We start from the raw sequence: 144,179 nt of genomic DNA, 5'->3' as shown, positions 1-144,179 counted from the left end.
TTATTAATTTATGCAATATCTATATCTATCTACCTACCTACCACATATATGTAAACTTTTGTCAAGTGGTTAAAAAGCAGCAATAAGAACTAATAAGGGCTCAATATGTCTAAAGTCCTTCCTGAAAACTAACAAAACTGGCTCAAAGCCCACCCAGAATTCTGGGAAGCATAAATCAATCCTCCTCTGTTTGCCCTTAGCAGGCAGGCTGCCCATTGTCACACACCCATCTCATTCTAAGTATGAGTCAGTTACGGGGATTCCAAGTGCAACTGGAATTGTGGGTATGCAACATATGTAAATGAAGCTCACGACAGCTGTTCTTTTACATTTCCACCAACAGCGTGAGCAGAGAGCTCCTCCTACTCTGGACCTTCTGACTATAGGCCTAATTCCAAAATATAACAAGCTCAGTCAATTGTGTTAATGTATCCTTTTAGACAAGCAATGACAAGTGGGAAAATTATAAGAGGCTCCCCCGCCCTCAAGCTCTGCACTCATATAGTTATTTCATTCTCTAGGAATGTTTGTTGGACCCATCACCTTGGTATCTAATGACATTTAAATGAAATGTATAGTCCTAATGCCTGCTGTCCTTCAGGCAACAGCCAATTCCATAATAATACAAAAATAAACATAAAAACGTCCATACTGGGTCAGACAAAAGGTCCATCTCGTCCAGTATCCTGTCTTCTAAGAGTGGCCAGTGCCAGGTGCTTCAGAGGGAATGAACAGAAAAGGTAATCACCATGTGATCCATCCCCTGTTGCCCATTCCCAGCTTCTGGCAAACAGAAGCTAGAGACACTTCAGAGCATGGTTTTGCATCCCTGCCCATCCTGGTTAATAGCCATTGATGGACCTATCCTCCATAAACTTATCTAGTTCTTTTTTGAACCCTGTTATAGTCTTGGCCTTCACTACATCCTCTGGCAAAGAGTTCCACAGGTTGACTGTGCACTGTGTGAGGAAATACTTCCTTTTGTTTGTTTTTAAACCTGCTGCCTATTCATTTCATTTGGTGGCCCCTATTTCTTGTGTTATGAGAAGGAGTAAATAACACCTTCTTATTTACTTTCTCCACACCAGTCATTATTTTATAGACCTCTATCATGTCCCCCCTTAGTTTTCTCTTTTCCAAGCTGAAAAGTCTAGTCTTATTAATTTCTCCTCATATGGAAGTTGTTCCATACCCCTAATCATTTTTAATGCCCTTTTCTGTACCTTTTCGACTTCGAATATCTTTCTTGAGATGGGGAGACCAAATCTGCATGCAGTATTCAAATGTGGGCATACCATGCATTTATATAGAGATAAATATTTTCGGTCTTATTATCTATCCCTTTCTTAATGATTCCCAACAGTCTGTTCACTTTTTTGACTGCTGCTGCTGCACAACCACAATGACTCCAAGCTCTCTTTCTTGAGTGCTGATGGCTAATTTAGACCCCATCATTTTATATGTATAGTTCAGATTGTTTTCCAATGTACATTACTTTGCATTAATCAACATTAAATTTCATCTGCCATTTTGTTGCCCAGTCACTCAGTTTTGTGAGATCCCTTTAACTCTTTGCAGTCTGCCTGGGACTTAACTATCTTGAGTAGTTTTGTATCATCTGCAAATTTTGCCACCTCACTGTTTATCCCTTTTTCCAGATCATTTATGAACATGTTGAACAGTAGTGGTCTCAGTACAGATCCCTGGAGGACCCTCCCATTTACTTCTTTTAATTCTGAAAACTGACCACTTATTCCTACCCTTTGTTTCCGATCTTTTAACCAGTTACTGATCCATGAGAGGATCTTCCCTCTTCTCCCATGAAAGCCTTTGGTGAGGGACTTTGTCAAGGGCTTTCTAAAAAATTCGGTATACTATCTCCACTGGATTATCCTGGTCCATATGTTTGCTGACCTCCTCAAATAATTCTAGTAGATTGGTGAGGCATGATTTCCTTTTACAAAAACCACGTTGACGCTTCCCCAACAAATTGTGTTCGTTGCTGTGTCTGATAATTTTGTTCTTTACTATAGTTTCAACCAATTTGCCTGATACTGATGTTAGGCTTACTGGCCTGTAATTGACAGGATTGCCTCTGGCACATTTTTTAAAAATTGGCAGCACGTTATCCTCACAGCATCTGGTACAGAAGCTGATTTAAATGATAGGTTATATACCACAATTAGTAGTTTTGCAATTTCACATTTGAGTTCCTTCAGAACTCTTGGGTGAATACCATCTGGTTCTGGTGACGTATTTGCTGTTTAATTTATCAATTTGTTCCAAAACCTTTTCTTTTGACACCTCAATCTGGTACAACCCTTCAGATTTGTCACCTAAAAAGAATGGCTCAGCTTTGGGAATCTCCTTCACATCCTCAGATGTGAAGCCCGACGCAAAGTATTCGTTTTGTTTCCCCTCAATGGCCTTATCTTCCCTGAGTGCTCCTTTAGCATCTCCATTGTCTAGTGGCCCTACTGGTTGCTTAGCAGGCTTTCTACTTCTGATGTACTTAATTGTTTTGCTGTTACTTGTTGTCTTTGGTTAGTTGTTCTTCAAATTCTTTTTTGGCCTTCCTAATTATATTTTTACACTTCACTTGCCAGTAGGGTGACCAGACTGTCACAATTTTTAATTCTTTGTCCCGCGTCCCGACCGATGCACGGTCGGGACACCATTTGTCCCAATATTGCGGCTTTGGCCGCTCCGGTGGTTGTTTTTTGTTGTTGTTGGTTTTTTTTTTGCTTCCCCCATGTGTCCCGATATTTTGTCCATTTCATCTGGTCACCCTACTTGCCAGAGTTTGTTCCTTTCTATTCTCCTCACTAGGATTTAACTTCCGCTTTTTAAAGGATGCCTTTTTGCAACTAACTGCTTCTTTTACTTTGTTTATCCAGAGTGACACTTTTTTTGGTCCTCTTACTATGTTTTTTAATTTGGGGTATAAATTTAAATTGAGCCTCTATTACGGTGTCTTTAAAAAGTTTCCATGCAGTGTGCAGGGATTTCACTTTTGGCCCTGTACCTTTTAATTTCTGTTTAACTTCCTCATTTTTGTAAGTTCCCTTTTTTGAAATTAAATGCTACCCTAGTGGCCTGTTTTGATGTTTTTCCCCCCCATAGGGATGTTAAATTTTTTTATGTTATGGTCAGTATAACCAAGCGGTCAGCTATATTCACCTCTTGGACCAGATCCTGTGCTCCGCTTAGGACTAAATCAAGAATTGTCTCTCCTCTTGTGAGTTCCAGGACTAACTGCTCCAAGAAGCAGTCATTTAAGGTGTCAAGAAAACTTTATCTCTGCACCCCGTCCTGAGGTGACATGTACTCAGTCAATATGGGGATAGTTGAAATCCCCCATTATTACTTAGTTTTCTATTTTTATAACCTCCCTAATATCCCTTCACAGTCACTATCACCATCCTGGTCAGGTGGTCAGTAGTATATCCCTACTGCTATATTCTTATTATTCAAGCATGAATATCCATTGAGAGTCTATTGTACAGTTCGGTTCATTTAAGATTTTTACTTCATTTGCCTCTACACTTTCTTTCAGAAATGTTATAAGGACATTCCCAAATACCCACTGGTACATTGCACTATTTATTGCAATGGACTGCAGTGCAATGGATTGTTAAATGAGTCTTTTCTTGCAGGCAACACCATTCAAGGTAATCGTAAAATAAAAGTCAAACCTGGAGTTCTGTAAGAAATTGCCTCTACTCACCTTTTATTTATGCCATTTCAATAAATATTCATTTTTTTTTCAGCCACCCTCACCAGGCCATTACTGATCAGTTTATTTGCTTTCTACCAGCTAATATGTACTAATTTCCCCAGATTATTTACTGAGTTTTTAAGACTCACATCCCATTTGCTGCACCATTTGTTTCAATACCTGTTGGCAGCATTTTGTACAAGAGCTGTGCAGGAGATCACCCAGACACAAAGCCAGGGTACTGATGGCTTTGGTCAATTTTTCCTTACTTTCATCTTGGTGCTCAGTGAATGCTTTAAGTATTGCTGCACTTGCTGCATAGGGCTAAGATCAGGTGACCTGGAATGGGGAGAGCAAACTGATAGTTGAGTAACGAGTGGGGGTCGGGGGAGGGGGAGAGGTTGTTTGTTACTAACTCCAAATAAACATTTTCTCAGCCTGTACGCAGAGACAGCCCTGTACTTGAACTTTTCCTTAACAAACCTTCCCTACCATCCATCTTCCCAGACCCACAGGTGTTGTGGGGAAAGTTTATTATGCTGCAAACTTCAATAAATACTGCCTTAGCTTTCCCCAGATGCTCGCTATTGAACTGAGAGTTCACAGATTGATCAAGGTAACTTAAAGAGGTTAGAAACATTAAGGGTAATGTAGAGAGACTAGAAACACAGAGAGAGAGAGAGAAACCCATCAAGCTGCTTTTACTTCTACTAATGCTGCAGAGGCTTTATCACATTATGTACCTCTCTTCTCAATAAATGCAGTGGCTTTGAATTATCATCTACATGTAAATGGAGGGAGTAGGGGCTAAGGGTGCCCATTCCTGAAAAAGAATTATGGAGCATATTGCTAGGCATCACAGAATATAAAGTGTTAAAATATATTGAAGGTAGAAGTTATTGGCCTACAAGGGATGATTTTAATGTATATTATAGTGTCTTTGAAAATAGGTTTGAATAGGTGCACAAAAAGTACAGCAGTTGCCTTAATTATTTCCCTCTCAGAAGTCCTGCTTCACAATCCCTGGAAAATAAGTGAAAAAAGTTTTCCCAAATGCTTCCAATCACACACCAGAAGAAACTCTTGTCCAGGCATCCTCAGCAGTGGCAATTGAGTTGAAAGGACATCCAAGCAGCACTGTTACTAGCAATAATTCCAGCAGCACTGATTCTCCATCCACAGGTAAAGCAGATCATATGATCAGGGCTTTGAAATGTGGTCAGTAACCCAGTGTCACACTCCTAGAATCCTAAACTATTTCAGGTGTCAAGATAACTCTGAGCACAATCCTTCGATGGACTGTTCACATCCTGTATGTTTCTCGGTGCCCTGGCTTCGAGTGAAATGGCTGAGCCAAAGGCAATTTTCATATAATAGGAAATGGCCTTAAGAAAGCCCTCATTACTAATGATATCTACAACCTATTGGCAAAACAAGTTCATTTGGATTGTATCTGTGAGATTAAAGGCTGTCCTCTAAATGTCATGCTAAAGATAATGCACTAAGTGGAGCAAAAAGTGATAAACCTAGCCAACATAGCTTGTCAAAATGTTGTGAAGTAAAGATATTTCATTGAAAAAATGGCCTACTCTAAAGATGAAAATGGTCATGAAAACATTGTAATTTTCTCAAAATTCACCAGTTTTGGACAACGTTAGTTGTTGATTGGGATTTGGTGATATTCATTGCCATTTTCAATAGATTATCTTAGTCACATGGTGGGAATTCCCTGACCCTGAGGGCTCCCCACAAAAGTACTATGGATGCAAGGATAAGCTACTTCCAGCCTCCCCCACCATACGCAGTGGAATTTGTCCAGGGCACCTGCCCAGCAACATCTGATCTCACCAGCAGGAGCAGCTGGCAGGAGTCTTCACAGCCTTCTGACATCATGATTCACTAAACTCTGCACCTTGGACCCTGGATGTTCTTTTTTCAGTTGCTCTGCAGCCATTAGCTGTTGGTTCTGCCCATCTTTTACTTCAGCTGCCCACCTTAGTATCCCTGCCAAAATGTGCTCCATGCCCTACTTATTTTCTTCCTGACTGCTCTCCTTTCTACCTTCCTCTCCCTTCCGTTATCCCATTTCTATTCCAATGAATGCTCCTTGAAACATTATTAGAATATAAATATGCCCAGTGTATAGATACACAAAGAGCACAACCTATCATAGAGCTAACATGATGTGGCCACTTGAAACCCTAACCGCTTTATATATATATATATGAATGACTGACACACACACCTTTCCTCTGCCCTCCCCCACCCCCCAACTCTTGTCTTTTTAGCCAGAACTGTATGTCCTTTTAGGTTTGCACAGTATCTAATAGACTGTTGGCACGACCATAAGAATAGTAGTAATGAACAGTAATGATGATGACAGTGGTTTTGGATCTAACATGTCACAAGAAAATCAAATCAGGCTGCCATGAACAAAACAAACTGTCATGATTTTGGAACTCTGTTAGTTTTGTATCCAAATCGTTAGTTGATTACAACAACTACAATGACTGAATTATCACAGTCTGTATGCTTTTCAGTGCCTCAGCAGTGGTCCTTTCAAATGGACCAAATTAATTTTTGCCAGAAGTAGTATAATTACATAAATGACCTGGCAGGCTTGGTTGGCACACATGTCCACTGACTGTTTGAGAACATGCATATCACCCACTGCTACTAATACAAGCCCTGACAACACATGTTCATAAGAGAACAAGGATATTTTTGTATCCCCTTTACGAAATACTGTGATGTGCTTTCTTTAAAATCCAATGTCCCCTGTACAGCATTAAGGATGCCAGCTATTCAGTTTGTGCTTATGATCAGTAATAAAAATAAAAATTAGAAAAAAAAGCTCTTGAGATTTGGTTCTGGCCTATCTAACCTCTCTGTTCTTGTAGGAATCATTAGCTTTTACACTGTAACAATGAGGTAGGAAATATGGCCTTCCTGCCAATAAATAGGAAGACTAAGAGGTGAAGGTGCAGGGGACCAACAGGAAAATTATCTTTGAAAGTCAAGTTGCTATCAAGTAGATTTAGGTCCAAAATGTAGGTTTTTATAAAATCAAGAGATTAGATTAGACTGCTAGATATAGTACGAAGAAGGGCTGGTAACCATGTTAACAGAGGGAGGCACCTTGAAAGATTTCAATCACTGGGGGGAATATCATCAGTGTACTCAGTGTGGTTTTGAAGGTTATTTTTTCAGTGCAATCTTAACCTAAATACACTCTCCCTGCTGTTGTAATCTGTATTTGTTGGCCACAGATCCTTCAGTGAAAGAAGATGGAACACTGTTCTCGCCTGCATTTCACATTTATTAAAAGATTTCATCTTCTCCTGTGTAATGTTTGCATCACAACACAAATCATCAGCTTGCTTTGACCCTGACACCATTTTATAGGCTTAATAATAATAAATCTATGTCCTGAAATAGTTTCTGCAGATTACAGCAATCAATCAAAATTCAGGGAGCCTTAAACTATTAATGTCATCGGCAATGATCCAGCACCCTGGGAATCCATCTAAATCAGCCATTATTACTGAAAACGCTGCTTAAGATAAAGATAGTATTTGGGAGCATAAATTGCAGTTCTGTATTTATCAGCCATTAAGGGATGATTTTCACAGTTACTTTTTGTATCTGTTTAGAACAAGATGTTGCTGAAACAATACCTTGTCTTGCTACATGCTGCTATTAATATTGTAATAGAAAAATACTTTGACTATATGTCGATGCTTGGAATACTTGTACTAAAATGAGATTAAGTATTTTGTATCTAGAATAGTCTGTAAATCTGTTGAAGGAAAGGGGTAAGGGCCATGAATCCAAGACCCCAAACTCCAGCTCTGGTATACAAGAACATTTTGAGTTCAAGGCCATGCTCCAAGGAGATGCTGTGCTACTGATGTTTACAGTTTAGAACAGGTTAGGAGTTGTGGATTTGGATAATCATCATACAGGGCCCAGTGCAAATAAAACTTTCACAACTTTTTGCTGAGTGACAAGTTTATAGGGGACCTTATCCAACATTTCTCTAATCCATATAGGTCTCTATCTATTTTAGAGGTTTATACTGCCACCCATCACCAGTGTATCTGAGTGCCCTCCACGTTAAAAAAAAAAAGTCAATAAAAATAGCACAGAACCCCATAGATTTAAAGTCTCTGGTCCTTCTCCCCCAAGCAAAGCTTAACCCTGAAAAGGGAGAATTTGTTGATTTGACCTTTTTAGGTTTTATTAATTTACTTTGGTTTTCGGTTGATTTGTTTCAGGGGTTTCTGGTCAATTGGGTCTTTTTGCACAGAAGAGGTATAAGTGTTATAAGCGTCATTTGTATGGTGGAAAGTCCTTTTTCAAAGAGAGAGGTTTTGGAGTGTTTCCTAAAGATGGTCAGACTGCATTCACCTTATCTCCTTTGGAAGATTGTTGCATGGCTCCTTGACAGAGAATGCTTTGAACCTAGCTCTCACATGCATTGTCTCAGAGGAGCACATCTGTCATGGTGGTTCATAGTTCAAAGTTCTATCTTTAATGTAACAAGGGCTTGATCCAGTAATTGCTTTGAAGATTAGAACCAAAGACTTAAATGGCTTTGGAAGCTGACTGGGAGCTGGTGGAAGTACTTGAGCAAGGGCCTGAGGTACTGGAGACAGCCTAAACCATGGAGAAGATAGGCAGCTGCGTTCTATACTAGCTGGAGTCTCTACGTCACTGTCAGGTACAGTGAATTACAGTAATCCAGCCTGGAGGTGACCAGTGCATGCTAGCAAGCTGGAGGTGACATAAGGCCATTTTAGATACTGATGCCACCATGATCCTGATGTCCAGCAGGAAATGTAAACCATTTAATTGATCTATGCACTTCTAATGCATTCACCATTGCATGGAAGTTAGCAATGAAGTTCAACATGAAAAATTGCATCGCTTATCCACAGATGCAATTACAGTCTGCTATTTCTGGTCATGTGTTTTCATAGACAGAGCAAACATGTACTTACTGTTTGGATAAGGTGTCAGATAAAAGGAATCAAAGAAAAGAATACATGCAAAGCTTGCATGAGAGAGTACCGTGTGTGACACTCCCCACATAGCAGCAGCTGTCTTGAACTAACTCATTGGCAGACAGGCTCTTTTACAAATGAGCGTGGACTACATAGGAAAAGAACCGTATGATTCCATAGTAACATTCTTGTCTTACCTGGTGTTACTATATTTCTGAAGTTACTACCATTCCATGAAGAGTCTGGCTGGTGTTCTGTGAGCATTTTTTCAGTAAGGCTTGTATACAAATTGTCTCTTGCATTGTGCTGTGAAGATGACCAGGTTCAGGGTAGGTCTACACTGCAAAAAGGTGCTTTATTACTTGGGTTAATTAAAATAGCAGTGAAGAGACAGCAACTTAGCCTTTACCAAAGGTATGCTGCTCAAGTTCAAACCCAGGCTCCCATATAGGTTTTAACTAGAGCTGCTAATGTGAAGAATTTCCACAGCTGAGAACCCCCACAGGGTTTAGGGCTTTCTCACTGATTCCAGAAGTTTCTTCCTGGGTTCTGTCCACATTGATCCATATGTTCACCACCTGAAGATCAGTTTATTGAAACTCACTTATCATGTGGCTGACTGTCGAGACCATACAGAAACTGCAGCTGATACAGCATGCAGTAGCTCACCTCTTGGACAAGGAAGACCCAAGACAACTCACCATTCTTTGATTAAAGGAAAAAGCAATACCATTTACAGGCGAGAAATGAGCAGGTGCCCCTTTTCTCATTAGTAATGTGAATTAATACCAGGATAACATATGTAAAATCATAATAAAAAACACGCATCTAAATTATTATGTCTTCTCCTCCCCCTCCTGTCTGGCCATTTTCTAAACTGGCACACCTGACCCTTCTTGCCTTTTATATTTGACAGCTAGACTGATATCTTTCAAAAAGAGACACAGAGTTGTGACCTCGGCAATGTCAAATCCTTTTATATACCATAAGATGCACTGTCCTACTACTGCTCTAGCTGAACAATGTGACTGTTAATGGGGTCTACAGCTGTGATCGGTAGTGCAATAAGCTGTAAATGTACTCTTTTATTTTAGTTTTTACTACGTAAGTAAAACCAGTTACTGTAAAAGCTTAGAGCTGTTTGAGAAAATGGGTGACAAAACCATCTGTGAATGATGTGGGCCTTATTGTGGCTGCAATCTTGCTGTCAAAATGACACTTAAAGAATTGCTCGGTTAACTGGGGGGGCAGGGGAGCAGACCCAGGCCTTAGGAGTTTGGAATGGATAACTAGCTCATGTACCGTATGGAGCAGAATGGCAAGGACTAGCAGCAACATTTCTATTAAGCTGTCTTTGTGGAAAGTCTTCCAGACTTGCTGAAGCTGAATTGAATTGAAGAGAGAGTGCACACACAAGCAAAGGACTCTCTTTCCATCCACATCTGGCCTGGTTTCATTCTCAAATAATAATTATGATAACAGTATTTTCGTTTGGGGAGGTAACATGGTCCAGTGGGTAGGGCCCTGGACCAGGAGACCTGGATTCTGTTCCGGCCTCTGCTGCTGATGTGCTATGTGACCTTGAGCAAGTCACCCAGCCTCTCTGCTTTTTTATCCCCCTCCCATCGGTAGTCTGTCTTGTCTATTTAGACTGTAAGCGCTTCAGGGGAAAGACTATCTCACACAGTGCACTTGTGTGGTGTCTAGTGTAAGGAGACCCTGATCTCAGTTGGGGGCTTTTGGCATTATTGAAATACAAAGAATAATAATATTAAAAGCACTCTAGTGCCTATGAAGGTGCTTGAGATGTTACAGATAGTTAACCTGCAACATAAAACAGAACACCTCCCACTATCATAGGAAAATGGGCCAGGAGGGAAGTTTGATTCTACACAGGCACCAAAAAAATCAACTGAAATAGAAAATACCTTTGAAAAAAATCAGTGTTCAATCCTCTCTTACAAGATGGGCTGAGGTAGAATTCTAGTGGGAGCGAGATCCTTACCTGCAGGTCACCACCGCATAGTTTTGGTGCCCTGCTGATCTATGTGCAATCACGAAACCCCTAAAATATGGGCAGTGTCAGAGATCTGCCAGATAAAAACCTAATCCCCAAATATGGGTAAAACCAACTTCTTTCCAGGTTCCTTTTTACAGAACAAGCAAAGGTCAATGAATCCCTGAGTTCTCCCGACAAGGTTAGGGGAAATTAAATCCCCGAGAGTTTCTGGGAAGAGGAATACCTGTACTTGGAATAGCTGTGTGTGCCCAGAATCCCTGCTCTGACAGTAGGTCCCACAGGAGCATTATCTTATCTGCCTGAAGAGATAAGTGGTCATTTGCTTTGAGTGGTATTGCTATACAGTCTAAACAGGCAGAGTATATTTCAGTGTTGGCACATATTGATGTGTGGCCTGTGTGGTGTGTGGACAATTTGTAGTTCTGTACATTTAAGTCTTTCCCTTGACTTCTGAGTGCCCTGTTGGTACCTTGAGGGTTTTTTCCATTTGATCTGTGAACTCTCATCTTTCACATAAGCTGTAGTCTGATACACAGACATGGACACAGTAGATGAAAGAGGCTCTTCCTGAGTGAAGCCCAAAAGAAGCAGCTGCATACAGGGTGTCTACGTAGGAAGGGCACCACAACTGGATGGTGTGGTGCTGGCACATAACTTCAGACATGATGGAAATGTCTTGTGGTTCCTGTGAGATTGTACCACTTTGAATAGACTGAGGCTGCATTCAACTGAAATGATCAGTAGTGTTTTTGTTATATGAATGACAAATGTATCACAGTACATATGTTAGGCTCCAATCCTGCAAACACTTAAACATGGTCCATAAGGAGTTCCATGGGACTCCTCAGAGGTAGTTAGGCATGTGCACAAATGGCTGCACGATTGGGGACAACTTTATAAAATATGGGTCATCAGTGTCGGGATCAAACCTGGAACCTCTGGAGCTTAATGCATGAGCAAGTGTAGTCATTGCCACTGGGACCTTATGGGATCATGTATCGAAGTGGAGGTGGTCCTTGAAGTTGAGCACAAAAGGAGCTGTTGCCTCCATCGTTGTGTGTGGGAGAGGAGGTATCTTACGAGGCATTAAGATGTTTGAGAACCATTGGATTTGGTGCTGTGAAGATATATAGGTGAATATGGTCCCTGGTCCCAGTAATTTAATATCTAAGAAGGCAAAAAGAGGAATAGGTGAGGTGAAATGGGTACTGCACAGAAGCAAGTTTCATTTTCTTATTTTTTTTTTCAAGTTAAATTTATTGCAGATGTAACAGGGAGCAACCTCAAGTTACTGTACTGAAGTGTCTCAAAATTTTTGAGTCAGATAATTTAGAATGTGAAGTTTTTCCTTCTTCTAGATGAAATGTGAAGTGGAAGTGCCATCTTTTCTGCAGATGATGCATTCTGAGCTTAGTGAAGATGCAGAGTACTGTGAATTGCATACTGAAGGCTTACTGAAAACTACCCGCAGTTGTGAGACACTAACTGTATGGCATGCCTGTGCTTGGACTGACACTTGAGTTAGCTACTAGCAGAGATATAACTGAAGAAATATACCACATTCAGAATTTCCTCTCATAGGGACTGATCCTGCCAGATGCTGAGCACCTCCTGAAAGGTGATGAACGCTCGATTCCCACTGAAGCCAATGGGGTCTGAAAGCTGCTCCGCATTCCTGAGAAGTTGTTTGTCACCTTGTAAGACCAAGTCCTCAAGCTGTTTGGCATAACTTACCAAAGAACTGCACTGGGAACCGTCCATATGACTCCCACTGACTGCAGTGGAAACCTTGAAACTGAAGTCTACAATACCACTTGCAAAATAGAGTGGCTTTTCATTTTTTTTATCTACCTGAATGGTTATAAAGCTATAGTTTTTTAAAAAGTGTTTCACTTTGTTATTTTTGCGAGTATGAGGCAGAGGGTTAGGATAGACACCCCCAGAACTAGAGAGGAGAGTGTAAGTGGGTAGCATTCATAGCTGGCTCCTAATACAGTAAATACAGCCTTTGTATGATTAAATCCAGAGATTTGCCAGTATGGTTTTCTTAAACAACACAAAACAATCCCCTGCTTGCTCCTGGCTGTGTGTAGAGGTTTTGCCTGCAGCACCCTTCTGTCCCTGACCCTCGTTCCCTGTGCCTCAGAGGCCCTCTCTTAACAGATAAAGGGTGTGTGTTTCAGTCATGTTAGCTCAAGTGAATTAGCTTAGAGTGACTGAAAAGCCCCCAATCAAGATGCAGGCAGGCTAACATGTTCAAAGGGGTGTTAGCTGGCTGGCTGTGTTTTCACCTAGTGGGGAGTCTAGGCTTTAACACCACCAGCTAAAACCCCTTGAAATGCGTCTTTTGCTCGCTACACATTAATATATGAAGAAACCACTCAGACATAGTTGGGGTCCAAATAACCATGTTCACAAGTTTCAGAGTAACAGCCATGTTAGTCTGTATTCACAAAAAGAAAAGGAGTACTTGTGGCACCTTAGAGACTAACCAATTTATTTGAGCATAAGCTTTCATGAGCTACAGCTCACTTCATCGGATGCATATTGTGGAAAATACAGAAGATGTTTTTATACACACAGACCATGAAAAAATGGGTGTTTATCACTACAAAAGGTTTTCTTTCCCCCCACCCCCATCACTCTCCTTACAATGTGTATGATAATCAAGGTGGGCCATTTCCAGCACAAATCCAGGTTTTCTCCCCCCCCCCAAATCCATTGATTCATTATAAAAAGTAACCTATTTCCCCTTGTTTATTCCTCCCCCCCCCCACTGTTCCTTAGATGTTCTTGTTAAACCCTGGATTTATGCTGGAAATGGCCCACCTTGATTATCATACACATTGTAAGGAGAGTGATCACTTTAGGTAAGCTATTACCAGCAGGAGAGTGGGGTGCAGGGAGAAAAAACCTTTTGTAGTGATAAACACCCATTTTTTCATGGTCTGTGTGTATAAAAACATCTTCTGTATTTTCCACAGTTATGCATCTGATGAAGTGAGCTATAGCTCACAAAAGCTTATGCTCAAATAAATTGGTTAGTCTCTAAGGTGCCACAAGTCCTCCTTTTCTTCATGTTCACAAGCTATATATAAATATAGAAGGCCTAGCTCCATATAGACATGGCTGCTCTAGCAGAGTTCTGATGCCTTCTGCAGTAGAAGACTAGGAAGCCCACTAGCGGTCTCAGCTCCCAGGTATTCTATCACAAGATGCAAGGTGCTAAGTACTGGTCCAGATCTACTTCAGATTTTCAGAGGACAGATTTCACATATAGCAACTTTCTAATTCAGATCCAGGCTTCCCTGAAGTACAAGTGTACTGTATTTAGATATTGATTGTGATGCCGGTCCATCTCTATTCCCAAGGCCAAAGCAGGATGAGGTTTTTTGCTTCCTCAGTCTCTCAGGTAGGGGAGAGGGTTCCGTGTTCTTTCCCCCCCTCCACTCCCCCATCTTGTGGTTCAGTTTCCATCTGCAGCAAACTGCAGTGCACATCAGTGACAATGGGGCTTTTACATTCATTCAAATAATGTCTTATGGAAACAGGAGAGATCCCAGTTCCACCCAGTGATGTCCCCTTTCCAGCTAGAGATGTTACCATTTGTTGACACTCACTGCTTCCTACTTTTGAGCCTGTCTGTCCCTATCTATTATACCCCTGTACCATGCGTTGCTACCCCTGGCAATGAGGAATCTTATCAAATGCTGTATGAAAATCTAACTACTGAGCATTCTCTACATTCCACATTTCTCCCATAGCACTCATTTTTAAAAAAAGCCAATTTATTTCAAGCCAGTCCATCTCATAATTCCATGTTTCTAATCAAATTATGCTTCTGCTGGCTTTCTTTCAGTAATCCTTACAAAATTGTTTCTTAGCTAAGCTGATTTGTAACAAATTCTCCTCCATGGGATCAGTTCTGGGGCCAGAACTCTTAGTCCCTCCCTTCCAATTCTGAACTTTTGAGGGTCTCAATCGTTCCTCTTAATGGGGCAGGGGATTGCTTTGACTCATATTAGACAGGCATAAGTTGTGCCATATTGCTAAGTGATTCCATATGTGAAACCTGCTTCACATGGTTTTGTTGTCAGCTTTACAACAGTACTTGGTTTTCATTTGATTCCAGAGCCCACCAGTAAGGTAACTACCGAGGGAAAGACAGGCATCCCCTGTCTGGGACTGAATGTGTTGCTGCCACATATTCTCAGTTCACATTAGCCCAGGGAATGAGAGACCGGGACTAGGATTCAAACCCAGGTCTCCACATGGTACTACAGTACACTATCATTAGGCCATGGGGATTGCCTTTACTCTGTCTTTTAATGGTTCCTTCAGCAAGGCAAAGGAAGGGATCATCATCCCTGGTTGCTGTGGGGTTTGGTAGTATCATGGGTTTGCTGAGCTTTGCAGTGAGGGCTGATGCTACGCTGTTCTTCTACAAGTGCTGTAGTGCTTGGCATATCCCTCCTGACACTGGGGACCCCTCTAGCTGTAGCTGATATTTTAGAAGCACCAGAGCGTGTGGGAGCTTCTCCCATTAACTTTCTCATTTGTAACTTCCCATTACATATGGACTGAGCATTTCCCTCCTCAAATCAGCCGGTGGCAGTGAGCTGAGGAGATAAGACTTTGCTGAGACAGCAAAAAAGAAGGCATGTGACTAATTGCAATGACAAGTTTGCATTGGGTAACTTATCAAGTAGTCAGATGAATTCCCTGCCAACAGCACTAGTTAGCTGTTGCAGCAAGACGCCGTACTTGAACCCACAGAAAAATTCCGGGGACAGAAAAACCCTTTAATATCTCCAAGTTCTACACAACAAACAAAAATAGGCCAAACCCACCACTCCTGTAAGCAGAGATAACTGTATTCGTCAACTGAATTGCGTCCAATTATGCCAGTAGTGAATTTGTTCCAAGATTTGTGCCGATGTTAGTTGTAGGTATAAGGTCCCTTTTTACCAATCTGGGAGTGACTATTCTAATGATTATGTTAAGCACCTGAGCATGCCCAGTAAATGGTATTTTCTAGAAATACATGAAGAGGGTTCTGATCTCAGTTCTCACATGGTTAACAAAATGGCTGCACCTTCTGATTAACCATCGCCCTTGAGTCATTACCCACCACTACATCTGCTATTCTCTCTCTCTCTCTCTCTCTCTCTCTCTCTCTCACACACACACACACACACCCACACTCCCCCCCCCCAAATGGTTGGAGGCTGTCAAATGAAATTCAGAGTGGAACCTGGAGTTCATCAAATGAAATTAAGTTGAAACACTCCCTTTTGTGATAGATCCTCAATTAATAGCCTGAATTAGTTGCCACAGATCTCCCCATTCAGGCCTTGGCCACGCAAACATTTAATTGGCAGCCACCCTACTTTGAAATGGGACTAGATCAAAGCAAACTAATAAACTGTTAATGCATGCCAACAGGATGCACATGGACAGTTGGCTCCATAGCAGGCTAGTGCAGGGTAGCATCACACCTCAGCTTGTAGACAAGCCCTTAGAAACAACCCAGAACAGTTTTGCTTGGGTCCAGATCCGATCTTTCTCTCAAAGGCTGGAGGATATCCAGTTCATGCCCAACTCGAGTCTGAAATAAATGATTAGGCAATGCCTAGGGGCTCCAGCAGAGCTTGGACCCCACTATGCTAGGTGCTATATGCCTAGTAAGACACAGGCCATGCCCCAAAGAGCTTAAAATCTAAACAGACAAGATAGAAGAAGGATGGGAGAAAATAAGCACCTATAGTTTGCAGATGAGGAAATGAGGTACAGGGAGATTAAGTGATTTGTCCCCTAAACTCAGACAGGAAATTTGTGACAGAACTGAGCTCTGTCTGCATCGAGTGTTCTAGCCACTAGATTAAACTTCCTTCATTGCCAGTCATTGTGCAAGAGGAACACCACCTTCTTTTCTGTCCCCTCCAGATAGTAATTTGGGCTCTCTTTCTGAAATGAATGGGAAAATCCTCCTGGAGTTTTAAGGACTGCAGGCTCAGGACCATAATAATTTTAATAGAGAATGTTATTTCCTTTCAGTTTGAGCCTTGCATACATGGGTAGGCAATTATTCATCTATTACAGGCTTCCACAGACTGGATGACAGCTACTGAACTCTTGGCTTCAGATTGTTTAGATAAAGCAATACCTTAATTCTTCTCCCCCATTCTGTTAATGGGAAGAACAGCAGCTGGGAGGAACATTTGCTGTGGGTAGTGTGTAGGCTGCATTAGGGATCAGGCATTTAAGCACACCATTTCAACATTTATGCAGAACCCATTTAGATTTCAGCTGTGAACATGTTTAATCTTGTTTAAAACCGAGCCTCTTAGAATGTAGCGCAAAAGCTGAGAAATACTAGAAATTAAGCTTGCATTTACCTTTGAAGCAAAAGGTCACTGCAACTCAGTAAAAACACAGCCTTATCTGTTTGTGCTGACAAATAGTGCATTCCTAGCACTTGTAGCTATGGTTGAGCTGGTACTTTTATTGTCTGCCTTTGCAGTCAAAAACTTGTATCTTTCTGAAAAAATGATGTATGAGATTGAAATTCCTCATGAGCCAGAGATGGAATTTTGCCAAATAAAAAAATGTGTGTAATTTTATTTATTTACTTATTTGTTTAGCGATGGGTTTGAACCAAAATCCTAAAGAAAACAGAACCCCAAACTTTAGAGGATTCAAAGTCTAAACAAGGACATGGATCTGAATTTTGCAGCTGACCCTAGACACACAATGGACTGAACCAAAATACCCTGGACTCAGGAGGAGTTCAGAATCCAGGTGTGAATTTAGCAGCTTAGACCCCTCTCTAGTTTGCCAGAAGCTGGAAGTAGACAGCAGGGGATGGATCACTTGATGATTGCCTGTTCTGTTCATTCCCTCTGAAGCACCTGGCATTGGCCACTGATGGAAGACAGGATATTGGAGTTGATGGACCAATGGTCCAACCCAGTATGGCCATTCTTATGCTCTTAGTTGTCACTGGTTTTATTTTAAAATTTTTAAATTAGTTCTCAACGAGCACAAGTGCCTTAGCTATATTTGAAGATGTTTGAAACACCTGAAAAATCTTAGGAATTTCTGAACCAATGTGGGTAGTACCTATATGTACACAATCCAGGGCTTCCCACAGGTTTTATGTTTGATAAGACAACACAGTCGTGTGAAGCTCCAGAACCAGTGGGCCTGCTGTTCAGATCCTTGGAGGCTGTGAAGCAGTGAGTGAGCAATTTCTAGATATTTCCATGTACAAAATAGGTGTGCAGCTGCATGAATTTCAATTATGTATTGAATTATAAAATACACGCTATCAACATGTAAGAATCTACAATTTGTTCCTTTTTGCTAGAGGAAATGGAGACCTCCCTCTGCCCCGCCCATCAACAAACCACTTCCTCCACCCACCTAGCCCCGCAAGCAGACTCTTGAAAAAGAGATAACCTTCAGCTGTAAGAAATGTTAGCCAACCTTGACTTGTTTGGGGAAAATGTAATTTGGTCACATGGTATTATAAAAACATACATTACACTAATACAGAATTGTGCGTGTGAGCAAGAAGCACAAGTAACATTTGAATGAGACCAATAACTTAGGTTTCCTTACTTTCATTCATATAAAACTTCAAACATATAATATCAATACATTAACCAGAGCTAGCTGAAATATAGAAACACTTGAAAGCTTGTGTGTCTCACCAACAGAAGTTGGTCCAATAAAAAATATTACCTCACCCACCTTGGATCTATAATACTAATAAATGTCAGTAGAATTAATATTATTGTTACTTGGCAAATACTCTGTTGGCTGAATAGTGTTTGAACAGCTGTTGTTCAAATACACCAAAAAGAGTATTAATTGAATAAAGTATTAATCTAAAAATTCATCCATCAAGCACTTTATCCAACGAATACTCTTCAAAACAATTCTACCGTCGAAGTAGGTTTCTCCATTTAGAGCTCCCATTCAAACAAATGGGAGTCAGATTGAGCCTTTAACATATTGCATATTTCTTTAAGCTTAGAAGGAAAATCGGTGGTTTCTATTACTTACGAATTTAAAATTACAAATGCCAAGCAAAAAACCAGAAACCAACTGTAAATATATTTACCCAGCAAGTAGACAGGTAGATAAATCACTTTAATTTAACAATAATAAAAACCTTTCGAAACCTGGCTGACATCCAGCCCTGACTATAGGGACTGAAAATTTTTATTAGATTGTAGTACAGGGATTTAGGTGGATGCAGTAATCCCAGAGAAATTCCTGTCTCTCTCTCAGCCCCCCACCCCACTTATAATGCATATTAATCCATTTCCAGAGCATGTGTTCATACCAAAGCATATATGATGGGACCACAGGAGTCTGGCATTTGGAGTACTGTTCTCCAGCTAACATCATTAAGGACCTTTGTTTTCAGATCTGGCATCTTTAAATCAGTTTACCACAATCAGGGTTCCACACCACAAAATCCACGATTCCTGGAGCCACTGAGAAAGGCAGAATGGTCCAGAGCCTGGGACTTGTGAAATCTAGTTTCAAATGCCTGCTCTCGTACAAACTTTCCATGTGACCTTGGGCAAGTCACTTAAGCTCTCTGTGCCTCAGTTCCCCATTTGTACAATGAGATAATAGCACTGCCCTATCTCACAGGGTTGTTTGGAGGATAAATCATAGAATCCATAGAATATCAGGGTTGGAAGGGACCTCAGGAGGTCATCTAGTCCAACCCCCTGCTCAAAGCAGGACCAACCCCAACTAAATCATCCATTAAGGGTTGTGAGATGCTCAGGTAGTAGAGAGAAGGGCCATATAAGAGTACCATGCATTCAGTGGCCTGTTTGTTACCACTGAATACACCTGCTTTTTATTTCTGATCCAAGAGCTCTAGATATTCAGCTGCTACTTTTTGGTAAATATAAGCCAAAACCAGACCCTTGAATTTTGGTTGGGTCAAGATTCAAAGCTCCAAGTATGAGTAGTCCCTTCTAGTTTGGGTTCTGAGTTAGATTCCAGTCCGGAAGGGCTTATTTTCCTGTTCTGGGTTGGATGCAGCCATCTTATGTCAAAATCTCATGAGAGAAACTCACAAGTTTATGATACCTTAGACTTCAAACCTGAACTCAAAACTGAGCCCTAATTAAATTAAATTAAATTCGGAGATGCCAGGGCCAGAAGAGACCATTGAAATAATCTAGTCTGATCTCCTGTATAGGACATGCCACAGACGTTCCCCAAAATAATTCCTTTGAACCAGAGCAGATCTTTTAGAAAGACATCCAATTTTGATTTAAACATTTCCAATGACGGAGAATCCCACACAGCCCTTGAGAAATTGTTCCCGTGATTAATTACACTCACTGTTAAAAAAATTACACCTTATTTCCAGTCTGTTTGTCCAGCTTCAACTTCTAGCCATTGGATCATATTATATATCTTTGCCTACTAGACTGAAGCACCCCTTATCAAATATTTGTTCACCATGTAGGTGCTTATAGACTGAACAAGTCACCCCTTAACCTTCTTTGTGTTGAACTAGATAGACTCCAGGAGCTCAATCTATCACTATAAGGCATGTTTTCTAATCCTTTAATCATTCTTGTGGCTCTTCCCTGAGACCTCTCTAATTTAACAAAAACATCCTTGTTGAACTGTGGACATCAGAACTGGACGCAGTATTCCTGCTGCAGTCACACCAGTGCCAAATACATAGCTAAAATAACCTCACTATTCCTACTCAAGATTTCCAAGGATCACATTAGCCCTTTTGGCTACATTGTTGCATTGCAAACTCATATTCAGCTGATTATCCACCATGGCACCCAAATCTTTTTGACAGTCAATGTTTCCAAAGGCCTTGAACCTCAACATTAACCTAAAACGAATCCCGATGCAGATACGACATCTTTAGCCATAACGTTATGTCAAAAGCCAAGGAGTCAAGTTGGTTGGAGAAGAGAATCACAGCACTTTTATTAACAGCGTAAGCATACATCTCAGACTGAGCCTGCTTAGGTTTTGCAATCACTAGGCCCACCCGAGGCACATTCAGTGGGTAACAGAGGTACTAACATTGTCATCCCCAGATTACTAATAGGTAAGGCTAAAATTTTGTCATGGGTATTTTTAGTAAAAGTCACAGACAGGTCATGGGCAATAAACAATAAATCACGGGTGCCTGAACCGCGTGGCCTGAGGCTGACAGCCTGAACTCGGCTGCCTGAGGCTGATGTTGCATAGGTCACTTAAAATCATGGGATCCACGACCTCTGTCAAGGTTCCTTCCCCACTCTGAACTCTAGGGTACAGATGTGGGGACCTGCATGAAAAACCCCCTAAGCTTATTTTTACCAGCTCAGGTTAAAACTTCCCCAAGGTACAAACTATTTTACCTTTTGCCCCTGGACTTTATTGCTGACACCACCAAGCGTCTAACAAATATATAACGGGGAAAGAGCCCGCTTGGAAACATCTTTCCCCCTCAAATCCTCCCAAACCCTACACCCCCTTTCCTGGGGAAGGTTTGATAAAAATCCTCACCAGTTTGTATAGGTGAACACAGACCCAAACCCTTGGATCTTAAGAACAATGAAAAAAGTAATCAGGTTCTTAAAAGAAGAATTTTAATTGAAGAAAAAGTAAAAGAATCACCTCTGTAACATCAGGATGGTAAATATCTTATAGGGTAATCAGATTCAAAACAGAAAATCCCTCTAGGCAAAACCTTAAGTTACAAAAAGACACAAAAACAGGAATATACATTCCATTCAGCACAACTTATTTATCAGCCATTTAAACAAAACAGAATCTAACGCATATCTAACTAGACTGCTGGTTAGCCCTTTACAGGAGTTCTAACCTGCATTCATGCTCTGGTCCTGGCAAAGAAAAACACACAGACTGAGAGAACCCTTTGTTTTTCCCCCCTCCAGCTTTGAAAGTATCTTGTCTCCTCATTGGTCATTTTGGTCAGATGCCAGCGAGGTTATCTTTAGCTTCTTAACCCTTTACAGGTGAAAGGGTTTTTTCCTCTGTCCAGGAGGGATTTAAAGGTGGTTAGCCTTCCCTTTATATTTATGACAACCTCCGTAGGATATGTAACTTTACATCAGTTCTGTTTATCTCGTCTCTATTGTCCGGTGTCCTTGATCAGAGCTGAAGTGTATTACTACAAAAAGGTAGGAAGTCAGCAACCACAAGTCACTGATTATGCCAAATATTATGCCAAATATATGACTACAGAAATGTCTAATGTACAGAGTCACGTATAACTATAAACTGATTAAAGATGGTAGTTTGTAAAAAAATCCTTAACAGAGTGTGTGTAATGACTGAGATAACTAAAAAAAAAATCCACTCAGTCTTTGTGAGGCGATGTGAGCAGAAAAGTAGCAGCCTCTCTTGTGGAGTGTCCATTCTTTGCACCCCATTCAAGCAGCTGTCACAGTACGTTGAGGTGTAGAAATGGGAGACTTGAACAAAAATGGAAAGTGGAATGCATTCCAACAATTCATATCGCCTTCAGTGGAGGAGAACCTTCTCAAGCCTCTAGAACCTAGAAAGATGGGAGCTGGTGGAGAGTTGGTAGGGTTGAAAAATCTGTAAGGTACTTACAATCTTTCCTCTGCTGGAGAGCCCACAAATGGCCAGTTCAATCCCAAAAGTAGATGGCCAAGGGATATGCTGATTCAGCAATTTCTAGTAACCAGAGATTAGGGCTGGAATTTTCAAAGGAGCCTGAGGAAGCTAGGTGCTCAACTCCCAATGAAATGCAATGGGAGTTGGTGCCTAGCCCCCTTAGCATTCTTTGAAAACCCAGCCTGAATCTGCCCATCACTAGTGCATAGGGGAAACAGAAGGCACAGTGTGGCCTGCAGAACGTTACTGATGATGAGGCATGAGTCAAAGAGAATAGTTTGACTTTTAGATCCCAAACTGAATTTGTGTGGCTGGCAATAAACTGAGAAGGATCTGAAGTGGAAGTCGTAGGCATACCATACACATGGAATCCAGACATGCTGTTTCAGACTGGAACTGTACTTTAAAGTCCCTCCAACTAAAATGGCCACGAGTGCATAGATGCACTGTGCTGCTGAACAGGCCTGTGATTGCCTATTTTGCACATGTAGCTTAATCACTCCTTTGTTTAAGTGCCCTGCATTTCTTAGGATTAGAAGGCTCTGGGGTCATCAGTTTTCTTCATTAATGTTCAGCCACTTTAAGAGACAAAGTAATTTAAAAAGAAGTGGTGGAAGAAATTTAAAACTTTTTATGGGGCATATTCATCTGGGGAACTTAACGCCAGGTCTAACTTTGTGTGCCCAGACCCATGCTCCTGACTCAGGCAACACTCCCCCTTACTTCAAATGCAGTGTTTCCAGCTCAGAAAGTGCTGGATTATTCCTAAAGTTGCAATCCTGAAATGAGCTCAGCATGAGCATCAATGCCAATGTGGTTCTTCAGAATTACAGGAGGACATACATTTGTTCTTTACTCTGGGGTATACAGTGTGAATGTGATCATGCTGGAGAAGAGTAAACTCTCAAGGCAACCTGAAAAGGGCAAGGGGCATCTGAAATACACTTGTACTATCTCTTGACTCTATTAGCTTTGACAAGATGTGTCTTCTTTCTTCCTGTATATAACATCTGATATTGATGCCTGGCTTATAAAGGGAAATTGTTTTTGAATTCATGAAGTTGTGGGAGGTCCGAAGGAGTGAAAAATAAATTATAGGAAAATTGGTTATTTGCAAACTTCACCTGGAAAATTGTCCTCTATAGATATAGATTTTAGATCATAAGTATTTTAATATTGTTTGATTTTGTACAATGCTCTTATGGATTTTCCCCACAGGACAAGACAAGAAGTAATGGTCTTAAATTGCAGAGAAGGTTAGTTAAGCACTGAACAAATTATCTAGGGAAGTTGTGGAAGCTCTGTCACTGGAAGTTTTAATAATAGGTTGGACAAAAAACTTGTCAGTGATGGTATGGATAATACTTAGTCCTGCCTCAGTTCAGTAGACTAGACTAGATGACCTACTGTGGTCCCTTCCAGTCCTACATTTCTATGAAAATAGAAAGTACCAGGCAAGCAGTGGAAAGTAAACTAGATTGTTAAAGTATTTTCAGTTTTAATAACTTAAGGTGTTATTAATAACATAGCTCTGGACATTTAAAACACCAACACAATATAGCATTCCACTTATTAAGCCAATCTGGATTCTTTTTCTGTTTACCCTGCCTTCCTCTAACACTTCCCCCTCCATGACCTGCCCCCGCAAAGAGTTTTTTGCGTTTATCCACCTGTTGTTGTCTTATAATATATAAACTTCTAGCACAACAGACTGGTAGCTCTAGGCACTACTGTAATACAAATAATAAAACTTGACTTTTAACATCCATTTAAAAAAAAAAGCCATTCCTCTTAATTTTTTTTAAAAAACATCGTAAATTCTTTTATCAAAATTCAAGTATGAGAAGCCCACTCGCTCTTTTAGGCTTTAGGGATTGTTTTTATTTCAAAATTTACATGTTGCCTAGCACAAAACAATGGCAAACAACACATTCCAAGGATCTGCCACCAATAATTAAAGGAATCCTGGGACTCAAAAGTTATTAGATTTCAAGGAGCTTCAGAAAGTTCAAATTTTTCCTGTGTACACTATCACTTATCAGTATAAGCAACAGCTGCTTGCAAAATAGCTTTGGCCTGTTTGTCTCAAGCCTTGCTAAGGAACTTCATATATTTTTTCAGTTACCACCCCAACCCCGCAATTCACTCTACCTGCACAGCACCCTGTTGAAGTCAATGGGGCTCTACATGGGCACAACAGTTAATTTCAGGACTGGGGACTTAGCTTTCATTTTACTAGTGGTTTCTTGCAAAGTGACACCCTTGCCTAATGCAATTTAAAGAGTTTTCTCTACTACAAAGTAAAGACCTGCAGCAGGACTGGGATCCCGGGGGTACTGCAGGACCCACTGCCAGAATAGCAGGAGCGGGATTAAAAAAAACAGTTCCGCAAAGGGCTCTACAAAGTGCAGTGTAATTGTAGGATGTGGGTAGTGCTCCAGGATCTGCTGTCTTCTTGCATTATCTGGGTAATGGGTGCATGGGACATGTCAGGATGCCTAAGGTAGAGAACAGTCAGGCTGATTGGGGGTTTGACTGCAGAGATTTTCAACATAGTTTTATCTTCATTATCCCCCCAACCCTGTATGCCTGGCAATGGACCCTCTTGACAACAAAGAAAAGCTGGAAAAGCAAGCAGCTTACGTTCCCTTTGGCTAAGGAGGGAAACTTCGATGTGGTGAGTAGCAAACTGACGTCACTAGAGAAATTCGGCAGCCTGTCTTCTCATTCAGTCATCTTTCTTCAGCTAACCGGGATCACATGATTTAGCAAGAGGCTGTATTATTACTTACAGATAGGCTTGGAAGGGTTAGCTTTTTAATCAGTAAATGTTGGTAAAAGTTGATTTCATTGCGCACACATACACAAACAGACAAAAAATATTTCCATTGATGATAATTGAAATTTACAGATACGCAAAGCAAGAAAAATGTTGCTTGAGAACTTAGAGTTTGATTTAAGGCTATTTCCTTTGGCTATTTTGACATGTGATGTTGACAATTTGTGTTTTAGCAGTTATAAAGCTGTGACTTTTTAAATCTCAGGGTCTACTGTTATAAATAATTGTTGAACTCCCCACATTATCTCCTCCCACCATAATATCCCACAACTATGAAAATGTATATAAAAATGCTTAAAAAGAAACAGATGTTATCTGTCAGTTATAAAAATACAATTGAATGCTGCCAAGCCTACTTACAGAGCACCACAGATGTGCATGTACATTACACAACAGACAATGATAGAATCCCTGCCCCTAAAAATGTACAGTTCAAAGCCCTGATCAGACATGCCCACGATAATTCCATGGCTTGTTTTGGAATCAAGAATAGAAACAGAGCAGCAAATTCTCCCCTTACAATATTTATCTCCATTAACTTTAATGGAGTCACAGTGATATAACAATGAGGAAAATATGGTCCTGAAAGTTTCAAACATTACCTCCTTCAGCAGTGAAAAATGAACTACAAGAAACACTGATATGAAACGGGCTGACCTTCATGTCACAAACTAATCATGTCTTACGCTATATTCTTCATTATAACGATATCACACAACATTTGACAGGGTTAAGAGAAGTTAGTTTCCTATCCATCGCCTCATGTCCCTGAAGTTATCCAAATTTACTGTCTTATCGAAACAAGAGAGGGGGAGAAATCTGTAGAAGTCAAATGAACAGGATTGGATTAAATTCAGACCTTATGTAAGCAGGTGTAACTCCATTTGGCATTAAGAAGAAACCATTACTAAACAGTATAATAACTCTCTTTCTTTGCATTTCCAGAATATCTTTCCTCTGAGGATCTATAAGTTCTTTACAACCATTAAGCCTCACACCATGCTAGTGAAATATGTGACTGTTCCTCTATGCATTCTCTAGCTGGGTAATAGGTAGGCCTTATCCATCTCTGATAAGTGATATGTCCAGGATCACACAGCAACTCAGTATTAGTCAGGCACAGACTCTTAGAAGGCCTGATTTCTCATCCCCTACTTTGAATGCTAAACAACACTCCCTTCAGGCATGTCACTGAAACATATGACACTTAGATGATTGAGCTGCACTATTTCCGTGTGCCCACATCTGCAAAAGATATTGGGGGACTTTGTAATGCAAACCTATCTTGATAGATGTGATGAACACAAAGTTTACTGCTGTCAGGATCATGATAAGGGCTGTCAGGACTAAGGATCAGAGCAGGGTCAAACCTGAGGCTAAGAGTAGCAGAGGATTTCATAGTTAAGCTCCAGGCTAGGGTTGATACCAAGGATCCAAGTCTGAGTCAGGCTTCAGGGGTCAGAACAGGAGATGAGGTTCAAATTAAGGCAAGGTCAAAGCCAGGCATTCAAGAGCAGAAATGAATGTGGCAGCTACAGAAGATCCCTACTGCTGACTAGACACTTCCTGGATCACCCCTTGGATTTATAAAGGGCAGGGAGTCAATCAGAAGCCATGAGGCTGCTGCCTGACAAACCTCTTGAGGAGGGACATTCTGTGATTTGTGTTTGCCATGGTCAAGACCATAGACTTGGAACACTGGCTCCCGGGACCACTCTCCTGGTCCACAGCCCTCCTCGCCTACAAGGTACCAGAGGGACCTGCATTTGATTTTTGAGTCCAGCATCTTGTGGTCTTCATAATTGTCATGCCTTTGGACCCACATTGGAGGGGGCAGTGAAGGGTTTCTCAATGTAGGATTTTAGCAATGATATGTGGAACAGTAGGTGGATTTTGAGGGATCTGGGTCATTGAAGTCTCAAGGTCAGTGTGTTGATTATCTGACAGATGGAATACGGCCCGAGGTATCCGTAATCCAGTTTACAACACAGCCAGTCGATGCAGAGGTATTTGACTGAGAGCCCCACTTTGCCCAATGGTGGTGAATCCCAGGCTTTCCCAGTGCCGGCAGTCTGTAATCTTGTAATCTTCCTTGGCCGTGTCCAGGTGTGCCTTGAGTTCTTATTGGATCTCATGGATCTGGTGCACCCGGTCGGTGGCTGCAGGATTGGTGGAGTTCATAGGTACAGCCAGGTGGAGACGGAGGTGGAAGTCACAGTTTGCATAGAACAGACTCTGCCTGGTGGAGACATGATTGGCATTGTAATAAGCAAACTCTGCATGGGGTAGGAGGCTCGACCAGGTGTCCTGATGGAAATTCATGAAGCAATGTGAATATTTTCTATATTTTCTAACACTCAGTTCACTCATTTGGATTGACAGTTTGTGGATAAGTATGGACCCTGAACAATCATTGGGTTTCACACCAAGACTGCAACACAAACTGCAGACCCCAATCAGTTGTACTCGCTTCTGGAGTCCATGGAAACAAATTACATGAGTCACCAGGGGCTGATCCATTTCTTTCGAGGAGGGTAGGTGCACACTGTGGACAAAGTGGACCATTTTTGTCAATTGATTGACCACAGTGAAGACTACAGTGTACCTGTTAGACACAAGGAGCTTGACTATGAAGTGCTGGGTAATGGCTGACCAGGGGTCCAAATGGGCTCTCAGAAGGCGTTAGGGTGCTAAGGGTTTTTTATTCCAGCATCTTGGTGCAGGCGCATGTCCCACAGGAATCAACATACAATTGGATTGTTGTGCTCATTCAGGGCCACCAGCAGGAGCAGATGGTCACACAGAGGGTCTTGAGGTGACCCAGATGTCCTACGAATGGTGAGTCACAACAGCGCCATAGTACCTTTAATTGAAGGAGTCCTGGCAGAACATACAAGCAACCCTTGACATGAAGAAAGCCATCCTGAATCTGGTGTTGCCTCTGGCTTGCTGCCTCAAGTTCCTTGGGAAGCGGTTCCTTCCCTGCAGCTGAGCAGATCAGTGACACGGGGTCTTGGGTAATCGTAGCATCCAGGAAGTTCCAGGGCATAAGAATGCCTGGGGACTCAGCACGTATTGGCTGGTGAGGTATTCCCCTTTTCAGGACAAGGCACTGGTAGTCTTCTTCCGGGCCCCTGCGGGGTATGTGATGGTGAAATTGAAGCCTGTGAAGAACAGGGCCGAGCACAGTTGCCTCTGGCTCAGTGGAGACATTACATTTTTAGGATCTAGGTAAACCCGTATTGGGTATCAAGCACCCTGTAAATAGTGGTACCAGTGGTGCCACTCTTTGAAGGCTACTTTGATAGCTAGAAGGTGAGGAGTTGAAGGGGTGTTATCTTCAGGCCATCGGGTTGCCAATTTTGGTTGGACATATTCCTAGAGGTTTCATCACATGACATAATCTTTAATTAAAAATGAATCTTCAATTCATGGAGACTCCAGGACAATCCTGAAGGGTTGGCAACCCTATCAGGCCAACCCACTCTACCAGGCCTGAGTTTCGTTTTTCCTGAACTGAGTCATGCTGGAGCTCATGATGGGCAGTTGGTGAGAGTGTGGCCAGATCCTCCACAATAGAAACACAGTCTGTGGCAACAACATTGCTCTTTTTCACCAGGCGGCTGGTAGTATTCAGATGCATTGGTTCAAGGTCCAGGTCAGAGATGAGAACCAAAGGGCACCAATTGGGGGTGCCCTGGACCCACTCCTCTCCTCACATCACTCATGGAGCTTATTGTCAATGTATAGGACAAGGTCAACCAAGGCATCTAGGTTGGTTGGAGCCTCCACATGAGTTAGCTCATCCTTAATCTCCTTGTGTAGTACCCACCAGAACTTGTTGAGTAGGGCTGCTCCGTTCCAACCAGTGTCAGAGACTAGTTGCTGAAAGTGGGCAGCTTAGGAGGAGGATGGTTCCTGCCTGGCTAGAGTTTGCTCAGGGATGTCTCTGCTGAATGGGCATGGGGTGGTGGTGGGGAATCATCAAATATGGCTCAAAAATGCCTAGAGGAAGCCATCCCAGTCAGACAGAGCCAGGTGAGGCTAATACAGAGTACTACTTTTGCTTGGTCAGTGGGGTAGGACCAGGGGGTGAAGCAGAAACAGTAGGGGGCATTGGTTAATAACTACCCCTGAATTTTTGGCGGTACCTGTTAAAATCTTCTTGGAGGTGGTCTGGGGGCCTTGATCCAGATAGGCAGCTGCAGTGTGTGCCCATATGTAGCGTTCTCATCCTGCAGCTGGGCTACCTGCTCTCACAGCATCAGGTTATCTGCCACATGCTGTGCCAGTCAGGCCTGCAGTCCCATATTTTCATCACGGATTGCCAGTGAAGAGCCTAGTTCTTTGTTGTGAGTTGCAATAGTTGGGCTCGAAGAGTGGGAAACTCTTCCTGGGAGCAGGCAGTTCATTCACTTATCTCCAGTACCCTCTGGGGCATGCTGGGCAGGGAGTGGCCCACTGCCTGCCTGGTCCCCCAAGGTAGGCCTTCACCGTAGGCTAGGCAAACTGTCAGGATCCTGACAAGGGCTGTCAGAGTCAAAGAGCAGAGTCAAACAGAGGCTGAGAGGAGCAGAGTTCATGGTCGAGTTCCAGGGGGGTCTAAAGATGTTCATTATCGTCACAATACACTGGGATATCTCATGTGAAAAGTTTCTGTGTCCAGCAAAAGATGCTGCAGAGTTCCCACGTCCACAGCTTAAGTGATAAGAGATGAAAATCACTGAAAATACAGCAGCTGTCTGCTCACCAACTCCCAAGTGCACAGTGTTGTGTGTGAAAGACGGTTTGAGTCATGTGAGAGTGAGGAGACCTTTGGTGTTAGCAATCTTATCTGCGTGCGTTCTCTCTCTAGGTATGATAAGTGGCTCTTGAAGTAGGGGAGTGGCAGAGTTGCCTTGTGGTTGGGGGTTGGGGTTTTGACGGGTTTGCCTTGGGGGGAGATGGGGATGCCAGTTTTTTTACATTTCAAAGGATAAAACAATAAGCATTTTGCCAGTTCTAAACATATTACCTGTTTTTTTCCATGATCCTGCAGCTTCAGACTAAAATTAATGACTCGGAAAAGATACATATTCTAATTAAACCTATCATTTTAATTAGCTGAATTTATGTCCAGTGTTATTGTCACTAGCCAGTTACTATGTGTTCAAATGACTAAACGTGGGAGGTTTTAGTGTGCTGCTGTGCGTTAGCCATCAGGTCTTCCTTCTGTAACTATTTGCATGTGCTTAAATTAGTGGCCTAAATTTCATCTAATAATAGGACAAATGTCATCTTGCCAAAATATAAGGAATGAGTGGTAAGAAGTGGAAGGTTCTCATAATATTGTTCTGGCAATAGCCATGGCTGGGCACGTGCATGGTTAATATTCCTAATTTTTCGAGGAAACTTCAGTACCTTTCTGATCAGCGGGTTGATGACATCAGTACCCAGTCGGAGAGTAAAGTGCTAGTCTCCATAAAGATCATCCAAAGTTTGAATAGTGGCTGATCAATCAGTACAGCTGTTTACCTACAGTCAGAAGTGCCCCTGCACAGCTTCTATTTTTGGCACTCCACGTTTCTGAGGGCATAGGTCCTTTGAAAGATCAAGACTCAGGACTGTTCTGTACAAGAATTTTATCCCCATCGGGCCTCAATTAATGAACTTTTTTTGTTGTGTCAATATCATTAATACAGGCCTTGTGTCTCTGGTGTGATTAAAGGCTGATTGGGGCCATGTTTAAGCCCACTCTCCTTGACCATAGGGAATGGACGAACATTTATTGTCCTACTTTTAGCCAGAGAATCTGACAGCACCTTCCTGTATTTACTGATTTCCTTTTCTAGTAGCTTAGATTCTAAATAAGCCTCATATTTGGATGGGCTGGTGGCTACAGCAGAGTACTGAGAGTCAGGCCAGTGGGTTCTAGTCCTGGCTGTGGCACTTACATCCCCTCTGGCCTTCGGCAAGGCGTCCAGCCTCAGAGACTTTAATTCCCTCTGTTCGGTAAAGCACTTGGAGGGCTTTAAATGTACAGTTTTGGAGTAGTACATCATCCTGAGGATGTACTAGCATGCTGTTCTATACTATCATAATGGTTTCTTCTAGCCTGAACATCTATGAATCCTTTAAAGGGAACCCCTGAAATACCAAAAGCATTCCTCATCCTTACAAAGTAGAGGATCCAGGGCAGAAGAGCCAAAGTAAAGCCGTGTCTCCAGCTGAGGCACTTATCAGGCAGCTGCAGTTGTATGGCAGGGCCCATAAGTAGGGGCTGTCATAGAGTTTCCTCAGGGTTGGTCAGTTTAGAATCAGGCAGCTTGGGTTGTGGGCCCCAAAACAGGTTTAATTTACCCACTGTGATTCGAAGAACCAAACAATCAGGGAGCTGGAAGGAAGGGTGCAGACTAGCCACAAAGAGAATGAAGCTGCTGCTCGACTCGGAGGAGAGGACTCTTCTAATTGGCAAGGAGGATGCTGGGGCGGGGGGGCTCATTCCACCAAACTGGGTCTTGACAAGTGTTTAAAACCACTCAAAAAGTAGAGTAATAGCATAAAACACAAGCTGCCACTGCTGCTATCTTTTATTGCTTCCTAGCCATTGATTTCACAGCCCCAATTGGCAGCAGCATGACGATGAGTCATACTTACCTTCAGTCCAGTGGCTGGCTGGCTGACTGCAAGTCACAGGTCAGACTGACTAGTGATTACTGTACTTTAAATGTGTTTCAGGAAAAGGAAGGGTGGTTGAGGTCTAACTTTGCTGTTGTGCACATGCAGTAAACCCTCCCCCCATGCTTTCTCATGTAGTCTCTACCTGTTCTTTGGTCCTTTGGCTCCAGTTGTTTTGTGTGGAGTGTTGCCGTTTATCTGCACCTTGCTCAGTTGGCATAAATTGCACTATGCCTACCAGTGGCATTGCTGCTTAATGCCCAGTTGATTAATGTTGGCACTTGAGTTACTGGGTCTCTGATTTATGGACTTAGAGCAACGTACTGTAGTCCCCTGGTTTTATGAACATCGATCTTATGAAGACTAGTTATATGAGCCATTTTCCTGCCACCAAAGTCATCTTTCTTCCACTGCACGTGACTTCAATCCTTCAACCACTGTTCAGGCAGTTGTACAGGTTTGAAAAGAGAGATGTGATAGCAAAGAAAAGATGCAGTTCTCGCAAAGAAAAATCAGGCAGATTGTAGACCTTTGTTACCATTCATTTTGTACATCTCCACTGAACAATTAATTAATGGATGCACCTATCTACTATAATTCTGAGCTGTTCAATTTTATGAACTTTTTGATTTTATAAAGTCCTCAATTTCCAATTAGTTCCTATATAGGGGTTCTACTGTATAGGAAAGAAAATTCACTTTATTGCATCAGTGTTTGACCCATGGGCATATGCAGGTTAGCTTTAGGGAAGGAAAAATGGACAGGAAGAAGCGTTAAGGAGGAGGGACTAGTCCCACAGTATCATCCTTCAGGATGCTTTATTAAGCACGTGCAACTTCCCGAAATCACACTGTGTGTATCTTTTAATCTGAAGGCGGCAACAAATGAAGGGTTTACCATTTCTCTCTTTTCTGGGTTCATAAACTCAGGCAAAGGGACTAGCATGGAGGACTTGTTCAAGAACCTTATTTTGCACACATTAGACGTATTTTGTGGGGGAGGTACGGTTGGCATTCCATTCAAAATGGAACAGCAACATTTTTGCAAATTTCCATTGTCCGCCAAGGACCGCATCTACATAGTCCAGAAATACGCTTAACCAAAATCATTCCAATAGCGGACAATAAAATATTCCGTGGCTCAACGTAACACCATATAAGTTTACATCTTGAAGTTGGATCTTGTGGAAATTCATTGTTTAGAAGAGACGGTTGTGTTAACGTGTTCTGGTAGAAGAGACAAGTGTGCTATGTTTTCAGGTTTAGCAGAAGGGAACTGCAGTGTGTGTAATCCAGTTTAAAAACCCAACCAGACTTGATATTGAGAGGAATAAAAACTTAATAGTAGCCCATAGTAAATATTTTAAATAAGATGTTTGCGATGATTTGGGGAATCTATCTAGATACAGCTTCTGAATTCTGGTTGATTTGATGATATTGCTGCATCACTGACTACTTCAAAGAACCCCCCCCAGCAGGAGAATAAAGGGAAAGAGATGACAAAGCAGACGTTTAAAAAGAATAAGGAGGCTTGGGGCAAGGGAGAAGAATAGAGGAGAACCCTTTTCTCCTTTTTGATGGTAAGATCAGCTGAGGAAGTAGGACAGTGAGACAGAAACTCCCGGATTCAGTGGAGAAACAATGTGCAGGATGTGGGATCCTGAATACTCTATAGGACTCTGACCAAATCCCAAACAACCTTCAAAAGTGGAGAGGGAATTGGGGCAGGGAATGACATACAGGTGTTTTATTGTTTTGTCTAGATCTGTATATCACTTGGGCTAACGTAGAGTGTATTAGAAACCCTTTACATAGCCTGTGTGTTATGTGTTTCAACTATCCCGTGTCTCTGGTGAGAGAAACTGTAAACCAGAGTGCCCACAAGGTTGGAGCTCTGCTTAAGCTATTGGAGTGTTTTGGGGGATCACCACAGGTCACCCAGATGCCATGTGTAACTGGATTGCGAGGTATGACTTCTGCAGAGGAATAACAGTCAGTGTCTATGCCCAGGCAGTATTCCAGAGAGGCCACAGAGATGGTTTGGGTAGGCTCCAGGACTCAGGGAAGGTTATGAGATCATGGGACCCAAACCATGGGACCCTGGTGAGTGTCCAGCAATGGGAGCTCTACTAGGGCTGTGAAAACATTAAGAACTATTATTATTTGCATGCTGTGATTTCTGGAGGCCCCAGTATGCACTTATAATTTGCACTATTTGTGCAAATTCTAAAATGGAACATTTGCTATGTATAGAACTGGTGCCTGCCCTGCCCAGATAAGGTTATAAGCCTTCAGACGTCTGGATTTGTTCTTTTATTAGGGGATATGGAAAGGGAAATCTTGATTGTTTTTCCCAAGTCCACCCTCTTTAAAAAGTGGGGACAATTAGACATTTCCCACTAGCAAAGTCTGGAAGAAAATAACATTGAGAATGACTTTTTTTCTTCTTTTTTTCTCATTGTTTTTTGTAGATTGTGTTCATGCTGCTAGGTTAAATTTGGATACAGGGATGAAATACTGGCCCCACGGAAGTCAATGGAAAAACCCTCATTGACGTCCGTGGAGCCAGGATTACACCTAGAGTCTGAAGTTATAGGGAACAGGCTTATAACATTACATTGATTTTGCAGTGTCACTGATCTAAGAAAACTACCATTCTTGGTGTCATTATATGCACGAGACTACTTCAGAGCTCTTCAGTGGCTACTGTCACTTCACTAAGTTAAACGAATAATTAAGAATGAGTATAAATCATAAGCTAACTAGCTCCCTTCACCAATATGCACCTTCAATTCTCCTCTACAAAGTGGGGAACAAGCACACTGTAGGAGTCAGTGATGTAACCTGTTGAAGTAACTTCTCAAAAAGTCCTTAGTGAGGCCTCAACAAGTAAAATGCAGTTTCAAAACAATCTTTATTCTGTTTGAAGACCTAGTACAATTTTTAAAGCAACTTAAAAACAAGACACAGCTCCATCAAATCTATAGCTTGAACAAAATTTCAAGGAGGCACATTTTTATTATTGCCTTGTAAAGGCAATTTACAACCCATCCTACCTTCCATCTCCTCCAAGACCATTTTTTTAAACAAAGTAATTTTAATGTTTTAAAGACATTTAACAGAACAGAGTTTTATTTTTTTAAAACAAGAATACAAAAAATAGCAGCATCTTGGGCAGCTAATGCAGTCTCATAGGGACAAGTGCAATGTAACTATCAGCTCACAGACCAGTCCAGTTTAGCCTTCTATGATAGTAATATTTCATTTTCTTTTTTGTACAGAATGTTGCATTTTGGAACCTTGTCCCATGGGAGGCATTGTGCGTTGAGCTGCCCATTTCTAAAGTGACCCTGAAGAAAAAATAATATCAGGACTCACTTTCCCAACTGAATACCATGCATAGCAAAAGCACTGTGTTATAACCGGCAGAAGTTTTCCCAATTAGAAGCATCAGAAGGATTTCCCAAGCATTATAGTTCATTGCCAATTACAAGACAAAGCCACTCCTTTTCTACAGAACAGCTGGCATTAAACAGAAGATTTGGCTTTACAGATTTTTTGATAGATAAGTGAACCATCCAGATGAGTTGTTTTTAAAAACAGAACTACACAATCTTCTCACTTTATTTGGAAACAACTTTCACCAAAAAAGGGGTGTGTGTTTGTTTTTAAACAAAGAAATGAGTGACAGCATGTGTTTTGATTGAGCAAAAGGACTGTGTTTGGTGTAAGATGCACCTAGATTATGATCCATTCACACACACCCCCCCCCTCCGGTCCCCAAATCCAAGCTTCAGTTTAAAGAAACAATAATTTGCTTTCTCTCACTTTTCTTGTGGTCACATGTACATCTACCTTTCAGCAGCCTTGTAAAAAGTACTGCGGCAGCTCAGAGATTTAAGTATTCAAAAACTTTAATCATATTAGATGGAAAAATTACCGCTGAAATGACATTAGAAGGACCATGTTTCTTCAGTTATATCAACATACCTTTGTTTCATATGAAGTTTGAGTTTCCAGGTATAGTAAAGCTGGTTTAGTTCAACCAAAGTGAGTGGATCATACAATATATAAAGGGCATAAAACTCAGCAATCAAAAAAGGTGTTTGGCAAAGCTGCAGGACTGTACAACTCACTTTGCAGAGAGCCCACACATGGCCTAGGCACCACATCAAACCAACTAAAGCCCTATTTTGAGGGTTTAAATGACCCTTAAGTAGTGCATGGACCTTGTCCAGGCTAAATTTCAACTTAAGATGCCTTAATGAAAAAATCTTCTCAGCTTTGTGCTTGTTTGTCCTTGTTTGTGCAAGAGAAGTCAGGGGCCTGATTCTCACATATACTAGTTTTTCTCCACTGTAAGCACAGATCCTCAGGTGGTGTAAATCGGCCTAGCACCACTTAAAGCAATGGAGCAACCCAATGTATCCCAGCTGAGAACTGGGCCCACTGACTTCTGTGGACGTGAGAGGAAAGTCAGGTCCCAAATGTCTGTCTACTACATCCTTTGCTGAAAAGTTTTAAGTGACACATCAATCCAGGCTATATACATTTTGCCTAAAGAAAATAAATGTAATACTTTTCCTCCAACATCTTTAATATTTTTAATTTTTGTTTTATCCTTAGAAGGATATGTTGACATACCACGAAGGTTGCTTAATTGCTGAAAACTGGATGGATTTGAATTTCAAGCTCTGTTGAATGACATTACAAGCAGAATAAATGGTAAAGTCAAGGAAAGGCATTAGAAAAAACAAATTCAGATGGTCTCTGAGAAGTCTGCCTGGGAAGGAGAGATGAACTGTAGGCTTGTATAACTGGAAAAAAGTTCAGTTTGATTTTGAAATTGTAATTGTCCTGAGACATTAATGATGGTTGAGCTTTGCTCCCTGATATGTGAAAGATTAGGTTCTGGTAAGATAAAATACATTCCACAGAAAAGCAAAGTCAACAGGCTAAAAAACCAAAACCAAAATAAAAACAAAAATCTCACAGCATCAGAAATGAAGAGGTAATGTAGAAATAAACCACAGGTGACAAACTAATTGCCTAACAGTATTTCTAAAAGGTACAGATTTCTAAATAAGTACTTAATACTTCCTTTTAAGAGATGTACATTTTTGAAAGGTGGCAATAATCAGAGAATTCAATGGGATTTATTCCTTCCATTGTGCATGCGACTAACTCCCTTTAACAATAAAAGGTGTTCCACTTGTAGGTCAAAGGAAAAACAAATTCATATCTTCACCTGGACTAAAAATCTTCAAGAGTCCTCTCAGACATCACTACCCTATTAATCTGTAAAACGTGAAGCAGCAGCATGAATTTTTCCAATGTTGTGAGTGGATAACCATGTCAGAAACCCACAGTGAATAACCCTTTACAATTTTGGTAAGTGGGACACTGACATCCTTTGTTTCTTTAACTAACAGAAATCCTGTAACTCTCTGGTACCTAAAATTTATTCTTTTAGATGACATTACCTTTCAGCAAATAAGTTTGTGAAAAACATCAAAAGTTTGTTATGGAAATCCTAATGTTAAAAAACCAAGGGTTTCTCATCTGAATTAACCCTGTCTTGTACCCTATTGTTCAGAACAAACTTGGGAGTCTTTTTCTAGTAATACAAAAAACAAACACATTTTAGAGAAACTTCTTCCCTCATATGAAATGAAAGGTAGCTTGGCATGCTGACAAAAAGTCTACTATGGTAGGTCAAGATGCTGGATTTGCTTTTTACGATGGATTTACTATGTGGATGGAGCTTGAAATCCAAACGGACTGCTCTAGTATCCAGGGTTTCATTTGTTCTTCTGCAGTAATGCTCAGGAGGGGGTGTACATTTTTTCCCCTTCCAAATACAAAGACAATCGGGACAGATGTTCAAAATGCGCCAAGAAGCAAATACAGCATGGTACCATATTCTAAAGATATCCTTGAAACAATATTTTTAGACTCAGTGATACTTTGTAATGCTCATATATTTTTATTGAATAAAGCAGCTTTGAAGCTTATCAGGCACGGCCCAACAAAATATTTAGTCCGGGGGGGGGGGAGAAAGGAACTTTTTAACCTTCTATACAAGGAAACCTGTAAACTATTCATAGTTTTAATTCTGAAGCCAATTTTTACTGGCATCCTGTACATTTCTTAAAAACAAAACAAAACAAAACAAAACCCGAACAACAAAATGAATATTAACAAAAAATAATACTCAGGAAAAACATTTTTCAGGCAACAAAAAAACAGGAAAAAAAGCTTATCCTGTAGGTATACTTGAAAAAGAAATACAACCAAAAGAAAATTCAGTATTGCATAGCACTGTCTAAGGATTCAGCTTTCAGCAAACAGAAAAGAGAAACTAGAAGCAGTTTGGTATTGATAGTTTCCATTGATGATAGTTAGTCATCCACTATGTACATTTTTATATACCATATGCCATTGAAAGTCCCATTCTCTTCAGTCTTAAATATGTTCTTAACACGAGATTTTAAACGTCTAAACAAAACACTTCCTGGCACTTTGCTATTACATCATTTCCTCTGAACAACATACTGTAACCGAAGTCTTTTTAAAGTGTCCCTTATAAGTGAAAGTGCCATTCTGCTACATATCATTCATCAGGAAACGAAAATCCACAATGCTCTGTGCCTGGATCCACTGAGTACAGCAACACCAAATCTGAACCTCGCCATGACCGAGAAATTCCATAAACAGAATTACACAGACCTGTTGCCCCTGGGGTCTGCAGAATCCCACATTCTAGCTGGTAAAGCTTCAAAGAGATCGTAAACAAGCACCATGGTTAAAGGCCTCTGTGTTCCTGCAGGGAGATAGGTATAGCATTTCCCTCTCTTGTGTTTTTCTTTTCTCAATAAAAAAGCACTTTAGATTAGAAACATACATTCACAGCTTAATACTGTGATCTCTCCCACTGCAGTTGTCAAGAAAGCTCTAGTCCCATCTGAAGACAGACAACTTTGATACTGCAGCTGAAATTCACAAATCAGGCTGAAAGGAACCATCTCTCTCCAGAGGCCTCAGTGTTGTTAATTTTTTTGTTTTAAAACTGAGTATTAAGGTCTTCATCGCCTCTGCTGTGTATATACTGGATAGGCTAATGTGACATTGAGAGAGTCATTGTGCTGCACGAGTGATGTGTGTTGGTAATGTAGCACCAGTTCTTTAAGAGAGCTGTACAAGTTATATGGCTCTGCAAATCCATACCCAGTAGGGGTTTTGTTTATGACACAGTGCTTTACTTCTCCATCCACCCTAAAGGGAAAAAAATAGAAAGGTTTTTAATTTGTCAAGAAAGCAAAGTTTACGTGTTAAAGAACAGGCTAGGGAATAGCGAATTGACAGTAAATATATAAATGTTGGTAAATATACAAAATGACAGTATTCTACATTGGAATAATTCCATACATCTTACATCTAACTAGAATTCTCAGGGTGTCATGCTTTACACACTGTTTGGGTAGGCAGAAGGTACAAAGAACTTAGTGGATCAGCAGCCAGTAGTTCTATGCTGTCATTCTCCCCCTTCACTCTAAGGTCCGTCTGTGGGAACTTCCCAGGGTTGAACTTTGCAGGACGCAGAGGAGCAGTGATGAGAGTAGATGATCCTGACAGCCCAGTCCCAAGCCTGCTGAAGTCACTGAGATCAGGCCCTAACAGGATTTCTTGCTCATCACCCAGATAAACTTACTAGCAACAATTTTTTTTAACCTCATTGTCACCTCTATGCTTTTACAACCAAAGCAAAAAATCAGGATACATACACCACAGAGCAGGCATAGCAACCCTGTTTGCTGCTCTCCCGAACAAGGAATGTTCCATCCCGTTTTCCCCGCAGCAGATTTTCAGCTTGGCTTCTGTTGATATTTCCCACATTCCACGTTCGCTCATCATGATGGGGCAAATCCTCATCATCTTCAACCATAGAGTATTGGCTGTACAAATATGAAAAGGATAATCACAGAAATGTAGAGCTTGTCAGGACCTCGAGAAGTCATCAAGTCCAGCCCTCAAACACAGCCTTTGCAAGGGCTTGTCCAAGGTTTTTTGAACCTGGGATCTCTCTCTCACCCCAAGCAAGAATCATATGCCTATACCAGCAAGCCACATTCAGTAATGTCACAGAGAAGAAACTAGGTACAGGCAGCAAGACTTGAAAAAACCCACTAGTAGGAAGGTGAGTACAGGGGCCCAAGCCATATAATTCTTCTGACTTTAAGTTTTCATGTAAAAATAAAAATGTTATTTCTAGCATTACTGTGCAGATACCCTTATAAGTATGAAAGAAATATAAATGGAGGCAGTGTTATCTTCCTGAGTCTTCAGAGAGTGCTTCTGCTGCTGCTCCTAATTTTGGCAAGCAACAGACCCAGCAAACTGAACAGCACCTTAGGTCAGTTTCATTGCTGATGGTCAGAACTCTGTGGTCAGCAGTGAAATTGTCAGGAATCAGTTCAATTTCATGCTGCTGTTTGGGAAAGTTATGTGCAACAGCAGAGAGGGGCAAGTGAATTATTCATTTTGGGAAAGAGACCCAAAAAAATAAAAGGTCTGGAAAGGGCAGCATAATAGACTTCTCTCTCCTCTCTGCTGCAAACGGGGGGTTCTAAGAAAGGTACAGAATAGAGGCTCTTCCCTCCCCATGCCTTTCCGCAATTAGGATACAGAAAGCTTTTCTCTCTTCCATCAGCCACATAGGATGGAATTTCATAGTTATTCAGACTACTGTAGCTAGATAAAGCCTCCAACCAGGGTTAAAGGACAGCACCTCGACAGTAAACAAGCAGCTGGAGACTGTGAAGAAGTGGAATAACGCTCCCTCCGCACACCAAGGTATGGCTGCTAGCCTGCACTGATGGGACCCTCCAAATTTGTCCATCGGTATACTTTTGGCTAGTAGATTTAGACCTCTGGCTAGTAGGTGTCTGGTCAGTTTTTCAAGCACTGAGTAAATACGGCTTCTCATTCATCCCCAATTCCTTGATTCTAGTTAGCCTCAATCTGTGCTACAAACATCAGTGTCCACTGTTGGAATTCAGTTTCTTTGGAAGATTCTGGTTTCTCTCACTAATGAACACCATCTACCTTCCTTATCCTGTCACACCCCATTGCCCTTATTTGTATTTCTACCGCTTTAACTCCAGCTATCTCCTAGACAAGGATCCCAGTTGTCTGTTTATTCTCATTTTCAGTGTTTATTTTGGCTATATTATTACTTCAGAAAACAATCTGAATGGTGTCAGCATAAATTTGAGCAGAAATCAGATGGCTCATTAGCAAGGAAAGACAAAATAAATAAAAGCTATTTTTTCAATGTTTCATTTCATATTTGGATCCTATGTTCCCAAACTGTGGCCTTGTCTGCACTAGCCTTATTTTGGAGCAATCTCCAATTGGCTCTAGCGTTAAGAAGAAAATCACAGAGCCATAGGATTAGAAGGAACTGCACAGGTCATCTAGTCTAATCCCCCTGCCAAGATGCAGGACTAGTTGTGTCTAAATCATCTAAGACAGGTGGCTATCCAGCCTCTTCTTGAAAACCTCCAGTGACGTAGCTTCCACGACTTCCCTAGGCAGCTTGTACTATTGTACTACTGTTCTTACAGTTAGGAAGTATTTCCTGAGATTTAATCTAAATCTGCTATGCTGTAGTTTGAGCCCATTGCCTCTTGTCCTGCCCCCTGTGACAAGAGGGCAAATTTTTTCTCCATCCTTTTTTATGGTAGCCTTTCAAGTATTTGAAGACCTCTATCATATCCCCCCCTTAATCTTTTCCAAACTAAACATACCCAGTTCCTTCAGCCTTTGCCCATATGGCTTGCATTCCATCCCTTTGATCATCTTTGTCGCTTGCCTCTTGATCCTTTCCAGTTTCTCTACATCCCTTCTTTATAGCAGTGACCAAAATTGAACACAGTACTCCAACTGAGGCCTAACCAGCGCTAAGTAGAGTGGCACAATCACCTCTAGTGATTTGTAGCACCTTATTGTCTTTGTTGAATTTCATTTTGTTGTCTATAGTCCAGTTCTCCAATTTATCAAGATCCCTCTGAATTTTAGTTCTGTTCTCTAAAGTGTTTGCGGGCCCCGCTCCCTCACCTTAGTGTCATCTGCAAATCTGATCAGTATGACTCTCTAGTCCTACATCCAGGTCATTAATAAAGATGTTAAATAACACCCAGAACAGATTCCTGTGGAAACCCACTTGAGATCTCCTTTCAATCTGACATCACTCCATTCATAGTTACTTTTTGTGGTTGTTTAACTAATTATGTATCTGCACTTTGGTGCAGAATTCTTGTCATAACAATGATGGGAGGGCTAATGGAGACTGGCTGCCTACATTTTTACCACCTTATCTTCTACCTGTGCTCTGAAAGGTTAAACAACATGGTTGTAAAAATGCCTGTGCCCTGTCTATCCAATACTTCCACGACTGCCAATCCCAGTGGAGCTGCACCAGTTCTATAGCAATAGAAGACAACTAAGAAAAGCCAAACCACTATTTTAGACAAAGCTAGAGTGGAACCATAGAAAAACACATCACTGACCATGCTGCAGCTACCTCTGACCAAGAAAGGAAGTGTAGAAGGCAAGGACAGGAAGCAACACAGGGTGATAATGTTAAACAGGATATGAATTCCACTGACACCTCTTCTGAAATTCAGGTTTTACTTTTTTTACACTATTGATTCATGAAGTTACTCTTTGATTCATGAAGTTTCTGTTGGTTAGATTTGGTTTTAAAGGGAAACTAGAATCCATCACTATAGTCACCTCACCTAGCCTGGAATACTTGACAGTTACATGATCAACACTTTTCACCCATGATCTGTGTGTGGTGATGGTCCAGTGGCCAAAGCAAGTTAAAAACCTGTATCCAACTCATTTGCTTTAATGACAGAACAATATCTGCCTCTACTCAGACAAGTCATAAACTGGAATATAAAGGCAGAGCAGATCCACGCTCTGGATCATGTCCATCTCTGGTGATGGTTGATACTAACCACCACCAATACTTTGCGCTTGTAGAGAGCCTGTCATCAGAATTTCTCAGAGTGTTTTATAAATATTAATTCAGCTACATAATACCCCTCTGAGGAATGTATATCCTATGATCCCCATTTTACAGACAGGAGCAGCAAGGTTAGAGTTTTAAGTTCAAGTCTTTCAAGAGGTCAGTGATGGAGTCAAGAGCCGAACCCAGAATCCTAGATTCCAATTCCTCATTATAGTCACCTGACCATATACCTCTCTTAGGTATTCATAGAGGAGCAAAGGATAAGACTGGTGCCCTTGCTAATATTCTCAGTAAAACAGGTTGTCAGGTCCAAACCAGTATCAGCTATGCTCAGATGTGCTGTGCCTGAGAGTCTTCCTACAGTCACTGAACTAAACATGCTTAAACTCATTAGTGTGTAGCATTATTTGATTTCAGGAGTATTCAATTCCTTAAATACTTACTCTTCTGTATTTTCATTGCCCAGCCATTCATTCAACTTCTTTTGCCGAACACCTTTTTGAGTCAACCACCTGGAAAATAATTAAAAACAGGTTTATATATATTTTTAATCGGCAAAAGTTGGACATTATGGGAAAACTAAATTCTTTGTAATTCATATATGTACTTACATCAAGTACTGGTCTCTTGTCTTTCTCAATTGTATAAGGTCTGGTTTAATGCTGTTCATACGTTTGTCAATCTCTCTATATTCAGCCGCTTGCTTCTTTAAATCCTCTTCTAGTCTACGTCTGCTGTCCACAATTTCACTTATTCGAGACTTCAACTTCTCATAGTTGTGCATTATTCTGAAAAGAAGAATTAGGTTTGTTATACTTTGTTAGATCCTGGTACATAATCCAGGTTTCCTATTTTCACTTGTAAACATCTAAGAGAAGATTTATTTTTCAAGATTCAGTTGCAAAATTTGTAAGCTGTCACCCACTGCATTTCAGATTTATTTCGTTGACGTACCTTCTCATGTATGGACTTTGTATTTTTTTACTTTGTCTAAATCACACACATTTTAAACAGATAAGCACTGGTACCAACCTTTGTATTTCTTTTTCATTTCCTTCCCGTTTAAACTTTTCAATATACTCTTTGCTGTATCTTTCTTGTGTCTGGCACTGCTCTTCAAATATTTTTATTGTTTCATTAAATGCTTCAATAGCCGTTCTTTTCATTTGAATTTCCTGTAAATAAAGTAATCATCATTATAGACCCTATAAAACTGAAGGGATGATTTACTGGCCTATATCTCTGGAAAGGTTTAAGTTATTTTGTAGCAAAATGATTGTACTTTAATATCCCTGAAGCAACATGTGAGTCATCTGTAGACCTTTACAATATATGAAAAGCGAGCCGTGTACAACTTGCTACAATGATGCTGCTTTCCAAGAAAGGCAATGACCATAGGTAGAATTATCTACTACATTTGTTTTATATATTAGTTTTATTTTTACAATTGGAGCCTTTCGAAACTGTCCTCACTTTACCCTTTGTACCCCTACAGGTATAGTTGGGACTCTTGAAATACTAAGCTGATCTGAGTGATTACTTGGCGTTTCACCCACATCTCCAGTATCTTTCAAAATTCCTATCTTTTAGGTATGTTTTTTGCAGGTTCCAGAAGGCACAGTATTCATTCTGCAACTATAAAACAGTGCCACTTCCCTGGCATTCCCAGGCTCTGCTAATTACTGGTAAATATGAGAGAGGTGGGTTGCTATTCATTCCTGCACTGTGTCTAGTTGTCATACCCACGTGCCATACATTTTGTACATGATACCTTTCTCTCGAGAGAAATTCTAAGGCATTGTAGTTTGAATTTGTGCCTTCAAGGCATGGGGATCCAGACCCTACAAATGGTCAATATGCAGAGCTGCTGCCAAGCCAAGAGGAGGGTACCAACCCATGGTTATAGAATCATAGAATATCAGGGTTGGAATGGACCCCAGAAGGTCATCTAGTCCAACCCCCTGCTCAAAGCAGGACCAATTCCCAGTTAAATCATCCCAGCCAGGGCTTTGTCAAGCCTGACCTTAAAAACCTCTAAGGAAGGAGATTCAACCACCTCCCTAGGTAACGCATTCCAGTGTTTCACCACCCTCTTAGTGAAAAAGTTTTTCCTAATATCCAATCTAAACCTCCCCCACTGCAACTTGAGACCATTACTCCTCGTTCTGTCATCTGCTACCATTGAGAACAGTCTAGAGCCATCCTCTTTGGAACCCCCTTTCAGGTAGTTGAAAGCAGCTATCAAATCCCCCCTCATTCTTCTCTTCTGCAGGCTAAACAATCCCAGCTCCCTCAGCCTCTCCTCATAACTCATGTGTTCCAGTCCCCTAATCATTTTTGTTGCCCTTCGCTGGACTCTCTCCAATTTATCCACATCCTTCTTGAAGTGTGGGGCCCAAAACTGGACACAGTACTCCAGATGAGGCCTCACCAATGTCGAATAGAGGGGAATGATCACGTCCCTCGATCTGCTCGCTATGCCCCTACTTATACATCCCAAAATGCCATTGGCCTTCTTGGCAACAAGGGCACACTGCTGACTCATATCCAGCTTCTCGTCCACTGTCACCCCTAGGTCCTTTTCCGCAGAACTGCTGCCTAGCCATTCGGTCCCTAGTCTGTAGCTGTGCATTGGGTTCTTCCGTCCTAAGTGCAGGACCCTGCACTTATCCTTATTGAACCTCATCAGATTTCTTTTGGCCCAATCCTCCAATTTGTCTAGGTCCTTCTGTATCCTATCCCTCCCCTCCAGCGTATCTACCACTCCTCCCAGTTTAGTATCATCCGCAAATTTGCTGAGAGTGCAATCCACACCATCCTCCGGATCATTTATGAAGATATTGAACAAAACCGGCCCCAGGACTGATTTTGTTCAATATCAATAGTGCGCAGTGGGTAACAGTGCGCAGACATGAGTAAATGATTCCAACTTACTGAACTATCACATCAAGCAACTTTTGTCTTTTAAAAGAAGAAAAGAAAAAAGTACCTCAAAGTTAACATTAGCAATTTATGTCAATGTCCTTCTAAAACCAAATAAGAAGTCCTGCACTCTACAAGTCCTGCTTCAAAGATAACTCACCTGAGATGTTCTGGTGTAATCTTCATAGAGTCTGTCATATTCTCGACTCTTTTCTTGGAACTGAGTGTTATATTCATGTAATTTCTTTCCCACTGCTTCAATACTGTCCTCTTTCACAACTTGATCCTGGGAGGATAAGCAGAAGGAAATATATCCAGTAAAGGAACAGTTACACAGTACAAATTTCATAATAAAATTGGTTAAGAAAAAAGTGACCATTAGAAAGAAATACACTATAACTTGACATTTCTCTCACAATATGGAGAAGAGATGTACTGAATGCATATAATATGCACATTTGAAATGAAATTAAGCACAAAAGACAATTTTGCACTGCCAGCACATAGCATTATGCTGAAAATTATATATTTCATCATTAAAATTGTCATATTTAACCTGGTAAGTTTATTTCTTAATAAACTATGTAGAGTATTTAAAGTTTGTATTGTTTGATGTACAATTTGTAGAGTTGCTTTTTTTTTTTTTTTAAGTCTTAGATCCAGTTTATTCGTATCTCAAATATTAACTGAAGAGAGTTTCTCCATATTAAATGGCTCTACACGCTAATAACTTTTCTGTACATAAACAGAATAAAAAATATTACCTGCTGGTACTTGGATACTGGATAAAGTAATTTTACATCCAGTTTCGGATTATACTGGGCTAGAGATTCATTCCGGTAGTGGTTTATTAGCTCAACCACAGAGTTGAAAGTTAATGGGTCTGAAAAGCCGTACTTCCCATCTCGGTGAAATATTTTGATTAATTTGTTATTTCCTCCTTTCCTGTAAATATAGTTTGGAAAACAGTCAGCCATATTTCGGATGCTCTTGCCAAAAGAAAGTAGCATTTTTAAATGCAGCTCTGTAAGAATATATTCCAATATCAGAATCTAGCTGAGTATTTTACCTTAGTGTAAGCGTGTAGTCTCCATGCATTTTGGTAGAAGCATCTCGTACCAAAAAGGTACCATCAGCAGTGTCACGAAGCTTCTCATTTACTTCTTCCCTAAAATGAAAGCAAAAGTAAACAATGACTACCTCTTACTAATTTCCTCACTGTAATCTATCATTTCTCCCTCTATCTTTCTTAAAACAGAAATACATCTTTGCTTTTTTCATCAGCCTTCTCTATCTCCTTAAGAACATTACATTTATTTCATAGTTCTACTGGTGAACAAATGGAATATAAAAATGCTGTATCCAATACCCTCCCACTGCTGGAACAGATTTATATTTCTGCAAAGTTCTTCCTACTTGTTCATACAAGCCCGCACAATTGGAGCATCCAGTGACACTCTACTACTGTATCTATATATAGTAAGGTCAAAAATGTTGCTTATACACAGCATTTTTTAGTCTGGTTTATTAACACAACAGTATTGTGCCTCAGAGTTATGGTCTTGGATGCTAGAAGGAGGAAAAATGATGGTTATCAGTGTTGTCCTTTCATGCTAGTGTTTCATATAGAGGTCTTAAAATAATAGAACAACTTACAAAGAATTATATTTTTGGACATACGGCATCCTAACTGACTGTCAGTCACTTTTTAGTCATCTTTGCAACAAAACCATCTATGGTATGTTTGTGTTGGAAAATGTTCTGAAAATGGTTCTTAATACAACAATCATTCTTCTGTAGTTAAGTAGAAAACAAAAGAGAATATAGCAAATACATACATGCCTTTTGCTGACTTACCTTGAGATATCTCCCCAATACCATTCAGCATCTTGTAAAGACATGTTGTTATTCATACCGTTGTTAATTACAGTATTAGGTTTCGGTGGCTTAGGAGGCAGTGCTGCAGAGGAGGGGGAAAAAAGTTATTTGTAGCCCGGCTGCAAATTAAATAGTACATACCTCAAAATCCTAATTTGTGCTATGATTTACAACAATCATTATGTCAAAAGAAAGCTAAAATGATTGCAAAACACAGGTTTCTGTTATTGGCAATCTTTGAAAGATACCAAGTAAATCAAGATATTTTACTGGCAACAAACTTAATTACTCCATAAGGATGTACTACACCAAAAGATGTATGTTAGTTACTGAAGAATACATTTCAAGCAAAACACAACCAAAAAAGGCATTTTGTGGCAAAAATGTTTAAACTAAAGTTTTTCACCTTTGTCTGCCTCCTACAACAAATATCCATCCTGCGATCATTACGAACAACAAAACATGTCAAGTTTCATTTTTATTTTTCCTCCCATTTAATTATCCAAGAGGAATTTTGCAACTTTCTAGTACAAGCGCCGCTGTGGGTAATAAAAGCAGCAAAACCACAGCAATACTGTATGTTTTAGGAAGAGGAATTGAGTTTCTCTGATCCTCAGCATTTTGTACAATGATCTGCTAAAAACCCCTTTAAGGAACCCACCTGTCACCCAAATATCCGTAGTGTTAATCTTAGTATTTGACAGGATAAACTGTGTTCCAAATGGCAAGTCTGATTAAAAACCACATCCCCTTTTCTCAATGTCAAAGCTGCATACGTACACCACTGGGTGCCAAAAAAGATACTGCAGCATTTCTGTCTTACTAGCTAGGAGGACAACATTGGAATCAGGGTTAAAAAGGAAACAAGGTTTTAAGTTCTATAGTAAATTTTACATAGTTTATGTATATGATTGTATAATATGCTTGACTGCAAAAGACAATGTTTTTATAATAATAAAGAGAGCGTCAGGATAGTATAACAATTCCACTATCAAATGACTAACAGATACAAAGTGAGGAATTAATTTGTTAGATTTTAAAATGTTTTCCCCGAGACAATCCTGCATACTGATGTGTAATCACTGTACCAGGAAATACAAGTGTTTTTATAGGATCTCGTCAGTCATAATGTAGAGCAGAAATAGCAAAAATAAAAATAAAAATGATGCAACATTTTTAGTATACACTAAAACAGAACTAAGACTACATATGAGAGAATAAAATCAAAATTGAAACACCTGAATTCAATTCAATTCCAATTAAAGAAGAAAAAAGGTATTTACTACAGGCTATGATTCTAATTGCTACTTCTATGCATTAAAACCACAATTTAATTCCAAGTTATGAAAAAAATCATTTGCATCAATGACAAAGGAAGTAAATCCTAAACATCTAATGAGATTTTGCAGCAGCTATCATAAAGACCAAAATGAACTAGTCTTTCACAATAAGACTGCAGTATTATTACCTGGTGGATCCATTTCTATGTAAAACATCAAGTCTGTGCCACAATTTATATCTGTCCTGGGATATTCTATATCCAGTTCTTCCATATTCCAAACAGTGTTGTACATTTGTATGAGTTTCACTGAGTAAAGCTCAGTTATAAGAAAAAAGAATCAGGCTCTCTTTGTCATGGTGTCTTGGAATTCATTTTAAAACCTATAAGGGGCTGCACTGTAACCTATTACATCATCATCCTCAGCCAATCGTGTCAAAATAATGTCACCAGACCACTCCTGTTTCATCATTTTGTTCTACACTAATCTTAAAACAATTTCAGTTTCAGAAAGACTCTACATTTAAACAGAATTGCAATATATGAATGATGTTATACACAAACAGACTGACTATGTTCTCCTTATGCTGACTTCTCCATTTTATTTTTCTGACTCTTTGCAGCATGGTACATTCCACTGCTGGCAGGTTGACAAAGGCTGATATGCTGCAGCACGTAGCTTTTTTTTTTTTTTTTTTTTTAAATACATATAGTGGATCTGTGTTTACAGATAGGTAGGTAACTTCTCAGTTTCAGTAGCCCATTCAGTTACCTAAAGATGACCATTCAAGATCCTTTTAGGCCTTTTGTACCTACTTTACATATTTCAAAAAAAAAAAAGGGTGGGGGAGGGGGGAATATGCACTCCAAATATGTAATGAACAGAAATTGTATTTCTATACTGTGCCGAGTTTTAAACTTTTAAATGGTCACAATGCCCTGATACGTTTTGTATCATACCAAGTGCCTTATTTCCTTATCATTTTGTAGTGCAATACAACTGTTAAACATTTTCACTTTAATTTTGAAAGCTAGAAATAAAATATTGCAATCTTATGCTAAAGATGTTAATGAGGTTTTTTTTTAAACCAGGGCAGTGAACCAAAATAAGCAAAATCTCAAAAAATGACTCTTCTGAACATACAGAGCCTGTCTGTCAGAATAATGATATAGTTTGCCTTTTCCCATTGTTTCTCTGCCCTGCTCCTATCATTTACCATGCTAGTTATTTTCTGAAAGCAGGAGCCATTGTCATTTTCTTCTTTATATATCTGACTTTATATCAACAAAAGCCTCCTGCTATTGAAAAATATTTCTTCTCAACCGTACTGAATATGAAAAAAGATTTTTTGAATATTACTCTTTGAGCCTCCTCTAAAGAATACTATTAACGCAGCAGTAGGCTACTATGCATAGCACTTATGAATACTTTAATAGTCACTATCCTCTATCTAGGCAGAAAACTAGATACCAAAAATATAAGTAATTGAAGCAATTAGCAATACAGTCATCTTAAGAAATCTTTTTGACCACTGGATAGATAAAATCTGTACATACTACGCCAATACTTGTTACATACTTAAAAATGAACAAAATTATTTGCATCTCCTCAATATTGCATCCACATCCCAACCCAACTATCTCGTTGTAGTTTTATCCTTTTAGACAAGTACTAGCATGCAAGAAGATGGCTATAGTACCAACATCATCAATACTTGTACATGCTGGTTTGCCTGCACATGATCATGTTTAAGCTCCTTTTGAAGTAGCCTCCCTCTCTTCCCCATTTAGGTAGACAAGCACCAAAGATTTGTTCCATTTGCAAAGTGTAACAGGATACATAAGATGCTCCCAGACAAGTCCAAACATTGAACTTGAGGGGTTAGCCCACCTACTCCTCAAACAGTTGCAACAGTACATTACTTAAAGTAGGTTATGAGAGATTTCCTGCAAATAATATATTGCTACCTTTAGTCTAACAGGAGGTTAGTATGATTTTTATTTAAACTTCCATCAAAAACTGCTACCAGGAAAAAAAATGCTTCCCACCTTTTCTTACCATTGACCAAATTCTAGACAGCCACACTTGTAAAATCAGGTTACTGCTCAGCCCAAACTAGTCTAGCTTGCTGTGACACCATACGGCAAACCAGAACAGACAGGACACAGGTGATTTTCCACTGCCCCAGCTTAACCTGGATAGATATTGACTTTCACTCAGGCACGTTATGACTGGTGATCAATTATAATAAAGTATTGAAAATATATACACCCTATTTCTGTAAGGACTTGGGGGGGGGGAAACTGCATACACATTCAAAACCACTTACTTTGTAAATTATGCATCGCAAATGCTCACCCCAGTAATACTTGTATCCAACAACCTGAAAAGTTCAGATAGCAATCCTTTCAGATAGAAAAGTCTTTTAAAAAAATTCCTTTGTTAGGACACTTCTCTGAATGAATTAGGTGAACAGTTCTGAAAAGACTCTGTGCTTTCCAATTAACACTCCATAAAATCCACTTGTAAGACCTGTAACATGAAGTCAGAAAATCCAAGTCCCCTCTTCTATTCTAAACAAATTAAACTTCTGTATTGTGCATTGGGTATCCACACATTTCTGGTTCATAATTAAAAAGTGAACAGGATTGTAGTACTCAAAAAAAAAACCTCAGTAGCTTGCACAGCTCTCTCAGATAAAGATCTCAGTTTCATGATTAACTTGGGCAGGTTCAAATATTTGCTGAGCCAGGGATTTCAGATGGGGGAGGGGGGAGAGCCAGAGTCAAAGTAAAAGTTGTCATCAGCTAACAAATGGCCAATGCAGGAGTAACTTTCTCATTTCGCCAAGTAAATGAGAAGACCATTGTAAGTGGATTTAAAATAGTCTCCATAACAGGCTGCTCAATGCAGTATTAAAGTAACTGAGTGTCAAGAAAAGCACTATGAGCAGCCAAATACAGGAAGTGGCTGAGTTAGTTCAGAAAAAAATAGAATCAAAGGCTTCCTTGTAAAGTTCTGTACCTCTCAGAACAGCCCAGTGCAAAAGTAGCTTGTTTGCATGCCCCGCACCACCTCCCACATACTTACAGGACCACAACTACAGGTGTTGATTGAAGACCCTTAGAATGAAGTTCTAAACTGTTAGTCAGAACAACAGAGAGACAAGGTGGATGAGGTAATATCTTTTATTGGACCAAATTCTGTTGGTGAGAGAGAGAAGCTTTCAAGCTTACACAGACCCGAAGAAGACGCCTGAAAGCTGTGTAAGCTTGAAAGCTTGTCTCTCTCACCAACAGAAGTTGATCCAATAAAAGACATTACCTCAGCCACCTTGCCTCTCTAATATCCTGGGACCAAGAGGACTACAACAACACTGCATAGTCAGATTAATATCAATTTAACCACTAGACAGACACATGTCTATGTCCATGGTGGTTTCCAATACTGGATACATGTTCTCTTCATTACTTGGTGAGCCAAAGGTAGCTTCATGGGCATGTGGTACAGGAAGGTCACTCGGACAAATCAATCTTCCTCGTTTTAGTGTCAGAGTATGCATGCTTGATGAGGGAAGGAAGAGGGAATTAAAGGGTCAGTTTCCCCCTTCACTTACATGGCTTCACTCCTTTACCTTCAAGAGTGAAGACAGTTAAGTAACCACTTCAATTGTTACATGGAAGGAAATCAGGAGTAAGTGAAAGGAGAAACAGGCCTCCTAAAGGGATGGGGCTTAAGACTTCCTGTTTCCTTTACCAAGCCATAACTAGTATTTCTCCTAATTAGCTGTATTCCTTGGGATCCTCTGTGTTTGTCAAAAATGCTACTGCAAGGCCAACTCCTGTCCCCCAAAATAAAACTACACACATACGCACAAACTACACAGAAAAAAACCCCTATACATGACTTTTAGTTAATTTTCCAAATAAGTGGTTTCACCTACAACAATTTCTTGCTGTTGTTGTTTTTTTCCCTTTGCATACTAAAGGATTGCCATTTTTACTTGCCCTTTGAAGCAGTCTTGTCTGGAAAAGAACATGGCATATTTCACACTTGGATGGTAATCTGTCTTTCCGTACTAAATTATCAAACCGTGAGAGAACAGAAAAACCTAGCTTTTGGTAGTAACTGATATGCACTCTACTACAGGATTTAAAAAAAAATATCTAGCCAGTATGATTTACTAAACAGTGCTGTAGAAGGCTCATAGTTTTGGAGTCATCAGAGAAGTCCTGATCTTAGAGCTGGCACAGACTGTTCACCTGCTGGAGATGCCACTTTCCCTTTTCAAGGGGAGTGGGGTAGGGGGGGAGTACAGCATGCATCACACAACCTCCATCAACCATCCACAGTACACTATGGTATTGCCACAGGAGATCTGAGGGGGAGGAACAACAGCCAAACCAGCACTGTAATTAGCACACAAACAAGACACAACTGTTGAAATTTCACTGTGGAAAAGCAGTACCAAGTCCAATGTTTGTTTAGTCCAATGTTTGTCTAATGACCCATGCAAAAATGAATTCCCACTCATCCCCACACATGCGATTCAGGTGTGTGTGTCCACATGAATATATGAACACACATGCATTTGCGCACTATAGCTGCATCTGAGACTTTACTTATCTTTACAAGATACATCACCTCAACTGGTATGCACTTTTTGTCATCAAACCGATAGCTTTTACAACTGCTGAAAGATCAGATTTCATACTAATTCTTATTACATGATTGCTGCTACTTAAAGTGCTTTACATGCAAGACATACAATGTAAGAAGCAGGACTGAGAGCTGGGCATGGGGCTGAGTGGTGTACAGTTAATTGGTACATACTTGTTATAATACAATACATGTGGTTTTACCAATAATTACAAGGCGTTGAGAAACCTAAGCTCTACATAGTGTCAAAATTTAAACAGGACAACCTCGTGTTGCCCAGGCTGGAGATTAGTTAACAATGTATTTTGATTTCGTTAGATTAGGTGTAAACCGCATGATTTTTATTAGCTTAGAAGGGGAGCCCTCTGCTGGATGAAAAAGAGAATGTACAACAGCTATAATTGTGAAAAGTCAAAACAGTCTTAGCATAGGCCACAATATTCACAGGACTATTAACATTTAAAAAATAATGTTGAATTATGATAAACATTTAGACTAAATCTCTGACATTGCATGTAAAGTACTGACAACTGATAATAGTCTTACTTTTGTAGTGTGTTGTGATACAAAACAAAAATACAGTTATGAACTAGAGGGCAGATTCTGCACCAGTGAAATCAGTGGGAGCTTTGGTACTGATTTCAATGGGAACAGGAGTGAGCCATTATTTTCCTGCTCTGTTTATTACTCCACTAAACTCACCCGAAACAACTAGCATCAGTTACAGCTTCTGTATATGTCATAACATTTACGCTGGAAATCTCTCTAATGCATTTACAGCTATAAAAACAGAGAATTTGTCTTTCAGCTTTGCCATTGACATTTATGACCACCCCACCAACCAACATTTCAGCAAGTGACAGTTTGTGTATAAACCAGAAGTGTAAGATAGTCTCATTACCTCATATGTTCTTTTACCTTTGACCCTATAAAAACAATAAAATCTGACATCTCACACCAAAGTTTGTAACATTTGTCACAGGAGACGTCCTTCACAAATGTTATTTGCAAACGTGGAATAAATTAGGATAATAGCCTAGATAGAAAAGCCAAGGTCACTGATGGGGGACAGGGTGGGTGAGGTAATATTTTTTATTGGACCAACTTCTGAGGCAAAATTTCCAGCTTACCCAGAGCTCTTCTGCTATGTAGCTTGAAAGCTTGTCTCTCTCTCCAACAGAAGTTGGTCCATAATTGATATTACCTCACCCACCCTGTCTTTCTAATATCCTGGGACCAACACAGCCACAACTACACTGCTAACATCATTCATGACCTGAAAAATCAGCTGGCTTCTTAGACCTGTAGGAACTTATAGCCCCAACTCCCAAATACTCTTCTTAAAACATGTAAAAGGACATGTTCCTTGATATTTTTTAAACTGTACTATAGTTAAGATACTTTTGTTTCATATGGCACATATAAGGAACACACACCTTTTTCCGGATGCTATACCCGTCAATTCAATGTCAAAATTCCCAGTGACTTAAACAGTAGAAGCAGTCTCTCCCCTCTCTCTCCTCCAGCTTGATATTTTGGTTTAGCTGATCAAGTTTGGATGTTAAAAAAAAAAATTGAAAAAATCTGGTAATTCTAGTCAAAAGACTGAACAGCTACACAGAACGAGAGAGGGACAAGGTAATACAGAAAATGGAACTGGTTAATAATAATTTCTGCGACTAGACTTTTTTTTCTAATCTCTTTGCCCCCTGTAACCTTACTTTTTCTCCATAGGATTACACAGATATTGACAAAATGTATTTCACTGTGGCATATTTTTGTATGATATTAAACTGTGTCCTCAGTTCATGAACAAAACGTTGTAGGTGTTGGGTTGGACATATTGGCAGGGTAAGGTCAATACATGCTTGTGTTAAAAACATTTCAAAAATGGGCTTAGGATGCTCATCATAATAACTACAGATGCAAAGCTGCACATGGCTCAATTTAACATACAAGTCCTACTTTTCTCACTTTCCATGGCTGCATGGAGAGAAAGAAAATTTGCATTTAAAAGAAAACAAGCAATGAACACATCTGCCTCCTGTATATGACACCACGAAAATTCACACAACTCATTTTAGACAGACTTATTTCTTTCCAGGTTAAAGGGTAACAGGAAAGAAAGACAAACAGGCAAAACCAAATCACTTTATGAAGAAGTCAATCTTTTTTTAAAAAGTAAGATCTTTTAAAAAAAGTCCTTCCATTTCTCATCTTTGAAATTCTTTTCACTAGGGCATTGTCACAAACTGCTCAACACCAGGAAAAAGATCGCTGAAAGTTGCCTTTCACTTTTTTAGGAATCTTCCTTCATTTTAACATCTTGCAATATCCCTGGTTGAAGCTCAAGCCAGAGATGTTAAAAGGCCTGATTCATAACTGTACTGCACATGAATATTCTGCAACATACCAGATATCAGAAATGAACTTTGACAGTGGGTTTTGCATCTTTTACATACGCTTAAGGTGTTCAATTTTTAGACTTCAGTTATGATGCAATGCACCATAACTATCTAGAAATGACAGCTTTTCCATCCAGAAAGAAAAATGTCCAGCAAATTAAAGATATACAAGAGAAGGAGATACTTTCTTAGAGACAGTCAGAAGCACATGGATGCATTTTTGAAAGTGTCATCTCAAAATATAACACATATAAACCCCAGTTTATTGTACTTTTGTCTGGTAGAACATTTACATTGTTTAGGGTTGACTGGGCATTGGGAGCCAGCCTTGTCAAAATAAAGAAGTCAAAAGTAAACCCCTGCCTCGGTAAATTGCAAATTCCCCTTCCCCACTTATAACCATTACAATTCAGTTAGTGTCAAGATGTTTGTAAAACAATTCAAGTCAGAATTCTCTAGTTTAGCTGCCTAAATGATATGAAGGGCCAAATTTTCATAAGAGCTCAGCTCTAATGTAGGAACCTAAATGCTGTTTCCCCTGAGAACAATATGGAGCTGCTGGGGGCTGAGCATTTTTGAAAATCCGTCCCTAAATCTTCGACGTGAGCTGTGGGGACTCTGCACTTCTAAACAGATGTCTCAATTTTTCAGGAGCTCAAGCAGAGATCTGGATCCTAAACCTGCAAAGATTTACTCATATGCTTCTGAAAAATATTCAGGCATGCAAAAGTTAAGCACAAGCAAAAGTCTTTTCAGGAGGCTGCCAAGTTTGAAAATTTTGGCCTAAACCTTTTGGCTACATATTAATGGATGGGCAGATATTATATTTAACTGAAGAATAATGTACAGTATGGCAATTACTACACAGATTGTCCTTTTGCCAAGTATGGACTTTGAAATATACAGATAAGAATGGAAGTTGTTATAACACATCCTATCAAAATGCAGAGTTAAAAGCTAGTAGGCAAGGCAGGATTAATGAAGAGGCCACTTCGGCATGTTCCTAGGGCCCATATTCATGGAGAGACCAAAAATCATAGGCCACAATCCTTCACCGGCTTCTCTTTGCCTTAACGAGGGGACATAGACCACCTTCAGAGCACCCTTTGCCCTGGCACTGGAACCCTAATCCTGGCCCAGTGTTGCGGGGAGGCACAGAGAGGAAGTTGGAAAGCAAGCCCACTGCGCATTCACTCTGCAGCTTGGGGCTAGGCCTGGCTCCCTGCACCTGTCTGGTTTGGCCTAGCTGCCCCTCCAGCATAAAGGTACTGCAACTCTGCATATCAGGTTGCAAGATTACTCACTCAAATCAATGTACGGTGGGTTTGGAAGATACCTTGTTCCAACACTCTGAGAAGTCCGTACCAGCTCTTCCAGTTCTTACCCAATCCTGCAAAACCTTACTGCTGTGGTCTCTTACTGTACTTTAGAAGCAGAGAGGGAGGAACACTAAAACAACGTTCTGTTTCTTTATTAAAGTACCCTTTGCTAATATTACTGTAAGTCAAGGCTTTCAGCTTCTCTATATTGACATGCGCTTGCTTTGCTGAACTGAGAAATCACGTTGCACAGCAGCACAAGTTCTTTTGCACAAGTCTGGCAACACTGCCTCACCCATACTAAGAAAAAGAGGAACGCTTGATTTCAAATAAAATCTGTTGCATTAAAGTAGTGCTAACCTTTGCTCTTGGTTGTATGAACTAAATGCTAACACAGACAGTGAAAACGTGTCAACTAGCTATCCTGAAGCAGTTTTGATTCTGCCTACACTAATAAGAATGTAGATTTTGGCTGAAAAATGCACAAAGCTAAACAGAGAACTAAATTTGAGGTCTTTAATCAGTCCCCACTGGGCACAGTTCTTTTGAGGAAATATGCTTAGAAAGGCTTGAGTGAGAGCTAAGAAAGGACTTCATAATTTGTCCGCTTTTAATAGTAAGGAATGCAAAAGTACATATATACTGCTTCACAAGTATCTCACATTCTTGATTTTTCATACAGTGTTCAATAAGAAGCAATACAAATTCTAAGGCTATGGAAAAATCTGCACACATTATTCAATTATTTCAGAGTAAAGAACAGTTCCTTGAAAACAAAAATTAACTTCTGCTGCATATCTACTTACTTCCATAATTTTATTACTTTAAGACATTTGTTCAATGAGCTTACTTAATCTGAAGAAAAAAATAATGGACCTTTAATGGTCACCAAACTGATTTTTGAACTATATAAAAATCATCCATAACCAATTACTTTTTAAAATCCAAACTTTTTTTTACCTGGTACAGGCTGTCTCTCATTCCATTCACTTGTGATTAAAACTTCTAGGATTTTTATGAGGTGGTCAGCATTATCAGAGCTGTAAAATAGAATGGAAAAAATTTAAAGTTTTACATTAATGCCTTTAGAAAAGTAATGCAAAGATAACAGCATGAGCACAAGTCCTCTACATTAACTTATTAACTATTTTGAATAACAGAGCCACATATCATGGTTACAATACACTAGATAATTAAGATGTCTCACATACCTTCCTAACTGGAATTTGAAAAGCAGAGGGCTGAAAATTTCAGCTAAGGATCTTGCGTTCAAGAGATTTTTGCTGGAGGTTTGACAAAGTCTGAAGAAATGTTTGAGCAAATATTGGAGAGTGAGCCAATACTGGTGAGGTATATTTGGAGACCTGATGAGTTTCTTCAGCAACTGAGCATATTCGTCTGAGCTCTGCACTTCTGCAAGCAAATAGAAAGTCTCTTGATATCAGAGCAGAAACATTCAACAAATAAAATGAAACCATTACATGGTTCCCTGGTAAGTATCAATTTTACAGAAAAAATATTCTGTTCTTCAATAGAACCCAGCCTCTTCTTTCTTCTTTTGCAAAAGTGAAAAACTCAAGTGACAGAAGAAAACAACTGTATAAAAGTAAAATGGAAACAGAACATTCGTTTGGTAAAAACCACAATATGTGCAGTGCGTACTGGTAGAAGTCTGTCTTGTGTTTAGCGTCACACATGATTGGGTAATTCTGAGATGCAGTAGATAAGAATCACAGGTGCTTTTCTAACTTTGAAGGTTACCAGCCACAATGTCCTGCCCATGGACCATGCAACAGTACGAGGCCCACATACCGAAAGTTGTCAACTGTACTGTCCGAAATGACCACTGCCAAAGATGAACCTTATATTAACATATTTATTGCTTTGTATTCCATAACTGCCAATGGACCTCAGAACACTGTGTTCTCGAATACATTTACTTTGTCAGCACTGATAAAAGGTTAACAATTAGCTCTTTCTGCACACAGATAAGTCCTTGATTTTTTTTAACCGGTACATGCACAGTTATTCTTACTTACTAAATGCACCAAGCTGTGTAATATCTTACAATTTTCATTATATTTATATTGTTAGGTAATTTCAGCAGCTTTTATCAAAACCAGCTAATATCTAATAAGTGAGGAAAAGACTTATTTTTGTTTTATGAGCACCACCTGTTGCGGTGTACAAAAACCTTCCACATTTTATGTAGGCTGAGACAGTATCACAGCCCCTTCATGCTGGGTAGTGCCGATCCTAATAAATCTTTTTTTTCCCTCCTGTGAGTGGAAATACTTTCACATTCATACCTTGAGCTCCTGAAATCATTTCACTGTAAACAGATGCTGGAATGACAGAATTTGGCAGGTCCAGGAGATACCTCTTGAGAGCATCTGCTAAGAGCTGCACATCAATTGGCTCAAAATCCATTGAAGAGGCATCTGAAGAAAAAACCCAGACATATGCAATTTAAAAATTTCTGAGGACCTTAAAATTGTCATTTCATACCACACCAGAACAGACAACCTAAATCTGATTTATGAAGAACAATTTGTAAGAAATGTCTGAAGACATCTAAATGAGTCTTTGCTGAAATGTGTTATTTACAAGGTGCAGTGAATTCCCACAGTAGATACCAAAATTGTTCAGCAATACACTGTAAAGTTAAGGGGTCAGAAACTTCAATCATGAAGAGATTCTGACTAATAAATGATCAGATGTAAATTATGCACGGGAGTCAATATGCAGTGCAGGAAAATATTTATGTGGAAATGTTATAAGTAACACAAATTCTATTACTCAAGAAATGGCTTTATAGCATGCTTGAAAATTGTCTCATGTCCCCTCTAGTGGCTAATCTACATAGAGACTAACAGCATACTATAGCTGTCACGTGATAGAATTACTACTATAGCTAAAGTGGTGGTGGTTTGTATATTGGTGATGGAGGTCCTGGGTTCAAACGCTGTAGACAGCCCCTAGTGAAGGTTATTATACTTTCGCTGGGATTATTTCTGAAGTGACCACAGTGTTTAAAAACACCTTGCTTTTTTTATATCCCAACCTTGTAAATTATATAAGGAAGACCCTGGATTCTGCATACTTTTCAAATGTTACTATACAGTTACAAATGATGCTTGTGGTAATATTGTTATAGGGCTGCACCTGGATATTTTTAACAGGTTTATGTTTTACATGTAAATATTTTGTGTAACCACTACTATAGTAAGGAGCAATCCATAGTTAGGGCTGGGTGCAAATGCAGTATTTCTATTGGTAGCTGATTAGCAACTCAGGCCTTGAACCTGGAAACATTTATGTGAATAAACTGAAGCATGTGTAGATATATTTGCAGAATCGGATCCTTGGTTTCTTAAATAGCAGTTAGAATTTGCACATTTGTAATGGCCCATGGCCTGCTAGTGTAATTACAACTTAGGATAAAGTTCAATAGAATATTCTATCACTTATAGGACTGTCTGTTAACATTGGTGTAGTGAATAAAAGAAGTCAAAATAAAAAATATAAAATTTTAGAAGTGTGTATTACAAGCCAGACAGGTTTCCTGTCAGACATGAAGCTCTCACAAAAGTTCCAGAATGCTCCCAAAACCAGAAAGTTTCAAAGGGCCCAATAATTTGGGGTGGGAAATAGGGGAAGGAAGGGAAATAATTCTTTAAAAACCCAGTCTATCAGTGCAAGAACTCAAACTCCATTAGTCACTGTGGCTTTTATTCTCTATGCTGGATCAAGTCCGGGTTCCGTTGGTTCAGTGTCTGTAAGAAACATCCCAAATGACTGGAACGAGAGCTATAGTGAGAGCTGGACCTATTTGATATATAGCAAGCTATTTGTTGCTGCTGTTGTTGTGACCTTTCTATTTTTGATCACCTTTACTGGCTTGCTCAATAGGATTGAGCGCGCTGCTCAATAGGAACGAAGGACAGTCAGTTCCTCAAAGGCTAAAGCCTTATTTTCCTGTTTTCCAACCTAATTAAATTTTGAACAAGAATACAGGTAAACCCCAGTTTTACAATGGTCTCAGGATACAGGTGGATTGTGCATAAAACTACATTTCAGATGTGAGATTCTATATTGATTTTGAATAAATTAAGAGAGATTCAGGTATTTGTGGTTTGGAAAGTCAGTGCTGAAAACAAAAATATTAAGAATAAAGCTTCCGTTGCTAACCCACAATTCCATACCTTTCTCTACCATCATTCAAGATCATGATGCCGGCTAGATTTAAAACATAGTGAACTCAAAAATAATTTCCTCCTCAATGTTAATCTTTAATTACTTTTAATTACTAAAATTGAAAGAATAGAGAAATTACTTCTCTTTTTAGAGTTTCCATATTTTGTGCCTTTGACAACACGGTGTGTAATCAGTTTCAATTCCTAGCCTCATGCAGTGGTATGATGCCCTGGTACCCTCACGCAATTCTCTGAAAGGGGAAGTCCATACACATACTCTCCTTCACAGCTTGCAGAAGCTTGGGTAATGCTACCACCACAACAGAAGAGCTCTGCTTTTCCACAGTTTGACTGACTGTTGCTCTGGAACTATTTCTCATTTAGATGGTTAGGTTTTATTAAATTTTTAAGAATCTGCTAAAGGAGACTGGAGGCAGGGGTGCTGGGACAATTAATATAGTGGGGTGCTGAGAGCCATTGAACCAAACTGTAAACCATGTATATAATGGAAACCACTTCAAGCCAGGAGGTGCTGCTAGACCCCTAGTTCCAGCACCTATGACTTGAGGCAAGAGGACAAGTAGCCGGGGGGTATCTCCCCACCCCACTAGGCCTACTGCAGGGGCCAGATGAGTGTCCGAAACCCTAGGACTCTGGCACAGGGGAGGAAAAGAGAGAGATAGGAATTGGGGAAGCATGTTGTACACGGGGGGGGGGGGAGGAATTCTACTGCCCTGATACCTAGATCCCTGCACAAAGTAGCATCATCAGCTAGGTTCTCTTCCTTCACTCTCAGAACCAAAAGAACCAGAACCAGATGGAATATGCAGCAGAGCCAGGAGTCTCCCCTCCAACCCCCTACACTGGGCCAAAGGAAGCAGAGGGCTGAATGTATTAATGTATGCACAAAATTATGTGCAGCTGTACATGCATAAATAAAATGTATCCCACAGCATTATTGGGACAGCGCATCTTTATCTTGCTTCTGAATGAGACTCCTTTCCACTTCCAGAGCCCTCCTCAAACAATTAAGTTACTAATAAACATTAAACTAATTATTCTTGGACAAAATACCAGTATAATGGGGACTTGGAGAAAAATATCTATTCCATGAAAGTGGAAAGGTTAATATTATGGCAAATGCAATGGAATAAAACTATATCAACTAAACATCAAATTATATAGTTTGAATAGGGGGCATAGAAAAAAATGTTAAAATCTTAATACAAAACCTATTTGGTACTTTAAGAAGAACAGTTGTACCTACCACACTCAAGAATTTGTCTTAATTCTGCAATACTGCTTGACCCTTGTGTTCTGTACAAAGTTGAACATTCCAGACCTTAAAAACACAATAGATTGAATACATGAACTTAATATTCTTTGTGGCTTTATATAGGAAACAACATATTTCTATTGTCCTCAAATAACCATTTACAGTATAAGTTAGTATAATTCTTACACACCATGACAAAATACTGTATGCTATTGCTTTTATAGGGCAACAACATACCCCACAGGAAAATATACCATGCCTTACATGCATGCCTGCAAACTGCTGGGCCAGCAGAAGCTGCCAGCCAAGAAACAGCAGAAATCCAGTCAACCCTCATTCCCCGCTCCCACACTCAACCAAATTGCCAAGCACTGGCTTTAGGAGGCCAACACCAGCAGAAGGAGAAGTGTGTACTTGCCAAGGTAAAGATTTGCCTGCAGTGGAGCGAAGTGAAGTTCAGTAGGAAACACCCCAGCCCTTCCCTGCCACTCTATGCACCTTTCCAGCTAAGGAACAGCTGGCCTTAGACCCTCTAGGAACTACTGCTCCCTTGTCCATGTCCTATTGCCCCATCTCTCCAAAGTGCCTTCATAAGGCAAGAAGAGATGGGATACAGGGAGGAGACAGAGAAAATGAAGTGGAGGTGTCCCACCAAAAGAGAGAAGAAGCTCAGGGCCTGCCACCCCAGAAATACAACTTGAGCAGAGACAGCAAACATGGTCTGCCTCAAGAGGAAACGAACAGTTGAAAAGCTACTTGAGAATAAATAATTCCTTAGATTGTGACAGTGTATGGTACCCAAAGCCGAAGGAGCTATTTTTCCTTTTGGGGGGATACTTTACTGTTCATATCCTAAAGCCAATCACTATCTGGTTTTCTGCATATTTATTTTATTGACTTCAGACATAGAGAGCACACACAGTATGTAAGCTGTCAGTGCTGGTGGTGTTGCTGCACACATGTTAAACAGTTGCCCTGTATTAGCCCCATTTCAGTGGTGGAGTTAGTGATCCCTGTGTATACTCTGTAAAGTGCAGACATCCTTCCAAATAAAAGGCACCATAATAAATGTAAGATTTTTTGCTCCATATTTTACATTAAAGAGCATGCCCAGGGATACAGGCCACATATGATTTAATAACATCCAGTGTGGTCTCCTAGAAACAGTAGCTGACTATGCTGGTTGCCATTAAACTCTGGCTCTCAGTACTGGCATCAGCAGCCCCTGATCCATCCATTAAACTTGTGTATCTTCCCAGTCCTCGAAGTGTTGACACTGATAGTAACCAGACCACAAATCCTGTCTTGCCCTCCAACTCCCAACTACATGACCATTAGGAGAGCAGGGAACAGTGGGCATCTCCTGGCCACATAAGGTTGATGAAGGTGACATCAGCAGAGAAGCTGGGGAAAGAGACAAGGGGGTCAGGAGGCAAGAGATGGACAGAGAATGGGTTATTTAAACAGGAGAGGGAAGAGAAACAAAAGACTGAGAAGGCCAGTAGGGGTAAGGGGAATGGTATGGGGAGGAGGGGACCAGGACAGAGGGGGACAGCTGGGAGTGTGGGAAGGGAGAAAAGCCAAAGGGCATACAACAAATATGGGCTGATTGAACAGACAGTAGCAATAAAGGACAGCCTCTTTGGAGGGCAAAAAATACCTCCCAAAACTTAGCATTCTGAGATATTTCCCCTTGCTATCTCATGGCAATGCGTTTCTGTGATTACAAATATCAACTGGGTGCAAGAGTATTACATTATTCAAAACCGCAAATTAAAATCTCTCTTTTTGCTCTGTAGCAGGTTACCAGGTGTCAGGTGGTATAAGCTATGTTATTACCTCTATAACCCAAATAACCTCTGTTGAGCACATACCAACAAGATAAGGCTCTGACTAAATTTGCTTGAATACCAATTGAGCAATGGGATACATTACAAACCCTCGGTAGGGAAATGTACAAACTCTGGGCCTGATCCTGCAGTCCCCATTCACAAACATAACTAAAACACTGGCAGACTGTTCATTATCCTACCTTTCTTTTCAATAGCCTCCACTATCTTGACAAGAATTGGTGGAGCGACGTCAGGAGGCAAAAATTGCTCTGTAAGATCTGGAAGTGTAAAAGCTGTTAAAAAAGCAGTTAAGCTACAGTTAGATGCAATTTCAGTTTATGAATGTCATGAGATATAATGCAACTGGTTAATTTTTAAACACTGAACAAATTCATTTTATCAGCTGTGAAAGTCCATGTAGACATTTTGCTGGTCTGTTCTGCATGCAAAGTAGAATACTACGCAATTACTTATTGGTTATTTTAGAAAAAACAACTCTCACATGTTAAATATCACTACTATATTTAAACTAAAGACAAACATCCAGTACATAATTAGCAAAATCCTAGTAACTATTCCCCTCATTTGTTTATCTTATTTTTTTTTCTTTTTTAATCAAGCAAAGCTGTCCACTTCATGACATTTTGTTCCTCCAAGTATTCTATCCCTTCACCTTTTGTATTTACACAAATCCATTCTCCAGGACTGAATAGTGATGATAAACAATAACAATAACGAAAATGCATTTTTATGGCACCTTCATTCAGAGAATACCCAAAATGCTTTATAAATCATTAATACATTTTCACTACTCCTGTGAGGAAGGTAAGTAAGATAAAGTAAAAAGTGTAGAATCCACACAGAAGCCATATAAAATTCTTAGGGGTGGATAAAAAAAGAACAGTTTTTTGGACCTGAAATATTTTCCCCTATGGTGAACCAGATGAGGGAGCTATATACATATCTCCTTGGAACTGCTAATCTACTGAATGAAACACACTTCTATTGGTATGAACTCTCTGCAGGAACAACCAACATGTCATATTAATGAGAAAGCTTAACAACAGTTGCAGTTTGTTTTAATTTTTATAGGGTCACAATATTGACAATATATGCCCGATGGTGCAAAGAGAGCCTCCTGTTTTGTACAATGATCAATAAAGAAAGAATAAAAATAAGATATTCTAAAATGAATCTTTTGCAAACTGAAACAAAGCTGCATACTGATTTTATCCAAAGCCAGTTCTTTACTGAAAGAACAAACTAACACAAGAACGTTCTCGCTCTGATAAATGCATTATTTTTGCCAAAAAGAGTAATTTCAAAATTTAAAAGCAGTCGTGTTTGATTTTTGGAAAGCTAGGATGTTTACAGAAAGATATTCTTACTAAACAGCCACCAGCAACATCTGGCATGATTGACAGATTATGATGGATAAAGATGAATTCATCACTGGATTGGAAATTGATGGTTGCCTAGGGACCAGTGATCATGACCTGATTACATTCAGTATGGGCAAACAGAGGACAGTCCCAAGCAGTAATATACATACCCTATGCTTTAAAAGGGCTAATTTCACAATGCTGAAAAATATTATGAACAAAATTTAATGGGAAGAAAAATTTAGAAGGAAAAATACGAATGAAAATTGAGAATTCTTTCAGAAGAGTTTATTAGATGGCTAAAAAGCCATGATTCCACAATCTACAAAAAGGACTATTTGGAATAAAAGCCCATCCTGGTTCAGTGGTGAAGTGAAGACAGAAATTAGAAATAAATGAGTACTATATAACAAATGGAAAAAAGGGAAAACAGATACCAATTGATAGAATTTAGATGTTATGAAGTGTAGAAAACTGATAAGAGAAGCACACATTAAATGGATTAAGAACTGGCTGACAGAGCTCAAAAAATAGAAGGGGTGGTGGACCAATTTGTATAGTGGGGGTGCTGAGAGTCACTGAACCAAACTAAACCCTGTATACAATGGAAGCCACTTCAAGCCACAGGGTGCTGCAGCACCCCCCGCACCCCTAGTTCTAGCACCTATGAAAAGTCGTTGTCAATGGGAAATCATTATCAAACGGGGGTGTTTCTAGTGGAGTTCCACAGGGAACAGCACCAGGCCTGATACTATTCAACACTTTCATCAGTGAGCTCGAAGTAAATATAAAATCACTGTTGATAAAAATTTGCACCTGAGACAATAGACTGGCAGAGGGGTAAATAATAACAAGGGTAAAGTAGCCAAACAAAGTGATCTGGTTCACTTGATAAGCTGGGCCCATTCAAGCAAAATGCATTTTAATGTAGCCAAATGCAAAGTTTTATCCCTAGCAACAAAGAATGCAGATCATATTTAGAGAATGGGAGACTGGATCCTTGAAAGCAGTGACTCAGAAAAATATTTAGGGCTCATAGTGGACAAGCAACTGAACATGAGCTCCCCTCGTGATGCTGTGGCATAAAGGGTCAACACATTCTTTGGTTATATAAACAGGGGAGTAGTGAGTAGAAGGGAGGTGTATACAGCATTGGTTAGACCAATACTGGAATACTGCATACAGTTCTAGTCTCCACCGTTTAAAAAGGATGTTGAAAAATTGGAAAGAGTGAAAAAAAGAGCCCCCAAAATTATTTGAAGGCTGGGGAAAATGACTTACAGTGAGACTTGAAGAGCTTCCTCTGTTTAGTTTATCAAAAAAGAAGTCTCAGAGGTGGCTTGATTGCAGTGTGTAAATACCTCCACGGGGAGAAAATACCACGTACTAAAAAGGCATATGAAGAACCAAATTAGAAACTAGATACAACTTTTATCAGTGAGGGTAGTTAATCACTGGAACAAACTACCAAAGGAAGTGGTGGATTCTCCATTTCTTGACATCTTCAAATCAAGGCTGTACGTCTTTTGAGAAGATATGATTTAGCCAGACAACTAACTGGGCTCAGTGCAGGGGTAAGTGGGTGAAATATCATGGTCTGTATATAGCAGAGATCAGAGTATATGATCTAATGGTCACTTCTGGCCTTAGAATGTATGTATCTGCTATAATAAATGTACATTTATTCAAAGAATATGACAGTGTCAAATCAAAGGCTCTGCCAAGAAAATCCTCAAATTACAAGATACCAATTGCAAGATATAATCTAACACTACTACTACTACTACTACTAAGTCTCATTCTGATGTTTGGAAAGTCAAAGGCATAAAATCCCTCCCAATATCAAGGTGAGAATATGTTTTAAAAATAGAGAGATTAATTTTTTTCCATGATGAAAATAACTTTTTGCTCCGTTAGGCAGTTATTGCATTAATTTCTACTCTCCCACTTCCCTTCTGCCAAGTCATGAAATGCCATGAGCTCTGAGCAGAGATGCTCACCTCTTTCTTCTAACTGAAGACAAGATGCAGAGCTATGACACAAAATTGAAAGGAAGGGGAGAGGACAAAGAGGATGGTAAGGTTAAATGACATCCAGGATGAAAGGCTTGGGGAGAGAGCTGGACAGGGAGGGCCCAGTTACAGATCTTAATCCACTATATACTCTTTGGTTCATACAACAGAAGGAACTAGAGAGCTACACACTGTGTCAAATTAAGCGAGCGGTGCCTAGGGACTATGATAATAGGCACATTACAAATGCCTACTTAGAAAAATTAAGTTGTCTTTAGGAAAAGGAATACCTTTCAACTAATTTCTAACTTGATATTTATTTCTGAAAGTTAAAGGTGTAGTCCAGGCAGACCAAAAATGAAAACCTGTGCATCTGGTGTCCCCTGAAGGCTTTATGTCATGGGAGGAAGCCACTGGGAAGGATACAGAAGATTCTCAGAAAACATGTTTTCTTTTCAAAAGGGCAAAGATGGAGGGACACTAACAGCCTTCAACTTACTCCAAAATGGAAAGCTTCTCCATACCCTATCTCACTTCCTTTGCTTTTGATTTACATTGTAAGCAGGTGACTTATGGCAACATATGTAAGCATCCATGAAGTGAGAGCAAAATGCAAACAGAGTCCTCGGTCATGTCATTCTTCTGGAAACAGAAGCAGACGTTAGGTCTAGTACTCATTTTCAGAAATACCCTGAAATACTAAAGACTCTCTATAATGATATAAAACCCTGTCTAAGACATAAAACCATTCTCTTCCAAAACAAAACAAACAATCAATCACCCCTCTCCCCAGTCTTTTGACCTTGAAATCTGTAAAGTTGGTCACCTAAATCCATCTTTGGGCACTTAAAGTAGCCTCATTTTTCCCCACAGATCCTAGCTATCGGTGGTGTTCTCAATCAATGGGAGGTGCTGGTGCTTAGCACCTCTGAAAATCAGGCCATGGATTTTCCAGTGCACATGTAAAAGTGCTGATGACGGCCTTTCAACACACATGCAGTATCTGAAGCACATGCCTAATTTACAAGCTATTTAACCTTTGCACAAATCCTCTTTTAGTATATTAGTATTGGATTATAAAGATTTCAATGAAAAGGAAACACTCTCTGGAGTATATATTTACATATATAATATATACATTTAGAGCAAACTTTAATCTTTTTTAAAATTAACGCCCCTCTCCCCGTACTTTTTCCTCAAAAGAAAATGTGTGTTTTAAAGGGGAAATACCATAATATAATAAAATAGAGAGAGCTTGGAGGATTTTGGTTTTATTTTTTCCCACTGCTACAGATAACTATTACATCACGGAAATTGATAATTTTGCAAGTACTTAGAATACTTTTGAAACCACTAATACTGTTTCATACTGTGTAAGTGATAAAATATTTTTGAATTCATGACTATTTGGGCTACAAATCCCCATTTCAGTAATGATACACAATAGAAATAAGGAGTTTATAACAAAAGGCTATAAATATAAAGGAAGTTTTTTAAAACGTAAAGTTGTCTTTTAATATACTGATAAAAGGACAATGCAACTGAACAACAGATACACAAGTCATCAAAATTGACAAAATATAAAAGTTTAAGAGATACCATTTAAAAAAAATACAATTTATTTTTTAAACAATTCTACAGTTTTCTATTCTTTGCTCCTACTTATGCTATTCAATGTATTTCCTTCATAAAATTCCCATAGCATTATATTGTCACTGGTAATTTAGTCTTTTCACTTTGGCATAAGACAGAAAATTATAGTCATTTCAAGATGAAAGACCTTAGAAAACATATGTCTGCCAGAATAGAGACTTTACACCACTCTCAGAACTAAATGCCAGTTCATAACATTTACACAGAAGAAAGCCAGATTTATTCACAGTGCCCTTCACATTTAAAATACTGAAAGGAAATGGCAGCATTTGAATTGGAAAAAATATGACCAACTCTGGAAAAAGTCTCTGTTTCAACTTCTGAAGCCGTAAAACAAAGTTATCATTAAAGAATGTCCTGAACACGGATTAGATGTTCTAGAGCAAAACACAGCACACATAAGGAGATTTACTGTGGCAGGGAAAAACCCTTTTAAGCATGCCATTTTCAGTGAAAGCACAAAGAATCATGCAACCTTCATTTAGTACCTGATTTTAAAATTATATTTTGTTTTGAAGCATGCTGTAGCACAGCACAGAGGTTTGGAGAACCAAATCCACTCTTAAGAATCTGAGCAACTTTGTAGATTCCTTTGCTACAATCCAATATCAGTTTTTCACTTAAAGTAATCATTTTGCTTTTCACAAAACAAATTCCGTAACTTGTTTTAAAAATCCCACTGTATCCAAAATATCAAGACTCTCACAAGTTGTTACTACTACTACTGCCTTCTTTGCCAGCCATTAAGTCTCAGGAGTAGTATGTATCTCAGATAGTAGTAAGCCTTCTGATGACACATCATAAATGCTGAATTTTCCACTAGATCTATTTTTACCTTGCCACAGTGATAACCAATCAGATGAAATAGAAGTCAGGATTCCCTCCAATCTGAGAGCTCCTCTCTCTCTCACTAATACAGGCAGGCCTGAACAGCTCTAAGGCAACAGCAATGGGTGGGAGACGATAGCATACCTTACGTTTAAGCGCTGCCAACATAGCTACAAAGTGCAAGATGAAACCAGCACACAGCTGCACCTTTTGGAGGAGTTCTCAGTAAAAAGAGATATTTTAGAGTTAGTACCTGGCAAAGCCAAATGGAAATTTAAAGGTGGAATATTGGATTCACAAGTCTCTGAGCCAAATCTTTCATTATTGCTGGAAGAAGCATGAAAGTGGATAGAAAAAAATAAGGCCTGCCCTTTAATATGTAGTAAGATACACTATGGAAAAAAGGTTCATTTAGAAGTCTTTTACAGAAGAGACCATAAACAAACAACTGAATTTGGGTCTGAACCAAAATGATTCCACGCAATTTTTGAGATTTTTAGACATGGATATGTGCAATTGTGAACACTTAAACTGCACATGTAAATATCAGAGCGGTGCATGCAAGTCTGGTATATGAAAGTGTATAGGTCCTATTATCTGCATAGCAGGTTATGTGTGCAAAGATACAGTTGAGTGGACAAAATGGGTATCATTCTCCTTATGTCCATCACACACACAAGCTTTGAAAATCTCACACTTCACGTTTGAGTAAGAAAAAGTTTGCCTCGTTAGCAGGAGATCCTGATGAACACTAAACTTAAATATATAACAGTAAAGTAATGCTTTCAACATGAGTAGCTAGGAAAATGATTGGGAAACAGTGGATATCATCAGGAGCCACTCAATGCATTATTTTCAAACAATATCCTCAAATTAAATTGATGCCCTCAGAATAATTTATGATATTAGAAGAACCTCCAGATAATTTAGCACCCATACTAAGTATTGAAAATTGATGGGAAATAAATTCTCTTTCTTAGCTGCTTCACATGTATTTAAATCCAGAAAATAAGCAGATATGTACAATACCTGGTAGGGGGGAAAAATGAAAAAAAAAAAGTTTCGTTTTACCATCCATATTCCCAAAGGAGCCTCTAAATTTAAATTTAGAATTCGTAATGACTAAGTGCAAATGCTTGTGCAGTAAAAGTTAAATGAAGGTACAAATTAGAGATGAGGCACACCTGACTGTCAAAGGCAGCAAAATAGACTACTTGACAGTTTACAAAACAAACACCACCACCCAACCACAGACTAAAAAAACAAATAAACTAACCCACCACCACATTACTTTGATTGCGTGGACTTGTTTATCTCCATATGTGTACACAAATCCGGACTCCAAAATACAGAGAAGGTGGGATTCAGAAAGGTAGAAGCACTATACTCCCTCTACTGATACAAAGATCTATTGACACATCTTCAAGATATGTCATCCCTATCTGTAGTCCATATGTTGGTATATATGCACACCGTGTGCCGGAGTCTATAAATTTTTACTAAGCAGTGCCCAGTGGTGTGCACATGCACAACAGATCTCATTGTGCTCTGAATCAACCTTATAAAGCGCAGTGCGGACAGACACCTCTCCAGTTCCTAATCTTACCGTGAATATGGTCATACTCCACAGTAGAGGGGACAGAAGTTGGGTAGTGCAATACATATAGGGACCATACATTTAGAAGACCCTCCAGTTACAGATAAGTACATTCAAAGAAAAAAATGAAGCATGGTCCCTTATGTGCATTCAACATGTGGGAGCTGAGTAAGCAGTAGTCAAACACGAGGCAGGTGCAAGGAGGCAGATAGTACAGCTATCCATATTACTGCTGTGTCCATAGCTGTACCTGTGGTAGAAGTCTGGATCAACGAGTAATGTCTCGTAAACGTGTGTGTGGAGTTCCAGGTCACCGCCCTATATATATAATCTAGTGAAGGCATGCCTCAGAGGCTGCTTGAGCTCTGGTGGAATGGGCTCTCTTGGTAACAAAAAATGAGGCAGCTTGAAATCCACTTTGAGAGTCTTTGCACAGATAGAGCTTGACCATTTGATTGCTACATTATGATAACAAGTTTGCGTGTTTTTCTAATTGCTTTTGTTCTCTGTTGATAAAAGGCCAGTGCCCAACAGATGTCTAGAAAATCAGAGGCAAGCAATTTTGGAAAAAACACCAGTGAGTGAACGGTTTAATTCGTGTGAAATGATGGATCTGCCATGAGTGCTCCCAACTTGCTCACGATCCTAGCTGATGTGATGGCAACTAGCAAGGCAACTTTTATGGAGAGATGGGCTAATGGTTCAAAAGGAGGTTTGGTGAGAACTGAAAGTACCAGGCTGATGTCCCACTGAGGTGCTGGCTTCGCCATTGGTGGAAAACTTCTAAGAAGTCCCATCAGGAATCTAGTCACTGTGGGGTTAGTAAGGATCGTATGGTCACCAATTGGGGGAAACTGTTGCAAGATGGACCTGCAGGGAACTGACGAGAGGCACGATGTCTTGGGGTTAAGTAAGTATTCTAGAACAATAGGGATCCTAGTGGATTCTGGAGATAGCTGGCATTCTTGTGACCAAGAGGAGAAGCACTTCCATGTGCCCAAACAGCATCTCCTGGTTGAATCCCTCCTGCTTTGGTTGAGAATGGATTGAACAGCCACTGAACATGAGGGCTCTACATCTGATTCTTATCCAGTCCTTGAGTTGTAGCTGTCTTTGGTTGGCATGCCTCATTGTACCATTGTGTTGTGCCAGAAGATCCAGAAATAGTCAGATTTTGATGGTCAGATGGGTTCATATCCTCAGGAGTTCTGAGATTCAGAACTATGTCAGTCCGTTGGGCATGAGGATGACCCAAGCCCTGTCATGGCAGATTTTCTGCAAGACTTGTAGCATTAGTGAGATTGGAGGGAAGGCATACCTGAGGTGGTCCGTCCAGGGTAGAAGCAAGGTATTGTCCTTTGAGCCATGGCCCAGAGCTTCCCTGGAGCAGTATTGGGATAGTTTCTTGTTTCCTTTTGAGGCAAAGAGATCCCAAGATGGTGTTTCCCACTGGTTGAAGATTTGGTTCAGAACAGAATCATAAATCTCCCATTCGTGCTCGGTGGACAAATATCTGCTGAGACTGTCTGCTAGGGAATTCTGCACTCCTGGTGATTAAACTGCTAAGAGGGTTATGTGGTTTCTGATCCGCCAATTCCAGAAGTTGACTACTTCTACTCACAGGGAAAGGGTTCTCCTCATATGATGATGATAACAGTATTTCCATACCACTACTAAAAAGTTAGATTTTTTAGATCAGTAGGTCTAGATAACTTTCATCCAAGTGTTTTAAAAGAACTGGCTAAGGAGCTTCCTGGACCACTCATGTTGATTTTCAATAAGCCTTGGAGCACTGGGGAATTTTGAGAAGACATGAAGAAAGCTAATGTGGCAATTTTAAAAATGTTTAAATGGGATGACCTACGTAACTAGAGTCCTTTCAGCCTGACATTGATCCCAGGGAAGATAATGGAGCAGCCAATACAGGATTTGATTAATAAAGAACTAAAAGGAGGGTAATCAACATGGGTTTATGGAAACTAGATTCTGTCTAGATTCTGTCAAATGAACTTTCTTTTTTTGATGAGATTACATGTTTGGTTGATACAGGTAATAGTGTTGATGTATTATAGACTTCTCTATGGCATTTGACTTAGTTATCACATCACATTTTGATTAAAACTAGAATGATATAAAATTAACATGGCACACATTACATGGATTAAAAACTGTCTAACTGATACATCTCAAAATGCATCTGTAAATGGGTAATCATCAACGAGTGGGTCTGTTTCCAGTGGGGTCCTACAGGGATCGGTTCTTGGCCGTATACTATTTAACATTTTTATCAATGACATGAAAGAAAACATAAAATCATCAGTGATAACGTTTGTAGATGTTACAAAAATTGGGAGAATGGTAAATAATGAAAAAAGGTCATTGATTCAGAGTGATCTGGATCGCTCGGTAAACTGGGTGCAAGAAAACAAGATGCATTTTAATATGGATAAATGAAAATGTATACGACTAGGATCAAGGACTGTAGGCCATACTCACAGGTTGGGGGACTCTCTCCTGGGAAGCAGTGACTCTCAGAGATTCGGGGGTTGTGGTGGATAATCAGCTGAACACAAGTTCCTACTGTGACGCTATGGCCAAAACAGCTAATGCAATCCTAGGATTGTGTATAAGTAGGAAGGTTATTTTACCTCTGTATTTTGCACTGGTGAGACTACTGCTGGAACACTGTATCCAGTTCTGGTGCCCACAATTCAAGGATGCTGATAAACTGGAGATGGTTCAGAGAAGAGCAATGAGAATGACTAAAGGATTAGAAAACATGCCTTATAGTGATAGACTCAGGAGCTCGATCTATTTAGCTTAACAAAGAGAAGGTTAAGGGGTGACTTAATAACTGACTGTAAGTATCTATGTGGGGAACAAATATTTAATAATGGGCTCTTCAATCTAGCAGAGAAAGGTATAATATGATCCAATAGCTGGAAGTTGAAGCGAGACTAATACAGACTGGAAATAAGGGGTAAATGTTTAACTGAGAGAATAATTAATCATTGGAACAATTTACCAAGGGTTGTGGTAGATTCTCCATCACTGACAATTTTTAAATCAAGAATGGTTTTCTAAAAGTTATGTTCTAGTAATTATTTTAGGGAAGTTCTTTGCCCTTTGTTATATGTGAGGTCAGACTACATGATCATAAGGGTCCCTTCTGGCCTTGTAACCTATGACCACAACTTCGTTTTGGGATTAGTAATGATAAAGAGTTTAATGGTATTAGCCAAAGGGGCAAGCAAGCCAGGTTCTGTTAACCAAGGCTTTAACTGGATTATGTATATAAAGAAGGAAGTTGTGCGTAGAGAAAGAGAGAGATGTTAAGTAACAATGCACAGTCTGTCATTAATTAGTCAAGTACTGTAACAGAGTAGAAAGTCAAGCTGCTGGGAGGGAAGAAGCAGGCTCTTTCTTAAGGCCCTCATTATCCAAGGAGGCTGGGTTGGCTATATGAAGAATGAAAGTGCCACTCAGCATGGGAGAGAGATCTGTTCCGGGCTCTGGAGACTATTAGGACAGAGCTATCCAACACCTCATTAAGAAGATATTTTAAAAGCCAACATGGTTCCTGGAAAAAAGAGGGGGCTCAAACATCTCTAATCTTGACATGTGTGATTACAGGTGGCTTAATAGGCCTGTTTACTAAATTTGGCTTTTTATTTTTATCTGATGTTGTCAACCTGGCAGACGGTGCAGATTCAGGTCACCAGGAAAGCCTTGGGAGTAAGGGAGAAATGCAGAATGTCGCTGAGCTAGATACAGAAGCAATTTGGCCTACCTGGGCTAAAAGCCTTTTAGACGAATGACCCCTTTTTGTCTGAACAGAGAGAGATTTGCAAGTCAAGATTTATTGAGCTGTGAACGATTCCAAAGTCCCGAACAATTCTGACAGGAAAAGGAGTAGAAGAAAGAACCACTGCCATTCACCTGGTGTGAAGCAAAGTCCAACTGGGAAACTTGGGAGCACTGGATTTATGCCTAGAGACCCTTCAGAAATTTCTTCACAATATGCTGCATATCAAAGATTTTCTTCCAAGTTGTCCCGCTACTGCAACCATAACAGTAGGCTGTGATTATGATATGGAGGATGGGAATGACAACTCCATTTATATGTTCCTTTTGGAGACAGCTGAATGGCCCAGCAGTACCTTTCCTACAACATCTCTCTCAATGATGCCAATGACCTCTCATGGATACAGAGCACTCTGTTAAGTGCCCTTTTGTTTTTCAAGAAAAAAGTAAAACAAAGAACCTCTTTTGGTCCTACACCAATGCATAGAATAATGGTAAGAATGCTTTCAAGGAAAAAATAATGCTCTTTCCTAAGAGGGACTGTGAAGTCAAGGGGAGGGGCACCCCTAATAACTTGAACTTCAACCTACCCATAATATTGCTCAGAATGCTTACTGAACATCTGTAGAATCCCGTAAATGAGGTAGGTACTTATGACAAAAATGTTCAAGGGAAGCTGCAAAAATATTTTTGTATAGTTGTTGAGAGAAAACACACATACCTTTAAAATGCACACAATATTTCATAGAATAAACCAGGGGGGTTGACTAGATGACCTCCTGAGGTCCCTTCCAACCCTGAGATTCTATGAATAGGAATACAGCTGATTTTCAAGTGGGCAAATAAAAATACAATCCAGTTGGACCATCCATCTGATCAACAAATATATAAAGGACATAGTGAAAGCTGAATGTATCCTCTTTTTTACCCTGCCTACTCATTATAAAGGGAAATAAGTGTACTACAAGTCTAACAGTCGCTTCTAGAAATTAATGCTAAAAGTGAGCTGAGTCAAATACTTTGCCTGGATATTTTCAGGACATACCAGTATAGCTATACAAGCAAATGTCAAGCTTCGTGTGATGGGGTGGAGGGAATGGGGTGAGACGAGGAGAAAAAAGCAGAAAACAATTCCTGCCCCAGTCAGCATGTACAACACTGAACAAGACTTGGGGCAATTTTTTTTGGGGGGTGCGGGGGAGGAGGAAGCAGGAGGTGATTGCAGAAGTCAGGGGAGCGTGCATGTGGGAAAATTAGCTTGCTATAAATACTAATGTAGTAGTCACTCCTAGATGATAGACAGGCTTCAGAACTAGACAGAACAATGCTCTGATCTGATATGGCAAGTCATATGTTACTATATATTGACCTTCTGTCCCCCTCCCCCACAAAAGAGCATGCTAGAGCTCCAGCATTAATAATGGAAAAATCCCTCCACAACAAACTTTAGAAAAAAAGCATCTGACTGGAAAAGCTTGGTGTGAATGTCCAAACAAAATAAATCTTAGTGACACCGTGCCATTGGCTTAAAGCCAACAGGTGATATTCTGGGATACTATTTTTCTTCATTAAGAAGTAATACTTAACTGCTGCAAGTTAGGTCCTGCCCCTATTAATTTAATGTTTCATAAAGCCTTGTTTCTATCTTCTGTTGAAAAGGAAGTGATATTGTCTATGGTGGGGAGGAATCGTGTACATAATGTTCTATCAGATTAGGCCTCAGTAACTTTATGAATTATGAGCCGTCATCCACTTTTTTCATCTGCTATAGAATATACTTCTTAGAAATAGGAGCTATAAATAATCCAACAGATGTTTTTTGTTGGCTTCTATTGGAGCACAGATAATTTTAAAAAAGCAGCAGCCTGAAGTTAAGAGCCTGTTGTAAAGATTGTATTCTGCTTCCCCCTATGAGTCAGTTTTTGCAGTACCCCTTAAAGGTCTAAGTGCATTTACGTAAACAGTGTTGTAGCCATGTAGATCTCTTTCGCCAACAGAAGTCGGTCAAGTAAAAAGTACTACCTCATCCACCTTGTCTCTCTAATTGCATTTAGTTATTGAAATCATTGCATTAGATTACTAATCAGCACTTTCTACAGAAATATATGCACATGAAAAGAAACAAGAAGTCGCACTCTGGAGAAAAAAACAAACATCTGGAAGGCGAACAAGAAAGATACCAGATCTATACAAAATATATTCCATCACAAAGCTACATGCCTTGTTTGTATGAATTTTATTCTATGTTGTAAAAAGCATAAATATGAGTGGAGGAGGTAGAAAGAAAAGAAGCAGTTGTCAAGTATGAGCCAACACATATTTCTATCTAGATTTGTATACCATGCCCCTCACCCTACCTGAGTGACTCTACAGGAGCATAGTATATACCAAGGCTTCCCCAAGTCAATCATTTATTTAAATGACTCATCGGGAAAACTGCTCTCTAAGCTGAAGCAGCCTACATGATCACCAGGGTGAAAATTTAGGACATATTTAGTGGAGGAATATTTGCTGACCACTCCGCGCCTTTGGTTTTGTTGTTTTATTTTTTACACAGAAGCTGCACTCTTCATTTCCTGTTTTCATGTGCATGTTCTGAGGCACACTCTCCCCTTCTCTTTCTTGTTCAGGATGGCAGCTCCAGAATTACAGCAGAGCTGTGCTCCTAAGTATGAATCCTATCCAACTTCCTTCACAGCATGCACTGTGGTTAAGAACTTTACTGCAGCAGAGTGGCTATGACTTAATGTTCCAGCTTGTGGCAATAGTTTTATAGCTAAAAGCGGGGGTGGGAGAGAAGGTGCTCCACTGAATATTAGAGTGTACCCTGGATAGGCTGTGACTACTACCAGTGTGTTGTACAGAGGGCAACGTCTTGTAACCTACTTACCAGATCCTTGTATAACTTTATAATGCAGCAATCCCTAGTCAAAGCACCATTGTGGAAGGCAAAGCCCTGGCTGGGATGATTTAGTTGGTGTTGGTCCCGCTTTGAGCGGGGGGGCTGGACTAGATGACCTCCTGAGGTCTCTTCCAACCCTAATCTTCTCCGAGTGTATGATTCTAAGGCACAGTCCAAACACAGTCCCTGTCCCAATGACCTTACAGTTAAACATGTGACTTGTCAGAATGTTAATCCTTCCATTTAAAACCATGCAATTATTTCTAACACTACTTCTGCATTCCATAGTCCCATTTAAAAACTACACTGTCCAACTTCAATAAGAACACACTTTATTTTCAACATACCAGGTGCAGGGAGATAATACTGTTTTAGCCATTTACATAGAATTTCACTTATTGTGAACATATTGAAGGGAGTATTAGGAGCAGCAGGGCTCCCTCTGGCGGACATGTGGTACACTACAAGGGATATAATAAATACAAATTACTCTCACATACAAAAATACCCTACCATAAAAGAACATTAAGGTTGCCAAGCCAAGCACTCAGAAGTGAGGAAATGCAAGAATTAAGGGCGCCTATGAAATCTTAATTTCCCCCCCTCTTGTGCATATGTATTATGGTAAGTCTTTAATTACATGGACTATTTTTTCCCCCACAGGATCCCTGCCTCCTTCTGTGTACAGAAAGGACAGCACTCTTGGGATTAGTTGGGGATAAGAAGCAGAAGAGGCTGTTTTCTTGAGTTCCATTCAGGTTCTGGAAGGGGAGTATCCTCTAGTGGGCACAGACCCTTCTGCCCCTGTTCCCCTTCAAGCCTGACTTTTCTCCACCCAGTAATTCACCCTAGAGGTGCTGGGAAACTTTGTCGTACAACTTGTGTTCTGGATCCATATTCTTAGCCTTATGATGGCAAGTGGGGAAGCACTGGATCACTTGTTTGCAGAGACTGCAAATGCCTTTCTAAGAGACGGCAGGCTGCCTACTGTTCAGAAGGAAGCAATAGTAGAGCCTTTGTTCAAGAAGTCATTTCTTGGAGTTGACAAACTTGGTAATTACTGACCAGCATCACATCTTCCCTGTTTGGGTAAGATTGTGGAGAAGGTGATGGGTCAACTTTCACATAACTAGAGGCCTTCAGTCTCCTTGACCCTTCCCAGTCTGGGCATAGACCTGGCTATGGCATAGAAACCACATTGGTTGACAATCTCCTCCTGGCAATGGATGAAGACCAGGTGTCCAGGCTGGTAGTATAAGATCTATCAGCAACCTTCAATACCACTGATCACAAGACATTGCTGACTCATCGCCGGACCCTCACAGGAGTGAATGGGGCTGGTCTGCAGGCTGTTCTCAGCAAGATAACCACCTTATCTTTACCCTCTGAAAATGACAATGCCCCAGCAAGGAGGACAACCACCATCTCCTAGTGTTTCCAGCGGGGCTGACGTCAGGCTGCCCTTAGGGACAATGGTGGTCCCTAAGTCACCACGTGAGAGCCCAGCAGGGGACAAGAGAATAGAGAGTACGAGTCTGTGCAAGTAGCAGGAAAGGGAACACGTTAGGAAACCGAACAAGAAACTGTGAGAAAGGTGGGAAAAAAAGGAGGCAGATGGGGAGGGGGTGACAGGGAAATGTAGCATGGTATAAAGGGAGAATGTGACAGGTAGGAAAGTGTGAGGGGAAAAGGAGGGTGGGAAGGCATCACGTAGGGAAGTAAATGTAAAGGCAGGTGACTGTGGAGAAGAAAGAAGGGACAATGTGAGTTGGGTAGCTGCCTGTCCTATCTTACTAGGGAGACCAACAGAATGGTAAGTCCCCATAACATGGGATAGGAGAAGCTAAGCCAAGTTCCCTGTAATCAGTGAACAAGGGGTTTTAAATTCGTGTGTGTGTGTGCATTTTGTCCCTGACATAGTCACACAGACAAGTTTGAGGTACCATCATTCTCAAAATGTGAAGAAAAACCCAAAAGCAGACAAAAACCAACTGATTTTTAAGCTATTTTTGGGGGGGGGGAGAGGGTCTGACTCATGATTTTTCAATGTTTGGAGTTGGTATTGCTGATCATCTAAGCCTATTTAACTTCTTAGGCTAGGCTAACCCTACAATTTAGGGGTGTGAGTCCCAGCTCACGTAGACATGCTTGTGCTAGCTCTCATTTGAGTCTGCGCACTAAACACAGTACTGCAGCCACAGTAGTACAGGCTGCGGCATGAGGGGCTAGCAGACCACAGTACAACCCCCCGCCCCCCCCCCCCCCCCCCCCGGACACTTTAGGATACATATTTGGGCAGCTGGCCTGGGCCATCCCTTGCTACTGCCTGTGGCTAGACTACCTATTTTTAGCATGCTAGCTCAGAGGAGAGCTACCATGAGTGTTTACACAAGCTGGGAATCACAGGCCTAGTTCATAGCATAGCCATAGTTTTTGATTAACAATGTAATGCTCCAGTTCAGCAAAGCACCTATCATATGCAAAGTGTTTAATCACATGCTTAACTTAAACACATCCGAATTCCTAGTCACTAAAGTGGGACTTCAGCATGAACTTAAGTGCTTTGATGAATCAGAGTGTCTCTTAGGCCATGATGTGCTGCTGAAGGGCAAACAGGCTCACAAGGGCTGGAGAGAGAGGGTCCAAACCTCAGAGAACCTTAACAAAATGAAACTAGAGAAAACAAATAATTTTATATAGTAGAGAAAAAGCATCCACAGCTTCTTTCCTACAGTTTCCTTGATTATCATACACATTGTAAGGAGAGTGGTCACTTTAGATAAGCTATTACCAGCAGGAGAGTGGGTTTGTGTGTGTGTGTTAGGGGGGCGGGGGATGAGAAAACCTGGATTTGGGCAGGAAATGGCCCAACTTGAGTAACATTCACATTGTAAGGAGAGTGATCACTTTAGATAAACTATTGCCAGCAGGAGAGTGGGGTGGGGGGAGGTATTTTTTCATGCTTTGTGTGTATAAAAGATCTTCTACACTTTCCACAGTATGCATCCGATGAAGTGAGCTGTAGCTCACAAAAGCTTATGCTCAAATAAATTGGTTAGTCTCTAAGGTGCCACAAGTACTCCTTTTCTTTTTGCGAATACAGACTAACACGGCTGTTACTCTGAAACCTGTCATTTGCTACTATGTACTATTTTTCATAGTAGAAATACTGATCACATAAAAATTCCTCCACAATTATTTTTGCTGGGGAAATTTTTTTAAAATGGAATACTACTTTAACAACACAAACCCCAATTTGTATCACACTCACCCCAGGATTTGCACAACAGTTGTACTAAGGCATATGCTATTTTGGCTTGTTTCTGTATTGTATCAAATTGAATATGTACTAACTAATATTGCTGGTGAGCTAATCATTAGTCACAAGTAGGGAAAAAACCTTCAACTACTTTAGAAACTACAGCAAAGTAGAAATCCAGTAGACTTTCAAAAACCATACTTGTCTTAAGGTAAGCTTGTCACCGAGCAGGTTTCAGAACAGATGTACTGTGTAACATTGCTATCTGGACAAAGTAGCATGCAGTGATTTGATATAAAAATAAAACAACTGCAAAAGAACCTTGATCCTGTGACAATATCTTCAACTTTAAAGATTAAACACTCCTGCACTGCTTCAATATTTTGTCACAAATTACTTTGCTTTGTCTTTTATACAGCAGTAGGTCCTCATCAGAATCACTGAGTTTAAGGCCAGGAAGAACCACCAGCTTGTGCTAGTGCTCGGCTCTAGAGACATCTTTTAAATGATTCTGTTTATTCAATAATTTGAGTGAAAATATGCAACTCTGAGGTAATAAGATGTTTTGTTCAGAAAGAATGAAATTCTGTTTTATCAAGTGACTGCACGAATGTGGAAGTGAAGGAAAAAATCAAGTCATTCTCACAGTATCCAGCCAGGTGATTTAGAGAAGTAAAACAATATCTTTGCTTTTTCAATAGAAAAATACTGTGTGCGATTGTGTTTGAGAAGTTAAATTGTTTAGATTTGGAAGATTTACATAAAAACCCTGGCAGAAGCTGATGACAGACAAAAGCCAAAACAACGACTTCATCTTGGGAATTATGGAAAGCATTTATACGTAGCCTTCCAGAGAAATGAGAAAGTTAAAAATAATGAGTGCACAGCAGCAGTCACCCATCAACAAAATCCCAGCATTAGGATGGGTTTTTTATTCTGCAAGTCAACATGTTTCAACTTAGGTCTCTTTCTTTTCCCTACCCTGGAAGAAAAGGGGAATTGCAGCTCTTATTCTAGGAATTTGAAAGAACAGAGCAATGCTAGAAGTATGATGGCAAATCAGTTAAATGTGAAAAAAAAATTTTATTAATTCATGCTGTGGTGAATTCACCATGAACTAAATATGGGCTAATTATACTTTAGAGCCATTAAACTACAGCCTGACCTCACATGAATATATTACTGGTAAGGAACAATAAAGGTCAGTATCAGGAGATTTCCAAAAATCAGATTGCCTCTTAAATTCACAAACTGGTCCCTGTAGACCAGCAATGGCAAATCTAATGATGATCATCACAATATTTTATTTAAGATACTGAAGATGATGATTCTTACTCAGAATATAAGAAGATCCTTGAACCCTGCCACCCAGCCACCTAGATTTCCTTTATGCACCAGTATCAGGGTATGTCTACACTGCAATTAAGAACCTGTGGCTGACGCGTACCAGCTGACTCAGGCTTACGGGCTTGGGCTAAGGGGCTTTTCATTGACATTCAGGCTCAGGCTCTAAGACCCTGCAAGTTGTTAGGGCCTCAGAGTTCAGAGCTAGAATGTCTACACTATAATTAAACAGCCCCTTATCCTGAACCAGAGTCAGCTGGCACAGGCCAGCTGTGGGTTTTTAACTGCAGTGTAGACATGTGTGTGTTTTCTCATTTTAATGTGCTTCATGTTCCCCACATATCATACAGGGTGCTGTCCAAATGTCATTCTGAAGAATATGAAGAACTGGCACATATTGCACAAGCGTTCAAAGTAATCTACTCTAGCACCTACGTAATCCATTGTAAATTTGTTCAAACTTTACTGTCTGAATGACTGCTAGGAGCTTGACTTATTTTATTCAGGCTTATTTGCTAAGTTAGCAATTGAACTCAAAGCAGTAAGTCTCTGAATTGTACTGTCCATTTAATCTAAACAGGACAACAACTTGTCTTTCTCTATATGTTGCAGAGCAGTGCTCAGTTTAGACACAAACAACACAAAGTATATTTTTGGTAAGAGGGAAAAGATGGAGAACTGGAAAGAACAGCTAGGTTGGAGCTACTGAAAAGCTGGAAGTTACACTAGTATCTGCTATAGTATGAATGTTTGTGCCCATGGGTGAAATCCTGACCCTAATGAATTTTCCCATTGATTTTAATGGGACCAGGATTTCACCCTGAATGTTTTGGTGCTGTTAAATTGAAGAGACAATGGGAATAACATGAAGATGCTTTCTCTTTAAGGAAATCCAAATTTTAAACAATTGAGCTTCTGGGACAAGGCTTGACCTCCACTCCATGCAACCCTGATGGTCTCAATGGGCTTGCCTGGGATGTAAATTAAGATAGAATTTAGCCCTTGATAAGTAATGTAATATTTTAAAGGTCAGATTACAGCTCAAACATAACATGTTAAACAAAAGCAGCATGTTCAATTGGGGGGACAGACTATTTAATTCTCCTTTCAACCACTTATGAACGTGAAGGACCCTGGCGGTGCTGAACTGGAGTGCTTGAGGATGGCTGTGCTTAAAACAAAAACAAACAAACAGCCACCACATGTATTTGATTAGGAACTGAAGAGGTGTTCCCTGCTAAGTTGATTTCAAGTGTCTGAATCAGCCTTGTTGCTACAGAGAGGAGGTAGGGGGCACTGCTTCTTACTGCTACTCCTGCATTGCCAGGATAGGTGTTACTGAGATAGGGGAGCACTCTGAGCATCTGCTGTCCTTTCCCTGCTGCAGCTGATCAGCAGCTCCCCTGCAACCCAACTGCCATATTGCAGGGGAGGGCAGAGGGAGCAGCTGTGGTGGCTCTGGTGCTTCCCTATCAGACTGTGAGAACCTTAGAGGAGCAGGATAGGAGCTTGAGTCAACTGGCTCCATCTGAGCCTACGGGAGCACTAAATGTACCACTCAGTATGCCAAAAAATACACATCTGCCATATATTTGTTTGAAGTGTTGCAAGCATAAGGCAGATTCCTTCCCCATCTCCACAGATCTGGAAAATCTGACAGCTGCCTCCACCCGTATGTTATCCACTATCTTGACCAGCCCACCGGCCTCTTCAAACATAATTAACAAAATCTCTATAACTAATAAATAGAGGAAGGGCAAAATATTCTAGCTGCTTCTTCGAATATATGATTAATGACTAGTAAAATAACCACAGTTGCACAAGCTATGATAAAAATGTACATGAAAAGGTCTTCCAGCTATGACTCATCAAGACACAGCCATAAAACGGGTGGAGGTTTGCTGAGTTGAGAGGCTTCTGGCTGGAGAGAGCTTGCCTTCTTCCATGCTGGCTAGTGAGGACTTGGCTCTGGCTGCCCTTATGTTAAGAGGCCAGACACTTTCTACTTGTTTTTTGCTACCCTGTGAAAAACGGATCTTTGTTTTTGCTATTGTGCCCAAGAGGAAATCCCTTGGCTTTCTTCTTGCCAAAGGACAGAACCAAAGTTGACTTTCTTTGACCCTACTAAAAGGAGATCTCCCCCGTTTTATTTTCCCTACATACAAGGAGGAATAAAGGGAGTTGCTTATTTGGACCCTGTTGAGGAAGGAACAGAACTTCCTTCCTGCTTACCCAAATTAATTCATTGCAAAACTGTTCCCTGCCCAAAGAAGAGGAAGAACCAGTCTTTTAAGTAGACTTCATTTCTCTTTAATGGGCTAATGATCCCTTATTCCTGAGTATATTGCAGATGTCCCCATGCAGCTCCAGAACATTCTGTAATCTTTCTATCCATATCCATTTAGTTTTACCTTATTGAACTTGAATGTGAAGCTGGAACTAACTTGTACCCTTTTATTTTTAGAAGTTTCTATGAAGTTGTATGAAGTTGAGCTACTTTAAAAACTGTTGATACTGCAGATGCTTATATAAACTACCTTATCCACATATTACCACCACCAAAATTGTGGTTCTTTCAGGATTCAGTCACTTTTTAGAATATATTACAAAAATGGTTTTTTGTTGTTGTAGTATTTCATACTAAACTATCGACTGTCTCAATGGAGGCCACTAAGAGGAACTCACTTAAGACTACAGCCTTGTTTTAAACAGAAACACTGGATTTCTTACACCAAGAAATTAGATTTTCTCAGAGGAGTCATTCAGTTCTGTTGCTTCTTTTCCTTGCACTTTAGTCAGCTTTGCACTTTCATCTACACCAATGCTTAAATCAGAGGACACTTGGGAGACCAGGCCTAAGGCAGGTATGCAGGACTGTTCGTTAAGGTTGCAGGTTTATACTACATCACACCCTAGGGTTTGTACTTGGTCTAATGCACAGAAGTGGGTAAACGATGGCTGTATCGATGACATCCAGTTAAGAGAAAATAGTGAAAGGGAATATAATGCTTCTTATCTATGCTGCCTGAAGTTGCTGTGCAAAGTTTTCCAAGAATAGAACAGAATGAGAAAATGTTGGTAAAAGGTGGAGATGTAAAAATTCAACCTGTTTGGCTTCTGTCTCCATGTCAGCTTTAAAGGGGACCAATCCGGTTCTAAACTGGTGTGACTGAATAGGGTATCAATTTACCTGTATAAATTTAAGACATATTGGGAGCTGTCATCACCTTTTACAACCAGTAAAACAGAATCAGAACAAAAACTTAAGGGCCCCTTCCAAAGTCAAATTTAAGGCAATGACAGCCTTTCCACTGACTGCAGTGAATCTGGATCAGGCCCAAAGTGAGTTTCCTACTCTTATTTGAGGGGGGGAAACGCAGGCTTCTTTACAGCCTCAAATGAGAAGTCAAATCACACTAACAGTTAGTAGAATAGAGAGTTCTAGGTTTTCCAGTATATTAACTTGATCTTGAAATAAGAAAGTTTCATCATTTACTGCTGAACTGCTATCATCTTGAACACAGTAAAACAGACTGGAACCACATTTAATTATACTTTTTCCTGTTCACTTTATAGCTTCCCCACGCTTTAAACACACTACATACACTCCCTCCTTCCTTGGCATTTGGTCCATTTATTTTTCTTTTGGCATTCTGTAATCTTGCCAGCAGACAAGCTTTGCTTTTAATAAGTAGATCTGCCAATTTAAACAGCAGTCTCCTACGGCAATCAAATAATGAAACACACATGTATGTACTTGCACGTAATCTGTCAGATGCCTTTACAGCCTAACACAACAATTCCTGTAATTTGGGTTTTTCATAAGAACGTATATTCATACACCCTTGGTTTTCAAAAGTGGAAATATTGTGGTTCTTCGTGAGTCCTGTGCCCGTGCCGCACCTCCCCACAGACATTTTCATTTGCACGCACTCTTTCTTTACATGCCAAAGATCCAGCAAGACATGAGACGTCAAAGGAATGACAACTAGGAGGATTGTGCAAACAATCTCAGAAAGAGAACACGCAGACAGTACTTCCCTGCACCTTGTGCCTGCAGGGATCAGGTGTCACCAGCCCCACTCACTCAACAGCAGGAGTGTGGGAGCCATCCCCAGGCAGGAACTGTTCAGCAGCAGGGTGACCTCCCCCACAAGCCAGAGACTTGTCCTCCCCCTTTGCAATCCTGGCAGGGAGCTGGGGGAGGGGAGCGTCTCTGCCCCAGGCCGACTGAAGCCTCCCCACACCTGAGTGGGTGTCACTAGTCCTGTGGCTCTGAGGGAGCCCTCTGCAGCTCCGCTGTCACAGTCCTGCTCCCACACTCCAGCTACACTGGGGCTGCAGAACAGGGCTTGGTGCACAGCCACATTGCTGGCACACCGTGCAGGGACAGTTGTACTCCTAGCAGGGCAGAGCAGAGACCCATAGCACTCCCATGTGGCGAGTGAGAGAGGGTCTGCGACAGCAGGGCTGCAAAGAGCTCACTTCACTGACACCACAGCCACTGGGCAGTGGGGTGGCCTCCCCCATGGCCAGGGGTCTTCGCTCTGCCCTGCGAGAGCCACAGCTTCTCCCCCGCCACCCCGCACCTTGTGTCCACAGGGATCGCCCTCAAGCAGTGCAGGGAGCCCTCTGCAGCTCCACCGTGAGGGACCTGCTCCTGTGACAGCAGGGCTGCTGTGGGGACACCCAGTCTCTGCAGGCACGTCAGCTGTTACTAACTAATATTTTTTCCCCACTGATTTCATTGTCAGCTGAAATCGAGGTTTACCAACAGCTGTCGACTAATATCGAATTCTGCCGAGCCCAATCGCAACGTATACACACAGCAGGGCTAAATTACAATTGCACCGGCAACTTAAGTTCTGGCATTTCTTAACTTCTGAGCGCTTGACTTTGCAACCTTAATGTTCTTTTAAACATAGTCATCTGTGTGGAAATATTCTATGTACAGTACGCACCTACACTAAAATTGTAAAACTGCATGTTTACTCCTGTACAGTAATATTGCTACAGAGTACTAAATTTAAACCGTGGCCATTTCATTTTCTCACTTATAAGAAACCATAGTTACTGCCATACTAGTTACTCAATTGTCACCTAAGAAACAAAGTGTGCTTGCCAGATTATCTAGTTTTATGGATCTCTCTTATTTACATTAGTTAGTGAAGATATCAGAATACAAAGACAGCAAGATGGCTAAACAGAATCTACTTATAAAGTGCTATGTTTTAAGCACCAGCTGTAATTAAGTTAAGTTTGTGGACCATAATTGGCGGCAATTGTACCATGACTCCAGCAAATCTTTATTTGTACAGGAGATACGCATGGTGAAAAAGCTAAACCAACTTCATTAAATGTGTACCACCAAGAGGAGACAGAGGTGACTAAGGGTATGTGTACACTGCAAATAAAAATCTATGCCAGCTGACTTGGGCTCACAGGGCGTGGGCTCAGGGCTGTTTCATTGCAGTGTAGACATTCAGGCTCAGCCTGGAGTCCAGGCTCCAGGACCCTGCAAGGTGGGAGGGACCAGACCTCAGGCTGAGGTCCGAGTCCAAACATCTACACCACAATTAAACAGCCTCTTCGCCCGAGCCCAAATCAGCTGGCACAGGCCAGGCATGGGTGCCTAATTGCAGTGTACACATACCCTGAGAGACAGAGAGAGAGAGAGAGAGAGAGAGAGACTACCCTCAACCAGAAGTTATGGGCTTGATACAGGAATTATTGGGTGAAATTCTGTGCCCTCCGCTATGCAGTCCAGACTAGATGATCATAACGGTCCCTTTTGTTTTTAAAGTCTCAGAAAGGACTAAGAATAATTGTTTTCCTTTAAATTATTGTATATAGTGTATTATACACTAATTTGGTATACTGTAAATATGGTGGCTCTACACCACAGAGCTGGCATAATTATGTCTCTGGTGGTCCAAATCCCATAGTACTTCTAAGGCAAAATGTCCATTGATCAAATTAAGGGACTGCAGGATGTGTCCCATTGCTGCTAATTCTTGACTATAAATCAGGTCCTAGTCCCAGTGAAATGAAAGGGGGTTTTGCCGCTGGCCTAGGCGGGAGTAGGATCAGGGCCTGCTCTATTTTATATTACTATTCCTTTAAACAAGCAAAGAACCCAGACCCTGGTTCTCATGGGAGACTTCAACCACCCTGATATCTGCTGGGAGAGCAATACAGCGGTGCACAGACAATCCAGGAAGTTTTTGGAAAGTGCAGGGGACAATTTCCTGGTGCAAGTGGAGGAATCAACTAGGGGCAGAGCTCTTCTTGACCTGCTGCTCACAAACAGGGAAGAATTAGTAGGGGAAGCAGAAGTGGATGGGAACCTGGGAGGCAGTGACCATGAGATGGTCGAGTTCAGGATCCTGACAAAGGGAAGAAAGGAGAGCAACAGAATACAGACCCTGGACTTCAGAAAAGCAGACTTTGACTCCCTCAGGGAACTGATGGGCAGGATCCCCTGGGAGAATAACATGAGGGGGAAAGGAGTCCAGGAGAGTTGGCTGTATTTTAAAGAATCCTTATTGAAGTTACAGGGACAAACCATCCTGATCTGTAGAAAGAATAGTAAATATGGCAGGCGACCAGGTTGGCTTAACAGTGAAATTCTTGCTGATCTTAAACACAAAAAAGAAGCTTACAAGAAGTAGATGATTGGACAAATGACCAGGGAAGAGTATAAAAATATTGCTCGGGGATGCAGGAGTGAAATCAGGAAGGCCAAACCACACCTGGAGTTGCAACTAGCAAGAGATGTTAAGAGTAACAAGAAGGGTTTCTTCAGGTATGTTAGCAACAAGAAGAAAAAGTCAAGGAAAGCGTGGGCCCCTTACTGAATGAGGGAGGCAACCTAGTGACTTAGAGGATGTGCAAAAAGCTAATGTACTCAATGCTTTTTTTGCCTCTGTCTTCACGAACAAGGTTAGCTCCCAGACTACCGCACTGGGCAGCACAGCATGGGGAGGAAGTGACCAGCCCTCTGTGGAGAAAAAAGTGGTTCGGGACTATTTAGAAAAGCTGGATGAGCACAAGTCCATGGGGCTGGATGCGCTGCACCCGAGAGTGCTAAAGGAGTTGGCGGATGTGATTGCGGAGCCATTGGCCTTTATCTTTGAAAACTCATGGCGATCAGGGGAAGTCCCAGACGAATGGAAAAATGCTAATGTAGTGCCCATCTTTAAAAAAGGGAAGAAGGAGGATCCTGGGAACTACAGGCCAGTCAGCCTCACCTCAGTCCCTGGAAAAATCATGGAGCAGGTCCTCAAGGAATCAATTCTGAAGCACTTCGAGGAAAGTGATCAGGAACTGTCAGCATGGATTCACCAAGGGCAAGTCATGCCTGACTAATCTAATTGCCTTCTATGAGGGGATAACTGGCTCTGCGGATGAGGGGAAAGCAGTGGACGTCTTATTCCTTGACTTTAGCAAAGCTTTTGACACGGTCTCCCACAGTATTCTTGCCAACAAGTTAAAGAAGTATGGGGTGGATGAATGGACTATAAGGTGGATAGAAAGTTGGCTAGATTGTCGGGCTCAACGGGTAGTGATCAATGCCTCCATGTCTAGCTGGCAGCCGGTATCAAGTGGAGTGCCCCAAAGGTCAGTCCTCGAGCCGGTTTTGTTCAATATTTTCATAAATTATCTGGAGGATGGTGTGGATTGCACTCTCAGCAAGTTTGCAGATGACACTAAACTGGGAGGAGAGGTAGATAGGATACAGAGGGACCTAGACAAATTAGAGGACTGGGCCATAAGAAATCTGATGAGGTTCAACAAGGACAAGTGCAGAGTCCTGCACTTAGGACAGAAGAATCTCATGCACTGCTACAGACTAGGGACCGAATGGCTCGGCAGCAGTTCTGCAGAAAAGGACCTAGGGGTGCCAGTGGACGATAAGCTGGATACGAGTCAACAGTGTGCCCTTGTTGCCAAGAAGGCCAATGGCATTGTGGGATGTATAAGTAGGGGCATTGCCAGCAGATCGAGGGACATGATCGTTCCCCTCTATTCGACATTGGTGAGGCCTCATCTGGAGTACTGTGTCCAGTTTTGGGCCCCACACTACAAGAAGGATGTGGAAAAATTGGAAAGAGTCCAGCGGAGGGCAACAAAAATGATTAGGGGACTGGAACACATGACTTATGAGGAGAGGCTGAGGGAACTGGGATTGTTTAGTCTGCAGAAGAGAGGAATGAGGGGGGATTTGATAGCTGCTTTCAACTACCTGAAAGGGGGTTCCAAAGAGGATCTAGACTGTTCTCAGTGGTAGCAGATGAGAGAACGAGGAGTAATGGTCTCAAATTGCAGTGGGGGAGGTTTAGGTTGGATATTACGACAAACTTTTTCACTAGGAGGGTGGTGAAACACTGGAATGTGTTACCTAGGAAGGTGGTGGAATCTCCTTCCTTAGATATTTTTAAGGTCAGGCTTGATAAAGCCCTGGCTGGGATGATTTAGTTAGGGATTGGTCCTGATTTGAGCAGGGGGTTGGTCTAGATGACCTCCTGAGGTCCCTTCCAACCCGGATATTCTATGATTCTAACCCCACCCACCCCCAACTCATGTGCAACATTTACAAGCACTCTAGTACTAAAAAGAACTTTTCATTGCATCTGATAGGATTTTGAATAAAATATTTTATGTCTTAATTTAGACGAGAACTGCTCACATCTTTTTAACAAGCACATGCATGTTCCAGCTGAACGTTTTGACATACATTGTTTACCACTGTGTTTGACTGACTGGATATTTAGAACAGTAAGATAAGAATCTTCTTTGCTTTCCATTATTTGGTTGGTGTGCCCTTACCGCATCATAATAAAACCCTAGATATTTGCCTTGGAGGAAACATCTGGAGAAAAACCATACCAGCCTATAACTGTCTTCCCTTTTTCACTAAGCTATAAAAGCTAGTCAAAGTTTCTTATCTTTAATCATCATCGAGATACCAATTTGTTTTTCGCTGTGAGATTTAACATAAGTTTGAAAAACATCTGGTATCTGCAGATCTGATTGTTAAACTAGCATAGTCCAGGACAATAATTAATATTCTATACAACAGATGGGTGCAAAATGTTCCTTTAGCTCTGCAGAGCAACAGAATTCTCTAGTCAGCCAATAACCAGCTCAAAAGAAGCCGAGCATCTTAAAATGTTCTGTGGTAAATGCTATTAACCCAGTGATTTACTATACCAAAAAGAAAGTATCCTGCTAAGAATAAGATTAGGAATATTTAGCAGTTTAAATTTCAGACTGCAAATTACACAGATTAAACAAGGACGGGGTTAGTAGATGTCAGCCCTAAATTTGAACCCAAGAGGAAGTTAGAAACACATAAAAGCAGTAGGGAATGCAGGCTAATCCCTCAACTAATAGTAATAAATTACAAATACAGCAGAGCAAAAAGAATTCAACAAAACTCCCAGTGCCCTCAAGGACCCCTTACTAAATGAACAGAGGTCCTTTATTTCCAGATATTTGATACAAAGCAAGCTTTTGCTACTTACCATTGTGTAACTAAATATGTATTCCTAAACGCTTTCTCTTGCTAACAGGCCAAAAAGTGAAGACCACAAAGAGAATTTAAGTTTCAGAACAGGCTTATACTGGAAAAAACCCTCGCTAAGCCTTGCTTTTCATAAGAAAATTGCTTATGTAGGCTAATGAGTAACTATGTTGTTCTGGCTTTAGAACAATTGACTAGATTTGGATTGGCAGGAACATAGTTTAAATTGAATTCAAACCATTGTACAGAATCCACTCCAAACTACTCAAAATAACTTGCCTCAAAAATGTCAAGAGATGACATTTTCTGAAGTTTCTCTCCAGGGAAAAAGTACATTGCAAACAAGTAAAATAAACATGAAATGAAAAAGGAATGGCCAGATCTTGCCTGTACTGCTGTGAGAGGCACAACGGGGCTGGAAAGTAACCACATCTGGCTAGCTAAGAATTCCCCCAGTGCGGTGGAGCTCTCAAATGCTACAAAGTCAACATAGCTGACCCTTGCATCACCCCCTATATCTGGCTCACATATGGGGCTGGTTGGGGTAGGGAGAGGACATGGCTGCAGCACAGTAGACTCTGCCCCTCCCCAGCCAGTTTACAGTCCCTGGGAGACCTCCAACCCACATCAGCTGGCACTGAAGCCTGTAGGGCAGCACCAACCAGCTCAGAGAATCAGGAAGCCATAATGCTCTCCCCAATAGCCCTTCCCAAGCTGGAGGCAATCTGGGCCTAACTCTTTAAATAATGTAGACATTTTTACTCCTCCATCCAACACCATCAGGTAGCAACAGAAACCAAAACCTAGCAATGGAGCATTGGGATGCCCTATTGATAGTGCTGTAGGCAATATGAAGGTGGAAAAGTCTGCAAGAATCTTTCACCTTAGCTTCTTATTTCACAGTTTTTAAGGTTTTGGGGGTATTGTCATGTGATTCAACCTTAATTGTCACTATATGTAGTTTCTCTTTGTTAATTTACTAGTATTTTTATACAGGTTTGGTGGACCTCCAGGGGACAGTTCCCTGGTGTGAGGGAGAGAGCTCTGTGTTCACTGGCCTAACCAAAAACCCAGTGACAGAAGATATCAGAAAGGCTGTGACATGCTGCAGTAAAGTCTGGGTGTCTATAACATTTTATCCCTGTTTAAAAGTTACTGGACGTAAGTGCACCAAGAGCATCCCTCCCTATTTACCAATGATATAACCTGTTAGCTGAGGGGAACCTCTGAAGGAGTTCATATCACTAGAACTAGTAAAAAAAAAAAAAAAAATCCATTTCCCCCTGAAAATTGAGTTTTTACCAAAAATAAAAAAACCTAAGTATTTCCACTGAAAGTGGTGCAAGGGTGTCTCATAGCATGGGTGGTATAGTTTGGGGGCATTTTGCTTCCATTCTCCTCTATGGGACATGCTCTTCAGCTGAACTATAAATCCTGTGATTTACTACTACCTTCTCCCTTCGTGGTGAGGTGTATCCTCATAGGAGTAGCTGGTTGTGCTGCATCATGGCAGATGTAGTCTGGCCAGAAAAGCTGGCCAATAGAGGAGAAAGGGCACATAAGGCATCAAAATTACCAGTCCTATGAGGCACTGCATGCCGTTTAAAACTAAAATGTTTTGGTTGTCAGCCACAGAGTTTTATGACAAAGTATCAGAATTTTCCTCAGACAGCAAAAACTTTCCATGCTTTTTTTTTTTTTTTTTTAGGTCAAAAGCCCAATTTGATGTCAAAACACATTTTTGACAGAAATTTTTCAATCATCCCAAGTCATCCATCAGCGACTGAACTAGGGAGCCCCAGAGCTAAAAGAATATGTTTTTACCACTTCTGTTGAAGAGCTCTGCTCTCACATTAAGGAGCTGCCACAAACTCAAATTCTCTGTGGATTGAATGGGCACAAAAAAAGGAGGCATAACACACAATGACATCAATTACACAAGTAGAATGCTTGACAAATTACTGAAATGTGAAACACATTCACACCATAGTTTACAGATTAGTTTTTAATGTACCAAATATGTTTCAGAGAGGTTCTCCCACTGTGTGAATCACATGCAGTCATATCATCCCCCACCATAGGTCAGCAATAGGTTTTGAACACCCTCACCCTCTAGTTCTCTAGTTTAGACCCTTGCTACTTGAGCTACAGTATTCATTACCAGCCCCTGGAACTAGACTTCGCACACACTTTCCAGGGGGTTACACAACTGTTTACTAGTCAGCAGTAGAATACCGGTGATCAAGAATCCTGGATTCCACCGTTGTTTCTGGGAGAGGACTGTGCTCAGAGACAGGATGCCCAAAATTAGTATAATGACAGCTAATATGGTGCAGCGAATAAGATTGAGGTTTGTCACATTAGACACCTGTCTGGGTTCTATTCCCGACTGCTGGAAGGGAGTTAGCATATGCGTTTTGCTAACATTTAAAAAACGGAGGTTGAGATTCAGCAGCTCTTGGCCAGCACTTTCCAGGGTTGGAATTCATGGCCTTAGTCAATAGTAAGGGAAGTAAAGTGCATGGAAATATAGCCAGTAGCCAGAAGAGATGAGATTTGAACTCTAAGACTCACCATTCCTAGCGCAGGAACTTTCTCCTAGGCTACAGAGGTAGAAGTTTGGTCTTTTCCCCTCCAGCTAAAGTGAGTCAGTGATGGTACCCACATCAGATACATTGGGTTTGGCTTAATGCTCCCATTTGTCATTATTAACCCTCTCCCCACCACCAAAAAAAAAAAAGATAATAAATATAGCGCTTGTCCATATGGTATAACTGATATTGGCATAATTGAAAACAGAAGGAGCAAAAATGGAGACAAATGACAGACCCCAGAGTATTTTAGATTTCTTGTAAAAGAGATAAAGAACAATCTAATAAAAGGCTGCCAAAGGGAGTGATTTTTAAACTCATTCTCCCTCAATCAGTTCATTTTTCAATCAAGCTTCTGTTTATTCAAATTTCACTCAAAGTTTACATTTCTATGTCTTGGTTTTTGCCATTTCAGATGTTTAAAAAAAACAAAATAAAGGTTTAAATCTCCAGTGAAGATTGCATTTCAGTTTAACTATTCAACGGTTTAACTACTTGTATCAAGCCTGTGCTCCTACTTATAAACACTTATTACCATCATAATTAATAACTTCTGATACCATCCCCTTGTAAATGATTTTGTAATAACGGTCGAACCATGAAACTGCAGACTAAGATATAGGTGCTATTACTCCAGACTGCACTATGGAATCCAAACATCAGTTGTGACAAAGGGAAGTTGAGTTGGTACAAGCATTTGTACCTCCCTGTAATTCATCACAAGACTTCAGGTGACAAGTTATAGCCATATCAACCTTTCCTTGACTGTGCCAATTAAAGGTGAAAAAAGTATTTTAACTTTGAAAACAAACAGCAATGATACAGGAAGGCAAATTTAATACATCCATACAAAGTTACAGTTAAAAAGGCATTTTGTAAGTTATGACAGAGTTTTAATAGTTCTTTTTAAAGTAAAATGTGCAAACAGAAATCAGTCTTAATAACCAAACAGTGGGATATTAATTTCAATTTACATTACTAAATAAAACCTAAGATTACATTTTTTCTTCCCTTCGGTGTCAAAATAACGTAACTAAGTTCTCAAGTTTAGGATGATTTCAATATAATGACCAAAATATTGTAAGTGCTCTGAATATATAAGGCCTCTCACTATTCTTAAGTATTTATCATGCAATTGTCCTTCTCATTCCTAGCTATTAAAATAATGTAATTCGCCAGATTTCAGCCTTCAGGCTGATTTCATGGTAGTTTATCATGGAAACCAGCTTGGGAGAAAGATATACATGTGAAAGATTTGATGGCCAGCTGTATTGCTAACATCTGTGTTCTTTCACACAAGAAAATGTGGATGTGTAATTGGCACCATACAACTATTTAAGAGGGTATGGTCATTTGCTGGTGGTACAGAATTATTTTTTCTTGGCAAGTACTCAACAGCTGTAAGACAACATGTGTTGCTGAATCTCAAAGTTTTAATTTTCTCATGTACAGCCTAAATGAAAAGCATTTACTAGTCTAGCGTCTGTTTCAGACAGCCATGAGTTATAGATGGTAGAACAGATTACGATGATCCTGATTAAGATGAGGAGGCCACTTGATATTTGCCAAAGTTTAAATCTGCTGTGCGTGTGCGCAACATATGGAGCTATTAAAAGTGGCGAGTGGGTAGTACAAAAGGCTGAAGGTCACTTAAAGATTAGTCAAAATGGTTGTTTTGTACTTTTAAAACACAACTATAATGAGCTAAATAATGGTACAGATTTGACTAAAATAGCATCATTAAAATAACTGCAGAGCCAAACTAACAGGTGAGTATTCCTTACAGCAAAAAACAGGTAGTTTCTTTGTCAGTCTGGGTTTTTGCAGTACTAGCATGTTTACTTCCCTCTACCAGTCAGTGGGGTCAGGCAACAATCATGCACCTCCCCATGTCTTAGTGTTTAACATACAATTTAAGCTAAATTTTACAAATATACCACTATATTTTGTGCAATGCAAATACAACTCGAAAACTAAACAGTTCAGTTAAAATCTCTGATCATTAACAATTACCAGCTGCATTAGCACGCACAAACATAAAAATTTATAGATTTCTGGATTTAAGGAAAGGAGTACTTGTGTCACCTTAGAGACTAACAAATTTATTTGAGCATAAGCTTTCGTTAGCTACAGCATCCGATGAAGTGAGCTGTAGCTCAAGAAAGCTTATGCTCAAATAAATTTGTTAGTCTCTAAGGTGACACAAGTACTCTTTTTCTTTTTGCGGATACAGACTAACACTGCTGCTACTCTGAAACCTGGATTTAAGGAATCATTTTTCTTGTTTTGAATAAAACAAGAACATTGTTAGGATTTTGTGTCCTTACAAGTCTACTAAGGACACAATTTCTATATTCTTTTAAAAATAATATCTAGGCTGTTTGTGAAAAGTGAAGCATGATTACTCTTTGAGCTAACTAAAAAGGGCACTTGAAGACAATGTCCTTTGACAACTATCTGTTCAGCATTTCACATTAACTGCAAGAATGGGTCACAGACAGACTAGAGCTTCCTTCGTGCTTGACATTTGTCTTTATGGTGTTTATTACATTACAGAACAATAATAATAATATAGAGGGCAATTATTCAACAGTATCCACAAAGAAAGTCATTAAGAAGAAAAATCTGCCCGACTTTAGTGACTTACACCCAATGCAACTGATTGCACACACAGTGTAAGCCAAGACAGAATTTGGCACAAGAAGTCATTTAAATCCTCATGTAGGCCAAATGTCTTGATCCTATGGAGAAAAGGCTAACAAAAATGCCTATAACTATGGAAAAAATGACATTTTCCACAGTATTTGTTTTAAAACATCTTGCATAGTAAGGCAACACATATTTGAGGAACAAACAAGATTCAAAAGAGCACTTCAGACTTGGAAGTGGGGAACACACACACACACACACCCATACCCTCTGAAAAGCCTTTTTTTAAGACCAGAAGCCAGCAATACAATATGAAAAGTGGCTTTTCAGAACTTGAATTTTGGTGCTTATTTTTTTTAATCTTTACCATAACAGCCAACTACTTGGCCTTGTTGCTATGTTGCAAGGACCTGACAACTACACTAGCCTTTCTAATTTGCAGATGATCATGACCAAAAAAAAAAATATATATATAAATAAATAAAAGCACCTAAGAGAAGCCTCCCACAATTTTCAGAGTAGAACTGTACTGCAAAATATATAGCTATTTTGTATACTCAGTTTGCACATTTTGTACATTTTGTTTTTAGCAACTCCATCTAAAATCAACAGCCCAGCAAGTGTATCTCACAACAGGTACCATCTGCAGATGGAGTTCTCCTCAATCATTTTATAAGATAATGGAAGGGATATTTTCACACTTGCTTCTTCCTCCAACAAAAAAAAAAAAAAAAGCAAGAAGATATAAAAGATTCAGTGCTATGAAGTTTCAAGGGTCCACATAATTTAATAGTTCAGAAACTAGGCACTTGGCAAGGCAACTTTCTTCTACTATTAAATGCAGCTTTAGAAAACATTAAACTACAACTAACCAAATCTAAATGTGGGTTAATAGTCAAAAGCCGTGGTCAATAAAGTGACACCTTTGTACTCAGGGCAAACCATTTCCCGTTGTTAGTACTGTAGAGTCACTATAGCTGGGAAAGTAAGCTGTGTTCCGTTCTACCTCAGCTAGCTGTAGACTCCAGAATCTTCATTCCCGTTCATGATGTAACAGGTAGTAAACTTGATTTTCAGATACACTGGCTGATCGGGCAGTTAGAAAATGTTGAGATTTGTAAACTAATGAAGTCACCGATGCACTACCACACTGTTTTACTGTCATGTTTCTGGTTACAGCAGCACTGTTAAGTCAAACATTTACTCCTGGGGGAATTCTGCACCAAAAAATTAAAAATTCTAGACACAATATTTTAAAGTTCTGCAAACTTTGTCAAAACAACACTATATAATCATGCCAGTTTCAATTATTTTGTAATTTATTTCAAAATAAATATCAGCAACTGTGTCTAACAATACAGATGAAAAAATTCCCTCAGCAGTAGAGTGTTAAGTAAACTGCTATGACAACCCAGTGTCTGCTTCTCTGCTCCCCCTCCCCCTCGTCCAGCAGATAAGCCAGACACCCAGAACCTAGCTGTGGGCCGCACCCCCAGCCCAAACACTCACACCCCTGCTCCCCACCAGAGCCCAGGATCCAGAAGGAGAAACAGCCTGATGCTGGGCCCTAGTCTTGTACGGTGTTTCCAGCACGTCGCCTCCTTCCCTCAGGGCGGGCTGGGTACTGCAGCTGCTGGGAACCCTCCAGCTCCTTCCCCATCCCCCAGGCAGCATCTTCTATTTGTGAGCTGGGCTCTGCCAGGTCCAGAGCCCCGTAGTGGTGGCCAACAGCTCTGCAGCCCATTTTTGTGGGAGGAAAAGGAAATTCTGTACATAACATTGATTTCTGCACAAATTCTGCACTGTAATGCAGTGAACATTTCAGAAATGAAGTTCACAACTCTAAGGTTGTTAATATTAAGGCACCAGCAGCAATCCTGAGAACTTCCTGGAAGCCTTCATCTAACTGGCAAATACATTTACTGAATAAGATAAAGACTCTTCCCTTCTCCTGGCAATTTCCTTCTTTTTCCACCCGCATGGTAGGGTTGCTAGGTGTCCAGTTTTCAACCAAACACCCAGTCAAAAAGGGTCCCTCCCCAGCCTGGTGAAAATGAGCAAGTGAGCGAGGGTGGGGGAGAGCAAGCGACAGAGGGAGTGGGGATGGAGGGAGTGGGGCAGGGCCTCAGAGAAGGGGCGGAGCAAGGGTGTTCAGTTTTGTTCAGTCAGAAAGCTGGCAACCCATAATAGGTTGGGAGGGAACATGATCTATTTCCTCCACACCTTGGAGAGAAGGATGGACTCTCCTCCTCAGAGTGTGTTTGTGTAGGGAAAAAGGAAGGAAAGAAATAATGAGCCCTTGGCATCTCTTCTCCCCACACCACTAGGGTTCATCTGCTCACTCTTCCCTCCGCTGCCAGCGGAAAGTGCTGATGTAGTGTTCCCATCAGCTTTGCAGTGCAGCAAAGCAAGTGAAGCACCAAATCAACATTATTTCTTAGTAGAGGAATCTTAGAACTATGCAGTCTCACAGCTCATACAGCATCAAGTATAGCTGAACTTGCATGTCATCAAATAGCCATCACTTCCTAGAGAAGTGATGCTCCAAGCATACTTCTCAAATGCCCCTTATTTTGAAGGACATCACTCATTTTATTTCCCACGTTACCTATATTTCACACAAAGCATCTCCCTTATTGCTACTGTTGAACATTATTTATATTGGAAAGAAATAATTGCATTGAGGTTAATTACAATAAAGGAATGAATCCTACAGCATTTTAATTTTCAGGCATAAATAAAGTTTTTAGTCCCCCTCCGTTTCGGCCTTTGCCACACACTGCATCCCACAATTGGTCATCGACAGGTTGAGCAGTATGGGGAAAGGGAGTCCCAACACTTTGGCGCATGCGCCATTGTGGCGGGGTATGCACCCCAGACAGGCCCTGAAGGGGTTAACGTGGGCCTTAGAGGCCAATTATAGTATCTGGCTGCACCTGGAAGGAATACCAAGCTTAACTGAACATGAAGCCCAGGTAGACAGGAGCAGGCTGGTTAGCATAAAGCCAGGAAGTCAAGAGCCAAAGAAGGCTGTAAAGGGGGAGTGTGCCATCACTCTCCGGGACCAGAGATGGGGGAGGAGAAAACCTAGAGGGAGAATAAACCCTGGGATCCTAGCCCTGGAAGAAGGAATTGTGGGGAAAGAATGCCTGAGAGGGCTGAGTAGGAGGAGCCCAGGTAAACAGCAGCAAGGAGCACAACTGAGCAGATCTTGGCTGCTCATTATTGGGTTCCAGCCCAGGGACTCTGTGTAGAGAACAGGCCTGGGTTCCCCTACAGCTAGTCTGGAGGCACTTTGTTACCCTGGGAGGACTATATAATGGCCTGGCCGGATGACTGAGTCACAAAGAGGGAGCACCCCGAGTCGAGGAGAGAGAGAGAGAAGGGTCACAGCGTGAGTAACCAATGGAAGAGGGCACCACACCACACAGGAGCTGGTCCCCAGAGGAAGGCACAAGGAAGTGCCCCCTATAATGAATGTACCCCATCACAGCCATCATGTTTGACTTGCTGATTTGTATCTATACAGCAGAATAGAGAAAGGAGGGTTTAAAAATCTAGGCTGAATTTCTGTGATGACGCTGAATAGCCTCTACTCGTGATTATTAAATGCTTTGCATACCCTTTGAGCGAGTTCATTGTTAACAGATGTGACAGTTTTAAATTGTACAGGAAGTAACCAAGCTCTTTAGAACAGTAAAAGTGAAACAAATGGCTAACGTGAAATTCTGGTCTGACTGCCCACCTTATTCTGCAAACTCAGTTTTAAAAACTGAGGACAACTTAGCATATAAAATTCAATCTGAAAACATTTCTGTAAATTAATGAAACTTCAGACCCCAGAGTCTAAGATCCACTTTCAGCAAACTGATTCAGATATGCATAAATTATATTCTATGAAGACATTTGGTCAGATGAGCACTGAGTCAAAAACCAGGGAACCTAACAGGGCTACAAGTAACCTGTTAATTTTGGATTAAGATAAGGATTTGTAGGGCAGAGGAAGGGAATTGCTCACCTAAGCTGTAAAACATGAACTTATTATGTCCATTAAAGTCACACGGATGGATTCTCCAGCCTGCTAAGGCTATTTTGCATTGTGTAAACTTCAAGAGGCTACGGAAAGCTAAGACAAAATCCCTGCTGTGTTGGGGAACGCTCCCCTGGTGGAAGTGGCTCTGCTATCTATAATGCCAGCATCCCCATGCCTCCCTTTTTCCTCCGTACACCAGGTGCATGTCAGGACAGGAACTCTGTACCAGTGGCACAAGGTAAGGCTGGCTATTTGCAGCATAGCCCTGACCAGCACTGAATCAGTGCCCTGTAGCTCCTCCTCCCACCCTTCCCACAATCATGATCCCACCCAGATGCAGTAGAAAAATCAACCCCATGCAAACCAGACTTGTTCTGAATTCAGAGAAATTAGAAGGAGGAGGGAAGATACTCAGAATGAAAAGTCCTAAAATTTCATGTAACTAACCAGAATTCTGGCCCTCTGCAGTCTCCTATAAATAACTTAAATGGGACAGTCAGTTCAAATGGTGCCCTAAAATTATAGTTTACAGTTAGTAAAAACTGCTTTTATATAATTTAAGATTGACAAATATTCTAATAGCTTATAAATTTTGAATAATAAAGAGTTTATGCAGTTTATAAACAAAGGCTTTGATACTGCAAATGTTAGGAGTAATTTTAATTTTACTCGTGCCATTAAATTTAATAGGACTACTAACATGTGCAGTTATTCATCTGGGCCAAAAACTGTAGCTATGATCTAGTGCATGGAAACCTGAAAGTGAAGTTAACTAGAGACTGACTAGCATGAGAAAAATACGAAAACAACAAAAACGTAAAACATAAATAGTCAAACATTAGATTATTAAAAATTCTCTCAACTTTAGACAATGACAGACAAATTCATTTTAAGGACCTGGTATGGTATATATGGTATAAAGAACTGTCTTTCTGATAAGCTCACTAAAACTATTATCATTGTGTCTATATTACACACACACAGAGTTGGCTCAAATTACAGAACAAATAAAAAGCACACAAACTACAGACAGACAGTTACAGTAAAGAAAGATGTCATTATTTCCAATTCCTCCATCAGTCTGTCACTTTGATTTACAGCAGTTTCAAATTGTTAAGCAATGAAAATATAAACTTGACCAAATACAGTCAAGCAAGTTTCTCAGCAAGCATTAATGTACTCAAAATGCATTCTAGGGGTGTGCAGAGCAATACGTTATTATCCTGGGAAGAATCTTGTTGGCTTGCTGCCATGTTAGTTTGGCTTGTAGACAATACTAACTATTCCATTCCCTGCAGCAATTTTTAAACCAGAACCAGCCATCTGAAAATCAAATGCACTTTTAACTACTCTTATTTTCGTCTGGTACTGTATCTCCCATTTCACCTACAGGTCTCATCCCAGTGACACTTTGCACTTTTTTTTTTTTGGGTCCAAATTACTTTTTTCTTGTGTTTATATTTAACATTAGTTTCTATCCCCTCCTTTCAGTTTGATTTCCCCCTTCCCCTCAACCCATCCTCTTTTGTCTCCAGTATTTGGTGCACATACTCTGTACCTTAATTTAAGAAGTTTGTATGGTGAGTTATTTAACAACAACAAACAGATCCCTTTTCAATCTTTACTTTTTTCTAATTTGTCTCAAGTAAACATACAAGCTTTTAACTCTTTACAATGCCACTTGGACTTCAGAGTTTTGTGTTTCCCTCACAACTGTGCAGAGAACGCCATTCAATGATCTTTACGTGCTAACTGTATAGTCAACTGTTACAAGATACACAGAAACCCCTGAATTCAAACAAGTCTTGGGGAAGTAAAGGATTTTTACCAGGAAGTTACAGGTCTAGGACTGCAAAAATGATTTTTAAAAGTTTCTGCAAAAACTCACTCTGGCTGTTGGCCAATCTCCTTTCAAATTATTAAATTCTCTGTTAAATTTGGCACGTTTTGCAGTTTAGGTCACTAGACCTCCAAGGTAATCAAAGAATGCTAATCTCACATTTAATTAATACTCTGTATTAAACCAAGAGCTAGGGGAGATTCTGCCACTGGAGCTCTGGGCACTGTCCCACTCAAAAAGGGAGATACCTATTTTCGTCTGGGATTTTTACCAGCACATTGCACTCATTCATACACAAGCCAACAATGGGCTCTAAGGCAATATCAGAATTTCACTCAACAGCCGGAGCCAGAGCTTGCAGAGGTGTCCATAATGAGCACATTCCATAAGGGGCTCAAAAGCATCAACATTAGCCGTGTGACTTCTCTGAAAAGTTTGACAGTCACTATAAAGCTCTGAGGGTAACTTTCTAAATTGCCCTCAGGTAAACATGGAGAGACATGTGGAGCTCAGGCAAGTTACTATGCATCACCTAAATTTCTGACTCAGCAATCACTACCTGTTAATGGTGACTGCCTCAGCACATAAGGCAATAAATATATTCCACTCCTAGCCTGCTGTATTTTCAAACGAGCACTGCCTAGTAGAGTTGCTCACTTCTTGTTTTTACTGCCCACCCAAGTAAGTTATTCTGCAGGAAACAAGTTTAGAGCAGAAATAACCAATCTTTACCAGACTTGTAGTCGCATCAAAATCAGTCTGTTCCAGTTGCCAAAAAGACAATGAAAGGTTGGGACTTTGAAAAGTACCTAGTTGAGTCAGGAATGTAAAGCCCATTTGCAAAAGTTAGGCAGGCTCTTCCATGCTTAAATCCCATTGAAAGCCAATGGGATTTAGGAGGCTGGGGCAGATTAAATATTTAGATGCCTAAAGATACAGATAGGGTGCCTAATGGGATTTCCAAAAGTGTTTAGACACCCAACTCCCAACCGATGAAATGAGCTGTAGCTCACAAAAGCTTATGCTCAAATAAATTGGTTAGTCTCTCAGGTGCCACAAGTATTCCTTTTCTTTTTGCAAATACAGACTAAAACGGCTGTTACTCTGAAACCAACTCCCACTGCAATCAATGGGAGTTAGGGCCCAAATCCTTAAAGATACATTGGCATTTATCTGCCTCTTTAGGTGCCCACATTCATCATTTAGGCACCACTGACATTTTCATAGGCACCAGCATCTAAGTACCCATGGCACCTAAGTCAACCTCTGTAAAGCCACCTGAGCGCTGATGCTGTTCCACAGCTAAGCTAGGGCTCCAAGCACCTCTTCAAGTCTAAGTCCCGGAGACACCAAAATAGGATTCTTAAAGTACAGTAGGCAGCGGAACACTTATCTCACCAGTGGGGCCCAATCCTGTAGGCATGCTCAGAGCCTAATACCTGTTACCTGCCAACCCCTGCATCAGGAGGGTCGGGGGTAGGCTACCAATAGGCGCAGGAGCAGCAAAGCACATGCAGAAAAGGCAACGAGGGCACACGGCAAGTATAAAACAGGTTTCAAGTACAAGCAGGAGATACAGTTCTGGATGCTAGGGCATGGGCTACCTAAGAGGCTGACCCAGCTTAGGTGCCTAACTCCAGGAGAAGATTCACAGCTGATGATCTCGAGTGGAGAGGTGGCTATCTCTGGCCCATCAGCCACATGCCCCAGGTCAGCCAATTAGATGCCTAAGCCCTTCTTCCCACCACTTCACTTCTGAATAGCTTAGCAAAGTTCCTGCCCAGTTGATCAGCTTCTGAAAATCCCTTTCTAAGTGCCTAAACTCTCTTCATGTATTGTATGGGAAGCTGGGAGCCTAGTCTGGGGCAGACCACCTAGGGATTAGGCATAACAATGACAAGCAGAGCAAAACATAAGTACTTTTAAAGACTTGGGCCTGGGTGATTTGAAAATCCCACTAGCTGACTAAATACTTTGAGTAATTTAGGCACTTAGGGCCAGAGTTTAAAAATGGGATATAGATGCTTTTAAAAATGTTACCCAGGGTCTAAGTCCCTATGATCAAAACACTAAGAGTTATAAGTAATTCATAAATATTCAAGGTTGGGTCACTGTGAAGAATAAGTCATGTGAGTTCTTTATTAAGCCTCCACCACATTTTAAAGGTGTGTTTTAGAAATTTCCATTTAGTTATGTATGATTTTCTGTATTCCCTTTCCGGTCATTGTAGATTATCAAAGCAGCTATGTTTAAACAGAATCTCCCATAACCAGCTGCCATCCCACTCCATCTGATTAACTAATGTCATGATTTTGAGTAACACAACCACCTCCACATCCTTGGTAGCACGATGTGACGTCACTGTATATGATGATTGTGCCACCATAGAAATCAGGGTGATTTAGACAAAAATGCTACTATACGTAGTTAATTATTGGTAAAAACAAACAAAACAGAAAAAAAGGAAACTGTTACAGAACAATTACTTAAGTGATTTTTTTTTTTAAGCATTTCTGCACTTGAAATAAGGACTAATGCAAAAAGTGTCCTTTAATTTAAATATCAAAATACTGTCTGCTGGGCTTGCCTGGTTTCTTTTGGTAGACTATGTCTACATTGACCTTACAGTGGCGCAGCTGTACCGCTGCAGCTGCACCACTGTAAGGTCTCCCATGTAGCCGCTTGATGCCAGCAAGAGAGAGCTCTCCCGCTTGCATAATTAAGCCACCCCCAATGAGTGGTGGTTGCTATGTAGGCTGGAGACACTCTCCCGCCACCACAGTATTGTCGACACTGGCACTTTTGTGGGTGAAACTTTTGTCGGTCAGGTGTGTGGGTTTTTTTCCCCCACACCCCGGACCAACAAAAAGGTTTTGCCGACAAAAGTGTTAGTGTAAACATTGCCTAAAAGTTTGAATTTTAGTAGGTAGATTACACAAATCATCTTAAGACAGATATTTACTTACAATTTTCAATTAAACTCCCTCCAATGTCAGCTACGGACCATAGACCAAATCCTACCTTAATTCTGACCACCATGTTGCAGAAGTTAGGCAAGAATGTTCTTAAAATGTAGGAAGTTCTTTCTCCTTTATACAGAAAAAAAACTAGACACTTTCTGGACAGGGAACACGGTAAAAGAACTAGAGTTTCTTCTATGATAATTCTATTACTTATTTTATAAATACTTGATCTTACTGTAAGAGAAAATGTTTAACGTTAGAAATATTTTCACCTGGGGTTATATCTATCTTTTTAAGCCATTAAACAAAAGAATTTTACAGTGGGAATGCAATATTTGCAGAGAACTCCTGCTAGTGAATTTGATGCACCAAAAATGGAAAAACTGCCATCAGCTTTTTCTGCTCATTCTCCATATGAAATCTTTATAGGATTTCTATAAATTGCTGACTACAGTTTTGCCAGTTTTGTCCTATACACAAACATATTTAAATGAAAAACTGTGGAACAGAGAGAAATCTAGTAAGAGAAAAAATGTTACAAGAAAAACAATTATTGAACTAACAGCACTAACCTTGCTGCTCACTGTCTGCTTCAACTTTTGCAGAACTTGGTGCTACAGGAAGGGGTCGAGGAGGACGAGGCTTCGGAGTCGGGGGAGATATTTTTTTTCTTCCAATATATTCTACGTAAGTTCCTGGAAAATCCCCCCTCTCCCCTGTGGTTTCATTACTGCCGTTCAACCAACCAATTTCCTCAGGCTTCGCTTCTTCCCCTTCACTAAATCCAAGTGCTACTAAGGTACCTTTATTCACAGTTAATATATCTCCTAAGTGCAAGTCAATGTCTTCTTCTCGCTCTTTTTTGTAGTCATATAAAGCTCTGTACTGGTATCCTTCTGCACTCATCTTGGCAAATATTTTAACATTCAATAATGTAATTAAACAATAACAAAACTCAAGTTGTCCAGATTAATCTTTATGTACAAACAGATTAAAAATGTACTAAATGGGATAGTTAAAATGTCAATAGCAATTCCTAAAGAATACAATCCTCCAAAGATTCAAAAAGCACCAGGATCCGGTATTATGTTGCTGATGTGTTCCACTTCTTCAAGTCTAGATCAATATTCTTCCAATTAATTCCTTTTCTGGGTTTCCTGGCACTCCTGGGACCAAGAATTCAAGTTTAGCTGAATTTTACAGCCTGTTACACCTTCTTCTGATGTACTTGCCATAGAACTTTCATTATTGAGCTCCGTGCACATGCTGTACCTAGAAAAAGAAAAAAAAGATTCATGACATTGTTTCAGACTTCATTAAGTTTGCAAGACTTCAACTATGTTACATTTAAGTTATATGCAAGACATACTCCTGAAAGCATGGGAGAGGTCATACATTCCCATGGAAAGGCTGAAAAGAGGGTCAAAATCACACCAAAACTATGGCCCTTTACACATGCTAATTTTCCAAAGTCTTATCTGGTCAGAAGAGACCAATTTAAATCCTTCAGTCAAATAGGAGGTATGTCCCTCTGAACCACCATGTCTCAAGACACATGGCATACACTGCGGATACCGGGGCACCTGCAGAGGGCTAGCTGCTCCATACTTCTTCCCTCAGCACACTCAGCTGTCTAACCTCGCAGCAGGACTCCATCTAATGCCTTTCTGCTAGCACATGGCCCCAACCTTTCTTCACAGGAGATATGTCAGAACAGAATGGGAACCCACTAGAATTAGTGATGACATGGCCAGAATTCACATCAAGGGTATTCCCCTGAAGTTTTACCGGAGAATGAGGATGTGCACAATTGTTTTCCTGTAAGCCCAGGGACCTCCATACATGCTTGCATAGAGGAGCTTACTTGCTGTTTGGGGGGAGGGGGGGAAGGGGAGTGACGAATGATGCTACTTTTACTAAGCCTCCCTCCCCCTCCAACAGATTGTTTGGGCCCTTTTAGCACGGTTTCCTTTAATTTTCATGCTCTGTGCAACAGAAGTCAGAAGTCATCCTGCCCTCTCTCAATTTTTCTTTAATTATGCTATGTTATGTTTTTGGTTAGGTGAGGGTCTTCCCCCTCAATTTTTAATTTGTTTTTCTAGTGGTAAAGTATGTTACTCAGCAACTGAAAATGACACACCCAGACCACCTAAGAAGGAGCAGTTGAGCAGGGTTGAGAGAGTGGGTGCTTAAATTACTTAACACAAGAAACTATAGGTCTGAAAGTTCAATCAAGTCTAACTAGAAAGCAATGAGTAAAAACACTGTTGAAAATAACCTTTTAATATATAGTAACAAAGATATGCAGAACAACAGTATCCTTTTAAACTGTATTATTTCAACTGTTTTTCCTTTGCATCTATTTACGTCCAATCATAAGGATACCTGTGTTGGGATACCAAACTGCTGTGTTGGGATACCAAAGAGTGCGAACTATTCAGTGTCACACTGAAAAACTTTTAAAATGCATCAGAATAGAAGTCTTAAGAGTTATGTAATATGAGTAGGCAATAATTCTACTGTATATTGAAGTGCTGTGCAAGTGTAAGAAATGTTCATAAACTAGTTTAATGTAGTAGAAAAAATCCAGACTGAATAGTCCCATATCAAAAAGAACAATGTGAGAACAAAGGGCCTGATTCACTGGTATGTTCGAAAAATTTTGCACTGCTCAGGTAGCATGAAGCTGCCCTAAGCCCAGTTTAACTGGGCACTGCTGGATTCATCCTGAATAGTAGAATCCTCAAGAGACACAGCACTGCCATAGGGGCTGCTGCATCACCCTCCATCACAGCTACCAAGGGAGGGGGGGCATAAAATCCTTGCTCCTGGCTAATTTCTGGCTGCTATAATGGCACCTGGCACACCATTGCAGTTGGACCAGGAAGGAATTATTGAAGCCACGCTTGCACACAACTAGTGGCCCAAACAATGACATAGAAGTTGCAGATAGTATGCTGGAGTAGAGGTGGTGTCTACCAGGAATAACGGTTTCCGCAAGGTTAGACCACAACATCAGGCCTGCCTGTCAATTTTGGGTGAGGGGACAGCAGCCATTTTGTCTTGCTACCAAAGTTCCTCACATAAAGCCCAGTCAGTCTTTATACACTGATGGGCAAATGTGGTTAAAGACTTTAAAAAACAGCAATAAATGACAGTCTTAGATATTAGTTTAGCTGTATGGCAACGCTCTCTTTAGAAAAATCAACCGTGTCACCAGTTCTTTATTTTGTCCTGTTAAGATGTTATTCCAAATGGAGTTATATTGTCTCTATCTTCAGACATTTGAGTTAAAAATAAATAGCTAAGAGACTGCCTTAATTATTATTCAGCTAGGGGAGTTTAAAGGGGGGGGGGAAGACATACCATTGGCAAGAAACATTGCTATATTTAGGGAGGAAATATGAATGAATAGTCAGGTGGCAGACGGAGTGGAGTAGTGCACAATGGGGTAGAAGGAGGATTGTAAACATACCAAATGCTAATTTGTTCTATTTGCAGCCTAAGGGCTTGATCCTGAGGAGATAGGAGTACTTGTAACCTTATCAATCCTTAATTCTGGGCAGAATTCCACTACAAAATGCCTTGTGCTAACACCACTTACTTAAAATTAAACACTAGATTGCTAGAGGTTCCTACACATCATCCCCCACTCAGATTTTTAAGTATTTTCCTCCATATCCAAAAAATAATGTTCTGGCACCCACACCTGTGGTACCAAAGCATTTCCTCCCACAGCAGCATTCCTCTGTTGACTAACTAAAAAGGAAAATGTATCTGCCTTCCACCCCCATGAATAAATACTGCTTTCAGTCTTTGCCAGGCTGCAGGGAGACTTGCTTCAATTTGCTCACGTTCACATGTATCCACAAAATACTTCTATATCATCAGAGTAACAAAAATCCACCCCCTCTCCGCCCCCAATAGACTTCACACAAGATACAATTGTTCCTATCATACATGCATTCATCTGACCTTTCTTTCCAAAGATTCCCTAATCCACTGTGGGGGAAAAGAAAATTCCTAGAAAAATCTGCCTAGCATAGAAACTTTCCTTCTCTAATTATCACATGAGCTTTGTCAGCAGACCGGATCAACAAATTTAGAGATGCAGTGCAATGCACTGAAAGAACTGAAATAGAAGTTCAACAATGGATATTTGCTTGACTAACTTCTCCCCACTAGGTGTCTACAAGGTGCAATTCAAATTTCAGTTATCGCTACAATGAAAGTGTGATGCTACCATTCTCTAAATAAAAATAAGAAAGATAAGTAGCTTGTTTGGATGTTATTTTGCTAAAGAAAAGAAAATTAATATAATAAACCAATGAAATACCATAAAATATATTGTATATGATTTATCACACCGTTTATAATGCCTTATCCTTAGATGAAGCACTTTAAGCATCTGTGGTTTCCTGCACTGAACTAATTCAAATATTTTTACATAGACAAACTACACTGATCAATTGCAGATTCCTGCAAGAAATGCCATTCTGAAATTTAAGCAGACATTCCATAAAATATTATATATACACTGACTGCAAGGCCATGCTGGAGATAAATGACAGCATCTTGAATTTTTTTTTTTTTTGTATTTTTACCAATTTATATTGCAGCCAGGCCTAAGTGTCTTTCCATCCTATTAAGAGGAAGGATAAGTAATCCCCTCTGGAATCCTCCTCTGACAGGCAGTTAAGAGGTCACCCATAAACTGAAATCACTTCTGCAAGGAAATCAGATTTCCATCAGTCAGAGGGACAGAATTCTGTCCCCACAGGTGTAGGATTGGGGGACAAACTAACAATTGTCAACACAACATACTGCAAGTACAGCCAATCCATCGCTTGGAGGCAGGGATTTGGCAACCAAGTGTACTTTTTCCTCTCACTTATGGACCAGAATCCTTGAACCATTAGATTGTTTCTACAAACCCAGACAGGAAAGTTGCAATACACTTAACAAAAGCTATTCTTCCTTCAAATACCACCATTAAGATTCAGAAAGCAATGCAGTTTCTCAAAAGTAGTATAAAATATTCCCATACCAAGCTGCTAAATATTTCCAATGAAAAAAAAGTTTGTTGTAGAAATCTGTACATAAACTTGCCAAATTGGAAGACATTAGTTATATTACTAAGTAACTCTGAAAGGGTTTTTTTGTTTTGTTTTTTTAACTATATGGGGAAAGTTTTCAGAGATCACAAATCTCCCAACATAAATGCAAGTAAATATTAATTTATTTTTAAAAAGTTTCTAAACACAGTCCATTAAAAATAAAAGCAGGAATAAATGCATTATGTACATATACCTGGAAGCTCTAATGAGAATAAACCAACGGGGCAGTTTTTCATGTGAAGTTGTACGGATTGCTCATAGTGGCTATGAGCAAGAGATTGAATGCTGACATTTAAATCTAAAGCTGCAATGCTATGAAAGCTCTTCAACAATATAAAGATTTAACATCTTGCAACGCTCATACACCACACATATCATTGAAGTAGGAAGTGCCGTCCACTCTTTAATTTGCTAAGTCAGCCAATTCCTTTATTAAAAAAGAATCGCTACTACAGTTTGGGGACACCATGCCTGCTTTGGTTCCTGACGAGAAGTTAATAAACGCTGAAGTTTAAAAGTTGGGAGCGTCCTGCGACCCTCTCTCCCTTCCCCAAGCCCCGGTGCGGGTCGCGGCGCGGTCTAACAAGGGAGCTGGCTCCCGCAGCAACTGCACAAGACGCTGCACACAAAGGGGAAAGTGGCTCCTGCAAAGAGCCTGGCTAGCTGCACAGGGCAAACCCGGAGCGCTGTCTCTCGCCCTCTCGGCCACGGGCAGGACCAACTACGGGCTTTAAGCTAGGTTTTTAACAGCCCAACGCCCCCCACCGCGGGGACGCAGGCTGCCTGCAGCACGGGGCAGCGCTTCCTGCCCTGCCTGCCTGCCTGCCACCACCCCCGGCGCGCGGGGCTCTGATCCTGCCCCCGCTCCGAGAGGCCCCGGCCGTGCAGGAAGGAGCCCAGCGCCGAAGCCCCCGGCTCGCTCGGGCAGCTCTTCCCCGGGGCAGGCGGGGCCGGGCGCGTACAGCCCTTACCGTCCGCAGCGGCTCCGCGCCGTCCCTCGCTCCCTGCGGCCGGGAGCCCGCTCCAGCCCCTGCACCCGGCACCGCCGTCGCGTCCCGCTCGCCTCCCGCAGCTCCGCTCGCCGCCCCAGCGCCCCTCCGCTCGGTGCCCCCTCCCAGCCCGGCGTGCGCCCCGCCTCCCCACGCCCGACCAACCCGCTCCGGCTGCGAGGGCCGGGCGCCGCCCACCCGGCCGCGCTGTCATGCAGCGGGCAGCCTCAGCGCTGGCCGCGGCCCCGGGCGCCTGCTGGGTCCGGCCCGGGTCCTGCGGCCGCCGCGCTTCCCCCCGGGGGCTTCTCCCGGCCGGGCGGGCGCCGCCTGGAGCCGCTCTCCCGGCCTGCCCGGAGACCCCCCAGCAGCCCCGAGAGGGCGGAAATTGGGGCCCTCCGTTGCCCCACCGCCCCGCGGGTGAGCAGAAGGAAATCAAGGCCCGCAGCTGCCCCTCGGTTACCCCGCAGGGACCCCGAGGCCCGCTGGCTTTTCCTGGCCGTGGCAGGTGAGGGGGCAGCCGAGTTGTGCGTGGCGCTGTACGCACACCCCCGGCCCCCAAGGCAGGCCACTGGCCTTGTGAATCCAACTCAGCGCAGCAAAGGACATCAAGGCACAAAGGGGAAGGAAGGGAAACGGGGGAGGAGAGTTGGGCCAGTGAGAGATCACCCTCCTCTCGGCATCCTGATCCTCTTTGGGTGTTTTGTTTTGTTTTTTAATAATAATGTAATACATGAGGGTCGGGTTGAGAGTGTCCAGAAGGTACCCGTGTGGGTGTATTATAGGTACCCACTGCAACGCAGTGTCCTCTTCATTGGTGGCTGACCCAATGGCATGATGCAACAGGATGGTGTTGTGTCAAAACATCATCCTGTCACAATGTGATGATATTTCCCAAGTCCTCAAACTTGACCATGGGACAGTCCTATTTAAAAAACGAGGCTAGCCTGCAAAATCTGGTACAGATGGTAACGAACCCTTGTGCACTGCTCACCTCCATCCAGTGGTACATGCTCTAAGCTGTAGCGAACCCAGAGCTGCGAAGGACCTAAGTGTCACTACTGTGAACAGCCCTGGTTTGGCCGGGGGGGGGGGGGAGGATAAAGCAAGAAGCACAGTGAAATGGGAGGCAGTGGGAACCAAGATATTAGGCAGGTATAATTAATTATCATTTTACAGTGCCAAAGTATGCTAGGCTCCACACAGTACAGATTAAAAAGATATAGTCCCTGCTCCAAAAGAATTTACACTCTAAATTGTATATGTGACAACAGTGGGTGTAACAAAAGCACATGGGTTGCAGCAACAGGATCGTGCAGTTAAGGCATATACACATCATGCTAGAACAGGTATTTGATTGTCTGTAAATTAAATAATAAATATGTATACAAATGTTATGCTTTACTTGTGGGTGTCAGTGTGCAAGTGGGTCTTGAGGGATTTCAGTGAGAGAGTGGCTTGGTAGGTCAGTTCTGGAAGGACATGTAATGCATAGAGGCCAGCAGCATGGAAAATCATGCAGAGACAGCCATGCAAGAAGCAAACAGGAAATCCAGGCCGTGTCATTGGGGGTTGGGTATGAGTGGACAGAGTCACAAGATAAGGGACTAGGCTGGATGTGTAGGCACAGGTGGAATCTTGAAAGCAAGGACAAGAAATGTAATATTGATGTGGTGGAACAGGGAGAGCCAGTGGAGGGATTCAGAAGGGCGGGATATTGTAAGATTGACGAGCCAAGAAGATGATTTTAGCAGCTGTGCTTTGTATGGATTGGAGAAAGGTGATGTGAGTGTCAAGGAGGTCAGACAAAAAGCAGTTGCAGTAATCAAGACAGGACATAAGGGCATTGACAAGAGTTTTGCCTATCTGGAAAGCGGGAAAAGGTCAGATCTTTGAAATGTGGTAGAAGAAACAGCAAGACTTAGACTGATAAGGTGATGCAGATGCTCAAAAACATATATGGTGTGAAGCCTGATGATTAAGACAAAAGTACAATTTTTTGTGTGGAACTGCCCTGTTTTCAGTGGTTCATTCGTGGAAAAAAAAATCTGTTCATCGACTGATTGTAGCTACTTTTGGTAGGGAGCAAAACAGATTCATTTCAGTACAGTCTAATTAGTTTTCACTCTCTCTAAAAGGTTAGTGGATAGTGGGCATGGAGGAAACTAAATATTTTTTGAGTTCTGGCTTACTTTTGACCCTATATTTTTCTTTTTAATCAAGGGATTTTTAATCACAAAACTCTGGAAAACCCTGAACTCTATTATTAAACTTTACATTTCTCTTTGGTATGTTAAATTAGTTACTACTATTATATAAGCCCAATATTAAACAAATGAGTTTTAGGGTAGGGTCCTTTGCAGCAGGAACATTTTTTCACTGATCTGACTCCACAAGTTTTTAATTAGAACATAAAATCAAACTTTTTTTTTTTCAAAGATGTTCTCCTGAGGCAAGTTTTCCCATGATTTCCTTCTAGGGTTCTGTGGACTATTTAATATTTTTTCCTCCTCTCTGAATCCCCAGTCTCATTGCAACCTCTGCCTTTGCATCCAAGGAGAACTGAATGGACTCCCTTTGAACCATTAGCACCACTCCTTCATCAGTTCTTTCGGTTGACTTATCTCAGCACAGGTGTTTTCTGCTTCTGTGTACATCAACAAGCACAACAGGGCTCCAATCGTGATAGGGACCTGCCTAAACATTACTGTAATTTATATATTAAATACAATAAATTGAGGGATGTTGAGGGAACTGCCAGGCCTATCCATCACACATCTGTTAAGGGTTAAAAAATGCAGGACTAAAGGCAAAGGTAGAGGAAAGAAAAAAAAGAAAGGTACCCCTCTTCTTTCCAGACTGCTACTTCTGGGATTTTCTGTAGCTGAGGGCAGAAACCACATGAATTTTGAAGGGGGTTAGAAGGCTGGCCTGGTTGGAAAGCCAGTTCCAGGCATTGGTCAGTCAGTTAAGGATTTAAAGACACGTCAAGAACCTCTGCAGTTTGGGGCCTTGAACTGTGAATGTACAGGTGGCGAAAATTCTATTTGTGGGTGCTTCTCCTCTGAACAGCTGCTTGGAAAGAAATACGTGACCAGTCCTGCAAGCCCTCTGCATGTAAAGAGGGCATGTATTTCAATGGGAGTTACATTTGTGGAGGACTTGCTTGATCAGGCCCAAAGTTTCTTCTGAAAAATTTCATTAACCAACTGAAAGGCAAAGCCACAATGTAACATAACAAGCAGGGAAAATTGTCAAACCAAGCAATTGGGGAAAAGAATTAAAGACAGAAGTGGGGGAAGGGTGAAATAAAAAAGGACTCAATTCACAAAAACTGGATTAGCAAGGTGCAAGCCACATTCACAGGAGGTGTGTGCTGTAAAGGACATCTTTAATCTTGCATTCATCGGGGCTCCACAGAAGGCCAGCTGGCAAAGGCTGCCTAAGGGAGTGCAATAAATCAGCGGAACTTCCGTCTACCCTAAGCATATCATTCTCTGGAGCTGGTGCTGATCACTTTGAGGTTTGTGATTGCTGTCTGTTAGCAACTAGGTGAGTTGAGCCAGAATACCAGCATCTTTAAAAATAAAAAATAAATAAGTAAAAAAGCTGTGCCATCCCCCCTGCCCTCAAGGAAGCCGCAATTGATCAAATCAGCAAGTAGTGTGGAACTATACAAAGTGTCACAGCAAAGTAGAGTTGGAGTTTAAAGAGGCTCCCTGGAGTTTTGTCCTTTGACTCTAAGACATCCTCAGTCCCTGATGCATGTAAGAGCCCTATCTAGGGCAATGCAGCAGTGTAACTGGATCAGCACATTTCTCTCCCCAATATTCAGAGGCAGTTACTGTGCTGTACTTGAGTGAAATTAGCCCAAGGAGCATATTTCCTTGTAGGAAAGAGGTTCAGCCTGATCTCAAGTTGGAAATTAAAAAAAAACAAAAACTGAGGTGAGAGAAAGGAAACCAGGGTTGTATTTGTTTAAAAAATCTGAGATGATGGCAGTAGCATCCACCAAACAGAATCCATGGGGAAGCCAGATCTCCCACAGCATCAGGTCCCTCACTTCAATTTCACCTGACAAGCCCCTTTTGTGCATTCACTGTCAGATTACTTTTTGGAGGCAGGGAAGTTTCAAAATTCTTCTGCTGCTTTTAAAATCTTTTATATTTTAAGTCCAATTCATGTCTGGGTAATTCCATTGACTTCAGTGGATTTGCAGTGGGGATGAATTTGATCCATTGAGGCAGATTGTAAGGGGTGTCTGTGTGTAGGGAAGTTCTGTTAGAAAGTGCTTTGGGAGGAGTGAAGTGTCTGCATCACTTGTCATCAACTGAATGAGTCCTGTGGACACTTGAGATATCATACTATTCTGGAATAGACAGATTTTAACCAGCAGATTTAAATGCAGTTGAGAAGTGCTGGTTGAAGATGAGTCCGTGTATGAACTGTAAGATAGACTGTTTATTCCATGTTCTGTGTGTGTGTGTGTGTGGGTGGGTGTGTGTGTATCTATAGTAAGTCTGTGGCTACACCAGCACAGTTCACTTTGTCTTTGCTAAGTTACTTATGTAAAACCCCAAGGGATTAAGCAGAAGTATGTGGAGTCAGGATAAACACAGAAAACCAAGCCAAGTTCATTGCAAACATGAAAGAAGGGAGAAAAAAATCTCAATGAAGAGAAAGAATTAAAGGCTGTGAACTGTGATGTATTCCTGTCAGAGCTAGGACAAAGGGCATATAGTATTCCAAAGAATCAAACTTAATGGATAGCCTTTGGAAGGCAAAACAGTAACATGAAAAGCAAGCTGCTTCTTTGCTTAAAAGTGTTTTTAACATCAATACATTGCCACCCATGACCTACAGAGATGGAGGGGATGCTAAAAATCACACAGGAATGCATAAAAGAAAAAGCCCAAGCTTGCTATCATATTGAGATGCATGGAAGCAAACCCAGCCAAATATATACTAAATAGACTGTAAAGAAGCTGAATGGGCACATGAGTAACAGCCATGCTGCAAGTAAAAGAGGTGAAGAATGGACTAGTTTTATGACTCATACTGATATTAAAGAGAGCAAAGGCTAGCTGCTAGTTGTATATCTTTACAATTCCATGTAAGATAACAGTCATATGTACTTATAGTCCCTACATATTGCAAATGGAGAGCTTTTGCAGAACCTACTTGCTTTGTTTGATTCAAAGCAAGAATGTTTACAGAGGTAAGAATGAGACTTTTGTTCTGCAGTTGACAGAATATGGCTGTGATGATGATATCTCCGAAGCTCCCAAGATTTTTCCTCAATCCACCAAGATCACCCTGGCCTGACCAGGCACATAGAAAAAGCACATGAATATCACTCATCTGACGGAGCCAAAAATCCTGACCAGTCATACTGCTCCACCTTCCTCTTTGGTTAAACTTTTCCACAATACTTAGAATCATTCAGAATGACTCTTAGAGCAATTACCCAACCTCAATACACCCAAAAAAAACCTTACCCCATGAGCAGTTTTTTACAATCAGTAAAAGGAGAAAAGCCAAAGAATTTTTTACATTCACCAGGGACCTTGATGTGCTAATCTATTAACTAGAAGGTGCTCCGATATTATGGTGATGAGCAAACTTACAAAACACTAGAGTGGGTTGGGAAACTATTTTGTTCCTGCAAAAAATGTCAATTGAAATGAATTCTTTTGTTTTTGTCAACAAAATTCTTTAACGTTTTTTAGGTTTAATGTCAAAACCCAAACGTTGTGGGGTGGGGGTTCATTTCTCAGCCACCGAACACTGAATTTTTTATTTTTTTCCAGAAACCCCAGAAATTTTCAACAAAAACATTTTTCGCAAAAATTTCATTTTGTCAAAAAGCTATTTTCTGTTCAAAACAAAATGCCAGTGGAATGTTTTTGATCAGCACTACAACACACAGAGAGAAATATTTAATGGTTTTCTTAGCTGCAACATTGCAGAAAGTGGTAAAATAATGTATTACAAACAACATATCTGCAAATGTGACATCTGTGTTTATTTTTCAGCCAAGTAAAATGATATAAACATAGATTCTGCCTCTTATTAAATGCTTTTAATAGCTATTAAATGCTATTAAATCCACATGCTTCAGTTTAATACCATTGGACTTATTAAATATGAGTAATTCTTCTTCTGTTGGTGAAGTTCCATTACAACACTTCCCACCATCCTGTACAGATTATTTCATGTTCACGAAAGGTATAGGTCAGATAGCTCTGCAGACTAAAGTGTTCTGTGTAGACAACAAATACATCATGAGTAATAGTCTTACAAGCTTTTACAACTACTGTATCACTGATGCACCCAGTGTAAGTTAAAACTGTCTTACAGGGACCCCCTAGAAATTAGAGAATGTAATTAAATGTCTATAGCCATCAAATTTATGTCTTTTCTTTTGAGACTATTAATAAAGGTGACAGTTGTGAGATGGGTTTTAATATGGACATCTGAGCTTGGGGGGATTCTGATTCTATGATGATGGGCACTATGCAAGAAACAGATAGATTTACATAACAGGGTGGTGTGTCCTCTTTTAAGGAGTAGTGGGGGGGAAAGGCCAGCCAACCCTGGTTCCATGACATGGGCTCTTTAAGGAAATAGGTGTTCAAGGGAGCAGCAGACAAGATGGGGGATGGGGACCAAGTCTTAATCAGGTAGATAATCATGATAAACACAGCTGCCAAGTGACTCTCAGAAGGGGAGAGAGGGCAGACAGCCTGGAGAAGAGAATTGCAGGGGCATATCGAGTGAGGAGAGAAAGTCCCTGGGATGGGAACCAGAAGAGACTGGTAACCTGGGGAAGTCATCTTGAATCACAGTACAGCCCAAAGAAGAAGAGCTGTGGGGTCCCTGAACCAATGGGAAGAACCAACAGGGACCAAGGCAGGAGGAGATCTGTGGAAAAGACTCTCTAGAGAGGCCAGGGGCTGCAGTGAGACTGGCAGAGCTCCCTGACTCAGGAGGAACTGCATCAAATTGGGGAACTTGAAGCCCTGGAATAAGGGTTATATGGAAGCACCAAGAGGGAAGGGTGGGCCTGAAAGGGCCAAAGGAGACTGACTTTTGTAAAGACATAATAAATTAGATCCCCCCAAAAGGGGTTACTTGAAGTACTCAGGGCTATGAGTAAGTTACCCGGAGAACCAAGAGGGAAAAGAGGACAGGTGCAGAAAAAGACCTAGGGGTGACAGTGGACGAGAAGCTGGATATGAGTCAGCAGTGTGCCCTTGTTGCCAAGAAGGCCAATGGCATTGTGGGATGTATAAGTAGGGGCATAGCGAGCAGATCGAGGGACGTGATCGTTCCCCTCTATTTGACATTGGTGAGGCCTCATCTGGAGTACTGTGTCCAGTTTTGGGCCCCACACTACAAGAAGGATGTGGATAAATTGGAGAGAGTCCAGCAAAGGGCAACAAAAATGATTAGGGGTCTAGAACACATGACTTATGAGGAGAGGCTGAGGGAGCTGGGATTGTTTAGCCTGCAGAAGAGAAGAATGAGGGGGGATTTGATAGCTGCTTTCAACTACCTGAAAGGGGGTTCCAAAGAGGATGGCTCTAGACTGTTCTCAATGGTAGCAGATGACAGAACGAGGAGTAATGGTCTCAAGTTGCAGTGGGGAAGGTTTAGATTGGATATTAGGAAAAACTTTTTCACTAAGAGGGTGGTGAAACACTGGAATGCGTTACCTAGGGAGGTGGTAGAATCTCCGTCCTTAGAGGTTTTTAAGGTCAGGCTTGACACAGCCCTGGCTGGGATGATTTAACTGGGAATTGGTCCTGCTTCGAGCAGGGGGTTGGACTAGATGACCTTCAGGGGTCCCTTCCAACCCTGATATTCTATGATTCTATGATTCTATGCCTGCAGGACCACATTGGTCCATGAGAGGTTGTGCTCTGGGATGCCACCCTGCCAGTTAGATTTAAATGAACTGCAACTCATTTTGTGTAAACTCTCATATGGTAAAGGCTCTCCGGTTTAGTCCAAGGACTCCAGCCATCTGAGGCATCCAGTTCCCCGTAAAACAATTATTCGTAGCAGTCAGTGATCACTTTAAATAGTGATATATCTCGTAGATAGGCAGCACCTTCATGTCTTCAAAGCATGCAAAGCACAAGGCCCTGCCATGCAATATTTTCATGTTGATGGTGAAAGTTTAGGAGCAGGTTGATCTTCCAACTTAAACAGAATTATTTTTGGATGGGGGGAAAGATATTTCAATATAAATATGAATGATCCAAATTCTGCATGGCAGTAGTATGTACATAAAATGTTCATGCATAAAATTCCTCGAGAGATAGCAGTAGCTTGAAACTAACATGAAATTAGGGCCCTATCCTGTGAAATCAGTGGGAGTTTAAGGTTCATGAGAAATGCAGGATCTGATCACTTTCATTCGCTGCTTGGGCTGGGGAAATACCCTGTGCTGAAGCACCAGACAAGAATGATTCTTTGCTGCTACCCTGGACTAGAGTTGTTAGTTTTAAATCTTAGTCCTTTGGGATAAAGTTGTCAAATGATGAATTTGTGCCAACTTGACACCATGTTGAAATCAAGCTACATAGTGACAAAACTTCATAATGTCATGCTGGAATATAATCTCAACACAACGTAGCAGATATTGTTCCATCAGGCCCCAAATGGTAGCACTGACAAAATCAAGGTTGTTTCATAAATCTGAGATAGTAATGGACGCAAGGGAGTGGAAGAGTGTCTCTCACCTTCGCATATGATACTAAACTACAAAAGCAGTGCCTCTATTGTTCCTTCACATAACATTTTTCCGACAGGAATAGCAGAATGAAACTTACAATGGTTGTATTAGTTCCACCCCACTGTTGCAGCCAGAGCCATTGGACAAGTACCCTCATCAGGAGAATCCTCACGGGTAGGGGTTTGTTTTTTTTGGCACAAATGAAAGTAGCCAAGCATGTCCTCTGACATAAGCATTTTCATGTCTAAAGTTACTCACCTACTTTTGAGACACCAATAGAGGATACTTTTGAAAATTGGGGCCATAATATAAACGTATATACCACTGTTGTCACTGCAGTTGTCCTTTTTTGTAGTGTGTTTCTGCTGTTTGTAGCTGCTATAAAAATTCTATATTATGAAATAATATGCATTACAATAAAATGTTTTAAAGAAAAAAATTAATATCAGTGTAAAACAAACATAATAAAATGATATACAACCTTTTGGGGGGGGAAATTCATTTCAGTTGGCATTGGCAACTTTAAAAGAAATGTTTGCCAGATATAATAAATTGTTACAGAAAGATTTTTTGTACTACTAATGTTTTAATCACCAAAAAAGTGATCAAATAAATTTTAGTTAGTATTTTTAAATATAAACAGAATTGTTGTTTACAAGTTATTTTCTTACAAAAGCAGAAAAAGACAAGGTGTCAGCTGTCCAACCTAAAGGAATACTGCAGAAAAGTGTTGTTTTGAAAAAACAGTTATGGGTAGCCGTTTAAGAACAATATATCAAAACAAGTATGCCCAGGACTTTGCTAAATTGGAAATAAAATCCATCAGTTACTAATAGAATGAGAGCAATGCTATCCACATGCTTCAGTTGTCATCTCCCTATTATCAGTGAGCCTCAGAATAACAGAATAATTTAATGTTTTTACGTGCAACTGAAGTGGTGCAACTCCCTCCCAATTCTCTTTTTAACTGTTAAACCACAAAAAAAAACAACAACCCAACCCTAAAAAAAAAAAAAAACAGCTATACTAAAATGAAATTGAGAGTTCTGAGGAAAGCATGTAAATTCAAAGATAAGGCTGCTGATATGCAGCCCATTACTGTTGGAATTGTTCCTTGTTATTGCACATTTCATGTGAGATGATGATCCTGGGCTTTTGTACAACTCCGGCAATTCTAGCACTTTATTTTAAATGTTGTTTGGAATATAGGCTATCTCCCTGTAATGTTTCAGGTAGGGAAAGAATGCCTGGAATAGAGTTAGTTAATCTATTAAATTCAAGTAATGTTTGTTACAAATTTAGTTATTTTTTGGATAGCAAAGGAGGGAGGAGGGTTGGCTAATAGATACCTACAGCATCAGCCCCTCAAAGCCATGTGGAAAATACAAAAGCTGCATTAGCTTTTCAACAGCCCCCTACATCAGTGTGCAGAGAGCCTGAAACAAAAGCGCCAAAAGTTGTGAATTGTCCCTTCCAATTTCATTCCGCAATCTATGGCTCGGGGAAAGCCTTCACCATGATCATCCCAGCAAAGAACTCTATGGGAGTGGGGGTACTATTGTGGCTTAGTTCCATCTCATCATAGTTCTTCTAGGGAAGCAACCCCTTTAAGAGAAGTGGTCCCAAGAAGGCCTGATACTGAGGCGTCACTCACTAAGGAAAAGGAATTCTGGGAATTGTAGTTTCTCAGCAAGAGTCGTGTGTCTCCGGGATCACCTGACTGCCTGTGAGGGAGCCATATAAGAAGTAGCCTGTGTCCAATACAGAGAGATACGGTTGGGAAGGGACCGTATTGGGGCTGTTCCACACTGGCACTGTGGAAAGCCTGGGATGAGAGACCTGGATGGCAGGGGAGGGGGTTGTGATTCTTTAGAAAGAGCAGCAGCTGATGGAGCCTGGTCTTCTTCTTTTGCATAGCAAAAAAACATCAATGTTAGATGTTCAGGTCTAGACTGGTGGGGATGCAATTGATTGCCTCAGGTGATGTACATTGGATGGAAGAGATACCACCAGGATATGATTGTGTGAGACATTGGTTGATGAGGTGTTCCAAGGTTTGAAGTCACAAATAGGATTTGCAAAAAGAAAAGGAGTATTTGTGGCATGTTAGAGACTAACAAATTTATTTGAGCATAAGCTTTCGGGAGCTACAGCTCACTTCGTTGGATGCATCCAACGAAGTGAGCTGTAGCTCACGAAAGCTTATGCTCAAATAAATTGGTTAGTCTCTAAGGTGCCACAAGTACTCCTTTTCTTTTTGCAAATACAGACTAATACGGCTGCTACTTTGAAACAAATAGGATTGTGTCACAGTCCCTATTTATGAGGGAGGTAGCTGCATCTGCCTTGTGATGTGGACCATATTTTCTACGGGAGTGAAAAGCCAGTGGGTTCTTTGGTTGGGTCTTTGATCAGGTATTTGTTTGGGATGGTGCCATCCTTCCATCTTGCTCACCATTAATCTTCAGGGGAAAACCCTGAGTGTTCAAGCTCTTGAACTCCAAGCTAAAGGTTTTCTGGATTTGTTTCAGAATCTCGATGTTATTTAGGTCTTCACATATTGGAAGACCCTTATTCTCTCTAATATGATGGGATTCACAAAGGATTTTCACATTGTAATGAATGTGAGATGGGTGGATTTGTGCTAATACAAGAGCCACGGTTGTACATTAATTTTACTGTGAGTTGTGCCGAGGGCTCTAGACTCCTTAATCCAGCTGTGTTTATAACTAGTTCTCTGGCTGCCATTGGTTCCCCAAACGAGAGAACACTTAGGAATGGCATTTCAGACATGGACTGTTGAGCTCTGGCTTGAAAAACATGCTTTTTAGGGAACAGACTATTTTAAAAAAGGGCCTATACTTTGTGAAGATTCTGCACTATAGACTAAAATTCCTACACAATTGTCATCTGGAGAGGACCATCTATGTGGCACCTTTTAATAAAGTATGATGTCTCACCTTAACCCTTAAAAGAAGTAGACTTGTACTGCAGTTCATTGAAAAGTGACTGTTTTCAACGATTTATTGTGGGAACAGGATCAGAAGGGCACCATTTATTCTCAGGTTGGATGGATGCCCACTCCATATAGCTAGGCAGGGCTCAGGTGAGATTTTAGTGAAGCATTGGCTTGCTGCTGGTTGCATGGGGGTAAATTTTACCTTGTGTCTTTAGGGTGTCATGTAAGCTTTGAAAACAAACAGCTGGTTTTTATTTTGGGATGTAGAAATAAATACTTTATTTTGCACCCAAATCTCCTTCATGAGACTTTAATATGTACTGAAGATCTCTTCCCCTCCCAACGAAGACATCAGAATTACAAGGCTTAGGCAAAGCCTAGTGTGTAGATCACGGGAGTAGAACTCAGGAGACCTTGGTTCTAGTCCTGGGACTGCTACTGGTGGGCCTTGGGCAAATCATATCCTCTCACTGTGCCTGTTTTCCCAGCTGTAAAATAGGGATAATATTTACCTCCCTTCATAAAGCCCTTTGAGATCTACTGATAGAAAGTGCTATATAACAGCTAAATGCTAGGTGGATTTCTCTCTTCCTCACCACCCCAATCATGAGCACCTGTTTTGAAGGGGAAAGGAGGGGGCAGGGTAGAATTCTTAGCCAGATAGGGCCTTCATTTCCCCAGATGGAAACCTTTTTAAGTTACATCACTTTTTTCATATTGCCCTTTTAAAATCTATTTCCTGTCTGATTCTTTCAGCCACCCAAAGAAGAAGCCACCCCCATGTTAAGACCTTATGAGGGATGCATGTGTATGGCATTTGGCAGGCCAGGGTAATTTCAAGGAAGGGGCAGGCTCACTTCTGTTATCTAGTTGCTTCTGAGAGAGAAGCATCCCCTCAGGTGCTGTGCAGAATGGGTTGTCTTCAAAAATGTAGCTGCAGATGTGGCCCACTGCTCTGACCTTTCACAGGCTTATGCCCAGAGGATCTGTGTTGTGCATGGCCCCATATGCCACAGTCTTGTTTCCTCTCAACATAGGCATGGTAGCACAGGGCCTCTATGGAGATCTGTTTGCTGCGAAGTATAGACATTATGTGGGCCTGATACTTCTCTTGTGTATGCTTATGTGTAACTCCATTGATTTCCACAGATGCTCTTGGTTACCCTATCTTAAATAAGAGAAAAATCAGGTTCCTTTTGTGTACCTTCACACTGCTCACTCTCTGGCCTACTGGAAATATGGCTTTGCTGTTGTATCTGGGACCTTATGCTCCCATGTAAGTGTCAATGGGATTTGCAACAATGAACTTGATGTATCCTCACTGATGCAGACAGTTGCAGTTTGTGACTGTAGAGGGGCGCAGGAGCCCTCGGAGGGCTGGACTGCTGCCAGAGGTGCAGATAGCAGCGTGTGTAGTCTAGCTAGCTCACTAAAAATAGCTTTGGTTTGGGCCAGCGGTTTTCAACCTTTTTTTCATTTGCGGACCACTAAACATCTGTCGAAAGGAGGTGCAGACCCCTTTGGAAATCTCAGACATAGTTTGCAGACCCCCAGGGGTCAGTGGACCACAGGTTGAAAACCCCTGGGTTTGGGCTTTACAAGCGAGTACGTACCCAGGGGGCTAGATGGGCTCGTACAGCCACTGTGTCCTCACTTCTATTTTTAATGAGCTAGCTAGAGTACCTCTACCAGATCTGCTATTCTCATGCCCAGCTGCACTGTAGAGGTACTCGAAGAGAGGGTAGCCAAGATCGTGGTCCTACTGAGTGGGGACCTCCAAAGCTAAAAGTGAGTCTCAACAGCTTGAGTTAAAGAGTCAGGCTTTAGGAAGGGACTGTAACAGATGCAACCTCTGCATGTGACACAGAGGGAGACAAGTAACCCATTAGTCAGTGTGGGTTACATGTGCACCCTGGCTGTCCTTCAGAAGTTTTACTGTGAAAAAGCAGCTTCAAGGTTACTGGCCTCACTGAACCTACTCCAGTGGAGGCTGCAGGCCACCAAGTAGACCGAAATATTACACAAACATGGTTGTACATATGTTCACTCTTTGCATGCTGTCCCCATCCTCCACCTGCTGACAATCAGACCTATGATAACATCAGTGCAGGGTTACTTTGTTGAAGTTCTGCCCCCTACCATACATGCCCATGGGGGATGGACCTTGGCTGTTGAATTCACAATAGTTGCAACTCCAACAGCCCTGCCTTCACCCCAGACTCTGTTTCACCCATTGTTCTGTGTGCTTGGAACCATTGTAGAGCAGATTCCATGCATATGCTCCCTGCATTCTTGCCCATCTCACCTCCCCACGTACTGGAAGTCCACAGGTTCTGCTGCCCATCAGGGTTTTATACCTACAAAGAGTCTTATGCAATGTTGTGATGGCGCTATTACTCCATCAGTTGATGTTATTTTCATGTAGAAGGAAAAAATATGGGGGTGGGGAGGGAGGAGGCTGTACAGTTTGTTTCTTTTTAAGGTCTTGCTGCAGAGTTGCCTAGTAATATTTCACTGAAATCCTTAGACTAGTTTTGTTCATAACATTAGATATGATATTCTGCTAAACTTTCCGTATGGCATCAGGACCCACACTATCTGAGTCCTTAGCGGATGTAAATTGACATATGTCTATTTATACCAGCTGAAGATCTGGGTTCAGTGCAGGTACAAAGGACTGCCCTGGCCAATCTCTTTTGTAGAACTGGGCCTTAACTTTGTCCTGTCCTGTATAAGTATTAATCATTCATGTAATAGATAAGATTTCATTGAATTCTGCCATCAGGGTACCGAGCAGGATTGTTAAACACTTGCAAAATTATATAATTATACTCCCTCATGTCAGCTGTCAAGCCTCCAAATATAGGAAAAATGACAATATACTTTTAACTGATGAGCCACGTACAATGCAGAAACATTATTAAATATCTCTATCTCTCTTTTTATCACAATATTTGGTGAAATTCCTTATTTGACCACTCTTTGTATTAAGAATTGCACACTCTAAATCTCCATACTAAGTGCTAATATTATGCTTGCTGGAATCCACTTTTTGTTTCAATGCATAATTTGTTGGTATGGAATGGAATTTTAATCTTTTATGAGAACATCTTGGCTGTGTGTATGTTTATCTCTGAAGAAAGGAGCTGTAATTCTGCACTGGGCAATGGATGAATGTTATCTAATGCAATGTGAGAAGGTGAAAATAATTAAGCAAGGAGCCAGTTACAAACTTCTGTCCTGGATCAAGGATTTTGACCATTAGCTTTCAGAGAAAATAGTTTCCCCGTAAGGGACAGAGGTATCACGTCAGATGCTTGGCTGTTCATTTCATAATCTGTCACTATTATAAGATTCAAAATGGCATTGATATGAAGAAAGGAAAAATGGGAATTTAGCTCTTCCCTTTTTAACTACTTAGTGAATTTAGTTTCTAAAAGGACTAGGGAAAAGCTTTCCTAATCAACAAACAGTCCGACTGTCTCACCAGTATTAAGACCTTGTATAAGAATTTTAAAGGACACAGCTTCCAAGGTAGGGTTTAAAATGGGAAAAACATGCTTTCCCATTCTAGGGGACAAACTTTCTAAACAGAAACCTCAATTTGCACCTGCTTTTGACTTTATCCTCCCATTTAAAGGTCAGCAGGATGATTAAAGGTGCAAATGTGGTAGGTGATGGTATGGGTACTCTAATTCACACTTATAGTTCCTTTTGCAAGAGCTAATATGCCAGTTCCAAGGAGATAGATTTATTTATTTATCCATCTTCCCTTTTTGGCATGTGCCATTCGTACATGTAACACTGAAAGTGTAATGTTTCAGATGACTTGGGTCTTCATTAGTCAGCAGTGCATCCCAGAGCACATCCTATCACATGCCTTGATCAGTTTTACAAACAAACAAGAACAAGCCATCTTGATATGGGATCTACAGACAAACTTGTCAGCAAAATCTCGTCCTGAGGCTGTAAACTAAGACTCTGTGTTGAACCTGCTGAGTCTGCACTTACATGTTATCCACAAAGCCTTGAGATAATATCACCGATAAACTGCTGATCATCACAGATGTTTAATGGTTAGCGAGGGCCCTCTCCCAACTCCCCAGTTCTTTTTTCTTGGCAGGTGGATGGGCCCTTTGGCTGTGCCCATGCAGATTGTTTTAATGTCTGAGTTACGTATTCATTAATGCATTACATCTTAATTTGTCAGGTGCAGCACTGACATAAGACGTTAATTCTTCATCATAAAAACAAGATCAACACTACCATAAAAATATAAAACAAACTTCCCACAAAGTGTGAAATGTAGCTTCTTAGTCAGACATCCCAAGCCTCTGTTCCGATGTTAGCTCTTCTGATATGTGAGAGGTTTAGTCAGCTTCCCCTTTGATTCTGGAGTTTCGCAATCCAGATGATCTCCTACTCATATGTCACTTTTTTGGCCAAGCAAGGGGGTGAGGTGACTAAAGCTATTATCTAACTAAGCAGGTAGCCAATATCAGTAACTGTTATGAAATATTCCATATTCATTTAAATCTTAAATAAAAAAGGACTTGAAACCTGCAATTCTGTAGTTGTTATTAGTCTATGTAACATGTATTTCGATTGCTCATCCTCCTTCCCTGAGCCCTCCCAGTTGTCCGTTACTAGACCCTCAGCACCCTCCTCTCGTCTTAGGGTTATGTCTCTGTAACCCACACACCTCCTGGGTGTGGTGTTCTGTCCCATCTAGTGGCACTGAGACCACTTAGAGAGAGAAAATGAGTCTGTTCTACAGCCTTAGCTAAGAGCCAGTTGGCTTTTAGCTCATGTGGTAGAGGATCATGCACTAAGCTCCAGAGCTCCCCAGTTCGATCCTGCCTGCTGGCACCCGGGTTACATCTGTCGGTGTTACATCTCCACTGCAATCAGAGATGTGACAGCAGCATGGGTAGTCATACCTGCGCTAGCTTTGATCTAGCTAGCTCGAATAAAAGCAGTGAAGCCTTGGCAGCACACGGTAGGCGCTGAAGTACATACACATGGTTCCAAGCGAACTTGTACAGCCCGTGCTGCTGGTATTGTTATTTGAGTTAGATACATCAAAGCTAGTTTGGGTATGTCTAGACATGCTGCAGTCACACCTCTGATTGCAGTGGAGACATACCCTTGGACTGTAAACTCTTTAGAACAGGGATCGGCAACCTTTGGCACATGGACCATCAGGTTAATCCTCTGGCAGACGGTGAGATATTTTGTTTACATTGACTGTCTGCAGCCACGCCCCTCCCCCCCCCCCTGCAGCTCCCAGTGGCTGCTGTTCGCCGTTCCTGGCCAATGGGAGCTGCGGGAAGCAGCATGGGCCTCAGGGACATGCTGGCCACCACTTCCCACAGCTCCCATTGGCTGGGAACAGCAAACCGCAGCCACTGGGAGCTGCGGGGGGCCGTGCCAGCGGATGGTCAATGTAAACAAAATGTTTCTCGGCCCGCCAGCAGATTACCTTCATGGGCTGCATGCCGAAGGTTGCCAACCCCTACTTTAGAACATGGATTGCATGTTACTATGGGTTTTTCCAGAACCCAGGACAACCGGGCTTCAGTCCAGATCGGGGCCTCTCAGTGCTATTGTGATACAAATAATCAATTACTGCTATCTTGTTTAATTGTTGGACTTACTCCAATAGTTGAGACAGGCTTCTTCTTTGTCTGCAGTTCTGCATTTCTGCTACAGTGACAAAACCAAGCCTAGTTTATTAATCCCCGGCTTTCTTTTGTGATCCTAACATTGGATCTCTCTGCCTATAGTAACTATGAAAAGTCATTTCTTGGCTCTGGTCTTCATAGTCTTATCCTTTCTCTTGGAAGGTGAGAGGTGTCTGAGAGTCTTCCTGGATTGCTTGGCCCTCTCATAGAAGGCTTCTTCTCAGATCCAGGTGTGGTCCTCTTCCTATTTGTAGCTAGCCCCCTTTCATCTTAGTCCATGAGCTCTTGTCATTCTTACATGACTGCTATGAAACAACCCTGATACCTGGAGATAAGAACCATTATAGAGAAAGAAAATTGGGGGCTTAAGGATCAGCAAGGGAAAGGGTGGTTTCCGTGCCCTTGTAACCCTTCAAAGGTGGCCCATGTTTCCCCTCTTCCAGTAACGTAACATCCTTCTTTCTATATTTGCTAGCATTGCCATAACTGTTCACAGCCAGGAGATCCAAGTGTGACGGTGTGATAGGTTGGATCACAGAACCCCCCTAGGAGCTGCCACCTGATGTGCCCAAACTACTTCTGCCCCTGCTTTCCTGCCCTGTCAGCTTAGGACTTCAGTGTCCTGCCTGGTTTGAGCCAGACCCGCTATCCTGCTGCAAACCCAGACCCAGGTCTGAAACACGTCCCCTGACAGCTGTAGGCTTAACTGAAAGCAGCTTACAGAAGTGTTCCTGTCCTTGACACTCAGATGCCCAACTCCCAGTGGGGTCCAAACCCTAAATAAATCTGTTTTACCTTGTATAAAGCTTATACAGGGTAAACTCATAGGTTTTCACCCTCTGTAACACTGATAGAGAGATATGCACAGCTGTTTCCCCCCCCAACCCAGGTATTAATACATATTCTGGGTTAATTAATAAGTTAAAAGTGATTTTATTAAATACGGAAAGTAGGATTTAAGTGGTTCTAAGTAGTACCAGACAGAACAAAGTGAATTACCAAGCAAAACAAAATAAAACAAGCAAGTCTAAGTCTAGTACAGTAATAAAAACTGAATACAGGTAAAATCTCACCCTTAGAGATGTTTCAATAAGTTTCTTTCAGAGACCGGACACCTTTCTAATCTGGGCAAAATCCTTTCCCTTGGTACAGCCCTTGTTCCAGCTCAGGTGGTAGCTAGGGGATTTCTCATGATGGCTCTCCCTTTGTTCACCCACTTATATATCTTTTGCATAAGGCGGGAATCCTTTGTCCCTCTGGGTTCCCACCCCTCCTTCTCAGTGGAAAAGCACCAGGTTAAAGATGGATTTCAGTTCAGGTGACATAATCACATGCCACTGTAAGACTTCATTACCCACTTGCCAGCAGACGTATACAGGAAGATCTTACAAGTGAAACAGAGCCATCTACAGACAATTGTCCTGGTTAATGGGAGCCATCAAGGTTCCAAACCACCGTTAATGGCCCACACTTTGCATAATTACAATAGGCCCTCAGAGTTATATTTTATATGTCTAGTTTCAGATACAAGAGTGATACATTTATACAAATAGGATGACCACACTCAGTAGATTATAAGCTTTGTAATGATACCTTACAAGGACCTTTTTCATGAAGCATATTCCAGTTACATTATATTCACACTCATTAGCATATTTTTATAAAATCATATAGAATGCGTCACAGATGGGTTGGACCCCCCTTTCTGGGATGACACCTGATGTGCTGGGGTTTAACTAAGCCTCCCCTGCTCAGTCAGCCTGGGTTCCCTCTTACTGCTTTGCTGGATTAGGCTCTCCGGCCTCTTGCAGCACACACACACAGGTAGGGCCACACCCCGCTGCAGACACAGACTGAAGTCAGCTCTGTGCGAAAGGGCTCCCCCAGCACTCACGTGCCCACTCCCTTTAAGGGGTACAAACCCAAAGGTTTTATGAAGTTCTCCCCCTCCCTCAATGTGGAGGGAGATATGCACAACTTCTTGCCCCCCAGTTAGAAATTACATAAACTGGGTTCGCAAAAAGAAAAGGAGTACTTGTGGCACCTTAGAGACTAACCAATTTATTTGAGCATGAGCTTTCGTGAGCTACAGCTCACTTCATCAGATGCATACTGTGGAAACTGCAGAAGACATTATATAAACAAGCAATAAGTTTATTAACTACAAAAGGTGAATTTTAAGTGAATATAAGAGATAACAGACAGAACAAAGCAGATTACTGACCAAATAAAGCAAAATATGCAAGCTAAGTTCAATATACTTGAGAAACAGGTAACAAAATATAAATTCTCACCCTAAATGTTATTTTAGGCAGGTTGCAAAGTTTCTGTGGTTCAGAGTTCCACTTATATTCCTTTTCAGACTGAACCCCCGTCTCAGTCTGGACACCCCCCACCCCCTTGCCTTCCCTTCAGGTGACTTTAGCAGTCTTTCTTCTTGGGCAGACTGGCCATGGAAAGGAGGAACCATATTTGCCTTCCTCCCCACCCTTAAATAGGATTTAGATAAGGTGGGAATCTTTCGTTTCCAAAATTTGAGCCCCTCCTTCCCTTCCAGTGGAAAGTTATAAGAAGTCCCAGGTAATGTTTAGTATCAGGTGACAAGACCACGTGACCTAGCAGTGTCACAGTTATGTCCCGGGATGTCTCCGAGGAGGGAGAGAGATTAGTATCTTCATGGTTTTGTTGTTCCTTCCTGATGGCTCATCAAATCTGATGGCCTTTCGTCTGGTGGGTATCTTCTCAATACACACCCAGTTGTAATTGTTACATAGTCCATATCTTTAGATACAGAAATGGTATGTGCATACAAATTGGAAAATCACATTCAGTAAATTATAACCTTTCCAAGGATACCTTACAAAACCCATCTTGCATAAAGTACATCTCAGTTATGTCATATCCATATTAGAAGCATATTTCCATAAAGAGTATGGAGTGCAATGTCACACCAAGAACCTGGTTTCTTTTGGTGCTTAGTTAGTGCTGCTCCTTAACTGGCCGGCAAGGATTTTACAGCGCTTCCCTTCCTTTCTGAAAGCTGAGAGCACCACCCCTGTAGCCTTCTCAGCCATTACCAAAGGCTTCAATCTTGGTTTCCCGCTTGGTAACAAGAAACATTACCAGCACCTCTAGGCCGCCAGGCTGGCTAATCATAAAGGTCTCATTGTACTTAACTTCTGTTTTTTTCCCTCTCTTCTCCTGTGGGAAGGTTTATGGCCTTTACTAGAACATCCTTCTTTGGCTTTGACAAATGCAATCTTGCCCAATGCATATTCATTCTCAATGCTGCTGCAAAGATCATTTTCCTAGCCTGTCATTTTGTCCACATTGCCCCTCTCTTTGCATCCCTCTTCTGGTGCCCCCTTCTCTTTAACTTCAAACACAAGCTTCTTGTCTTCATTTTCAGCCCCCTGCCTCCCCTTAATGGTCAAGCCTCACTCTACCTATCAGCTTTCATTCGCTATCAAAATGTGGACTGTTGCCTTCAAGAAACCATGATGCCGGTCTCTATTGCCCACTTGTTAAATTTGCAAACAGACACCTTCACGCTTTCTTCCTTGCTGCCCACACACTTGGGAGGCGCTCAGTAAACATCCACAAAGCTGCCTCATTATCCTCCTTCAGATCCCTCCTTAAAACTGTCCTTTTCCTACAATAAGACAAATAATAACTGATTACAGAGTTAGATGCTCTATTGGTATTGAAATTCAATGGGGTTTGGGTGTCTAACTCCCATAGAATCCTTTGAAAATTCCAGCATACATGTATTTGCTGTAAAACCAGGAAACTGTTGGATAATTGACGGGTTGTTTAACTTCTTTTTGCAGTTTTCATAATAATTCTGTTTCAATGAGTTTAAAATAATAAAAATCCGAAATGAAAAGGGTTTATTAAGTTTTCTTGTTCATGCATACACATCTCCAATGCAGATTTGTTCCACACAAGCTATTCTCAAATGCTTTGACCAATTTCTATATAAGTGACTGACACTTTTGATCTTTCACCATTTCTCTTGGGATATTATTTCACATTCTGATAGTCTTTGCTATTAGAAAACTTTTCCTGATATTCAGCTTTAATTTTCCCTTGTCCGGCTTTAGTCAGAACTAGTCACATCCCTTTTTGATCATAGTAAAAATTTTCTCTCCTTCCTTGGGGTTAAAAGAAAATATTCCTGTGATTAGCTTAGCTGGTGCATAATATTGTGCCAAACGAATGTGTAAGGTAGCTGTCAATTCGGCATCTGTGATCTGAAGCAAACCTGAATTCAGACATTAAAAAATTGCTAGAAAACCAGAAGAAGTGGTTATATCAGCTGTGGCAGAATAACCAGCTATTTCTGAATATTCATTCAGCAACATGAAGTCTGCCTTCTGACTTCAGAGGTCACTGAAGAGGTTTTGTAAGACCTGATCTTTGTAATTTCTTTCACCTCATCATCTCTTCCAGAACAAGAAAGAAAAAATAAATTAGGGGGACGATCAGACACAAGTGGAAGGGAGAAAAGATCAAAGGGAAGAGAAGGCCTGTTAAGAAAAATATAATGGCAGGGAAACTTTTTCATGTGGTGAATTATAATTGTTTCCTCCTCTTCTCTCCCTTCCTCCCCCGCTCCTTAATTCCATCCTCATATGAGGTTGTTTCAGGGTATTGAAGGGCTCTTCCCTGAGGCATGGAGAAGGGCCTTACACTTTATTTTTTTCTTATTGTACTGTGGTGGCCATTCCATTGGAAATCTCCTAAGTGTTCAATTTCCCTTGTCACCTTGTTTCTCTTGGTACCTGAGAAGCAGCTGTGCACATGTACTGTATTCAATTTTCTTGGGCTTGAAGCGTCTATGTTAATATTGTCACTTACCTTGCTCGTTTTGCATTTCTTGAGTGTGTGCTATTGTTGGCTACGTATTCAAATGCCATCTGGGTTTGGAGTCTTCCAGTTTATGATGTCATCTCTGCAAACACTGGATTTCAGAAGTCTGTTTATACTCTCTGTAAACTGAAATGCTCAATCTAAAATATTTTCAGATGCTAAATTATAATCAAAACATCGTATGGTTGAATTATGCAGGATTTCTACAGTTATGAACAATTCCTATTTAGGCCAGGAATATTAACATTTGATTTAATATACATCTGAAGTTTATTTTCTTCCTGGACCCAGAGTATCCAACCACATTCAGGGACCAAAGAATAAGAATAGTGAAGATACACACGCTATTTTTTTCTGGAAAAAGAGAAACAAAATTACACTATTGGCCATTGCCATTTCCCTGATAGGCTTGAATTGGGGGAATTGTTAGTTACTTGTTAATTCAATTGCCATCTAAATTTTTGTAAATCCCTTGAGATGTCATGTGATGGAGGACTTTATAAATCCCAAAATAAGTAAGTGCCACTGTTCACAATTACACTATAGTGGGGATCAGTCACCTATCGATGTGTGTCAATGGAAGCAACAGGTGACATGGTGAAACGGTTCTGCCCTGTTAGGGACCGATCCAACTCCTACTAAAGTGAATGGAAAGACCTCCGTTGACTTAACTGGGAACTGGATTGGGCTCTAGCTTTCAATAAAATCAAAGGCATCTCTCAGTGCATCAGCCCATTTGGCACACTTTGAAAAAAACTATTGTAAATTTTGAAAATGAGTCCTCTCGCAAAGTAGGCCAATTGGTCAGCTGCAAACTTGGCACAGCTGTGAAGAATGTGTCCTGGGCAGTCCTCAAGAACACGATGTTCTTTTTCACTTTTGAGAGCTGTGATGACTGAACTAAGGGCTTAACCCAAGACAGAGACGGCTCAGCGCTGAAATAAAGGAGCTAAATAAAAAACAAAGAAATAAACAAATACTATTCAAAAGTGAAGCTCAGCTTGGAAGAAAAAAAAGTAAGAAAAACACCACAATCTAAAAAGTGAAACATTTTTAGAACCAATGTTCTGGTTTATTGTGTGTCTTGGAACAAAACCCAGCAAAATTCAGAGAATTCTCTGGCAGAAGCTTATGGAACTTGACCTTTATATCAATGCAGTGCAGAATTGATGCAAAATTCCTGAAAAAAATACTGTGAAGTATTTAATTTTTATGCTGTAATCATGTCAAGGGTGTAAAACAGGGGTTCTCAAACTGGGGGTCAGGACCCCTCAGGGGGTTGCAAGGTTATTACATGGGGGGGTCGCGAGCTCTCAACCTCCACCCCAACCCCGCTTTGCCTCCAGCATTTATAATGGTGTTAAATATATTAAAAAGTGTTTTTAATTTATAAGGGGGGGTGTCACACTCAGAGGCTTGCTATGTGTAAGGGGTCACCAGTAAAAAAGTTTGAGAACCACTGGGTAAAACTCATCTGAAAAAGGGAGAACCTACTAACTCCTGCCTATTCAAAGTGCTACACGGAATTTTTGTTACATGACTCCCAGTGGGGCAACTCAGCTAGAAGTCTGTGCTGTGAATTTACCTCTACCCAAATGTATAAAGCCTGCTGTAATGGATGCGTCAACAAACCTGTAGGTCCAGTCTTAGCATCTGCATCAATAACACACATTTGCAAAAACGAGAATAACCTATTCAGATGGGTGTTGCGTGCAAACATAGAAAACAACACACGCACACAATGGGGCAGGTCCACAGCTGGGGTCAATTGTCATGGCTCCATTTATTTCAATAGCGCTATGCTCTTTAGCTGAGGACACCAACTGAGGATCTGACCCACTGTCTTTTTAGTGGCTCACAAGTTTCACTGAGTTTTGAAAACTTGGTACTTTTGATTTTGCACAGTAACTTATCTAGACAAGTCTAGAGGTATGTCTACACTAGAGCTGAAAGGTGTAAATTCCAGTTCCAGAAGACATAATGCATTAGCTCTGATCACATTAGCATACTAAAACTGGAAGTGCAGCCACTGTGACAAGAGTGGCAGGACAGGATAGCTGCCCCGCGTGCATACCTAGAGTCTCGAATGGGATCACGCTTAGGGTGGCTCGCCCCTTCTGCTGTTTCCACCACTGCGGCTGCTCTTTTATTTTTAGTGCAGTAGCTCAGTCAGAACTAGCGCGTGAATGTCTCCTCGAGATGATAATTACAACTTCCAGCTCTAATGTAGACATACCCTAGCTCTGCTCCCCCATTATTGCAAGTTTGTTGAGAAGAATATTGCCTGTGCTTTTTTCTTCTCTTCAGGATGTGTGTTTCAAACAGCCATAAAGGAAGAGAAACTGCATGATCAGTAGAGTAGTGTTAAAGGGATTCACTGCCCATTTACAGTATTTTGAAAAATATCTCAAAACTGAGCTTTCATTTCGATGGTTTCTTACAAAGGAAACTCCTCTCAGTTATAAAAATCAGGAGTAACACCATTAAAATCAATGGCACTACACCAATGTACAAGTAACGGGAGTGGAGAAGGAGGCTCTGTCTGTGCAACATATCTTAGCCAAAAATTCAGAGCCAATGCCCTTGAGTTCTCTTAACTCAATACTCTAGAACAGGGGTGGGCAAACTATGGCCTGCGGGCCAGATCCAGCCTGCCAGCTGTTTTAATCCGGCCCTCGAGCTCCTGCTGGGGAGTGCGGTCTGGGGCTTGGCCCGCTCTGGCACTCCAGCTGGGGAGCAGGATCGAGGGCTGCTCCACACGTCTCCCAGAAGCAGCGGCATGGCTCCCTTCTAGTTCCTATGTGTAGGGACAGCCAGGGGGCTCCGCTCTGCACTCTGCCCCCACCCCAAGTGCCACCCCGGCAGCTCCCACTGGCCAGGAACCCTAGCCAATGGGAGCTGCAGGGGCAATGCCTGTGGACAGGGCAGAGTGCAGAACCACCTGGCTGCGCCTCCACATAGGAGCTGGAGAAGGGACATGCCGCTGCTTCTGGAAGCCACTTGAGGTAAGCGCTGCCTGGAGCCTGTACCCCTGAGCCTCTCCACGTGCCCCAACCCTCTGCCCCAACCCTGATCCTCTTCCTGCCCTCCAAACCCCTCAATCCCAGCCTGGAGCACCCTCCTGCACCCCAAACTTCTCATTCCCAGCCCCACCCCAGAGCCTGCACCCCCAGCTAGAGCCATCACCCCGCACACCCCCAACCCCCTGCCCCAGCCCTGATTCCCCCTCCCACCCTCCGAACCCCTTGGTCCCAGCCCGGAGCACCTTCCTACACCCCAAACTCCTCATTTCCAGCCCCACCCCAAAGCCTGCACCCCCAGCCGGAGCCCTCACCCCAGCACCCCACCCTCCTGCCCCAGCCCGGAGCCCCCTCCCGCATCCTGAACTCCTCATTTCTGGTCCCACCCCGGAGCCCACACCCCCAGCCAGTGCCCTCACCCCCACCTGCACACCAACCCCAGTTTTGTGAGCATTCATGGCCTGCCATACAATTTCTATTCCCAGATGCAGCCCTCGGGCCAAAACGTTTGCTCACCTCTGCTTTAGAATGATATGGCAAGAGCCACTTTAGACTTGCATCTATTGGACATAATGGATGGACTGCAGTGAGAAAATAATGTATCACAAAATGTATGGTTATACACCAAATGCCTTGGGTTCTTTCCATCACCCACGAAGTGCAGCAATCTAAAGTAAATGCATTTCTTGAAGCACATTGTTACCTTTATAAAATGGCTTCCAGAACATGTTTTTAAAACAGATATAAAAAGGTCATTGTCTTAAAGAATTTTTAAAACATTTTAATTAACATTTTTATTAATGCTTAAAAATATTACAGAATTCAGGAGCCCAAAGCTTTAGCTGCTTTTCATAAACCAGCACTTACATCTTTCCATTGAAATCTATAAGCGAAAGTTCTCATTCTCAGCTGCTGGCTCCCTGCTGGCCTCCCTGACTCTGGTTCCAGGAGCTTGGGTCAGTAAAAATACTTGGAAAGATATTTCTATTTTCACTGATCCAAGGTCCTTTTTCAGTTGTGGAAAACAACCTATAGTAGCTGAAATTGATTCACAGAGGCTAGTGGCAGACTTCCACTTCTATTTCTGTGGAAATGGAGTGTAGATTGGGGGAGGGGTGGCTGATTTTAAATACCTACTTTATAAAAACTGTCACCTACCTGATCTTTCTTTCTCCTCAAACCTGATTGAAGAGGCTGCTGGTAGCTGCCGCCAGCCACATCGCTTGTAGACTTCAGCTGTTAGTAGAGGCCTGGGAACTACAAGTTCAGTTTGCAAACTAACAAGAAAATACACTCCTACAGCATGATTTGCCATTGTCCTGCCCCTTGTGTAGTTATTTACAATAGTACAAAGGGGTGTAAAATGCTACCAAAGTGTAATGGAAGTGTTCTACTCCTGCCACTTTTTGTACTATTGTAAATAACTGTGCAAGGAGTAGAACAATGGTGAAGTGGACCGTTAGTGGCTCATAAAGAGTCATGGACTTTATCAGTCAGGGCTGTCTACACTGGAAACTTACACCAGTATGGCTATGTCTCTCCGGGTGCAAAAAATCCAAACTCCTGGGAGACATAGCTATGTCAATCTAACCTCCAGTGTAGACAGTGCTAGGTCTTCAAAAGAATTCATCCATCGACTTAGCTACTGCCTCTCGGGGAGGTGGATTAACTACAGCAGCTGGAGAACCCCTCCTGTCGCTATAGTGATTACCTACACTGAAGTGCTGCAGCACTGTAGCTGTCCCACTGTAGCATTTGAAGTGTAGACATAGCCTCAGTCTAGCCCTCAAAATACATCTGAAAAGAAAGTACAATCCAGTGCAGCATTCCCAGCAAATGGATGTGCATGTGGGGGTTTGCAGCAGGAGTTAGTGGGACTAATTCTGTGGTAGGTTACATGGTTACAACTACCTTTGACTTAAAGGGCAGTTGTACCCATAACCGAGAACAGAATTTGGCCCAATGTATGCAGCTAGAGTTCAGAAGGCATTCTAAATTCTCACTCGAAATTCCTCTTTTCAGTTAATCGAACTTCCCTTCTGTGATAAAAGTTAATCCTTGTGTTCAGCCACACTGTGCTCAGCGTAGAGTCTGAGGCGAAAGGGCAAAGGTGACATTATGCCCTCTGCCCCTCAGAAACGCACTTGAGAGACCACAGAGGTTTGGTCAACTTCATTGCTTCAGTTCCCCACGGAATACACTTCTTCAGCTGTCACTTTATGAATGATTATGTAAAAATAAACATGTTGAGGTTTCCCATACAGTCTATGGAAATGCTAGCAATTCTGCAACTGTAAGGAAAAATGGACCATTGGATGAAGATTCCTCTGTAACATGATGGGCTGCAGAAGTTTTGAGAAGTCTGTTTGTCATAGCTGCAACACCCTTAGGTGAGCCGCACAATGTAAAAGCCAAGCCTATTTGTTTTTATTGAAGTGAGCTGTCACTATTCAATCACTTGCCTCTGAAAAAGGGTTTGCAGACATAAAGTATGTTTAATTCATGTTGTGATGGTGGCTTATTTAAAAACACGCTATGCAAATTTAATGTTGTACTTTTTATTTAAGATAACTTCTCATCCAAACAGATGGGGAATCTTGTTTGATTTTCTGATTCAACATAGGTTTCAGAGTAGCAGCCGTGTTAGTCTGTATTCGCAAAAAGAACAGGAGTACTTGTGGCACCTTAGCGACTAACCAATTTATTTGAGCATGAGCTTTCGTGAGCTACAGCTCACTTACATAGTGACTACTTAATATCAACTCTTTCAGTTCATTTATGACTGGGCATAGATTTCTCAACAGGAAAAGCCAAGCTTGATGTAAAATATGTGAGATTCAATATATGTCATACTCATCCTGAAAATAGTTTAATTGAGACTCCACACAATAACTTGGTTATACACTAGATACTGCACATCTTTATCAAGTAGGCTACAAATTTGCTAATGGAACATGCTTCAAATGTCATTGTTAAAAGTCTTATATTAATACTACCTCAACTTCAGTGAGGGTGGAGATGGAGTAAAGTTACAATCTGATTTAATACAACGAGCATCAGTTCCTGGAATAGTACAACTGGGATGAATAACATATGATGAAAAAATTCCCTTTTGTCTGACTAATTTTATTTAGTGTTTCTATTTCAATGTAAAATGCTGTTTTAATAAATAGCCTTTTATCTGTCCAAGAGTATCACATTTAATGCCTTCTAAATGCCTTCTGAATCTAATGTGAAATTGTATGCACAAAACATATCACTTTCAGTTTTAACTAAATGAATTATTTACATTCAGACTTGCTTCAAAGTTCTTGGCCCTTTGTAACTACTCAGTTCGCTGTGAATTATCTCTTCAGTTGCCAGCTGTATGACACTGTTTGTGTTAACAAAGGTGAAATAAAGTTCATGGAAAGTATTAATTTTCAAATAAACAGCATAATAGGTCTTCGCCAGTCAATTCATGTTACACATAGGGAGTTGTCATGACACACTATTATTTTCCTATGTAGAAGTAGACTTTACCATAAGAACTATCCAACTATTATAGCAAGGCCTATAGCAACATTGTAATTAGAGCACATATATTAATATAATTATAATAAATAGAGATTTTCAGATGTTTCATAGATCATCTATTTAAAACTGCTTTGGGTTGTAACATGGTGTAGCAGATAAGTTGTCAGATGAGATCGTTTAAAAATATAAATAATTAAAAACAATTGTAAATCAAAAGATGCAAATGGCCTAAAGCAACTTTACTTTGGTTTCTGTAGGAGCAGGACTAGGTCTCTTAGGCTCTTTATAATTTATACTGTAACCCAGTGGTTTTCAAACTTTTTAGGCTGTGAACCCCTTTCCAAGTAATGTAGTCCACCACTTACCCTCATCTGAGACAGGGTCATAATATATCCATGAAAAGAGGTGGGGGCGGGGGGGGGGGGAAGGTTTGTAAGGGATATTGTCCACCATTACAAGATTTTTCTCAAGTACCCTCTGACGAGAGCTTGCGTAACATTTTTACCAGTTTTAGATGTATTTATTTTTTGCTAACTTCAGATAGTAACATCAGAGAATTAAGTTTGAGGTCTTTTTTACACATGTGGCTTGATACATTTTTTGTTTTTCTGAAGAACGTAGGGCTGAACTGTACTACAAGGGACGAAGAAAACAATACAAGGAATTTCTCTCATTTATCCCCCTGGATAGGGACCAGGCCTAGTTGCAGTAAACTGTGGGCACATTTTGTCTAGCTGTTATACACCAGCCATACCAATGTACCATTTGGTAAGAATGGATGTGTAATGACTAGAAACAGCTGCTTGTCTTTTCTATAGGGCTAGCAAATGTTCTTCTCATCTCTTTTGTCTAAGATATTTTCAAGAACAAATAGATTCCATCTAGTGGTAGCTCAGTGGTTTGAGCATTGGTCTGCTAAACCGAGGGTTGTAAGTTCAATCCTTAAGGGGGCTGTTTAGGGATCTGGGGCAAAAATTGGGGCTTGGTCCTGCTTTGAGCAGAGGGCTGGACTAGATGACCTCCTGAGGTCCCTTCCAACCCTGATATTCTATGATTTAGTAGTAATGACTTCTTCCCCTTTGAACTTTTAAGTACTCTGACCCTGATTCTCCTCTGTCTTGCGTCTTGTGTAGTCATTTATATCTTTATGAAGTGGGTGTACAGAAAAGTGCAAGACAGTAGAGAATTAGGCCAGCTACAAAGATTTTTGAGGGGAAAAAACCCTACAGGATCCAATGCTCGCCTGCCATGAAAAAATTACTGAACATCACAAGGTGAACCTCATGGAACAGAAGCCACATATTCACTTCCAAGGAGCAGATTTGCAGCCTTGGGTAGTGGAGAGGGGGGCGGGTGCAGCCTGGGAATAGCCTTCCTTTGGCCCTTTTCTCTGGACCCCCACTCTCCCATCCCTTAGGATGCTTGTATTGTTGGCTACTCCCCAATGGCTGTTCACTACTACTCTTTGGAGTGGTGTAGAAGCAATGGAGGTGTGGTTCATTAAGTAGTGGAGTTTAGTTATAACTCCCACCTAGATTTCCATTCAGAAATGTACTGGGTCATATGGAGAATCTGACATGGAAAGTTATTGCTCCCAAGACTCTGTTCCTGCACGCTTCAAATCCATCCTGTGCCTAGGAAAGTTCCCAGGGAACGAGAAACATGCTTCTCTTCTCTGCCAGTGTCACAGAGAGGGAGAATCAGGCCAATAATTGCTTATATCTCCTCACTGAGTGAATTCAAGGCTTGTTGCTTGTCCTGTAATCGTGCACTATGAGGTAAGTCAGAGTTAAAAATGTTCATGGAAGTGCATAAGCAGCTTTGTTCTTAGAAGGCAAAGACAGTATGTATTGGCATGTCTCCAATAAAGCAGTTTCTAAGAACCTTGAGGTCTCAGTGATCTTTGAACATACATAGTCTTTCTACATACAACTGAGCGTGAGATGATTTATGGAACATTTCTGAAATAGTAAGTAGGAGTCCTGGCCAAAAGGTTGCCCACCAAGATTTCTCAAACTTTTGAATTACAGATGCATCCAAATGGACTTGAGGTGACAAGATTTCACATTAGAGATCTTCCTGTGAGATATGGAGGAATGACATTAAGCTCAGAAAAATTTGGCATATCAGCTGTATATATGGATCAATAGCCTTTTCTTTCCAGACGGCAATTACAAAGCACTCCAGTCAGTGCCTC

At 41.0% G+C, this 144,179-nt stretch overlaps 1 protein-coding gene across 4 annotated transcripts; it reads right to left on the bottom strand.

The window, feature by feature from the left end:
• Positions 1-34,789: 34,789 nt before the first annotated feature.
• Positions 34,790-113,308, bottom strand: PIK3R1 (phosphoinositide-3-kinase regulatory subunit 1). Of its 4 annotated transcripts, none has more exons than XM_073344109.1 (16): positions 113,174-113,308; positions 107,658-108,357; positions 64,903-64,995; positions 62,862-62,936; positions 59,708-59,839; positions 58,610-58,811; positions 58,359-58,438; positions 47,715-47,817; positions 46,927-47,025; positions 46,622-46,802; positions 46,018-46,143; positions 43,968-44,110; positions 43,547-43,723; positions 43,379-43,447; positions 39,679-39,849; positions 34,790-39,169 (listed from the first exon to the last, which is right to left on the bottom strand). In XM_073344109.1, the coding sequence occupies exons 2-16, from the start codon at positions 107,989-107,991 to the stop codon at positions 38,980-38,982; spliced, it is 2,175 nt and encodes a 724-aa protein (XP_073200210.1). In that variant the 5' UTR covers positions 107,992-108,357; positions 113,174-113,308; the 3' UTR covers positions 34,790-38,979. The 4 variants fall into 4 exon arrangements, with proteins under 4 accessions (XP_073200210.1, XP_073200211.1, XP_073200212.1 ...); XM_073344110.1 differs by having other exon boundaries at positions 64,903-64,980; XM_073344111.1 differs by lacking the exons at positions 58,359-58,438; positions 58,610-58,811; positions 59,708-59,839; positions 62,862-62,936; positions 64,903-64,995.
• Positions 113,309-144,179: the final 30,871 nt, after the last annotated feature.

This window comes from Lepidochelys kempii, chromosome 5 (genome assembly GCF_965140285.1).
Source record: "Lepidochelys kempii isolate rLepKem1 chromosome 5, rLepKem1.hap1, whole genome shotgun sequence".
Classification (NCBI taxonomy): domain Eukaryota; kingdom Metazoa; phylum Chordata; order Testudines; family Cheloniidae; genus Lepidochelys; species Lepidochelys kempii.
This window is presented reverse-complemented; position numbering and strand designations above follow the sequence as displayed.

What these genes read in the sequence shown, in the direction of transcription:
- PIK3R1 (XM_073344109.1), bottom strand. Translation starts at nt 107,991, where the DNA reads ATGAGTGCAGAAGGATACCAGTACAGAGCTTTATATGACTACAAAAAA. An exon ending in TTCAAATTCCAGTTAGGAAG is followed by an intron (nt 58,439 to 58,609) that starts GTATGTGAGACA and finishes TCTATTTTACAG; the next exon opens with CTCTGATAATGCTGACCACC. An exon ending in TGAGAGACAGCCTGTACCAG is followed by an intron (nt 47,818 to 58,358) that starts GTAAAAAAAAGT and finishes CCTCCTCTGCAG; the next exon opens with CACTGCCTCCTAAGCCACCG.